The sequence below is a fragment of the Puma concolor genome, chromosome E3, assembly GCF_028749965.1.
Source record: "Puma concolor isolate L17-30 chromosome E3, mPumCon1.1.hap2, whole genome shotgun sequence".
Classification (NCBI taxonomy): Eukaryota; Metazoa; Chordata; class Mammalia; order Carnivora; family Felidae; genus Puma; species Puma concolor.
Window position 1 is genome coordinate 10,711,283 of NC_141682.1, and position 139,161 is coordinate 10,850,443.

General features: G+C 54.7%; 2 protein-coding genes, 4 long non-coding RNA genes and 1 pseudogene across 21 annotated transcripts; 3 read left to right on the plus strand and 4 right to left on the minus strand.

Moving 5' to 3' along the window:
- Window positions 1-22,116: 22,116 nt before the first annotated feature.
- LOC147572963 (uncharacterized) lies at window positions 22,117-30,729 on the minus strand. Of its 3 annotated transcripts, XR_015245667.1 has the most exons (5): window positions 30,647-30,729; window positions 29,892-30,269; window positions 29,491-29,635; window positions 24,388-24,445; window positions 22,117-22,574 (listed from the first exon to the last, which is right to left on the minus strand). It is a non-coding gene; the product is annotated as an uncharacterized LOC147572963 (long non-coding RNA). The 3 variants fall into 3 exon arrangements; XR_015245665.1 differs by lacking the exon at window positions 29,491-29,635; XR_015245666.1 differs by lacking the exon at window positions 22,117-22,574 and having other exon boundaries at window positions 23,907-24,445.
- Window positions 23,436-24,143, plus strand: LOC112860122 (uncharacterized). The gene is made up of 2 exons (XR_003223578.2): window positions 23,436-23,592; window positions 23,732-24,143. It is a non-coding gene; the product is annotated as an uncharacterized LOC112860122 (long non-coding RNA).
- A 17,851-nt stretch (window positions 30,730-48,580) lies between the features above and the next one.
- Window positions 48,581-79,605, plus strand: ELN (elastin). 13 transcript variants are annotated; one of them, XM_086692072.1, is made up of 33 exons: window positions 48,582-48,749; window positions 54,430-54,480; window positions 55,603-55,632; window positions 56,121-56,153; window positions 57,793-57,822; window positions 59,727-59,822; window positions 60,097-60,156; window positions 60,240-60,308; window positions 60,986-61,033; window positions 61,981-62,052; window positions 62,382-62,411; window positions 62,848-62,919; window positions 63,426-63,467; window positions 63,883-63,942; window positions 64,234-64,281; window positions 65,684-65,776; window positions 65,859-65,921; window positions 66,486-66,665; window positions 67,617-67,670; window positions 68,209-68,337; window positions 68,529-68,591; window positions 69,009-69,095; window positions 69,934-69,990; window positions 70,999-71,106; window positions 71,191-71,250; window positions 71,787-71,912; window positions 72,573-72,611; window positions 74,036-74,089; window positions 74,422-74,481; window positions 74,737-74,814; window positions 75,412-75,450; window positions 76,104-76,148; window positions 78,563-79,605. In XM_086692072.1, exons 1-33 carry the CDS (start codon window positions 48,629-48,631, stop codon window positions 78,604-78,606), a joined length of 2,241 nt encoding a protein of 746 aa, XP_086548198.1. In that variant the 5' UTR covers window positions 48,582-48,628; the 3' UTR covers window positions 78,607-79,605. The 13 variants fall into 13 exon arrangements, with proteins under 13 accessions (XP_086548203.1, XP_086548207.1, XP_086548206.1 ...); XM_086692074.1 differs by having other exon boundaries at window positions 68,532-68,591; XM_086692073.1 differs by having other exon boundaries at window positions 48,584-48,749; window positions 65,687-65,776.
- A 9,059-nt stretch (window positions 79,606-88,664) lies between these two features.
- LIMK1 (LIM domain kinase 1) lies at window positions 88,665-114,842 on the plus strand. 2 transcript variants are annotated; one of them, XM_086692404.1, is made up of 16 exons: window positions 88,665-88,911; window positions 90,604-90,700; window positions 96,592-96,730; window positions 97,013-97,122; window positions 98,222-98,428; window positions 103,872-103,977; window positions 104,094-104,260; window positions 105,234-105,417; window positions 106,167-106,253; window positions 106,549-106,680; window positions 108,036-108,095; window positions 108,349-108,414; window positions 111,357-111,513; window positions 112,988-113,043; window positions 113,250-113,407; window positions 113,513-114,842. In XM_086692404.1, exons 1-16 carry the CDS (start codon window positions 88,857-88,859, stop codon window positions 113,673-113,675), a joined length of 1,944 nt encoding a protein of 647 aa, XP_086548530.1. In that variant the 5' UTR covers window positions 88,665-88,856; the 3' UTR covers window positions 113,676-114,842. The 2 variants fall into 2 exon arrangements, with proteins under 2 accessions (XP_086548530.1, XP_086548531.1); XM_086692405.1 differs by lacking the exons at window positions 88,665-88,911; window positions 90,604-90,700 and adding an exon at window positions 93,232-93,323.
- Window positions 91,461-94,446, minus strand: LOC147572966 (uncharacterized). Its single transcript, XR_015245540.1, has 3 exons — window positions 94,130-94,446; window positions 93,423-93,568; window positions 91,461-92,759 (listed from the first exon to the last, which is right to left on the minus strand). It is a non-coding gene; the product is annotated as an uncharacterized LOC147572966 (long non-coding RNA).
- Window positions 112,391-113,254, minus strand: LOC147572967 (uncharacterized). The gene is made up of 2 exons (XR_015245541.1): window positions 112,961-113,254; window positions 112,391-112,608 (listed from the first exon to the last, which is right to left on the minus strand). It is a non-coding gene; the product is annotated as an uncharacterized LOC147572967 (long non-coding RNA).
- A 14,255-nt stretch (window positions 114,843-129,097) lies between the features above and the next one.
- LOC147572968 (large ribosomal subunit protein mL42 pseudogene) lies at window positions 129,098-131,259 on the minus strand (annotated as a pseudogene).
- Between the last annotated feature and the right edge of the window lie 7,902 nt (window positions 131,260-139,161).

The following is a 139,161-nucleotide window of genomic DNA, read 5'->3' on the forward strand; positions in this document are numbered from 1 at the left end:
CAAGGCTGCCTTGGAACCCGAGAAGCCTCCACCTGTTCCACACCAGCCAAGGGCATCTGAGAAACGGATGCATCATCTTTCCCGGACCGTGCTGGAAGAAGAAGCTGCCGAGGGTGTCAGGAAAACCATACCCCCACAAAGCAGCTGATCCCCGAGAGACAGGCTGGAGGGAGGGATGGTTCCGAACAGCCAAGCTCCTCGGTCCTCCCTATGGCAAAGTCTGGCACTCAGGAAAAGCTCAAGGGTGCACACACACGCGTACACGTGCACGTTCGAAGCCTCACGGACGGTCCAGAGTCTAGAGCAAGAATGAGATGTGCTCCATGACCCCAAAGCAGGCCATGCAGCTACATGGGAGCCCACAATCCCAGCCAAGGACGGGCTTGCAGCCCCCCCTCCCCATACACACGCAGAGGCCAATATCTCTCTCTGATTGTCTGCCTTTCGGAGAACAGAGGACTGAGTGGGGACTGGGAGGCCTTGGGAGAGCCCACAAAAGCGCCGATAAATACATTTATGTTCCTCCAAATGACACTGTAACAAAGCACACAAAAGGAAGAGGCAGAGTTTCGCGCATATTAAATCATGGTCATGGGACCTGTGCAATTAATTCTCATTTATCATCTGCCCTGTGCGCTAGAAACTTCCGTGTCTCGGGCCAGCGCCCACCCCAGCCCCCACAACTCCGTGTCCACCAGACGCTCATAAATCTGTTTTGCTTGTTCCCCACGAGCTGCCTGGGAAAAGGCCCCATTTGCTGCGTCTGCTCCTCTGTCCAAACTTTCAACGCCTTCGACATTTTATGGTTTCACGTTATTGACTTGGCCTCCCGGGTCCCCTGTGGTAGGCGGCTGTTTGAGAGAGCAAGCGAGAGGCTTGGGGTGACCTCAGGTTCACCCCCTTGCCTGGCCGGAGCTGGCAGGACCGTGCAAAAGCCTTGAAGTTGCCTGGGGCCCGGAGCTCCTGAATCACAGATCCTCCCCAGGGTTTCCCCCCTGTGCCCCGACTCAGGCCCCGAAACCCACCCCGAACTGAGGTCCTGGGCCCATTCTTCCTCAACCTCCACAACCTGCGTTGCCCAAACCTCCGCTTTTGCAGCCCTCTCCAGCCCCAGCTCCTCCTTTTCCCAAAGGCCTCCTCCCCGCCCCCAAGGGAGCACACATGAGGTCAGTGTGCCTAGGAGCAAAATGCCCAGGTGGAGGGGACGGTGTGCAGTCATAATGCCTGGGGCGTTCACGCCACAACAGACCAGGCCTCCTTCGTGCCACCGAGGACACAGATAAAGACCAGACTGATTTTCAATTTCTTTTTTAGTTTATTTTATTTAGAGAGAGAGAGAGAGAGAGCACAAGCAGGGTGGTGGGGGAAGGCAGAGAGAGAAGGAGAGAGAGAGAATCCCAAGGAGGCTCTGCACCGAGAGCATGGAGCCCGACACGGGGCTCGATCCCACGAACCCTGAGATCATGACCTGAGCTGAAGTCAAGAGTTGAATGCTTAGCCGACTGTGCCACCCAAACACCCCAAGGCCGGGTTGATTTTCAGCCAGTGTGTCCTGGAGAGGTTGTTAAATACTTTGACTCATGTCTTGAATGAGGGAAACCTGTCCTTGCCCTGAAGGAGCTGGGTGAGGGACAAACAAGCAGATAACTAGATAATTATGATTCCAGCGACCAGCAGTGTATCAGCACAATTTGGGGGCTCAGAGGCATCATTTGAACCCTGTCCAAGGCTCCTGGGGGAGGAGGCAATGTCTAAGTTAATCTGGGAAGGACCCACAGGAAACACCAGAGGTTTATGGTGATAGGGAAGATGGGGTTGTGGGGGGAGTGTGCATCCAGGCAGAAGGAACAGCATGTGCCAAACCCAGGGGCGAGGGAGGAACATTCGATGTCTGAGAAATAGCTTTTGGTGGTCACGGAACAAGGAGATAAAGACTGGAGAGGTCAGCTAAGGCCAGCTGTGAGCCGAGGCACCTACACAGCTGCAGCTGGTTGGTTTGCCTTGTGGGAGACCATTTAAGCAGGGGAGTGACATGGTAAGATTTGAATGTTGGCCAAACCACCCTACAGTGTGGATTAGAGGAGGAGTAAGACCGGTAGAAGTCCCCTACCTCACACCATACACAAAAATAAATTCAAAATGGATCACAGACCTGTCATTGCTAAACTATGGAACTCTGGAAGAAAACCTAGGGGGAGAAAGTCCTAGTTACCACTTGAGTTTGGCAAAGATTTCTGAAATACAATATTAAAAAGCGCAAATAATAAAAGAAAAAATCAATAAACTAGACGCTGTTAAAATACAAAACTTTAGCTCCTCGAAGACACTATTGAGAAAATGATGAAGGAAAGGCACAGACTGGAATTCTTGTAAAATATAGCCAACAGAGGGCTTGTATCTGGAGTATATGAAGAGATTTTACAACTCAGTATGAAGACAAACAACCCAGTTTAAAAATTGGAACTCTCATTCATGGCTGGTGGGAGTATAAACATGAAACAACTTTGGGAAATAGTGCGGCAGTTCCTTAACAAGCTAAACATACTCCCACCACAGAACCCAGCCATTCTACTCCCAGGTACTTCCCAAGAGAAATGAAAGCATCTATCCACACACACACACACACACACACACACACACACACACGGTATATGAATATTCATAGCAGCTTTAATTGTAAGAGTCCCAAACTGAAAATAATCCAAATGTCCATTAATGGGTAAATGGATAAACAAATAGAGGTATAATCATATTCCTCTGATGGAATGAAAGGAATGAACTACTGATACCTGCTACAATATGGATATATCTCAAAATAATCATTCTGAATGAAAGAAGCCAGACCAAAAAAAAAAAAAGTATATAAAATTCTAGAAACTTCAAGCAAATCTATAGCGAGTTGTCTGGGGACTTGGTGGGAGGTTAGCAGTGGGAGATTACTACGGGACAGGAGGAAACTGTTGGGCGTGATGAATGTGTTCGTTATCTGAAATGTGATGCTGATCCCATCAGATCATACACCCACATCCATGGGTGTATATAAGTCAACACATAACAAACTGTGCCTGTTAATGTACATGCTGGTAATATATGTCCATCGAACCTTAATAAAGCTGTAAAAAATAAACGTACAAATTACACCAAGTGACCAGGGAGGCAAGGGCGATGTTCAGGACCATGTCAGGGAGATTAAATACATGATTGTTGATTCACTCACTCACTCCCATTCCCACTCATCTTTTACTAAACTGTAAGTCCTATAAAGGCAGGAAGTCTGCTCTGCTCACCCCCATGCCCCTAACGTTCAGCTTGTAGTAGGCACAGGGGTGGAAAAAGGTGAATTGTCTGGGGAGGAATTTAGCAATACTTGGCTAGCCACGAGGATGTCTGAAGTGAGGGAAGCTGAGGAACGAAAAAGAACCCCTGGGTTTCTAACTCAAGTAAATGCTGCTGGGGTGTGAGTTTGGAAGGGAGAGGAAGGTGAGCTCAGATTTGAGCTGAGTTTGCAGGGTGGTGTTATGTGGAGACAGACATGCTGGAGTGAAGGATTTGGGCATCACTAGCGGATCTCAATACTTCTTAGTGGTTCAGAATGAAGACTGGAAACATTTGAAAGATACCAAATCCTGGGCCCCACCTCTAGACCAATAAAACCTCTGAGGATTCTACCTGGCACTGGGATTTCCCCATAGTTCAGAGGGGATTCTGATGTGCAGCCAGAGTGGATAACCCTCACCGTGGAGGGTGATTTGAGTCGTGGGAGGAGATGAGTGCCCCAGATGAGGATGTGGGAAGTGAGACAGAAGAGGACCTGGGACCGAGCCTCAAGGAGCCCTGACTTTAGGGATGGAAAAGGGAGAGTAGCAAGAGATGGGAGTAGCTGAAGAGATAGGAAGAAAATCAAGAGTGCAAGTCACAGAACAGGGAAAAGGGATCCATGGACTGGAAGGTGGAAACCGCTGTCAAAGGCTGTGGCCACGTGGGGCAAAAGGCAAGATGAATTGGATTAATCAACAAAAGGTCATTGGTGAACCAGGAGGGAGCTGTTTTCTGGGTGTGACAGAGCCAACCTTGGGAAGGGATTGCAGAAGAAAGTGGGAGATGAGGGGTGGAAATGGTGAACTGTTAAAATAGCTTTGTTTCGAAGTAGAGAGTTGGAAGGAGAGAATGGAGTTAAGGGAGGGTCAGAGGGGATTAGGCAGCGGGGAGACCTGACCATGTTTAATTGCTGATAAAAAGGAATCAAATGGGACCAAATAGAGTCTAGGAACAGACCTTGCCTGTATGGTCACTAGACTTATGACAAAGGGACAAATACAATTTATGTAAATTTAGATTAATAAATTTAAGATATACAACATGTTGGGGCACTTGGATGGCTCAGTCGGTTAAACATCTTACTTCAGCTCTGGTCATGATCTTATGGTTTGCGGGATTGAGCCCCACGTTGGTCTCTGCGCTGGTAGCACGGGGTCAGTTGAATGATAAAAGAAAGATCTCTTTAATAAATGCTACTGGAACACCTGGATATATGTATGGGGCGGGGGCGGGAAGAACCTTGATTCCTACCTCACACCACACACACACACACACACACACACACACACACACAAATTAGTTCCAGATGGATCATAGACCTAAATATGAAGGCAGAAACCATAAAGAAATTATAAGGGAATTTATGATTCTGGAGCAGGCAAATATTTGTCAATAAACATGACATAAAAGTACTGACCATAAAAGAAAAAAATATATATTGGACTTCTTAAAATTTGTAAGCTTCTGTTTATCAAAAATCATCACTAAAGGCAAAATCAATCTATGATGATGCAAAATAGATCAGGGTTGCTGGCTGACTGGGAAAGGCTTGAGGGAACTTTCTGGAAATGTTCTGTGTCCTGATGGGGTAGGGGTTACGTTAGCGTATGCATTTTTCCTTTTTTTTTTTTTTTTAGATGTTCTCTTTTTTTCTCAAAATATATTTGACATATAACATTGTGTGAATTTAAGATATACAACATGTTGGGGCACCTGGGTGGCTCAGTCAGTTAAGCATCTGACTTGATTTTGGCTCAGGTCATGATCTCCTCATTCATGGGATCGAGCCTCTCATCGGGCTCTCCGCTGACAGCACAGGATTTGCTTGTGATTCTCTCTCTCCCTCTCTTTCTGTCCCTCCTCTGCTCACACACTCACTCTCTCTTTCAAAATAAATAAATAAACTTTAAAAAAAAGATATAACATGTTGATTTGACACATTTATATATTATGATATGATTGCCATTGTATTGACAGCTAGCACCTATGTCATATCAATAATGATCATTTCTTTTGTGGTTGGAATAATTAAATATAGACTGTTAGCAGGTCTGATGATTATAATATAATATCATTGTCTATATTTGATATACTATGCATTAAACTTCCAGGGCCTGTCTATTAGTTGCAAGTTTGTAACACATGCATTTTTCAAAACAAAGATTGAACTGTACCTAAGATCTGTGCATTTAATTGCCTTCAAGTTATATCTTAATAAAAGAAGATAGAAAAGAAGCAAAGTGAAAAGGCAAGCCATAGACCAGAAGACAATATTTGCAATGTATATATTTGATAAAGAACTTACATCCAAAATATATAAGGAATTCTCATAAATCGAAAAGGAAAAAAAAAAGACCCTATTTTTTAAATGGGCAAAAAAACTTGAACAGGCATTTCACAGAGCTATTCCAATGATTCATAAACACATGGGAAGGTGCTCAACATCATTACCCAGCAAGGAAATGAAAATGAAAAACCACAATAAGACGCCCCCCCCCACACACACACACACATACACACCCAGAATGGCTAAAATGCAAAAAACTGATAATTCTTAGTGTTGGCAGGATGTGGAGAGATTTTATACTTTCAGATGCTGCTGAAGGAAGCCTTCTTACAGCAGGGAAGGAGAAGGGCTCAAGGTTGACAAGGAGTCACTGTGCATATGTCACTGCTGCTCTCCTAGGCCTGGGTGTCCTCAGTTTCCCACAAGACACAACTGAGCCATTGTTGTGTTGCCTGAAGCCACACAATCCCCATTTTGCTCATATCCCTCCTGTCCACTCCCTTTCTTTCCATTCCTGCCCCATTGGCTCCTGGCACCTGAGGTCACAACACACTTCCCTGGGCCGTCTTTCTCAAAGCCAAAAGCATAGGCAGAACAAATCCTGGCTCACAGGGCAGACAGCAGAGGCTCAGTCCCCCTCTGACAGCATGGTGGCTTTCTCTCCTGCAGCCTGGGCTTCCTCTCCACTAGCCCCTCTCCTCTCTCGTGGTTAGTACTAGCAAACTCTTCACTGCTTCCCCAGACTCCTGTCCCACCTCTATCCCTCTGCTATTCACCTGCAGTCTCACCAGCCCCTGCTGGCACCCTTCGATAGCCCACTGCCTTCAGGCTACAACTTGAGCTGCTGGACTCGGCATTCAAGGCCTCTGTGGCCCACTCCATTTCTTTAGCCTGTTAGATCAGATGTGAGCCTAAGGGACCTTTTGGGCATGCTGAGGCAAGGCTACAGAAGGCCCACAGCACTGCCCAGAGAGAGATCAGGCAAGGCTTGGGCACAGTAAGGAGGGAAGGGAAGTTAGCTATAGGGGATGCCCCATCTGGCCCATACACAATGCACATGGCCAGCGGGAGTGGGGTGGTCCAGGCCAGCCATTGGTAGACACAGCTGGCTTCCATGAGGAAGGAGGTGCCAGCGTGAGTAGTCCTGAGCCAAGGAAGTGGGAGTTTTGTCCTGATAGGGAAACTGAGTCAGAAGCTTGGACCTGTGGACCAGGCTGTGCAGTGGATGAAGGGAAAGGCGAAGCCTGAGCCACTGGGAGAAGTCAGCTAACTTGGTAGGGGGTGGGGGAGGCGTCTCAGGTCTCAGGGCTAAAGGACCTAGTTCCCAGCTCTGAGACCAGGGTGAGGAAGCTGGTGGGAGTGAATATCATTTGTTAAGCAGCTCCGGGACAACAGGGCCTGTGTTGGGTTCTGTATCAGGGGGGTCTTGGCAGGGGGTGGGGACACCTCCAAAGAGGTTAACAGAGTGGCTATAAGGAAGGGAGTGTGTGCAGAAAGGGGTGGGGGCAAGGGAACCAAGAAGGGAGGCTGAGGCCCAACACAGCAAACGTGGGGAGCTGTGATCTGCCCGGTTCAGGCCTGGAGGGGCCCCGGAAAGGAGGGTGTTCCTGGAGTGCGGACCCCCCACCCCGGAAGCCAAGACCCTAGAGGTACAACCACTGTCAAAGCTACGACCAGGCATGAAGAGAGCCTGGGGGTAAATACCCCAACTTCTCTATCCTCTTGCCCCCCTCCCTGAGCACCTCATATGCATTGCTCGGCATCATCCTTCAAGATGGAGATTTTTTGTGCATTTTATGGAAGAGGAAAATGAAGGTCAGCAGTGAGGGGACCTGCCCACAGCCACTGCACAGTTCGTAAGTGGCCAAGGCACAGACCTTAGGACCTTGACCTTAGTGCTCCGGGCAAGCCTCCGAGGTGCTCCTCACAGGGAGGACAGAGAAGGCAGCAGGTGGATTGTCGTCAAAGCTGGCTTCGAGAACTCAGAGCTCGTCACCAAGCCAGGTGTCTCCTTCAGGATGGTGACTTTAGCCCCCTCCCGCCTCTGAGCCGGGGCCCTCAGCCACATCTGGCCCTCCTCTGGTGGCTCCCTTCGAGGCCATGGCTGGACGCCGGCCAGTCACGTGGCCCATGCTGACAGATTGGGTGTCTCCGGTGCGCCCGCAGCTGCCGCTAAGTGGCTTCCTGGCAGGGAGTCAGGGGTCACCTCATCGCTGCTCTGCTCAGACGGCACTGGCCTCTTCGGGGGTGCCTCCCACGTCTGTCTGCTGAAATCGGGTGTGTTTAGCATCAGGTCTGAGAGGCAGCCCTACTTGGCGACTCATGGGGGAGCCCTGAGGCCCTTGGGGGCAGACACAGTGCTGGCTGGGGGGTGGGGGTGGGGCTCTGGGCCCCAGTTCAAGTGAGCTGGCGGGTCTCACCACCCGTGTTCCCGGCGTGCCACGGGGGCGGGCTGCTCTGTGTCCTGGGTGCCTGTGTCGCATGGTCTCCTTCTGGCTGCTCGCGGTGTCCAGGCCCCTGGCTCTGGGCCTCGGCTCTGGGTAAGTCCTCCGTCTCAGAACTCTTCTTTCTCTCTTGGCCGTGTGTTCCCCTGAGCCCCTTCTGGGACCTGGGACCAGGTGAGCCTGTGTCTGAACCACCATCCAAGGCTGTGGTCCCTGAGCTCCCCCTTCACCCCACCCCCCCGGCGGGGCAGGGAATGATCACAGGGGTCAGACCAGTGTGGCCCTGGGGCCAGCGAAGCCGAGTGAGTCTGGGCAAGTCACTTCCCTGCCTGGGGCTCAATTTTCTTTGAAAAATGGTAGAGCCAGCTACACGCTAATACATGCTTCGGGACCCCTAAGATGTGTGCACAATCACAAGGCTGGTCGGCCCTTCTCTCCCAGCTGTCTTGGGCTGACCCCATCTGGGACATCAGACAGCGCCGCTGAGGAGGGGACGCAAGTTAGTCCAGGGTGACAAGTGCTCCTAGTAGCTGTCAGAATGAAGGGCGAGTACAGACAAGGCGGGGAGCAGGAAAGTTTCTTCGGAGTGACATTGGAGCAGGCAGTGAGGCCCAGGATGTCGAGTGCAGAAGGAGGCTGGTGAACAAGAATTCCAGATCGAGGGACCCTCACATGGAGGAGGGAAGGTGTGTCAGGAAATCAGACGTGGCTCTTGATGGTCAGAGCGGAAGGTGCGTGGGGTGGGGGTGGCGGGAATTCAGCTGGAAAAGTGGGCGCCTGAAGGCCCAGGGTGAGGCCAGTGGGCGGGCCCCGTCTGTGTCAGGCTCCCTGCTCAGGGTGCAACTGGGCACTCTGCTCTGGGGGTCCCTGATCACAGACAGGCCCCGGTTCCCTGCAGTGGAAGCCAGGCCCCGGAGCCAGTGGGCGGGGCCCCGTCCAGCTGACACTGGCTCTTTGTCTACATCTCAGCAGCGGAAGGTGCCTGAGCCCGCGTCCAGCCTGGTTGGAGACCAGGCCGAATCAGCAGTGCCAGCCTCCCATCTGGTCCTGGAGATGCCCCCCAGAGTTCCAGTGAGAGAGGACAGGATGGCCGCGGGACAAGCGGCTGGCACTGGGCGTGGGGAAGTCTGAGGAATAAACAGCTTTCCCACCACTCACGGGCAGAGGCACAGCGGGTTCCCACAGACGTGGATGGGCCCGCCGCCCCGGGCCAAACCTTAGCCACAACTGAGCCAGGGTGGCGAGCCCCATGCTGTTCCAGATGGCTCGGGGGCTCGGTCAGTTTGCGCACGGGAGTGAGGCGTTCCCCAGATCACCAAGCCTCCAGATTTGAACTAATTCCAGCTCGGTGAGGGCTGGGGGCTGAGGAGGCCAGGGAGGAGGGTGGGGCCCGGGGACAGGGCCCACGGAGGGTCCAGGAGCTCTGAGAGGGGCTTGTGTCCTGAGCCTGGGGATCAGCCGAGGCTTGGCCCCGGGCGGAGCTCCCTTGGTGCCTGGCACCGGCCGAGGCTGGGGGTGCCTGGCCTCTTCCAAAGCCCTCCTTGTCGGGCAGCGGGCAGGGCGGGCCGGGGGCTGGGCGCGGCCGCTCATATCTTCCCCGTTACTTCATTCATTTTGCTCCCACTGATCCCTTGTTTATCTCACTGGGAATGCAGCGCAGTGGAAGTTGGGGCCAAGGGAAAGGCCAGAGCCTGGGTGGCCTCCAGGAGAGCCCCAGCCTCACTTGCCTGTCTCCCTTACCTGGGTCCCTGGGCTGAACCCTGCAGGAAGGGGGTCCGTCTCTGAGAACTAATATGGGGCCCAGACGTTCCGGCCCAGGCTGTGTGGGCTCGTGGAGAGCTGACTGCTCTGGGCCCTCCTTGCTTCATTGCAGTGGGAGGTTATTCTAAATGACCTTTGAGAATGAATGCGTATTGTCATGACATGAGCACCCATCCTGTGGCCACCATGTTCTAGCCCCGAGGTCCCTGCTCTCACCCGAGGCTCACACATCTGCATGGATTACCATGAGCACATTTTTTTTTTTAACATTTATTCATTTTTGAGAGACAGAGTGCGAGCGGGGGAGGGGCAGAAAGAGAGGGAGACACAGACTCTGAAGCAGGCTCCGGGCTCCGAGCTGTCAGCACAGAGCCCGACGCGGGGCTTGAACCTACGAGCAGTGAGATAGTGACCTCAGCCGAAGTCGGACCTGATCACGACCTGAGCCGAAGTCGGACGCTTAACCAACTGAGCCACCCCGGCGGCCCACCAATAGGGCACTTTAGAGAGGAGGTGGGGCACAGGGGCCATTCCCGGGAAGAGGTGGGGCTGGAGAACCAGCTAGAAGAAGACCCTCTGGGCAGGGTGGAGGTAGCCGGAAGTCAGGGCTGCCACGGGGAGGGGTGTGTGAGGCTAGCAGGACCAGTGTCTGAAAATGTCCTTTCAGAACGGGTCAGTGGGAAATGCCGGGCCCACCTGGCCCTCCCGTTGCAGGGCCCCCGGCTGAGGGTGGAGGGCGGAGGGCGGAGGGTGGAGGCTGGGGCATGAGCATCCCTTGGGGGCTTGGGTTAAGTGGGCCCTAATCCCCATCACCAAGCAAACCTGTCTGCCCTGGAAGATCACCCCTCCGGTAGAGGGCGGGCACCACGGCTCTAAGCAGCCTGGTCTGAGCCCTTGTCAGGGATGTTCAAGGACACCGGACCCTGCTGGGAAGAGGCGGCCAGGCCCCTATCAGATGTGGAAACTGAAGCCCAGAGAAGCTGATTGAATTGCCCAGGGCACACAGCTGGGAGTGGCGGCAGCGGGACCTGATCACAGCTTGTCTGACCCACGAGCGTGCCCACTATCATCTGGGCTGTGGCTGCCTGGCCCTTCTGGGGTCCCCGCCCTGGGGGTGGCCACCCGACAGGGCATGGATTCAGGCCAGGTACCGGGGCCAGAGCCTCAGTGCCCCCTTGTCTTCTTCCCCTGCAGTGAGTTGGTGTTCCAGTCTGTGAAACGGGATGGGTGGGTCCAACTCAGGGCCGATGTCTGTCCTCCGTCCTGGATCCTTAAGGAGGAGTGAGGTCATATTTGTCTGGGGGCTGGAGCATCTTGGAAGGAGAAAGCTCGGCAAAGACAAGGGCCCATTGTCCCCCCTTCCCTGGCCCCCTGCCAGCTCCTGCTCTAGTCACCAGACAAGGCCAACCCTGCCTGCAGGCCCCAGAGGCCACCGTGTGCCAATAGGGGGTGACTCAGTGCCCCCTCCCTTCCCGTTAACTGGCATTGCCACCCACCACCCAAGCGTTGTCGGGGGTCCCCCAGAGGGGAAGGCCGGGAAAGAAGGGAAGGCTTGGGGTCCCAGCCTGGGGATGTCACACTCGGGGCTTTACAGCCGGCTTGAGCGAGGTGCCTCGCCATAATAAATAATTCAAAGAGCAGCCTGTGGGCTTGCTTTCGAGCACCCTTGGTTTGAAGCTCTTACAAGCGTTGGCTCAACGCCTGCTCACAGCACCCCCCAAGGGGGGCACTGATGTCATCACCCTCACTGCACAGATGTGGGACGCTCGCCCTCCGCCACCTAGCTCATAACTGGTAGATGTGGCTGGGAGAGGCGGAATTTGGACTGGAGGCTGTGTGGTTCTCGAGAATTCTACAGAGGCTCCAGGATGTGCAGGTGGGGGCTGAACTGGGGGATGAAGAAGGGGCCGGCCCAGAGTTCGTGTAGTAAATGGGGAGTCCCAAGAGAGATGTGGACGCCTGCCCCCCCCCCCCCCCACCAGCTGGGCCCGTAGACCAGGCCTCGGTCGTTCTGGGCCGCAGGATGGAGGGCTTTTTGCTACCAGGGACCGGGAAGGCTTGGTGGCCTCTGGCATTGACAAGGCAGGATAAGAGATGCTTGAGCAATTTCAGTGCTTTGAGACACCTCCTGGGGCCACACGTGAGCTGGAGACACCCTGCTCTCTGGCCTCCCTGCAGCTCTGAGGCCCATGGAGCTCTGTTAGCCCTGAGCCAGGCAAAGGCAAATAGCAGCTCAAGCCTAACGTGTCCGAAAGTAAACTCTCGATTTCCTCCCCAACCTGCTCCTCCTCGTATCTTCCCCGTCTCAGGAAGCGGCACCATCGTCCGCCCAGTTGCTGGGGCCAGAAAACTGGGAGGCACCCTTGGATCCTCCTGGTTCTTGCCACCCACATCGATCCATTGCCAAGACCTGTCAATTCTGCCTCCAAAATAAATCCCGAATCCGCCTCCCTCGGTTCCCGCTGCCACCGCTGTGCCCAAGGCACCACCCGCTCTCCCTGGACAGCACCGCTAAGCCGCTCTCCACCTCCTCCGGCCCCCTGCCCCAGCTTCCAACATACATCAGACCCCACCGTTCTCTTGCCTCCTCCCAGAGGCTTCCTACTGCGTTTGGAGCCAAACTGCCACCCCTCGATGGCTACGAGGTCCCCCGTGACCTGGCATGACCTTGTGACCTCACCTCCATCTACGCTCCCCGCGCTGTCTCGCTCTCTTTGCATCCGTGCATTGACATTCGCTGCTCGCTCTGTCTAGAAGCCCTTCCCTGCAGTTTTGCACCGACTGGTACGTACCTTGCATCCTTCAGCACTCCAAACCGGGTCGCCCCAAGTCCGTTCCCTCAGAGCCACTTTGTAGGAATTTTCCTTGATTTATAACTGCGTGTTTACCTTTTTGCCTTTCCAACTAACCAAGGCCCGTGAGAGCCGTGTCTGCCTTGCCAGCCATCATCCCCACCCCGGGATGGCATTCAAATCTCTGTTGGATGCATTACCAGGCGGGATAATTGCAGTGGCCATTATTTCTTGAACATTTCCAGCGCTCTCTCGTGTTGAATGCAGTCACCTCACCACCCACCGAGGGAGGCGACATCAACTCTCCCCAAGTTTCAGACGTGGAAACCAAGGCTCAGAAGCCAGGGTCAGTCACCCCAGGATCTCGCAACCAGAATACGGCAGAGCCAGGTTCAGAGCCCAGGGCGGGCAGCTCTGAGGTCTGACCTTCTAGCGGCCCTGCCGTCTCGGTCACGAACCGTCATCGATGCCTTTGCTATAGGCCATCGAGTCCGAGAAGTCAGCGGTTGCAAGGTGTACCGCTCTTTTATGGCCCATTCAGTCAGATAAAGACTCCAAGAACTAAATCAGCACGCGCCATCCCAAATTTCAAAGATGTGAGATTGTGGTAACAGCGTCGTCGTCTGGGAATTGGTGAAATACGGTACTTGGGGAACAAAAACCATTCAATCCTTAGGACCCAAGGGACACAGTAATGGATTTCTCAGCAGTGCTGAGGATTGTTCCGTAACCACCTGGGGGCACAAAGGAGGCCCGCCTTTTGGCCCCCCGGAGAGTTCAAGGTCAAGCAAGGACAGTCTGATGATGAATGTGCTGGATGGTGTGGTGAGAGAGCCCAGGGCTTCCCCAGAGGGTGGGAAGTGTGGGGTGCAGGTGGTGAGGCTTCACAGAAGAGGGGGTGTCGAAGGCAGACACCAGAGGAGGAACAGAGGTTAAGCAAGCTGAGAGGGGGTGAAGCATGCCAGGCACAGGGGAGGGCCCATAGAAAGGTCTGGAGCACACCTTCCCTTGTGGGAAACGGCATGTGGCTGGGGTGGAGAGCGAGCGAGGAGGTTGGATGGGTCATGGGATGGATGGTGATGGTCCTCCCCAGGCTGATGGAGCTGAGGCTCCATCCTGCAAAGCAAGGAACCCAAGAAGTCACCAGACAGCAGAATGACAGAGCCACCTTTGTTCATCAGAAGGGTGGAGTGAGGGGTGATTGGGAACTCGAAGGCAGCAGGGAGGCCTGGGAACGTCTGGGAGAGGCCGTCAAGTCACTCGGACTGGATGGGGCCGCTGGCCTGAGTCACATGCTCGCTCTGGGGGCTCCCCTGGCATAGCCGGGCCCACTGGTGGGGGGCATGGGGAGGCAGCCTCTCCCAGGCCTGGGAATGTCCCGGGCAGCTGAGAGCCCGCCAGAGGCCGGTGAAAGGCCCACTTACCATGACAGATGGGGGCCCCGTCGGCCACGCCAATTAGGCAAGATGGAGTGCCAGGGCAATGCTATAAATATCTTGGCTGCTGACCAGCCCAAGAATGTAAATGATGGTGTTGGACAAGCAGGAGAAAATGTTCAGTTCAGACAGGATGGGGTTTTTGTGTGTTTTTAAAACATGCTTTTCCCTCCCCGAAGACTTCAGGTCGGGCAGCAATCAGGCTGGGTGCCCAAGAGCGGGCTACTTGTCCCGTGGGGGGCCACAGCGAGGACCCACGAAATCCAAGTTTGGGGGCAAGTCCCTGGAAAAGTCAGTGCATTTGAAGCCCAGAAAAAGCCTGAGCCCCACTTGCAGCCTTGTCCCCGGCCAGAGGGGTACACTAGCCATCCAGCTCGGGGACACAGGTGCAGGCGACTAGAAGCATCTCCCCTACACCGGCTATTCCCAGAGTTCCCTGTCTTGTTGTGGGTGCACCGGACAGGGCGTCACATGTTGGGGCTGAGGGCAAACCCAAGCTCTTCGAGATCAGAGATGGGAGGACGAGCTTTCTGTCGGGGTCATCGCGCAGTAAGGCGGGGAGACTCTCTAAGGCGTGTGGGGAGATGTGGGTCCCCCCTGCCCTAACGCTTCTTGTAAATCTTGCACAACATTGACCTACAAGGAGATTAACCCTCCCCCCATCACCTTTTTCATTTCGAACCACAGGCTGCAGGACGACAGGCAGGGGGAAGCAAGGGCTGGCTGAGAAGGGAAGCGGTTCAGCATGTCCTTGGAGCTGCCTGGAAACCCTCCATCCAGCCCCGAGAGGGAAATGCATAAGGTCGCCTGACATAGGAGGGTCCGGGTGGAAGAGCCGGACTGGCAAATGGGACAGAGTGGCTATGGTCCAGGGTGAGCCAGGCCTGCAGAAGACCTTAGGTCAACCGAAAGGGCACCATTCAGTGTACTTTGTGGCACTAAGGCCTGGCCTTCGTGTCCAGGAGAAGGCACATTGAATTGGGAAGGACGCACCATCCCTGCATACATACGTTGGGGGGGCAGGGAAGAGGGGGCACGGACAGAATGGAGTCAAGCAAGTTCTCATCCCCTGGTCCAAAGCAGCCCACCTGTAGGGTCCAGACTAAGGGAATGGGTCGAGAAGCTCACTGGACTATTTGAGGGGATGATCGAGGAATTGACTCCCTTGGCAAATATTGGTTGAGGGCCCGGTATGTGCCAGGCACTGTGCTCAGCTCTGGCTGGAGTCCCCAGGCACAGAGGCAGGGCATGGGGGTCTGGCCTTCCAGAGAAGGGGCTCACAAGGGCCTGGAGACTGGACCCACGCTCAGCCAAGCTCCAGACACAGCTGTGGGTAGAGCTCAAATCCTGAGGGTTGGGGTGGGGGGGGGGGCAGTTCCGGGGCTGGGAGGCAAGCTTAGACAAATATTGGGTGTTGGGGCTGGACCAACTGGAGGAGAGTAAAGGGCAGATGTGGGGCTTGGTGAGCAGGAGCAGACCTGGGAGGCACAAAGCGGAGGTCCGCCCTGCTCCCTTGGAGCTGCCCCGAGAAGGTGGTGGTGCCTCAGCCTGGGTAGGTGCCCTTGGAGAACAGAGCTGACCCTGCAGGTGAAAGGAATGATGGGACCCTGCACCCTGGCCAAGAACATGCCACTCATCTTCAGGGCCTGCAGATAGGGCTCAGAGCAGACAGAGATGTGCCATCCCTCTTGGGCTGGAGAGGGGTCCCATGTGGGGGCAGGGAGTGGAGCAGCGGGCCGAGTGGGCTCCCACTGGGCCAGTGGGTTGGGCTCAGGCCTCCTGGCCCGGTGGAGTCTAACAGGGTCCACAGCTACCACACCATGGAGAGAGGTGGCCACCCAGAGAGGCCCGGACCGTGCAGACGGGTGGAGCCCTGACCTGTGCCCAGCCACGGGCTGCACCTTCCCATTGGGTGTGCAAGCGCCTACATGTGCACAGACATCTCAAAGCAAGTCCCCAACGGTGCGCGTTGGCAGGAGGTCGATGGGGATGGCAAAGCCAAGAGAAGATATGTCTATGGAAGTTCAAGGGTGTGAGATTGCAAACCAGAGTTCTAGCATACAACCAAGGGTGTGACTGTGCCCTAACAGTGTGAACCGTGTGGGCATTCACAGGCTGCCCAGGGATTCCAGACACCGGTGACTTGGCAGTGGTGTGTTGGTGTGTATTTCTCGATCTTCCAAGATGATTTCTGGTCACTGTGGCCCTGTCCCCCGTGGTCACTCCTGGGGCACTACCCCTTCCCCCCGCCACCCACACACCACCCATCCCAGAGCCAAAAAGATTCATCTTTTTCCTTGTGATTTCTTCCATTGCTTGGAAACTTATAAACCACTTGGGAAGTTTAAGAAAAGCTAAGGAAGTTAACAAAAATGTATAAATGCTTTTCCAGAAGGTAAGAAAGACTGCAATGTTTCCTACTAGCTACTGTAGAATTTTATTACTTACTTATGTAAGTGTTAACTCTGTCATCTGCCTGGAGATAATTTAAATATAAATTTATAAATATAAAGTGTTAGCTAATTTCCTCACACCCCAAATTGCTGTCCCTCCAATTCATTATAATACTTGCTTTACCAAGTCTTACGTTTTTATATATAGTAGGCTCTTGTATATAATTGCTGCTTTGTGTTTTGTTCCAATGGTGCGTGTTTCTGATCTACTCTAGTAGCACGCTATTAAATTATTGTTCTTTTAGAACATGTTTTATGGAAGGCTTTATAGCATAATAGCTAAGATTATGGTCTTTGAAGTTGAACTCATTGGGATTTATATATAGGAACGTTGCCACTGAATAAATGTGTGACCTTGGGCAAGCTACCTCAGAATTCTTCAGCTGTAAAATGGAGTATTAGGAATTCTATAAATAACATCTTCCTCACACGTTCAGAACAAACTGAGAGATAGCTACAGGAATAAGTCACAGAGATAAAACATTAACCTTATTACTGAGGACTGCTGTCCACTGCCACAGCTTGATTCAACATTGTACTAGAGAGTCCAGCCTTTGCAATAAGGCAAGAAAAAGATATGAAAATATGATTAGAAAATCAAGCCAAAAAGCAAAGCCTCAGTGGGCACTCTGATCCTTCATCCCTGACTTAGATACACTTGAACCTGTGTCATAGGTAGTGCTGGACCCCCTGGGTCTTCCCTCCACCTGCTGGAAGAGCCTTCCCCCATCAAGTTACTACAGACCACAGTTGAAATACAAGTATCCTGATGAAAGAGGAACAAGAGAGGAGAGAGAGGCCAGGAACGTCCTCTTGGTGAAGTCCCTTCTCATAGAAATATGAGGTGGGGGTGGCAGTGGAGGCTCCCCCCATGACAACCTCACATGGGGTTGTAGTCAGCATGCATGTGAGGCACTCAGTACAGTGTCTGACACGTGGGTGCACAGCAAATACTGTTCTTATGCACAGGATCCTGTTCCCTTTCCTTCTCCTCTTGTTTTGAATTTCTTACAAAAAAAATGTCCCCCATGTATTTTTCCAGATGAAATACAGGGTCCATTGGTGGTGTTCTAAGAAAAAAATGCTTGTCCTTAATACCTGGCTCACCCCCCACCATTTCAGTACATGCTACATCAATGTATAAATGATCTCAGGGGTCGGGGAGGGCGGGGTGTGGGATTGGTTCAGGTACAGGACTGAGGTGGGCAGCAGGGAGAGGAAGGATGGGTGGGTGGAGAGGTTAGTGGGTTTGGGGAATGGGAGACCAGTGTGGAACCAGGTCCAGAGACTCAAAGACGGGGATTGTGAGTGAGCGGTGGAGGAAGCTCCCAAGAGCCAGGTGGGCTCTCAGCTGAGGAGAGCCAGGTGGGCAACCAGGGGTGATGATTGAGCATGGGAAGTGAAGACCAAAGCCAAGGGGGTGTAATCTTCTGGGAACTGAGAATGTGTACCGAAGTCCAGGTCCTGGTTCCAGGGTCCAGCTCTGCCGCTGGCCGCTGTCGCAAGCTGCAGACCCTCCCTGGGCCTCAGAGCCCCTTTATCAAGTGAGGATCCTCTCCATGCCACAGGGCTGCAAACCTGATTGAGGGGTGTCCCTCGGGCCCCCCAACCTATTCTTTCTCTCTCCAGACACCCAGGCCTGCTTCCTTTTCCTGTTACCTCCCTTGAGCCTTAATGTCCTCCTGGTCCCTGGAAAGGGGAAATGCTCAGTTACCGGGACTCTGTCCCTCCCCGCCCACCACTCTGGGTCCGTCAGTCCCCACTTCTGGGAAAACAGCCTTCCTTCACTTTGGCCCCACTGCCACCTTGGCTTTTCATGAATGCATTAGTTCAGCAGCCCGCAAATCCCCTCCTCTGAACCTGCCCTCTTCTTGTCCCTGGGGACACGTAGGGAAAAAAGCCAGGGACTCACCCACCTAGAGCTCTCTTTAGTTCATTCATTGCATTTGGGGGGCGGGAAGTGGCAGAGAGGGAGAGAGAGAATCTTAAGCAGGCTTCAGAGCCTGACGCAGGGCTTGATGTCACGATCTGTGAGATCATGACCTGAGCCGAAATCAAGAGTCGGATGCTGAACTGACTGAGTCACCCGGGCGCCCCCTGTCTCATTCATTACAAAAATGGTTTGGAGGGACTGCCGTGTGCCCGGAACAGGGAAAACAGTGGTGGGCGCCCAGACTCGGTCTCTGCTCCTGGGGGACTTCCAAACTTCAGGTCAGTGAGCCAGGAAATTATCACTCATGTGATCTGTGCTCCGCGGGTCCCCATGGCAGCCCAGAGCAGGGGGCCCAGACCAGCCCTCGGAAGGAAGGAAGGCTTCCCGCTAGAGGTGATGTCTGCACTAAGCCGACGGTTGAGCAGACATGAGCCAGTCACGCCGCCACCAGCCGGAGGGAACGAGGCAAAGAGGACTCCAGGGAGAGGGGCACATGATACACCCGGGTGTGTCCGGGGTGGCCGACCCAGAGTCGGAACAAGAGAACTCGAGGCGAGATCGCTGTGGGGGTCTGAAGCCATAGAATACAGGGCCTTGTGGGCACGGCAAGGGTTTCTTATGTTGTCCTACAGGTGGTGGGCAGTTAGTGCGGGGGGTAGGCAAGTGACACTCTACGGTTGGCGTTTTTAACAGGTCAGACTGGATTAGAAGGGGCAGGAGGGGATGAGGGTAGGGTGGGAAAGCTGTCCCAAGAGATAGGGTGGAAATCGGATGCCAGCTTCGAGGGGAAGGCGGGGAGCAGAGGGGTAAGGGGGGAGGGGTGACGAGGGTAGGGAGAGGTGGGTGTGGGTAACAGGACAGGGCTGTCCTAGTGGAAATCTAGACATGGACAAGCATGACATTTCTTGGCATGCCGGCGGCTGGACCTGGGACGGGGACGAAGAGGCCCGTGTGTGGAAGGGACTCAGGTTTGTTCAACAGGGACAGTTGCCTTGCTGACCCAGAGCACTGCGGGGGGAGCAGTTTGGGGGGAAGAGGAGGTCTCTGGGTTTGGACTGCTGAGATTGAGGTGCCAGAGACGGACATCCAGGCAGAGACAGCACCGCCCATCTGGACCAAGGAGGGTCGAGTGGGGCCCCAGGAGCCCGGAAGGGGACGGTATTGGCGGGGCGGGGGGGGGGGGGGCGGCGCGGGTGGTCCGGTGTTGGATGAGGCTGAGGTGACACCAGTGCAGTGCCGGTGGGGCTGGGCTCCATGGGGTCCCCACTGACCTGGGTGGGAGCGGGAGGCCGACGAAGTGTGCTGGGGAGTGAGAAGGAGGTGAGGAGTGGAGACAAGTATGCAGACAGCTTTCTGGAGACTGGCCGGGGCAGGGAGGTGAGAGACGGGGCAGCCAGAGGTGGGAGTGGGGCTCCGGGAAGGTTGTCTTCTTCCTTTGATGGTGCAGTGCTTAAGTGCCAATGATAGCTGGTGGTCGAGCAGGTGGGGGGAGGGGCCCAGGCGCAGGTGGGCACCCCTTGGTAGAAGGGGTCTGTCCTGGAGAGACAGGGGAGGAGAGGGGCCGGCTGGCCAGAGGCCTGGAGATGTGAGGTTGAGGACAGTCCCACTGAACTAGTTCCAGGCTGAGGACAAAGGCTCAGGGTTTGGGGACGGAGAGGGAAGCATGAAGGGCTTCTGTGTGAGTGTTCAGTGACAGAGGAAAGCCCCGGCTGGGCCTGGGGTTGGAGTCAGAGGTCACTGGGCCAGGTCTGAGTCTGGAATTAGGGTCAAGATTCAGTTTGGGCTCATAGAGGGCTCTGTCCAGAGTGGAGAGCTGACGGTTAAAACAAGGTCAGAGCCTCGCATCTCTGGGGCCCGTCCCGAGTTCAGGGTGCAGCCCTAGAACCACTGAGGTCAAAGGTGAGCTCTCCCAGGGGAGATCTGTCCCGGGGTCTGACCTGTCCCGGCTCCCATCCAAAAACCTCCATCCCGAGGGACAATGCCAGCTCAGACCCCACTCTTCCTTCGGGCCACAAGGGCCCCCAGCCCAGCCCACCCTCCCCACGGCTGGGCACGAGCCGAGTCCTGCCCTGCCCAGTCCAGGGTGAGAATTCCGGCCACACGTCTCTGTGATGTGGTCACATTGGAAAAATGTTAATCAAATATTCTCCTCCGTGTTTCCTTTCTTTCCCAGGCTGGATTCCTAGAAGACAGGAATTTATGGTGTGAGAGCTCCAGCCCCCGCAAACCCGCAGCCAAGGTCAACAGCACGAGGGGGGCAGCCCTGCCAAGCGAGGAGGGGAGCAGTGACTTTGGGAGCTGGTTGCACAGAAAACCAAAGTACATGCATTAAAAAAAAAAAAAAAAAAAAAAAAAAAATCCCTTCTCTCCCTCACGTTCCCAAACTGGGGGCTTAAAAAAAGTCCCCCAGACTGGCCCAGACAAGGCCCCTTGTCTGGGAAGACTGAACCCGTTTGGAGACAAGGCATGCGAAGCTGCTGGGGCGGGGGCCCATGGAAGGCCTCGGGGTGGGTGGTGAGCAGGCTACGCATGTGTCCTCGTCCTTCGAGCCAACCGAGGGCAGCTGAGATGGAAATAGGAGCCCTGGGCCCTTCAGAAAGCCCCCCAACGTGACAGCCTCATTTGCCCCCTCTCCCCTCTCCCTTCCAGAGTCGGGGGTCTCGACTACCCACACACACTGAATGCCCAGCACCCTAGGGACCAGAGCTCCCTGTCACAGGCCCTGAGTCTCTGGCAGGAGAGAATAAGTTTGCCCCAGCCTCCCAGGGAGCTGAGGAGGGGCCTGGAGACCACCTCGATTCAGACTCCAACGACTGGGCGCTGGGAAGATAGCCCCCACCCTGGTCCAGAGCCTGGGCAGGTGCAGCTAAACACCCACCGGTTATCTGTGCACCTGACGTTTCTGAACCCCATGGGGTTGCACCACCTGGGAAAATACAACAAGGCAGCCTCCTGCCCTGGAGAATCCCCGGCAAGCGGCGGGGGGGAGCACTGACACGGAAACGGATGGCGACCAACACGTGAGGGGCTGTGGGTCCCCCCAGGGGGGGAGTGAGCACCCTGGGGTGCAGAGAAAGACATTGGGCAGAGAAAGCTTCCTGAAGGAGGTGCCCCCCAGGGGTGGCCGGAGTTCACCAGGCGGACATCCAGTGGGAGGGGGGCTTGGAGGGAACATTCCAGCTAAGTCCACAGCATGTGCAAAGGCCCAGAATGTTTATACCTTGGTAAGACTTTTCATATAAATAAATGCTCAAATCCAAAAAAACAAAAAGGCCTCTGGCAAACCTCATGTCTGGGTTTCTTGCTCAGAAAATGAAGCCCTGCTCTGCCCTGGAGACCAGGGGCCAGCAGAAGGGGGGTGTCTGACACGGCCCTCAGGTTCCCACCCCTTCCACCCCCACAGCACCACCCCATAGACCCCCCTACAGGGTCCACCTCTCAGCCCCCGCCCGACACTGGCTGCTTCCTCCCGACCACCTCCTTCCAAGGCCAAATTACCACTTTCACCCTGGTCTCCTGCCGTGTGCCAGGAGCCGAGAGGGGATAGGGGACACTCCTCTGGAGCACCGGGGTCTTTCCAGGGTCTCTGATTCCTGGATGCCTGGAGTAGAGGGAACCTGAACCTCCAGTTTATATGGTTTTTTTTTTTAACGGTTATTTATTTATTTTGAGAGAGAGAGAGTGCATGTGAGCCAAGGAGGGGCAGAGAGACAGAGAGAGAGAGAGAGAGAGAGAGGGAATCTGAAGCAGACTCCGCACTGTCAGCACAGAGCCCAACATGGGGCTCCAACCCATGAACTGTGAGATCAGGACCTGAGCCGAAATCACGAGTCAGATGCTTAACCGACTGAGCCCCCCAGGTGTCCCTATATGTTATTTTTAAATCTCTTTTCGGCCCTCAAGTAGAGAGGATTGACTGATTTAATTTTTTTTATTATTGAAGAGTAATTGACATACAGTATTGTATGAGTTCGGGGCGCCTGGGGGGCTCAGTCGGTTAAGCATCTGACTTCGGCTCAGGTCATGATCTCACGGTCCGTGAGTTCAAGCCCCACGCTGGGCTCTGTGCTGACAGCTCGGAGCCTGGAGCCTGCTTCGGATTCTGTGTCTCCCTGTCTGTGACCCTCCCCCATTCATGCTCTGTCTCTCTCTGTCTCAAAAATAAATAAACATTAAAATAATTTAAAAAAAATAAAAAATAATATTGTATGAGTTCAGGTGCACAACAATACATATGCACATGCGTTCTGCAAGTCCGGGTGCCATATTATCATACTGTTACCGTATTATTGACTATATTCCCCGTGCCTAGGAAGCTTCATTTATATTGTTCCTTTCAATCCTGTTCGTGCCCCCACAGGCAAACTTTCCCAAGCATGTCTTTTTTATTCCTGTGTATTCTTGGATGCTTAACTGGCACAGAGGTTCCTCTTGGGGAATGGCATGTCTTGGAACTAGGCTGGTGGCTGCACCACATCGTGACTGTACCAAATGCCACCGGACTGTATGCTTCAAAACGGGGTCAATGTTACGTTATGTGAATTTCACCTCATTTTTTAAAAATGTGTCTGGCCGTTGAGGGGGTGTTATTTACATGAGTGGAGTTGGGCTGTGGGCTGTACTTCTTTCTTATTTTTTCCACTCGTGCTGCGCTTTTTTTTTTAATGTTTTATTTTATTATTTGTTTGAGAGAGAGAGAGAGAGAGAGTGTGTGTGCAAGCAGGGAAGAGGGCAGAGAGAGAGGGAGACAGAGAATCCGAAGCAGGCTCCAGGCTCTGCACTGACAGCAATGAGCCCGACTCGGGGCTCGAGCTCACGAACCTCGAGATCACGACCTGAGCCGAAGTCAGACTCTTGAACCAACTGAGCCACCCAGGCGCCCCTCAGGCACCCCTCGTGCTCTGTTTTTAAGATCTAACAACCTAGTCTCATCTCCACTGGGCTTGTGGCTTCACACGTGACTGTCACATGGTGCCCTGGTGTGGGCGTGGCCACCTTTTGCACACACGCTCCACTGATGGGCACCTGGGGAAGCCCTGTCCCTGCCTCTACATGCACTTGACTGAATGGAGTGCTGCTGGATGGCCCCTCATTGGGGCCACTCCTGCTTACATCCTGCCAACACTGGCCAGTACCTACCTCTTTACTGCCTGGCAGCCTGATGGGTGGTAAGCAGTATCTTCTTATTATTCTGATTTGCATTTCTCTGATTATAAGTGAGTTTGAGTGGTCCTTTCTGTTCTCTGGTTGTTTACATTTCCTCTCCTGCAAATGGCCAGTTCATACCCTTTGCCCATTTTGCTATAGGGGCTGCAGTCTATCCGTCCTCACTTCACAGCCATCCCATGCGTATTCCAGAACCGCAGTCCCTTGTTGCTTAAGATGCACAAATATCATCCTCCTCCTGTCTGCCGTGTTGCCGGTGGAGTCCTCCTCTGAACCAAGATCCTGAATTCCAGCTGGATATTTTTGAGGAACTTGATAAACTTACCCTAAAATATATGGAGGGGACGCCTGGGTGGCTCAGTCGGGGTTGAGTGTTCGACTTTGACTCAGGTCACAATCTTACGGTTCATGGGTTCGAGTCGCACATCGGACTCTCGGCTGTCAGCACAGAGTCCGCTTCGGATCCTCTGTCCCCCCACCCCCCCCGTCCCTCCCCCACTTGCTCTCTCTCTCTCAAAAATCAATAAACATTTAAAATATATGGAAGAATAAAGATCTGTAAGTGGCTAACTGACTTTGAGAAAAAAAGAGGGGAGGACTGGCCCTGCCTGCTGTTAGCACAGACTACGAAGCCCCGGTCGGGAAGACAGTATGATCCGGGTACAAAAACAGCCAGATGGGCGACAGAACGGATCCGCCGGTTCAAAGGGAGCTGAACTCAGCCCCAGGTCCACGGGTTAAGGATGGAATGGTTAGTCGGGTTGAGGACATGGGCTCACTCTATGGAGAAAAATTACCACCGAAGCAGACTTAGTCTCTTCTAAGAAGGTGACTCCAAAGCGATAAAAGACAGACCTAGATAGGAAAAGCAAGAGGAGAATAAACCGTTGGAGAATATCTTTGTAACATAGGAGGGGGAGAACTTGAAACAAAACCCCAAGTGCACACACCATAAGGCAAAACCGGAGGGCCTGCAGCCTTATCCAGAGGAAGTGGCATTTCCTCCCGGATGCCAGCCTCGGCCCTGCCCACCTGGTGAGTCATGGGCGCACTTGAGGCTGGCAGCCCGGCCCGCCCTTCCCGTCGGTCCCCAGGAGGGAGTAGTGCAATGCCCGCCTTATCTCACCCTTGCCCGCAGCCCTGCAGACATGAGGTCAGGGCTGGGATGCAATGAGGGTGGGAGGCAGGAGGCAGCAGAGGGGTCAGGGAGGGGTCAGGGAGAGGTCAGGGGTCGCTGGCAAATGCTGCACAGGAAAAGCAGACCCTTGAAGGACCCCGGCCAGCTGCCAGGGCTGGGGGAGGTGAAAGGCTAATGCCATCAGGAGGTGGCAGGGGCGAGGGGACGGGGACACGTGTGGCATCCTCGTGGAACAGAGGGCCCTAGACTAAGATCTCCAGTGTAGGGCTCCATCTGTGCCCCCCTACCTCACTGCTCCTCCCAGAATCCTCTCTGGTTTTTCCAATGCTTCTTTAGAGCCAGACCTTCCAGCCAAGACATAGCCAGACTGAGAAGCCATTGAGAGACCTGGCAAGGATGTGTCTACCCTTCCCAGTGTGTCTATACTCCACCAGGGTGTGGCCCTGGGGTGCTCCAGGTAGCTGTGCCTCACCCCTTTGGTCATCCAACAGAGGGCCACCCAACACAGGCCCCAGCGCTGACCCCAAGGCTCTCCGAGTCCGGGGTGGGACAAGTGCCCCTCAACAGCAGGGTACGTGTGTGTCTGGATGTGTGGGGCCAAGCTAGGCATGTGGACACCCACACGTGTCTGTGACTGTGCGTGTGCAAATATCCAACCATCTGTCCCCTTTGTTTTGTCCCCGAGTCTATGCCAGCTGAACCAACGGCTCTTTTCCAGAAGGTTCCCTAACCCCTGGGACAACCGTCCTCCAGCCTGCCTCTGGGCATCCTGACCAGCGGTGGGCAGCAGTCTGCATGTTGGGCAGTCGGTTGGTCAACGATGAGCTATTCCGGGGTGCACAGGTCTGCCCTGAGGGGTTTACAGCCCGGGCAGCCCCCTTTTGCCAGCTAGCAGGGACGGGAGGGGCTACAGTTGTCCACTCTGGCCAGCGCCGCTGGTCCCTGCAGCTGGACGGGGCCCCAGGGGCCCTTCCCCATCCCCAGGGTGCCAGTCCATACCTCCCTCCACCCACCCACCTCCCCAGCATTGAACCCAATCGCATGGAGAGAGAGCATTAGCCAGATTGTCCTGAATATAGAGCTAAGTGGCTGCTGTTACTGACGGAGAGAGAGAGAGAGAGGGAGAGATTTGCACACACACACACGCACACACGTACATATACATACACATATCGTAAAATACCACAACTCCTTTTTGAACCAATGTGTTCAGTTTGTGAAAATTCACACTTGAGTTGAGAGCCCCCCGTCAACCTACAGAACTCGGTCAAGCCCCCCCGCAAAGCCGCCTGATACCCTCTTCCAGTCACAGCTCTTCCCCCCGCCCCCCGCCGGGCCCCCGCCCCGGCAAGGAGAAGCCCTCTCTGACGTCTCCCACCAGAGACTATTTTGGCCGTTTCTGAACTTGACAGAGGTAGAACCCTCCAGCTCGCCTGCTTTCGTGTCTGAGATTCAGCGAGGCTGAGGCCAGTGGTTGACAACAGGTGGCTTTTGGCGGGCTCGTTGGAGGCAACAGGCCGCACCACCTTCATTCTCCCCCCACCCCACCTGAGTTCTCAGGAGCCCACTGCTGGGAAGAAGAGCCTAGAAGGAGATTTTTCCAGAGACTAAATGCCTCGAGCTCAGGTCCTCCCAGAGTCCGGGGAGGCCTCAGGGGCATCTGCCGAGCTCCCAGGCGGATGCCTTTGATGTGGGCAGCCAGGAATGAGACCAGAGGGTTGGGCCCCAAGCCTTCCCTGGCCCTTTCCAGAAACGCCCAGTGGGAAAGCAAGATGGGTGCTGGAGGCAAAGAGCCGCCTTCTGGCCCGGAAGAGCCTCCTGAGCCGTGATCCTGTCGGAGGCGGTCCTGCAGGGTGAGCTGAACTGAGCCGGTGTGGATGGAGCGCAGCCTACGCAGGGCGGGAGACCCCAACTATCTTCTGCCTCTTTCTAAGAAAGGAGGCTCGGGGCGCCTGGGTGGCGCAGTCGGTTAAGCGTCCGACTTCAGCCAGGTCACGATCTCGCGGTCCGTGAGTTCGAGCCCCGCGTCGGGCTCTGGGCTGATGGCTCAGAGCCTGGAGCCTGCTTCCGATTCTGTGTCTCCCTCTCTCTCTGCCCCTCCCCCGTTCGTGCTCTGTCTCTCTCTGTCCCAAATAAATAAATAAACTTGAAAAAAAAAAATTAAAAAAAAAAAAAAAAAGAAAGGAGGCTCTGTTCGATTTATCTCCATGCTGGGGCCTGGCACAGGGACAAACACAGAGTACGTGTTTGTTGAATGAATGAGTGAATGCACTCATTTTCCAGACAAGGGACGGGAGGCCTGGAAGAGCAGTGGTGGCTGTAATTCACATGGAGTGTAGACACAGGCCTGTGAGTTTCGAAGAGGGCTGGTGTCCAGCCTCCTGAGAATGGCAACTAGGATCTGCCGGCTCCTGACCCCACCCTAGGTCAGGCCGCAGCAGGAAGTGGCAGGCTTGACCACCCCCCCCCCCCCCCAAGGAGCCATCTTTGGAGATCTTTGGGAATATTTCCTGAAAACCAGGTCAGCCAGGACATCCACCCTGCAGCTCCGGAGCTCCCGGGTGGGGCCTGGGCTTGCTTCCGGGCCCCTCTCTGCCTCCCCAGCTGGGTGGAACTCGGGGTGAGGCCAGGCAGCACCAGGAGGGTGTGGCAGGAGCGGGGAGGTGGTGGAGAGAGACAGGCCTGATTTATGAGGCAAGTAGCAACGGGACCACTTGGCAAGGTGGGCACGCACGACAGACCCTTGGAGATAAGATCCCAGAGGTATGCAAGCGATGTAAACCATAGTGGGGTGAGCACTGCGGTTTCTCCGTACCAGCCAGAGACACCTAGACCAGAGCAGGACGAGGCAGCCGTCTTGGACAGAAGGAGGCCTCAGGACCTTCCAGGGCCTTCCAGGGCCAGGCCTCGATTCCCTCCCCAGCCGTCCTGGACCCCTCATTCTTCCCCATGCTGCCGCCTCTGTGCCACTGCTCAGACCATCCCCATCCCTCCCGCTCAGATTCTGCTTCATCACTGAACCCTGCCCAACTCTGCATCCACTCTCAAGGCAGACCTGCTGCAGAATTTTCCCTGACTTCAGGCTCCCCTTCATCACTGCCTCCAGGCCAGGTCCGTCCCTCGTGGCTCCTCATGGCCCTTCTCACACTCAGCCTTCCTGACCTCCCGCACGTCCCTGGATGTGCCCACACTTCTTGACACGCTAGGGCCTTTGCACTCATGATGCCTTGGCTCCCAAATCCCTCTCTGCTCTGATCTGCTGGCAAACTCCTATTCAACCTTCAAAACCCATCTCCCAAGTCCGCTCTTCCAGAGTCATCGCGGCCTCTCGAAGGTAGAGGGAAGGGAGCCCTCAGCTCCCACTGCCCCCCAGTGTCAGCCCAGCCTTCTTGGTCAGAGAATTCAGCACTCTTCCCAGACTGTACCCCCTTTGACTGGGCTTGTCTAGGCTGGAAGCCTCAGGTGTGCCCTCTCCGGGTCCCCAACTTCCACCTCGGACTGTCCAGGACTCAGAATCTCCAAGTTCAAAGCCAGAGGCTCCCTCCTTTTACGAAGAGGCCATCACTGAGACACCAAAAGGATGGGGCCTCCACACCACCCTCTCACATGTTCACTCTGTCGCCGCCCCCCCCCCCCCAGCCCAGCCCTGGCCCATTGCCCTCCATCCTGATCACAGTGACCACTGTGAAGGCAATGGCCAGGACTGCTAGGAGAGGGAGAAACTGAGGCTAGAAGTGGGGAGAGGACATATTATTCAAGCCAAACTCAAACGGTGGTAGAACCCATGCTGGTAAACTGCCTTAAGTGACCCTGTGTCCAAACCAGGTTGAGGACACGCCCCCCTCTAAGTAGAGGGCACGGGACCTACCAGCTGGTGCCCAGGCAGGACACATGAACAAGGGAAAGTCAATGTGTACAAGGTCGAGGGCTGCACCTGCTGCCTGCTCGGGGCTGGAGATACACATGGGCCAGGGCAGGCTAGTCAGGTGATGTCCTAGTTGAGCGCCCTGGGGAGGAAAGAGAACCAGGGCGTCGGCCGTCCGCACAAGGCCAGCGTCTGCTGACACACTGCCCAGGCACTGCAGCCACGAGCCAATGGCACAGCCACCAGGTGATGCATCCAACACAGATTCCCTTGGCTCTGGGCACAACCTGGGGACCCACGTCTGCAGACAGCCACGACCCCTCCTCACTGCCCTCCCACAGGAATGCATGACTTGGGATGGAGACTGTGTCATCCAAGAAACATTCCATGTTTTCCTTGGTGCGTGCTCTGGGAACGTGGCGAGAATGCTGTCCACACTGCCGTCCACATACTTGGGCGGCTGCCTGAACGCTGGGCTTCCCGGGCCAACCATGTCCTCAGTCCAAAGGGGCCCGGGCCCTGGAAAGCCACCCTTCTCTACCACCTGCCTGGGAGACCCGGTGGGAATATCTCTGGGTTTGGGATCAGGTTGGAGTGGGGGGGGGGGGGGCAGTTTGCTGGGAATGGAGGTCTACTGCCCCCCACCCACGCCCAGGCTCCTCTTGGCCAAGCACTGTCTTTGAACGTGGGAGACAGAGACCTGGGTGCCAGTTTCCCTACTGGTCACGGGCCTTGACTCTGGGCAAGCCGTGCCCCTCTCTGAGCCTCAGTCTTACCCTCCATACAATGGGCTCCCTCGAGGCCTTCCAACTCCAAGCGGTCTACAGTTAGAAACTTTTGAGTCTCCACCTAGACAGGAGCATAGGAAGGGGCCCACCCGTATCCCCACGCCCTCACCTCATGGCGACAGGGACACATCAGGCTTTGTTCCCGTTGGTGCCAGCCACGGGGCCTTCCCTGGGACACCTCCTCTGACCACATGCCCTGCTTCTCCTTCCCCTTCGGCCTTCTGTCTCATCTCACCTTGGTCCCTGGCCTTGTGCTGCGGGTGACCAAGCAAGGTGGCGGTGGTGGGGAGTGCTGTCCACACACACAGCACTCAGGTGGCTCCGGAACGTTTCTGGGATGGGTGTGCTTCCCTGGTCCCCCAGGGCGGCTGGAGAGAGTGTCAGTGCCCCAGCCCCACCCTCCCTCAGAAAGACCTCCCACCGAAGTAGCTGGTGGTGGTGACGGACCCTGCACAGGCGTCAGCCCCCGGGGTGCACCTGGGCCCCCGGCCACAGCCCTAGGCTGGTCACCTGCTCTGCAGGAGCTAACAGCAAAGGCTCCGGCCTCTTCTGCTTTCAATTTGGACGTGGTGGACAGAGCGCAAAGATGTTCACGTTTCCTTAGACTCTTCCTGGCCAGGGCCCGGGGCAGAGGCTCAGGACAGACGACTTCAGGGAGAGAGAGTCAGGCACGACCAGCCCCCGTCTGGAAGGGCCACATCAGAACAGCAGAACCGGGGTTGTCCTGGCCCACAGGTGAACAGGGCACCGGGGTCCAAAGGGTGTTGGAACCAAATACCTCTTTCCACAGGCAAAGAATCCGAGGCCCGCCGGGAGAAGAAGCTTGCCCAGGGCCCACAGGACACCTGCCTCTTGGCTTCTGGCTGAGCAGCTTTTGAGATGACAGCTCTAAAATGGGGCGTGGGAGAGGGGGACAGTCAGAGACCCAGGTCGAGATGGGCCTCAGGCCCCTGCCACAGGGGCACAGGTATTATGTCTGTGTGAGGGCCGTCGAGGCCATGCCCTCTGACGTCTGATGCCTCTGACCGGCATTCTAATTTGAGATTCTGAGACCATGGATCTACCAGACAATGACCTCTCAAGGCCGAGTGCACCTGTCCCCCAGCTCAGGGCCTCTGCTAGGACCCCTGGAGCTAAGAACAAAGCCTGAGGTGAGCAGGGCCTCGGTCACTCTTTGGGTCCCTTGACCTGCCCGGCCTGTCCTTCCTGCCCGACCCCCCCCCCCCCCCACCCCCAGCCGGCATTTGCCTTGGCCTGCCTCTCACCCAGCCTTGCGGAGAACCAAGTGCCTGGAGTTGGTCACATCCGGCCCAGCCGTCTAAACAGGCCTGAGGGCCCAGAGCATGCCGGGCCCAAGGGGAGCCCAAAATAACATCTGAGTCAGCGTCCCTGCAGACACCCCCACCCGCCTGAGCCCACAGGGAGGGGCCTCAGAGGAGGCCCAGACAGAGGACCAGGCCAGGTCAGACGGCCACCTGCTCTGATGGGGCCCAGCCAGTGGCAGGCACAGCCCAGAGGGCAACGAGAACATTAGGGTCACAAGAGAGAGTCCGGGGAGTAGAGGCAGGAAGGGTGACCTCTAAGGGCCTCCTGTCTAAGGGAGACAGAGGTGACTGCAGATGGTGGTGGCAGTCCAGGTGGTTGATGTCACGCCATAGGGCCCCGGGGGGTGGAGTGGGGGGGGAGGGAGGCAAAGGAGACCTCAATCCAGCCCGAGGTCAAAGAAGTCTCCCGGAGGCAAGCAAGTCCTGAAGGAAGGGTGGGTTGGATCTGGACAGGACAGGGCTGGAGAGGCACGCTCCAGATGGGAGGTGAGGAGGAGAGCTCGTACGCAACCCCAGGAGACTCCAAGGAGTTGAGAGCCCACGTCTGGGGCATCGGGGACAGGAACTAGGCTGCTGTCATCCAGGTTCCAGTCCGGCCCTGGGCCGGTAGGGGGGACAGTGCTCCAGGCCCCGGGACCTAGGACTATTTGAGACAGGAGGCAGGAGCCATGTGGACTCGGCTCCTTCCCGAAGGCTGTCCCCAAGCGAGCTGGCCCAGGCAGCACTGTGTCCCCATGTCCCCGGGTGGGCGGCTCGCGCCGGTCCCCGTGCATTCACAGCCTTGGCAGCTGGGAGGTCGCCATGCCCCTCATCCCCAAGCTGCGGCAAGAGGCAGATACCTGAGTCCCCGCTGGCCCGCGGCTTAATCCCCCAGCTTTCCTGAGAACGGCTCGGCTGTTCTTGGCCAAGGGCCTCCGCTAAGCCTGGCACGGCCGCGGCTTGGCCCTCACCAGCGAGCAAGGGCTTGGCCGGGGCCCAGCCGGGGTGGCGGACATGACAGAAGGCACAGAACATGGGGCCCAGGAGGGCAGTGAGACTGAGCAGCAGGGTGGGGCTCGCCTCCCGGGGCCCCTCTCGTCCAGTGGAGGCCGCAGCGGCCTTCTCCCAGCTTAGCTGGTCCAGAAACAGGCAGAATTTATGCCCCTTTATGCCTCTGAAACAAATTAAGTCTTTCGCGGAGGGAAAACAACCCCAAGATTGAGAGCAAAATCCTGGTCCTCCCGCCCGCCCTCCCTCCCGCAACAGGGCTTGACTGAGCCTCTACTATGTCCCCGGCCCAGTGCCGAGCTCTGGGCAGGGGGCATGGAGACGAATTTTCTGCAGAGCCCCTGGGGCCGGGCCACACCCCTCTCACTGCCCCAGTTTCCTGCACCAGGGATCCCAGTAGGGCCGCAAGGAGGCTGCAGCTACTGTTTGCCGAGCGGCTACCCCACAGCCGACGTGTGCAACGTGATCCTCGACTCCTCACCACAGGGGAAACTGAGGCTCGGGGAGGGTGACTCACCCAGAGTCAAACAGCTCAAAATGGGACGGTGGGGACTTGAACCTGAGGCACGTGAGCCCAGAACCTTGGCTCTTAACTGCCATGTGAGTGGGAGAGAGAAAGAGAGAGACACTGTCTGTGTTCACGTCCCCGTGTGTGCGTGTGTGTGCACGCGCGTGTATGCGTGCCATTAAGTGTGTATCATGTCTGGAGAAGGGTGGAGGATCCCGAGGCCAGCTCAGAGCGGGAAAGGGTGGTACGTCAGGTCAAGACGGGTGGGTTTGTCACAGAAAGTGCCGGAGCAGTCCCCAAGGACTATTTTAGACACCCCAGAGTCCCCCGGTGCTTTTCATCAGCACTTAGGGTTTTCACACCTTTGTGTTTACCCGCCTTGTTTGTGGATACCTTTCCTGAAAGTCGCCTGGAGAGAACTATTTCAAAGGGGGAACCACAGTCAGCCACCAAGTTCCATTCTTTTTAAAATGACTGGGGCTAGAGGGTGGAGGAAGTGGGCAGGTGACCATCACGTGAAACCCCGGATGCATTCATTCTATATCTCGAATATTGGCATCAAGAAAATCATGGGAGGGACGCCTGGGTGGCTCAGTGGGTTAAGCATCCGACTCTTGATTTCAGCTCAGGTCACGATCTCACGGTTCATGGGATCGAGCCCGTCATCAAGCTCTGTGCTGACAGGGCAGAGCCTGCTTGGGATTCTCTTTCTCTCCTTCTCTCTCTGCCCCTCCTCCACATGCTCTCTCTCTCTCTCAAAATAAATAAATAAACTTTTAAAAGGGCGGGAGGGAGCACCTGGGTGGCTCAGTTGGTTAAGCATCTGACCTCTACTTTGGATTAGTCCTAATGGGGAATGGGGACTCAGACTAGATCAGAGACATGAAAAGCACAACCCCTACCGCCTGCTCCCAGGCAGACATTACCAAGCAACTGCATGGTTCTCACCTGCTAAACCGGGATATCCTCAGAATCCTTCTTAACCCCATTTCAGGCCACCGTTGCCAGGCAAACATGGTTGGTGATGGAAGCTATTTGCCATCCTGAGAGGGGACGAGCTCCCCTGGCTTTGAATCTATGAACGAGTGGAGAGAAGTGACCAGGAAGGTCCAGGTTGTCGGGTGGGTTTAGGAAAGAGGAAGAAAAGATCAGGTGAGGAGGCTTCCTGGAGATTCAGTCTGGGGACCCTCAGACCGAGCTGTGTGAACCGGTGAGCTGGTCCTGCACCAGATGGGAAAAAACAGTGCGGATGGAGAGGGGATGGGGGACCCCACTCGCTGCCTGAATCCTGACGGAACAAACACTCATTCCAAAAACCACAGGCAGCTCAGAGCTTTTATTAATTCCAGGGCCTGGAGGAAGAACAGGGGCCAGGGAAAGCGGCAGTAGGCCAGTGACCCAGGAGGAAGGGAGTTTTCCCAGACACCGGGGCCACCAAGCTCGGGGAGGGGATGTGGGGGCAGGCTGAGGCCTGGCTTTCTGAGATTTAAAAATCTCTGGGTCAACGCTAAAAGCTAAAGGTAGGGGCACCTGGGTGGCTCAGTCGGTTAAGTGTCCGACTTCCGCTCAGGTCACGATCTCACAGTTTGTGAGTTCGAGCCCCGCGTCGGGCTCTGTGCTGACAGCTCGGAGCCTGGAGCCTGCTTCGGATTCTGTCTCCTTCTCTCTCTGCCCCTCCCCCACTTGTGCTCTGTCTCTCTCTATCAAAAATAAGTAAATGTAAAAAAAAAAAATTTTTTTTAAGTGGACAGTACTTGAACAGACACTTCGCAAACAAGGATGTTCAAAAGCCCAAAAGGCATGTGGGAAAGTGTTCACCATCATTACTCATCAGGGAAACAAAAGTTAAAATCACAATGAGATACCCGTATACACCCACCAGAATGGCTAAAATTTAAAAAGTTGACAATTCTAAGTGTTGGCAGGATGAGGAACAACTGGCACTCAGACATTGCTGATGGGAATATTAAATGGGCCAACCACTGCACCCCCCTTTTTTTTTAGATTTTATTTTTAAGTAACCTCTGCACCTAAGGTGAGACTCGAACTCGTGACCCCAAGACCAAGAGTTGCACTCTCCACCAACTAAGCCAGCCAGGGGTACAACCACTTCGTAGCTGTCTGGAAGTTCCTCAAAAATTATACATACAATTACCATAAACTTCAGCAATTGCGCTCCTAGCCCTGTACCCACGAGAAATGAGGACATGTCTCCACAAAATGTCAAGAACGTTCCCGGCGACATTATTTGCGATAGCAAAACCGTGGAAACAACCCAAATGTACATTGCCATCAGCGCGGGTAAATAAACTGTGGTAAATTGATAAAATGAAATACCACGAGCGATGAAAACGAATGTGCTATTGTTATACACACAATGACATAGACAAATCCCACAGACACAGTAACAGCACAGGAAATCAGACACCGAACACGGACTGTGACGTTCCTTTTATATGAAGTCTGCGTGAGTCTCCTGGGGCTGCCGTAAGGAACGCGGTGTCTTGGAACAACGAAAATGTATTCTCTTACAGCTCTGGAGCCAGGAGTTCAAAATCAAGGTGTTAGAAGGCTCTGGGGAAGAACTTCCTTGCCTGTTCCTGGCTTCTGGTCATTGACAGCCACTATCAGCATTCCTCGGCTTCCAGGTGCTCCGTTCTAATCTCTGCCTCTGTCTTCACGTGCCTGTCTTCCTCCCTGTGTGTCTGTGTGTCCCCGTGTCTTCCCATGGCTGTCTTCTCCCTGTGTCTCTATGTCCTTATGTCTTCAGATGGCCTTCTTATGAAAACACCAGTCACTGTATTTAGGGCCTACACTCTTCCAGTATGACCTCATCTTAATTTGATTATATCTGCAAAGACCATATTTCCAAATAAGGTCACATTCACAGGCACCAAGGATTAGGACTTGAATGTATCTTTTGGGGGGACACAACTCACCCCACTACAAAGTCCAAGAACAGGCACCACTAATCTATGGTGACAGACACTAGCTTGAGCGGTGATCTCCAGCGGGTACTGCTTGGAAGAGACATAGAGGAGTCTGCTGGGCTGGAAATGGTCTGTACGTTGATGTGGGGGGTGGCGATAGGGTATATAGACATGCAAAACTCCTCAAGCTGCCCGTCTAAGCTTTGTGCACTTTGCATGTGCTATTCCCACTTTAAAATGCCCTTGTGGGGGGAGCCCGGCTGGCTCAGCCGCTTAAGCGCCGGACTCTTGCTTTCAGGTCATGATCTCAAGGTTCTCAAGTTTGAGCCCCGCTTCGGACTCTGCACTGACAGCGTGGAGCCTGCCTGGGATTCTTTGTCTCCTTCTGTCTCTCTGCCCCTTCCTTACTCATGCTGTCTCTCTCTGTGTGTCAAATATAAATAAACAAACATTAAAAAAATAGAAGGAAGGAGAGAGAAAGAAAGAAAGAAAGAAAGAAGAGAGGTAAAGAAAGAAAGAGAAAGGAAGAAAGAAAAAAAGAAAGAAAGAAAGAAAGAAAGAAAGAAGAGAGGTAAAGAAAGAAAGAAGAGAGATAAAGAAAGAAAGAGAAAGGAAGAAAGAAAGAAAGAAGAGAGGTAAAGAAAGAAAGAGAAAGGAAGAAAGAAAGAAAGAAACAAAGAAAGAAAGAAAGAAGAGAGGTAAAGAAAGAAAGAGAAAGGAAGAAAGAAAGAAACAAAGAAAGAAACAAAGAAAGAAAGAAAGAAGAGAGGTAAAGAAAGAAAGAGAAAGGAAGAAAGAAAGAAAGAAAGAAACAAAGAAACAAAGAAAGAAAGAAAGAAGAGAGGTAAAGAAAGAAAGAGAAAGGAAGAAAGAAAGAAAGAAACGAACAAAGGAAGAAAGAAAGAAAGAAAGAAGGAAATGCTCTTGTGGAATTGAGGTAACACCCATGTAAGACTGACACATGCAGGCCCACTCACTCTCACGGACACCTCCCCCAGGGCTTGGTGTCATCCTGTACAATCAGCAGGGGTCGGCAAGAGGGCTGGCCAGGCCGCCCTGGTGATTTCAAGTGGACCATGAGGCACAGATGGGATGTATCTGCCCCAAACCTGAAAGCCACCACCCATGCCCAGGGCCACAGAGACCACCCCTCGGGGCACACTTCCTCCCCTGGGGCCTGGAAGGAAAGTTCAGGCAGCCGAGTCTGCATAGCATAAACTACTTAAATGCAAACCCGGGGACTTGAAATGCTCAGGCCCTGCAGAAGTGAACCCCCGCCCCCAGAGGCAGAGAAAGATACAGGAACACAGAGAGAGACTGGAAGGAGAGATGCAGGCGGAGAGACACAGATCAAGAGATAGAAAGGGACAGACAGTGGGAGACATCCACCCATTTACTTACCCCCTTCTGGGTCTGAGTTCTGGCTCAGGTCAAGATGGGTGCTGGGGACGCAGAGGCGTCAAGACTAGAGCCATCTCCCAAGGAGCACCCGGCGGTGAAATAAATTCCTGACATCCAGAGGGAGTGGGGCCAGCCTTTAAGTCAGGTCTGCCCCTCTTCCTGAGAGAGCCGGTGTTTCATCCCCCCTCTCTCCACACCTCCTTCAAGAATCCAGAGATGAGACGGATCCCAAAAGCAGAGGAAGTGATAGGCCAGCCTGGGGAGGGCATGGGCCAGGCAGGGGAAGACCCCCAATGCGAAGGGCCGGCTCCAGGAGATGTGCATCGGCCCCCCTCCCAACACCCTGCTCTTCCCCTCCGATCCCTCCCAGGCCTTGCTCTGTCTGAGGACAGGGGCTGGGGAGAGACGCTGGACTTGAATGAAGGCTCAGATCCCATCTGCCATGACTGGTTGTGGGGCCTTGGGCAAGTCGCTTAACCTCTCTGGGCCTCAGTTTGCTCTTTTGATAATGGCAGGAGAATGTTTCAAAATACAGGTCGGGTATGGTGAGGCCAACAGATCAGGAGAGGATCACCATTGAAAAGATGATCCAAGGGGCGCCTGGGGGGCTCAGTCGGTTAAGTATCCGACTCTTGATTTCGACTCAGGTCATGATCTCACCTGGTTCATGAGATCGAGCCCCACATGGGGCTCCATGCTGGTAGCTCAGAGCCTGCTTAGGATTCTCTCGCCCTCTCTCTCTGCCCCTCCCTGCTCAAAAATAAATAAACATTTAAAAAAGAAAAGGAAAGATAGTTTGTTACTCGTAGATCCCAAGAGAGAGGGGCTAGCTAGGCAGAGCCACACGGGGAAGCCCCAGGGCTGGTCAGAAGGCCATGGGAGAAGGAATGCGGACAGGACCCTTTGCTGTGGTTGCTGTGGGAAGGAGCGGGTGAGTCAGGATAAGCGGACTCAGAGTTGGCTACTCTGAATAAGTTAGGTGGGCTTTTGGGTGTAGAGATGGCCCCCAATTGTCTGATGCCTGGCCCTGGCGTGATTAGGGCCAGTGGGTACTGGCCTGGAGCATGACAGCCCCATAATGTTGGCGGTTGAGGTGTAGGCTCTGGATGGGTTGGTTCATCCATGAAAAGCATGGCCCCAGACAAGCTGTTTGCTGTCGCCAGGAATTAGCTCCCCCTCGGAGGGGTGGCCCCTCCAGGGTCAACGCAGCCCCAAGACATCAAGGCAGCAAAACCGCAGAATAAAAAGATATGATTAATACAAGGGAATAACAGCGCCCCCACCTTTGTTAGGACATTAAGCCAGCTAGTGTCACGGAAGTTCCCAGAATGGCGCTGACAGGTGGCAGAAGCTCGGCAGAGGCTAGCCTCCAAAGCCACATCTCACCTCCTCGGGGAAGCCTTCCTCAACTGGCCCCCCACCTGGCACCTCTTCTGCCTGATCCCCCCTCCCAGGCCTCCCCTTAACACTCTCAGATGCCCTTTTTCTACATCAGCGAGCTCTCGCACGCATGGTTCTGGGGGCCAGCGGTCTCATTCGTCCGGGCCGTTGGGAGAAGAGGGGGCAGTTCAGCTGGAATCGGAGAGTATTTTTAAAGAAATGAATGAAAACAATGATATTCCCCCGCCTGGATACTCGGACCATCTGGTGCCACAGTGTGACTGGGAAAGACCCCTCAGAGAGGTCAGAGTGGGTGCGGGGTATTCTGTCCTTCTAGGCAAGAATCAGAACCAAAGGGTCTGCTCTCGGGAGAAGGTGCAATGAACGTGTGGATGGTCAGGGAAGGAATCAGAGCGTCCAGAGGGCTTAGTTCCAGAATGTTCCTTCGCTGCACTTGGGGCCTGGCAGGAAGGAGGAGACTAGGGTCTTCACAGAGGCTAATTAAGTCAAAATGAGGTCATTGAAGGAGAATGGGTTAGGCCACAGACATACACAGAGGGATGACCACACAGGACACGGCAAGAAGGCGGCCATCTTATCTGCTAGCCAAGGAGAGAGGCCTCGGGAGAAACCAACCCTTCATCTCGAGTGTCAACCTCCAGAACAGCGAGACAATAAGTTCCTATTGTCTGAGCCCACCCCCCCACCCCCACCAGTCTGTAGTCCTTTGGTTATGGCTGACTAGTACACCCTCTGGTGGCTCCTCCTTCTTTCCAGAAGCAGCAGCTGTGGGTGGAAGATACAGGTGACCTTCACACAGAGGGGTCTGATGGTCAAGGTTAGGCCCGTGGTTCTCATGTTTGAAGGCGCTCATTATAGCACAGATCGCTGGTCCCCCCACCATGTGTCCGAGTCCGAAGATTGGGGCGGGGCCTGGGAATCTGCGTCGCTAACAAGTTTCGTCCCCTGTGGTGCTGATGCTACTGCTGGTCCGGGGACCGCACTTTGAGAACCAACGATTTTCGTGCTCGTTAAACCCTGAGAACCGCGGGCCAGACAGCCGGAGTCCCCTGTGGGAGAGTCACTTGCAGAGATGGGCCATCTGGCCCCAATGTTTTGCAAGCTCTGCTGTGCATCAGAAGGTCTTGGGAAAACCCCAACACTCGGGCCCTAGACCAGAGATTGTGGTCCGGGGTACGGCCTGGGCAGTGAGACTTAGAAACCCCCACGGGTTCTGACATACAGCTAGAGGACGGCACCTTCTCCGCTCTGCACAGCCATTGTTCAGAGGGGGGTCTGAGCCTGAGCGGGGAGGTGTTACCCAGGGTCACACAGCAACTGGGGCGGGTCAGGGAATGGATGGGCAGGGACCCTGCCTTCCCACCAGAGTGGCCGTTTCCAGGATTTCCACGCCCCCAAAGCCCTCCTTCAAATGAAATGTTACTCAGAGCCCCAGTATATAAACCGCACAAAACCATGTCCACCTTGGTATTTGTTGCGTGGGGCCAGGAGTCATGCCCACCCAGCGTCCCCACCTCTGTCTTCGGGAGCGAAGTTCTAACTCATGATGTCCTCCCCGGGGCGGCACGGGGAGGCGACCCTCAGGAGTCTGGAGGGCTTTCGGGCCAGGAGCACGCATAGTCCACACCTCAAGAACAATGTGACCCAAGCTTGGGGGCCAAGACCCCGGTTGTTATCAGCTTGGCAAGACCCTGATGTGTAGCCAAGCCATGGGGGTCAACGAGGTGTGTCAAAGGGGGGAGGTTTCCCTGTCCCCACCTGTTCACTGATACATTTACTCCACCACACTGTGAGAGTCTCCCTGCGTGTACATGGACAACTCGTAAATAGGGATTGCAACAGCATCTTGCAGACTTTCTGACCGTGACATGCAGGACAAGAATCCAGGGCTCGCACGCAAACACATGTAACTCAGACAAAAGATTGAAGACAGCGAGGCTGATCCGGTCACAAGTATTACCCTTCATCCATTCCATTCCACCCTGTTCTCTCCATCTTAAAATGTTCCTGGGGGCTTCTGGGTGGCTCAGTCAGTTAAGCGTCCGACTCCGGCTCAGGTCATGATCTCGCGGCTTGTGGGTTCGAGCCCCGTCTAGGGCTCTGTGCTGACAGCTCGGAGCCTGGAGCCTGCTTCCGATTCTCTGTCTCCTTCTCGGCCCTCCCCCGCTCATGTTCTCTCTCTCTTTCTCTCTCTCTCGTTCTCTCAAAAATAAACATGAAAAAAAATTCTTTATTTTTTTATTATTTTTTTTAATGTTTATTTATTTTTGAGAGAGACAGACAGATGGTGAGCAGGGGAGGGCAGAGAGAGAGAGGGAGACACAGAATCTGAAACAGGCTCCAGGCTCCGAGCTGTCAGCACAGAGCCTGATGCGGGGCTCGAACTCGCAAATGGTGAGATCAGACACGAGCTGAGGTCGGACGCTTAACCGACTGAGCCACCCAGGCGCCCCGAAAAACAATTTTTTTAATAAGTAAATAAAATAAAATGCCGTTTCTGAGCCACTAAATCAATTTCACACCCACCGATGGGTCACAGCCTACAATTTGAAAAGTGCTGGTGGAGAGTGAAGGCTGAGCAGGAAGGGCCAGCATCCTCCCAAGGTCAGTTACTGGCGGGTTTTACCCAGGGCGGGACAGCTGGGATTGTGTTTCTGGAAGCTCCCCAGCAGGCAGACAGGCAGGCAGCCCGTGGGTGGGCTGAAGGGCAAAGGCCAGGGCCTTCAGTCTTCCTGCCTTTGCATACACCACCCGGAACACATCTCCCTGGGAGATAAAGGAACAGGTTCAACTCTGGTATCATCTCCTCCAGGAAGCCTTCCTGATTACATCCCCTTTCCCAAGACTGCAGGTGCCGGTGTCCCGTCTGTCCCCACCCCTCCCAAGACCAAGGCCCAGCCAAAGCAGGCAGCTCAGGAATGTGGAGACCAGAAGGAACGAGGGAGGAGATAACCCGGGCCCAGCGGGAGCCCCTGGCCCAGCCTCGCTTGCCTCCCACCCTGCATCCTGGCAGCTGCCCTGTCCGCCCCGTGGGACCCGCCTGGCGCCACAGGGATCAGGCCAGCTGAGGGTTCCGGGCATGGGTGGAGGGGTCTGCCCGAGGCAGGGAGCGGCCAAACGTGGTGTAGGGATGGAGACCGGCAGAACCCAGGAGGAAGAGAGCTCCCCGCCCAACAGTGTTCCCGGCTCAGGCTCTTGGAAGGGGTCCTGGGCACGATGGGCTGGAGGAGGTGAGCCGATAAGGGCGCGCAGGAGGGAGCACTGCCCTGAGCCAGGCAAAGGGAGCACGGGCCGGGCAGGGAAGGCGTAGACAGCTCTGCCCACCAGCTCCCAGAGCCAGCACGGGAACAACTGGGGTGCCCTGCCCAGGGAAGAGAGGGCCGTGCATCTCCAGATGTACCCCAAAGCTACGGCCATCACCCCGTCAGAGAGGGGAGTAGCTGCCAGGGTAAAATACTCCAGAGGCCTCAGTTCCAGGCCATAATGCCTTTGGGTGACCTTGTGCACCTCTGAAAGACTCCGTTTCCTCACCTGGGTAGCGGGTCGGTTTATGGAGCCGGGAATACCTGTGTGTGTCCATCGTGTGTCCCGTCCCTCCTGCAGCTCACCGGGCTGCAAGTCAAAGCGGCCAGAAGCCTTCTTCTCTGGGAGTGAGTATTCTAGAGGGGCAGGAGGCCTGGAGCCCGGGGATGGGAGAGACCCCTGGGGGCCCAGGAGCAGGTTACTACTACCAAGCATCCCAAGAGATGGCCCAGGCCCTGGGTTCCCCAGTCCGATCACAGTCCCGGGGTACGCAAAGGCACCGAGGCTCCGGTAAGATCAGTGAGGCCAGGGGCCATTCACCAGACACCTGGATTTGGGTTGGGGATGGAGGGTGGGGACAGAGAGACCCAGTTACTGGGATGGAATTTACTGCTGTCTGGCCATGTGACAGGAGCTCCGAGTTAAAATTAAAAAGATCTGAAGGAGATACAAAGAGTGCTCTTTCTGGCTGTCCGAGCTCGCAGACAGGGCTCCTAACCCCTGTGTTTATACTTGGGATAATAATATCCCCAATCGCAAATGGAGATGTGCTTTGTAAACTGTCAAGTGTCAAACAAACGAAAGGCGTGTTCTGGATTCATCCGTCCTAGGTCCCTGGGGAGGCGGGTGGGGGGGGAGGGGGTTGTTGCAGAGTCTGCCCGGCCAGCAATGTTCCCCCACAGACAGCAGCAGACGGCTCAGGAGGTGATGTGGGAACAGCACGGGGCAGAACAGCACGGCCTGTCCGGGACACCCACCCCCCGGCGCGCATCGGCCAAGGACCCAGACTGACAAATGACTCAGACACACAAACACCCAGGCCTGGGCAGAGGCGAGGCGTCGCACAGAGGCTGCTGGATCGGAGATGAGGGGCTCAGAAGCCGGGGCGTGGGGGCGGTAGGACGGGTGGAGGTGGCACTCGTGGGGAGGGGGCCTCTCCCTGGGCCTCCCTCCCCTCCCTCCAACCTCAGCCATCGGCCCTGGTTGCCTCAGTGGTGTCATGGAGCCCATCGTGCATCTGAGCACTTGCTGTATACATGATGCTTACAGACATGAGTTTTCAACCTCAAAGGCTTACAAAGAAGACCCCTGTGTCCATAAGAGGAAACTGGGGTTTCTGGGGGTTAATTCATTAGCATCGATGTCACCACTATTGGGTATTACTCGGTGATCTGTCCAAACTCACGTGCTTATCAGTGATGACCACCTGCAGCCTGCAGCCTGGGAGAAGCAGAAACACCCTGTGCTAGAATCCCAGCCCCTTCCCCAACTTCCAAACTGCCTCTGAGAACCTCCTGTTCCTCCCTCAGGCTAATCCTGTGTGATGATCCGGACCCCCGGGTGTCCGTTTTTAACTGCAGACCCTTTATGCCCAGCAAAGTCTGACATCTGCCCCGTTGGCAGTTCCCTCCCTTTGCTGGCCCATAGTCGGAGAGGTCCCTGGCTGCCTCTGGGCAGGGACGAGCCACCAAAGGCCTTTCTCGTTTTCCAGCCAAAGTGTCAGTTCGAGGTGCTGTCTCGTACCCCACCTGCTCTGGCTGGGTCACCAGCATGAGGCAGGACCTCTCTTCTGGGGCTGCCTGCCAAGGTTGCGCCCCAGGCCTCGCCCTCCCCATCATGCCCTGTAGCCTTTGAATAACGGGATCCCGCTCAGGCTCATCCTCACCAGTCCCCCTTGTGACCTCCACCTGCGTTGTCTAGTTCGGTGGCCCTTGGCCACACATGGCTACTGAGCGCTTTAAATGCGACTAGTCTTCCAAAAAATAAATAAATAAAAATAAATGCAACTAGTCCAAACTGAGAGATGCTCTAAATGTAACCTCCACGCCAGTTTTTTTTTTTTTTTTTTTTAGTTGAGTGTAATTGACGTATAACATTTGTTTCAGGGGTACAACATGATAACTTGATATTTGTGTATATTTGGGTTTTTTACATGTTTATTTTATTTACTTTGAGAGACAGGGAGAGAATCCTAAGCAGGCTCTGCATTGTCAGCACAGAGGCTGACACAGAGCGTGAACTCACAAACCGCGAAATCGTGACCTGAGCCGAAATCAAGAGCCCCCTAACTGGCTGAGCCACCCAGGAGCCCCCATATTTGTATATATTGTGAAATGATCACCACAATAAGTCGGATAACATCCATCACCAGATACAGTTACAACCATTTTTCTTGGGATGAGAACTTTTAAGATCTGCTCTCTTAGCCATTCTCAAATATGTAATACAGCATTTTTAAATGTTTATTTATTTTTGAGCAAGAGACGGACAGAGCATGATCAGGGGAGGGGCAGAGAGAGAGGGAGACACAGACTCTGAAGCAGGCTCCAGGCTCTGAGCTGTCAGCCCAGAGCCTGATGCGGGACTCGAACTCACCAGCCGTGAGATCGTGACGTGAGCGGAAGTCGGCCGTTTTAACGACTGAGCCACCCAGGCGTCCCTATAATATGACGTTGTTAGCTATAGTCTCCATTCTGCACGTTACAGCCACGGGGCTGATTTATCTTATAACTGTAAGTTTATACCTTTTGACCACCTTTCCCCTTCCACCCACCCTGCGACCCCCAACCCATTCCCTGTATCTGCGAGTTGGGGGTTATTTATTTATTTATTTATTAGATTTCACGTATAAGTGAGGTCATATGGTATTTGTCTTTCTCTGTCTGACTTATTACGCTAAGCATGATACCCTCAAGGTCCATATGTTATTGCAAATGGCAGAAATTCCTTTCTTTCTTATGGCCGAATAACATTCCATTGTATGTATATATATATTTTTTTCTTTGTCCGTTCATTGTTGGTGGATACTCAGGTTGCTTCCATGTTCTAGCGATTGTAAATAATGCTTCAATGAACATGGGGTGCAGATGTCTTTTTTTTTAAATTTTTTGAAATGTTTATTTATTTTTGAGAGAGAGAGAGAGAGAGAGAGAGAGACTCTTAAGCAGGCTCCACGCTGTCAGCACAGAGCCCGACACAGGGCTCGATCTCACGAACCACGAGATCATGACCTGATCTGAGACCAAGGGTCAGATGCTCAACCAGCTGAGCCACCCGGGCGCCCAACAGATGTCCTTTACAATTAACATCTTTGTTTCCTTCGGATACACACCCAGAAGTGGAATTGAATCCTGCACCCCAGTTTCAAGACTTAGGAAAAAAAAAATAATGTAAAATATAGAGATACAGCATATCATTAAAATCTATTTTTACTTCCTTTTTCTTTATTTTATGGGGCTATTAGAAAATCTAAAATCAGGGGCAGGTTCTGGCCTTAATGTCTGCAGCTGGGTCTCTCCGATGAGCGGGGATAGATCAGGCCAGGGGAAGGGGTGTTTCATTCTACCTTGTTGCGGATTCTCTCCAGAAGTGCCTACACTCGAACCCAACCTCCCAGCCAGCATTCTGTTCCCTCCCAAACCTCACTTGGGTCCATATGAGAAATTCAGGCTCCCCTGCCCCTGTAACCTTGACCTTATTTTAACCCACAGGATTAGCTGAAAGAAGCCATACCCACAGGGAGGTGGAAATGACAGACAGCAGGGGACCCAGGCAGTAGGAGGGGGCACAGCAGGGGTCGTGGGTCCCATAACACCAAGCTGTCCCCAGGCTAGCTCTGCAGCAAATGCTCTCTCTTTCTCTATCTCTTTCTCTCCCTCTGGTTCCAGGTCCCACGCAGACAGCGCATCCTATAGTCAACAGATAAAAGGACCACGTGTAGACAAGGAGAAAAGAGAAACCACACCCGGACCCTGGGGGTCAGTTCACGTCAGCAGCCTCTGCCCCTATCTCCTGGAGGGCACAATTGTGCTTTTATCCCACACTCTTGGACAACAGGGGAGACAGAAATGGGTCCATCCTCAAACGACCTTCAGGGACAGCCAGACCAGAGGGAGCATAAGAGGAAGCACCAAGCCCAACCAAGAAAGCTCCCACCAAGGACCCTCAGAGAGGCTGGGGGCAGGGATGCAGAGGGCACAGACCCACAGGGACAGAAGCTGAGACTAGGGGGCCTTGCCAACAAAGGCCCAACGTCCAGCCTTCCAGGACAAGTCTCGGAGCTAGGGTCCAGCCAGAAGGGAGGCCCGCCAAGAGGAAGGAGAACGTCACTCGACTCTCTAGTTGAGCTGGGTCATGCAGGGCCTTGAAGGCCATACTCAGAAGTCTGGACTTTCTCCGGAAGGCGGCTGAGGGTTTCTCAGCAAAGCAATGAGAGGCTCAGAGGTGTGTGGGGCTGGCCGCTCTGGCCTTTCTAAACTGGGTGCACCTAGAAGACGTGGAAGACAGATAGAGGGGGCCTGTCAGTGACCTCCCCTCCCCGCCCTGGGATGCCCAGCCGCGAGTGGGCAGGGGAGGCTTGTCAACGTTAACAGCCAAGCCAAGCTCACCCAGGACGCAGCACACTATGCAGCCCCCTGTGGACAGTGCTACGTTCATGACCTCATTTAATCTATGCAGCTATGCGGGGAGGTCGGCACAGAGCAACTGAGGACTGCTAGGTTTCTTGAATGTATGCGTGAATGAACGAACAAATGTTGGCTAATAACTGTAACCCCCAGTCCTTACATTATGTACTGGATGCATTGGGCTAAATTGCACCGATGGGTTTGTTTCTGGATTGAAGCCCCTTTCGAGGCATACGGAGCCTCGTTGGATACATTATTGGGCCTGCTATAAGTGAGCACCGGATGCTAAGAAGAAGGGGGCCCCGGGTAGGGGTGACGCACAGGGCCTGGCCCTGCGGGGAGAGGTGTGGCCCAGCAGCCCCGAGTCTATCCCTGCAAGCGCCCCTCCACACCTCTCCTGGATCTCAGGCAACAAGCACTCTCCTGCTGGCTCAAGCCTCTCTCCAGTCCTGGAATTAATAAAGACTCTGAACAGACTGCGGTTTGCAAGTCTGAAAGCCGGTTCCTGCCCACGTCACTGCCCTGAGAAGAGTGGGGCCCATCTCCTCCCCAGCACCCCCTCCCTTCCCCCTTCCCGGGAGTTGGGGGGGGGGCACACAGATGCACCCCATAGACTCCCCTACCCACGTGCTAGCTCATCCTGGGCGCTGAGCCTCAAGACCCCGGCCCCGGAGCAGCCCCTACCCCCACCAGCAAAGGCTAGTTCGGGCTCCTGACCTCTTTCAGCTACCCCAAAGCATCCCCGAATAACACGCACTGGAAGTAAGAGCCTTGTACACTTACTGTGCAGAGGGCTTCAAGCCAGTTCTCCTCATGCACCCACCTTCTTCCAAACTCCGGGCGCAGCTGCTGTCTGAGACCAGGGAGAGGGAGGGATGGCCCAGGGTCCCGAGGTGGCCCAGCAGACAGCCAAACCTAACAGTCACCCTAAACACAGCAGTGGGCTTGCAGAATGGGCGATACCAAGAGTAACACTGGAGTGGTGGTTCCTGCAGCAAACGAGGAAAGAGCATTTGGGATCTGGCAGGCACGGCACAGAAATATATGACCACATTTTATTTATCTTTGCAATAACCCTCCTAGGCAGGGATATTTATCACCCTCTGACGGATGACGAATCTGAAGATCTGTGAAGAGGCTACCCCGGTAGAAAGTGCTAGAGTTGGAAGTTAGCGGTAGGTTCGCCCGAGGCCAGTGCGTGGCCTTGCAAGACCTCCAGGCTGCCACAGCGCTCCTGGCTGGAGGTGGGGTCCTTTGGCTCTTTTGCTCAGAGCTGGGGTGGCCTCTCCCCCTCACTCCCCATCTGGGAACAGGGGAAAGCTCACAGAACTTGTGGCCTCGACTTTTTCCCCTCGGAGGCTCCGATGAAGGCAAGCGTCAGTTTCCCTCTTCAATCCCCGAGCTCCCAAATTTATCCCCCACTTTCAGAGGCTGGGGAGGCATGACCTACCCCACCCCAGAAAAATCCCCGAGGTCCTCATCCTGTGTCAGGCAGGCTGGGACCACCTGAGTCCTTCTGGAAATGCTGGTCGCGGCTGTTTTGGCGCAGGGCTGCCCCCTCCTGGCCACCAGAGGAATGTCAGCCCCCCGGGCGTTCTCCCTGGGGCCTGGGGAGAACAGACAGTCTGGGGACTCTGAGTCTGGTCTGCATGCTAACAGCGCTCAGCGTTGAGACAGATAGGGGCTGGGTGATAAAAGGGGGGCTGGGCCACCTGTCAGTGTGGGTGAGGTCCCCAACTCCCTGGTCCCCCATAGAGCACCTGGGGACCCTGCCTGAACTTCACCAGACACCGTGGCCTACACAGGCCTGCGTGTGGGACTGTGACCTTGATCTGTGACGAATGGAATCCCTGTGGTGTGTCAGGATCCCCCACATGTCCCTCAGATGTCCCAGGGGACAACACCAGCATGGTCTTCGTTCCCGGGCGGCCATTCCCCTGGTGCAGCCCGTCTGCTCTCGCAGATACGGATCCCGGACCTGTGCAGCACCCCTTCCCCAGCGGCCAGGCAGGGGAGTGTGCCCTTACCCAATAAGAGTGGAGCCCTATAATGTGTCAGGGTCCTCCTTCCTTTCCCCAGATGCCCCGGGGGACAGCGATCTCACCTTCCAGGCCATTGTGCTCATAGCCCCTCAACCTCTGGAGACCTGGGCCCCAGGCCTCGGACCCCAGACCTGCCCAACACCCCACCTCCCCAGCTTTGGGCAGGGACCGTCTCTGACCAGACCTGGGGGTGTTGAGGGGAGTCTGGAGGGCCAGGGTGGAGACAGAGGCGCGGGACAGCTGGCCTGTGTCCCCACACTGGGCCCGGGGCCCAGCCGGAGGGGCGGGGGCCTGGCCACTCGGGCCTTGGCTGGGGCCGGATTTTTGGCTGGGCTGCAGGGCCCTCCCTCCCGCTTCCTCTCCCGAGGGCTGTCCTGGCAGAGGCCCCCCTCGCACTTTCTGGCGGGAACAGGGCCAGCAGTGAGGGAACAGCTACAGAGGGAAAGCAGGAGAGAGATGAAGGAACTCTGTGTGTGTGTATGTGTGTGTGTGTGTGTGTGTGTGTGTGTGCGTGTGCGCGTGAGTGTGTTTTAAGGAAAAAAGCCCACAGTCCAGTCCAGTCAGACCCAGCCTGGGAGGCTTGTGAGCCGGGCCTTTCGTAATTGCCCCCCCTCCCCGCGGCCCCCTCCCCCAGGCCTCCCCCTTCTCCCGCCCTCCCGCCCGCCCTCTCTCCCTCCCTCCTTCCCTCTCAGCCGACGAGGCAGCAATTACGCTTTGGGGATAAAATGAGGCGCAGAGAGCGGGCTGGGGCATTTCTCCCCGAGATGGCGGGTCTGAGAACTGCAGCCCTGCGGCCCGGAGTCCTCCTGCTCCTGCTGTCCGTCGTCCACCCCTCGCAGCCTGGAGGTAGGCCTCACCCTGCCCCCCGGGGCTCGCCGGCAGCCCGAGGGCCTCCCGGCCAGGTGGCCGGACTGACAGACCAGAGGGCGCCCTTCATCCCGCCGTCCTCCAGGGGGTCCCTCAGCCACTGGATCCTCAGAACGGCCCCTCCCGGGAGCCAGCCCGTGCAGAGGAGGAACCTGTCACACAGACACCCCGAGACTCAGGATGGTCCCAACCGTGTCCAGGTTCTGCCGCTCCGACAGGGCTGAGGACCCCTGCTCTGTCCTGGGAGCTCCGCCAGTGTGGGGGGTGGGGGGGTGGGGGGGGTCTGGAGCACACACTGGGGAAGGGCCGGTGGGGGGTCCCGGTGGGTCATGGGGCACTGGCGGTTTGCACACCTGTGAACCCAGCGGGGTTGCGCACATGCCCTGAGGGCAGGGGACCTGGGTTGGAGGCCAGCTCAGCCGCGGAGAGCTGTGTGACCTCAACAGGTTCCTTGTCCCCTGGGAAGCCAGGACCCCCCTGTGAGGAAGGTCAGAGTCAAGTTGATTACGGGGCTGTGGGTTGGAAAGCCTCTGCTGTGGTCTGTCCCTGGTGAGGAGGGCTGGGACATCTGAGCATCTCTGTGTGTGTGTGTGTGTGTGTGTGTGTGTGTGTGTGTGTGTGTTGAGGTGGGGGTTGAAAGGTATGTGACAGTGCCTGTTAACATGTGCAAAAGTCTGCCACCTGACAGGCATGTACACGTGGGAAATATGGTCTCCAGGTGTGGATTGTCACTGTGTATGTGACTCTGTGTGTGTGTGTGTGTGTGTGTGTGTGTGTGTGTGTGTGTATGTGGTACAGAACACAAATGAGGATCAGGGAAGCTGGGGAAGGTATTTATCTGGCAGAGGGAGGGTGGCCAGTAGCAGAGGCTAGAGGGGACCTCGGAGCAGTCCTGTACGTGCTGTCTGTTGCAGGCCACAAGGGTGCCCTCTGTGGGGCCACTGCACACCTCGAAGGACCCTAGGAGTGGCTCCCAGGGGGCCCCCGAAGGTGCTTCTGGCCACAGGAAGAGAGGAGTGCAGACACTTGAGCCATGTGGTGGGGTGGCCTGGGTGGGGTCAGCTTTCCGTGGGAGTCCTCCTCACCTTAGGAACCAGACCCTCAGTGGGGCCGGCGTCGGGGGGCACAGGATGGAACAGGGCCAGGCCAGAGGGCCGGAGTAAGGGGCTGGGGCTGCAGGAACTGTTTCCGTGAGATTGACCAGCCAGACAGGACCCCAGAGAGCAGAGGCTTCCTGCACAGAGGTCAGCTCCCAGGCCTGGATTGGGGGGCGGGCAGGGGGGAACACGCACACTATCAGTTGGGCCCCGCAGGGGGAGCGAGACAATCCCAGAGGACCAGCCACCCCAGCGCCGAGAGCAGCAGCTCTGGGCTCTCCTGAGCCTCCTCCCGGCTCCCGCAGGTGTGGCTCCCGAACACCCATCTCTCCAGACAGTGCCACCAGCTATGTAGCATGGCAATTAATCCCCTCAAAAACCCTAAGAGTTGAGCCTATGACCTTCTTTTACAAATAGGGAAATGGAAGTTCAGACAGCCAAAGGCATCTCTGAGGGGGTTAACACCGGCCAAAGGGGGTTAACACCAGCCAGTTCTCTGCCAAAGGGTGACGGGTGGATGCAGGGCACCGGGCGACGCTTGGGAAAGCCCACGCCCGAGACTGAGTCCTCTAGAGTGGGCACACCCTAGAGCAGGTGCCCTCAGTGACACTACCAAGCCTCGACCACCCTGCTTCTTTTCTTGCACATAAGTCTCAGCTCTGGCCCACGTGGTAGACCAGCTAGGTCCCAGGAAGGAGGACGTGAATCCATGCCATCTGTTGGGGGTTTTGCCCAGGGACTACCAAAATCTAAAGAGGTTGGGGTGTGGAAAGGGGTGTGGAAAGGGCCGTATGTCTACACACACACAGAACCGCCCTCCTGGCTCTCCTGGGGAGCCCAGCTTCCCCCCGCCCTCCATTGAGAGGATATCACCCCCACGAGTTCCCCAGCCCCCAAAGAAACATATTGTCAGTGGAGGGGGCTCCCCAGAAAACCTGGTGGCAAGGGGTGTCTAGACCCACTCAGGATGGCTCCAAAGTAGCTTTGAGGACCAGCTGTCCCAAACCCCTATGCCATTTATAAAGGGAGAGAGAGAGGGAAGAATTAAATCAGACAGAGTTCTGTCTCCCAGGACCCAGAAATAATATCAGCCTTTCTTTTTCTGATTTCGGAACTAAGGATGATTTAGTACAGGGCTTGTCAGCCCCTGGCTGAATATTAGACTTAACTGGGGAACTTTAAACAATTCGAATGCCAGGGTCCCACCCAAGAATTCCTGCTTTCTTTGGTCTGAGGAGGAAACTGGACGTGGAGGTTTTATAAAAACTGTCCAGGTAACTCCGATGAGCCTCTGGGGCCAAGGACCTCCGGCTGAGCTAATCCTGCTCTCCGCATTTGCTGGGGCCAAGGCAGGAGGTCAGACGTGCCCAGGGGAGGGAGGGGACAGAGTCCCACACTAGAGGACGGATTGTTTTTGAAAAGCCCTTGGCAGGCTTTCTCCCTGCAAACAATAAACAGCTTCGTGCGGACTGATCCGCTCCCCTGCCAGCCCCCTGGACTTGGGCTTGGCAGAGCCCCTTGCCAAGGCCTGCTGGCCCCATGCTCATTCCGGAACAGCCTTCTCCACATCTCTGAACCTGAAGCCCGGGGGCCCAGGCAGAAGGCCCTGCGTGTGACTGGGGTCAGCTGTGGGTCCCCGGCCAGGCGCCTCATCTCCCTGGCGCTTGATTTCCCTGGCTGCAAAATGAGGGAAAACATCCCTGCTGCATTTATCTCCTAGGCACAGTGGGAGGCGTCAGCCACGGAACATCTGCAAACATCAAATAAGGGGACTGTGGGGATGTGAATTGCTAAAACGATAGATCTTCGTATTCGGACGCACTTATTCGGGCTGATTGACTTTTATAATCAGTGCCCGGTTTTAAGGTTTAACTTTCCCTCTCGCTACTCACCCCCACATTCTGTCTCCTGGGCACAGCAGGCGTGAGTGATGGAGGAAGCAGCTAGGAACGGGGCGGGGAAGGCCCGGAAGAGTCCCAGGAAATCCAGGAAGGCTTCATAGCAGAAGAGGCCTTTGAGTTAGACCTTGAAAGAAAGGTCAGCGTTTGAGGGGCTGACTGTGGATGAGAGATGAGCCTGGGCCCAGGGGGCCCTGAGAGGCAGAATTGGAGAGACGGAGGGGCAAATTCTATCTCAGCAGAAAGAAGACCTCTCTGCAGGTAGGGCTGACGGTGTCGGGAGGGGGTGACTTTCCTGTCACTGGAGGCGTGTGAGCAGAAGCCCGGGGGGCGGAGGAGGGAGGGATGTTTGCGGAAGGAGTTTCCACCCAGGCCAAGAAGACTGTTACGATCTCGGAGAGTCTAGGATCCGGATTCTAAGACGCAAGAGACAAGTTCCACCCTGGGCTAGCCCGCGAAACAAGCCAAACCCACATAAAACAAGACAAGCATATGCTCCAAGCCAGCTGCTTTGGGCCAGCTGAGCAGTGAGAGCCACAGGCCCAGAGAAGGCAGGAAGGGAAGAATTTGAGCTCAGTCTTGGAGGAAGGGCAGGACTGGGGAGCAGAGAGGCATCCTGGCAGGAGGATGAGCTCTTGCCAAGGAGGTAAGAAGGAGGGTGACCAGCTGGAGCACGAAATGAGGCCACTGCCTTTTTGAAGGCCCCTGACCGACTCCTGTCGTCATCTGTTCTCACCTCCCCTGCACTTGCCCGGAGCAGGCAGGGCGGGGATCCTTCGCACCCCCCTGAACCTTCTCTATTTCCTCAGCTCAAAATGAGGGTCCAAATCTCTAGCCCCCTCCAGGCCATCGTGGTCCAGGCACAGAGCTTGGCGCTGTTGGGATCTGAATCCTGGGGGTGGGGGACGGGGGAGAACTGGGGAGGGCCAGGAGGGCTGCAGGGAGACGGGCAGGCGCTGGGGAGAGAGGAGGCAGAGGATGGGGCGGGGGAGCAGATCCTGGGCAGAGGAAGTAGGGGTTCAGCCGGGACGAGGTAGGGAGACTCCTGGGCTGGTTGAGGATGGAATAGGCTGGACTGAGACCCACAGGCAGCATCCTCCCCTCAACCTAATTCCCCCATGATTTATTAAATACCTACTGCATACCTGGCCGCAGGCCAGGTACGGTGCAGCAAAGCAGAGACAAAGGCTGACTATCTTTTCCTTTTTTTTTTTTTTTTTTTTTTGCAATTACTGTAGCCCAGAGCCAGGGCAGGACACATCTCTTATTTGAACCACTTGACATTTGACAATTTGCAACAGCCTTGCAGAGCAGAGGTTATCAGCCCTGCATTTCTTTAAAGGAAACTCGGGCTCAGAGGGGTTAAGTGACTGGCCCAAGGGCACACAGACGGGAAGCAGTGGCACAGCCCGAGGCCAGATGGGTCTGTCCCGAGCCCAGTGCTCTGTCCGCCACCCCCCACCCCCACGCTGCTCCTGCCCTCTGTCCTGGAGCTGGAGAGCAAAGAGGTGGGGAGAGGGGCACGATCAGGAGGGAGAGACAGGGAGAGAAAGGGGAGGAGGGGGAGGGGTGTGGCTCTGGGGCTTCGGCACCCGATGACGGTGACCTGCTGGGACGGGGCTGTGGGGCCAACAAGCCCAGCGTGCAGCATCGTCAGGCCACAGAGGCCAGACATCTGCCGTGAGGCCTCTGGACACACGACAGTACTGTCCCATACCGTCCCCCGACCCCGCCCGCGCCCCTTTCAGCAGGGTGGTGCCGGGGCCCCGGCTGGGGCATCGGCCAGGCAGCTCACGAAGCTGGGGCCACTGTGGTGGAGTCAGGGCCCGGTCTGCCCCCGGATCGTCTGTTGCCATGACCACGCTCGGGCCCGGTCTGGGGCCCAGCGCCACGGCGTTCCCCAGCGAGAGCTTCGCGGGTCCGTGGGGAGTGAACTCGTGATCTTGGCTGGGCAGACAGCCCCTGGCCTGGCCGGTGAATTAACTTTTCCTTAGGAAACTATTCACTTTGCTCATTCATGGTGTCCCCCTCTGGGCCCCGGCGCCTCCCAAGACAGCCCGGTGTCAGACGGCCAGAACCCCACCCAGCCATCGCTGCCCAGTGGCTGAGGACGCTGACCTCACGCCATCCTATCGGTGTGGGAATGGCTGCATTTTTGCTAGCAGCAGCCACATCTCCTTAGGGCTCACTGTCGTAGCCCAGCCTGCCCTCCCACGGCTCTGGGCCCTGCTCAAGCTGCTTACGGCTGGAGAGGGTTGACCGCCCAGCGGAAGGCAGACAGCCCCCAGCCCCGGGCCGGACCCTCTCTGGGGGCGGAGGGGAGAAGAAGCAGGTAACACCGTGCAAAACACCGTGCTCAGAGGGAAGGTCTGGGTTTATGCCCAGACTCCACTCTTCCCAGCTGTGTGTCCCTGGGAGCACCTCTTAACCTCTCTGAGCCCGATTTCACATCTGTTAAAATGAAAATCGTAATCTCTGCCCTTCCAACCTCACGGGGGCCATTCTGAGAAGCATGAATGAGAAAATGCTTTGTAAACATAAATTGCTTCGGCCAGCGTATCTTTCTTTGTAGATGTGCAACATCATCATTATCATCTGCATTATTATTGTTACTGTGCTTTTATTGGTTCTGGCTGATGGAGGGTTCTACCTACTCACTTCCAGGGGTCCCAGGGGCTGTTCCCGGTGGAGTTCCCGGAGGCGTCTACTACCCAGGTAACGTACAGGAAACTTCCGTGTGCTCGGGGAAGGCAGGTCCTGATTAGTTTGTAAGAAACGCGCGGTGTGACAATGTGGAAGGGGAGACATGGGCACGCCTACCAAAGTGGACCCACAAGCCCCTCCTACTTTCAAAAGCAGTCCGCGTGACACTTTCACAAGCCCTCAGAGCATAAATTTTCTGAAAGTTGAAAGACGATGCTTGCGAGGCCGTAGGAAAGTGGGCGCCTTCAGGCACCCCTGCCTTTCAAACCTTTAACCCCGGTCTTGGGAATCCACGCAAAGGAAATAACTGAAAAGCAGAGAGAGATCCCGAAGAAGGTCCATCGGAGGACCTTCTTTGCAAAGACGTAAAACCATAAGCCCACCTGACTGAAGGGAGTGATCAAGGACACTCTGAAATAACACCCAGCTACTCAAAAGTATGAGTGCGCTACCTGCACAACCGTATGGCGAAATGTTCTTCAAGTGCAAACAACAGAAAAGCAGCATTGGGGACTGGGAACGCCCCCAAAAGATAATGATAAACAGTAGAATGTGTTGCAGCTGTGGCATGGGGTTGGGGGGTGGGGGGGGCGCGTTTTCTTTGAATGTGGAGAAAGGCATCATGCTTTAAAGTAGATTGAAAAACCGAAGGTAACGCTTTCAATACTGAAAAAGTAATTTGAGAGGCGCTTCTGGGAGGTGCACGCCTGGAGGTGTAGGAAGAGAGGTGCCCGGAAAGGATGGGGAAGCTCAGTACCCTTCCCCTACACCTTGCCCTCTTCCATCTTGCTGTTCCTGGGTTACGTCCTTTTATAATAAACTAGAGATCTAGTGGGAAAAAAAAAAAAAGGCAGTTGAGTGTTCAGAACTGATATGAAGGTGAGGGCAGCCTCGGACACTCCCAGACACTGGCGGGCACCAGGCTGTTGGCCCAGTGGGGAACTGAGGCTCACGGAGCTTAAGGCTGGCCCGGCATCATGCGGCTAGGCAGTGAGGGACTTGACTGTGGGTCAGTGGGCGGCTTTCCGGCTGGCTAAAAAGAGAGCGCTCCATGAGTGAGAATGCCGTTGGCATTCTGATGGTTCATTCTCTCTCTCTCTCTCTCTCTCTCTCTCTCTCTCCCTCTCAACGCAGGGGCTGGTCTCGGAGGTCTGGGAGGAGGAGGTAAGCTCAGAAACCAAACTTGGTTCTCACTGATGGGGTCTGGCTGTGACTCTGGCCCAACCGGGTCCCCAGGTCCCAGAACCCCAGAAGGCCTCAGCATCAAGGGCCCCTCAGTTTATGGACGGAGTGTCCAGTGCTGGGGGAGAGAGCCCACCAGCCTCCCGGGCCCCTCCCCTGCCCTCTTTCCTGTTTCTTTTGATCTTCCGTAACACCCCTGCAAGGCCTACCGGGTGGGTATCACCTTTCCCTTCTGGGGCTGAGAAACTGAGTCTGAGAGAGGGTACGCCATGAATCCGGTCAGCTTCCTACCTGCACATCCAGACACCGGGCTCCCAGCAGCTCCCTGTCCAAAGGGTGGGGGGACCATTCCCTGACAGCCCCCTTCTAGAACCCGGGGAGTGAGAAGCCCCAGTGCCCCGAGGAAGATAAACAGTAGATAAATGGTGGCGTGGGGCTCTCTATACATTATCACCTCTTTCCCTCTGCAGCTCTGGGGCCAGGAGGCAAACCACCCAAGCCAGGTAAGACCCGAGGCCTCGGGGCATGGCGAGAGGGCTGGGAGCACGGGAGGGGAGGGCCCGCAGAGTGGTGGACCCAGTGAGGCGGGAGGGAGATAAGCAGGCTGGGGCCAGACCCCCGGGCTTCTAAGGAGCAGGCGGCTTCTAAGGAGCAGGCGGCTGGCGGCCGCTCCATGTCTCCCCCGTGTGAGGAGTGCCTCACATCTACCCTGCAAAACGCCTGTGTGCCCAGCTGCCTGGAGATTCCCCTGGGCACAGGGTCTCAGAAACAGCCCCAGGGGCAAAGGTAGGGACTGACGTTCCAGGGGCCACCAAGCCTGTGAATGTCAGTCTGGCGCTCAGACGGTAGGCTCCAGACTCCATCTGGATGGTCCCCTGACCCCAGACGGAGCTTTCTCTAACGCCAGGCCAAGACCCTAGACATTTCTGACCTCTGTGACAATCGGAGTCCTTATCTGACCACAGACTGAACCCCGACCCTAAGCCCCAGATGAGCTCCCTTCCCGACCAGGCCCCTTCCGGCAGTGTCTAGACCTTGGAGGTTTCCAGTAAGAGGATCTGGTTAGATCTGTCCAGGCCTTGCCCATGGGGCCCGGATCTGCCACCGAGGTCCGCCATCAGCTCAAACAACACACCCCCAGGAAAGGGGGAGGGAGGGTCCCTCCGGGAAGCCCTTAGACAAGCAGCAGGTGGAGGAAGCGGTGTCTCAGTCCAGATTTATGGCGCCGTCGGCATGAGATTCTCCACATGTGGCCTTGGCGCCCCCGGCTCCGCGTCTCCCTGGCTCTGAAGCCGGAGGCTCCGGGACAGTTTGGATGTCCAACGACTCTTACGAAATCCTGATGCTCAATGATCCAAGTGCAAATGAATCTACGGGACCCAGATCCCTCTTCCCTGCAAGCCCATCTGGGTTGTGAAATTCCAGGGCCGGGCCAGGCGAGAGAGAGGCAGGACAGCAGGAATCTTGGGCAAGGGGTGTCCTGGGGTCTGGAAGGGTCTGCGAGTCCGGGAGACTTTGTGCTTCACTGCTTATCCGGCCAGAACCCGTGTCCTGTCTCCCTTGGAGGGGCGACCCTCACAGGGTCTCCGGTGGTGGAGAGGACACAAAGGCGTGGACGCAGGACTTGGCTCAGCCCGGAAAACCCAAGCAGTGGGGTTCGTGACAGCAAAGCTGGAGGGGCATGGGGGATGGGCTGACCCCAGTGTCAGCACGACCAGAGGGAAGACAGGGGCGGCTGCATACAGAGTCCCATAATGGATGGGCACTGGAGTGAGTGGATGAGACTTAGTGGGGACTCTGAAAGAACTTCCAGCTCAGGGCAAAGGAGTAAGACCAAAAGGGGAGTCGGGATATCTCCCTCTGACGAGAAGGGGCTGGGGGACACCCACTGGGTGCCCTGGCAGGTTGCACACACTAGGTGCTTTCTGCTCACCAGCCCACTGGTCCCAGGAAGGTCGGGGACACACTGGCCATTCTATAGTCTCCGAGAGGTGAGGTGACTTGCTTCCTCACACACAGAGTAGGTGGGGGCAGCAGAGTTTGAGGCCGGGGCTCTTGGACTCTGGAAGAGACAGAGTTGGGCCGGCCAGGCCCCTTGGCTCCCGGCTACGGTCAGCTCCTCACCAATTTCCTCCTTTCCAGGGGCCGGACTCCTGGGGGCGTTTGGACCAGGTGAGTCTACAGGAAGGAGGGCCAGCAGGGGTGGGGCTGGTTGTGCTGAGGTGGCCCTGGGATCAGGCAGCTGGCGGGGGAGCCTGGGAAAAGGACAGATGGCTGCCCAGAGGTTGCCAGGCCACCCTCACAGGCCCCAGCTCCTTCCCACTTCCTGTTGGGTCCCCATCTTCTCTTCCCAGCCCTTCTGTGGTCAGGAAAAGCCTGAGCGTGTTCCCTGCCCTATTGGAGCTCAGGAAATGGGCCCAGCTTGAGAGAAGCTCCTGACAGACCTGGGGAGGGGCAGGGCCTGCAGTCCTGGGAAGTGAACCCAGAACACCCCAGGCCTGCCCTGACCCACACCGCACCTGCCCGGAAGGGAGAGGGGCCGCGGTTAGAGACCCACCTTACAGAGGGGCCAGCTGCGTCTCAGGCACGGTCAGCTCACACAAGGAGGAGATGGGGGAAAGGGGAGACCACACCCCATGAAAGCCAGGTAGACCCTCCAGGGCTCAGCAGCCCCCCATGTCTGGGGTCTGTCCCCAGAGAAGGCTGCCCCTGGGCTCAGGATAGCCAAGACTGGAGCTTGAAGGAAAGATTCTCACAGAATTGGAAACAAACCTGGCATGGTTGTGAACTCCAACCTGATTGCCCATCGGTCCTGGCCAAAGCCATGGAATGTCTCCTGGAGGGGGAGAAGGAGCAATTGGGCCCAGATGTGGGAAGGAGAGAGCCAAAGGGACCCATTCGGCTTCTCATAAACATTTTAGCATCCGTCTACGAGCAAGGAGGCTCCTGGACAGCAGGGGCGGCTGGATGGACAGATATACAGATGGTGGGAGACAGAAGGGGTTCCAGATACAGGGCAGGAAGATTGGGCTGAGCCAGGGGACTCCCTGCAAGGAAGCAGTACAGGCCTGGGGTCGGGGGCTGATGGTAGGAACAGAGCAGGGCCTGGCCCGGGGGGGGGAGTCCTGCTAGCAGACTGCTCAGCCCCAGCCCCCCCACCCGGCCCAAAAGCCCTGCTGGGTGCCCCTTTATCTGGCAGGCCTTTTAGGGGAAGCATGGTGTGGCTTAGGGGTGTTATGGGGGGTCAGTACAATCGTGCCTACATGGCACACAGTAGCTGGTCACTGAATGGTAGCTGCCATTTTATCAGGATCGGTCCCCAAGTCCCAATGCTTGGTACTTGCCATGGGGGACCTGTCATAAGCCCTGCTTGGGTCCAGCTTAGGGGCCTGAGCGCCCCACACTGACCACAGCACTGCCTGGTTCCCGATCACCCTCCACGAGACCCTTCCCATGCCGGGCCTGGGAATGATCCCCGCACACCAGCCTCTCCTCTCCTCAGCTCGCTCTGTCTCCTTCTCCCCCTGCAGGGGCTGGTGGGCTTGTGGGAGCTGGCCCCGGGGCAGGTGAGCGTTGACATCCAGGCAGTGTGCGCATCTGGGGGCCAGAGCCAAGCCCAGGGCATCTGTTCGGCGTGGAGGGCTGTTGGGGTCCAGGGACGCAGGCCAGGCCTATCCTGGGTGCCAGCATGGGGGGGAGGGTGAGACCACCTGTGCTGAGTGTCTGTCCAGGGCACGAGTGGGTCACAGCTGGGTGCTGGGTGAGAGCAGGACAGAAGCCCCAGGGGCCAATGGAGCCCAGAGGAGTCGCTCAAGTCGGAAGGGCTCCAGCAAGGCTTTCTGGAGGAGGCGAGGATGGCGGTTTGACCCAAAAAGATCCCCATAATTTCGCAAGGCTGAGCAGAGCAGCCTGGGCATATGTTGTTTTCCGACGCCGAACCTGGTCCTGGCCCAGGGGCCACCGCTTGGTGTGAAAGTCCTGCAGAGAGCCGAAAAACTGCCTGAAATGTGCCTCCCAGGAGGGACAGGGCCCGGTGGGCTGGGGCTCAGGGCCTCACCAGGTCCTCCCCTCGGCAGGGCTCGGGGCCTTTCCTGCAGGCACCTACCCGGGGGCTCTGGTGCCCGGCGGAGTGGCAGGTGCTGCCGCGGCCTATAAAGCAGCTGCCAAGGCTGGTGAGTGTCACTCCTGGGGACGCGCCTTAGGCCCTCTGGCCTCTGTGGGCTCACAACTTTGCAAAGCACCTTTCCTGGAAGGCAGGCGGGAGGGCGGAATTCTCACCTCCAATCCACTGGGGCTCGGGGAGACAGCCGGCTGTGCCCAAGTCCCCAAGTGAGGCAGAGGCAGGGCCAGACCGTAATGGGGGGCGTTCCGCTGGCAGCCCGGGGCACTCCCGCGTCCCACTATTCCTTGCATGACCCCTTGCCTCCCCCTGTCCCGGCTCCGTAGGCGCTGGGCTTGGCGGCGTCGGTGGCATCGGCGGGGTCGGCGGCTTAGGAGTATCTACAGGTATGGCGGTGAGCCCTGAGTCGGCCAGGTGAGGGCTGCAGGCCTGGGGGGAACCCACTGTGATGCGGCCCGTCCCATGCCAGGTGCAGTGGTGCCTCAGCCCGGAGCTGGAGTCGGAGTCGGAGTCGGAGGGAAGCCTGGGAAAGTGCCCGGTCAGTGTGCTGTCCCCGGGGGGGGGGCAGAGGGCGGGGAGGGCAGAGGCCCCCACCTGCACACCGCACAGGAAGGGCCGCAGTAGGTGGGGAAACCAGCTAGGCCCGCGTCTGGTGCCTCGTCTGAAACCTGGGAGACGGGCCCTGGCCCGCCTTCCGGGCCGTTCTTCCAGCTCTTAGAGCAGGAGACCTCAGAGACAGGCTCTGTGGCAGGCATTCAGATGACAGCTGGGGCACCGGGGCTCAGGAGGGACAGTCAGCTCAGAAGGGCCTGTCACGGCAGAGCAGGGCTGAGCCCCAGGCACTCGGACTCCCCATCTGGTGCTCGTTCCTCTGCCCCAAGCCCTTGAGGAAGTGACTTCAGGTTGAACAAAAGGCTGCCTGAGTCCACACAGCAGGGAGGGAACATCTGGAAGCTGTTAGCCCAGAGGTGGGCTGAGACGGCCATGTAAACAGGCTCCAGGAGACAAGATGAATCCACACGCAGAAGGGTTTGCGGATGATTTCCGAAACTCGTGGGAGAGCTGCGGCCACTGCACATGTGTCCCTGGCTATGCCCTCTGGGCCCTGGGAGGCCGGCCCGGGAGCCCCGGAGCCGCTTGGGAGAGAAGGAGCGGGGAGGGGTCCCCAGAGGCCAGGCTGCTGCTCATGGCCCAAACCTTCCCTTCTGGCCGCAGGTGTGGGCCTGCCAGGTGTCTACCCAGGTGGAGTGCTCCCAGGCACAGGTGAGGGCAAGAAGAAGAAAGGGACCCTAGAGCAAGGAGAGCAGCCTCTGGCAGCCTCCCAGGTGGCCCGTCACCTCCCCACAAGCCAGGGCCACCGGCTGGGCCCTGACCAGCCCTGTCTCCCTAAGCGTCAAAGCTCAGGCCTGGCCATCTTTCCCCACAAAGTCTGGTCAGCGTCACACACATCCCCCACCCCGCCCCAAACCCTGACCCTCGGCCCAAACCCAGACCCTCGTCACAGCCCGAGAAGGGCCCCCCGAGGACACACCAAGTCCCAGTGTGGCCAGCTGTTTCCCAAAAGCTGTGAGTCACCAGGGGGCCCGCCCAGCACATCCGCCCCGCCGGAGACCCCTCAGAGCTGCCCTCTCGCCCTCCTTTCCCTGCCAGGGCCTGGCCACCCCACCCAACATGTGACCTCCTGAATTCCCCCAAAAGCCCAAATTCAGCCTGCTCGGAGGGATTTGCTGACAGAGTGGCCCTCCCCCTGTCCCTCCGGCTGAGGTGGCCCAGCCCCAGTGGAGACATGAGTGGTAGAACCACCAGATGCTGGCAAACAGAGAGTTCCCAGCCACGGCAGATGGCCACTTCCTGTTTGGTGTGGCCGCACCTCCAGCGAGAGCCCCCGAGGGGCGCAGGCTTGTTGCCTCGAGCAGGGTTTAACTGTCTGCCTTCTCTGGGGACGATGTGCTGCTTGGCTGGAAATTAACTCCAATAACTGAGGCGCGGGCTCAAGAGGCTAGGAAATGGGGTGCAAACTCAGGTCTTCTGACCTTGGGTCAGACGGGGAAGGAGAGTCACCACCCCCACGTGCCCCTATCACCACCTGAGCCGTGCCTGTCGCTGACAGTCAGCACAGAAGGTCAGCTGTGTGACCCGAGGGAGGTGTGGGTGTCTGCGAGGCCTGCCTTCCCACCCTCACCGCCAGCTCCCTCCCTTTGCCCCCATAGGAGCTCGGTTCCCGGGTGTGGGGGTGCTCCCCGGGGTTCCCACCGGAACAGGAGTCAAGGCCAAGACCCCAGGTATGCGGCCAGCGGTCTGGGAGCCCATGGTGGGAATCTCCACCCACCCTCAGGCCTCTCCGGCCAGGAGTGGGGGTGGGTAGGGGGACCCTGGGCTCAGGGCCCTCTGGACGGGCACCTCCTGGGCTCCAGTCCTGGTACAACTGGCCAAGATGGGTAGCACCCCTCTCAGAAATCCTACAGTGTGTGTGAGGGCAGCCTGGGCCGGGAGATCTGGGCAGAACTGGCCGCGCTCTGGTCAGCCCGCCCCTCAGTGCCTCCTGGCCCTGGTTACTGGTCCCCATGGCGTCAGGGCCCCACTGACGGCTCCTTGTCATTGGTCGTTGCAGGCGGAGGCGGAGCTTTTGCTGGAATCCCAGGTGAGGCCAAACTGGGTGTCCCCAGGTGGGCGGGCAGGCCAGCAGAGGAGCCAGCCAGGCAGGGAGGGGCGGGGCCACCCAGAATCCCCTGGAGGCCTGTCCACTTTCCCTCATGCCTCCTGCCCCAGGCCTCGGACGGACTTCAGCACAGCACGCTGCTCCCCCCACCCAACCCCTCTGTCCAAGCAGCAGCCAGATGAGCCCAGAAACCCCACCAGTCTGTGCCAAATGCTGTGAGAGCTGCAGGCCCCAACTCACGGCTCGAGCCCCAGGAGGGAGAGCGCCCGGCAGTTTCCCGGGAGGAAGTGACCCAGCACTGAGCCGACCACTGATCAGCTGCTCCCACGGAGCAGAAAGTCAAGTGTGAGGCTGAGGGCTGAGCAGGCCTGCTGGCCCACATTGCTGGGACCTGAGTCTGCTCTCCTTGTTCCCACAGGAGTTGGACCCTTTGGGGGCCAGCAGCCTGGAGTCCCGCTGGGGTACCCCATCAAGGCTCCCAAGCTGCCAGGTAAGTCAGAAGGATGATTCAAGAGGTGCCACTCACTGGGCCTCACTTACATGCACACATATGTTTACACACGTGCACATGTGGGCACAGGTACAGAGACCCATAGCCCTGATGGGAAGCGATCTGTGTTGGTGGAAAGAAACACCCTTCGATGGAAAGACCCCTCCGATGTCAGCCCCCACCCCCGCAATCAGCTCAGACAATGAGATGGTTCCTGTTGGGAGGTTAATAATCAGGAAGATACTAGGATTCTAAGGCCATGGCAGGCCCTGGATTTGTGGGGGGAGCGCTGTTCCATCATCCCCTGGAGCAGGGATCCCTTTCCCTCCTCCACCGAGGGCATCTGCACTCCCGAGAGCCTCTGTGCGCAGCGCAGGACCTTTGGTGCGCGTAGGGAGGTCTCAGGCCTCAGTACCTGTGGGGGTAGGTCCGTCTACCCAGGCAGTGGGGGCCCAGCACAGGACTGCCATGGAGCAGCCCCTAAGCCCACCCTGCCCTCTCTTCAGGTGGCTACGGACTGCCCTACAGCACTGGGAAACTGCCCTATGGTGAGTAAGACCCTCCTAAACGGATGGGCTTCTAGTGCTTTCCAGCTGCAGGGTCTTAGCAAGGACCTATTCCACTAGGAGAGCAGCCACCTGGGGATGGAACAAAGTCTTGGAAAGGGAATTCCCTAACAAGGGAACACAGATCTTGGACTCAGGCAGCCTGGTTCTCAATTCTGGTCCTCACACTTAGCCCCAGGCCTTGGGTAAACCGGTTTCTTCTCTGAGCCTCAGTATTTTCATCTGCAAAACGGGAAGAAGCATCCCACACGCATTCGAATCTGTTTTAACTCTGGCTGGGAGTGATAGGGTGGAGACTCCGGGCAGCCTGACCCCTGAAGGGCAGGGCAGGGCAGGGCAGGGAGGGCAGCCACAGTGAGATCTGTACAGATGCCCACTGAGCCTCTCTGTTTCACAGGCTATGGGCCAGGAGGAGTGGCTGGTGCTGCGGGCAAGGCTGGGTACCCAACAGGGACAGGTAAGGAACCTCACCCAACTGTCAGCTCAAGGGGCACTAGTCACCCAGGCTCCGGAGCCCCAGGGCTGGCCAGGGTCTCTCGAGAATGCAGGCCAGCCCACCGTGCATCCAGACCCCAGTCTGAGCCTGGAGAAGATTCTCAGGTGGGGGCAGTTCCGTCAGCCTCTGCTTGCTGTGAAGTCCCTCACCCACACCCACACATGAAAGGATCGGCTCTCGTGGGGCTGGAACAGGTGGGCTCAGAGACACAGGAGCAGTTTTCAGAGTCTCTCCCTCCTTCCCCTTCCCTAGGGGTCGGCCCCCAGGCTGCAGCAGCGGCAGCTAAAGCAGCTAAGTACGGTGAGTGCCCCTGCCAGCCCCCAGCCCTCCAGCCCTCCAGCCCCCCAGCCCCCCAGCCCTATTATCACTGGGAGCCTGCCTCACAGAGAACAAACAAAGGCAGCCTCTGACCCCACCATTTATCCAGTGTTTTCAACATCATCCATTCTCCCATCCATCCATCCATCAATCCTTCCTTCTTTCCATCACTCCGTCCTTCCATCTATCCATTCCTCCTTCCATCCCTCGTCCATCCATTATCCATTCATCCCTCCTTCCATCTACCCATTCCTCCTCCCATCCACCCATCAATCCTTCCTTCTTTCCATCCCTTCATCCATCCACCCATCCATCCATCCATCCCTCCCTCTCCCCTTCTCTCCCTCCCTCCATCTATTTCAGAGACCAGGGTCAACTAAGAGCCCTGCTGGAAAATGCAGGCACTGTGGTGGGAGTCAAGAAGAGGGAGACATTATTTCTACCTGGGGAAAATCAGGAAGGCTTCTCAGGGAAAATCATGTGTGATTCTGGAGTTTACCATGTGGTGAATATAGGAAGGAGAAGCCCAGGCAGAGGGGATGGGTTTCTACGGTGGTTGGAATGATCATTTTGGGTGGTGCATACTTGAGCATTTAAACAATGTTGTTGTTCACTATCAAGTTAATGTGTGCTATACAACGTCCAACCCGCTCAAGTCAGTGATGCCTTGACCAGCAAAGGTGGCGAGGCCTTCCCTGCGCCCGTGTAGTGGGCAGAGTGAACATCTATGCCCCTGCCCCAGATCATCCCCCAGTTCAGAATCAGTCTACTGGGACTGAAGCCCTTGGCTTCATCTCTAGTTCCCGGGGGAGCCCTTCCTGTACCGAGATGGGACAGAGGACATCTCCCCACCGGCCCAAGGTGGGAGGATGGGTGGGGGAGGGGCAGAGTACTGAGCGGGAGGCCTGCTCCCTGGAGGCCCCGCAGGCCCTCCCTCTAGGCCCCCAAGGCTGGAGGGGATGGCTGGAATGTGGGAGCAGGAGAGTGGGACAGAGAGGGGCCGCCAGAGCCAGGCAGCCAGGCGCTTGGATTACAAACTTGGCCGAGGCTTTGGAACACAGGGAGAGGAAGCCTTGAACATTCCTGCAGGGGCCCCTCTGGCCCGGGGAGCGGCCGCTTGTGGTTTCTCAGTATGTGGCAGTGATCAGGATGGGATTTGTCTGAAAACATACAAGTCCCTTAATGAGCGTGTTGAAATGGACACTTTGGGGGTGAGTCAAGGAACAGTCGGGTGGGGGCCTTCTCCAGCAGGCCCATCCGGAGATGCCTGGGCCTCGTTCCCAGTGGAGATTGTGCTGGTTAAAATGCCGGCATCCAAGGAGCCTTCCTGCCGGGGCCTCCCGGGGGCGGGGCCCTGGGAGCCACATCACTGTCCCCATCCCAGCAGGTGCTGGAGGAGCCGGGGTTCTCCCTGGTGTTGGAGGTGGCGGCATTCCTGGTGGGGCCGGCGCAATTCCTGGGATTGGAGGCATCGCAGGTAGCGTCTGTACCGCTGGGGGTGGGGGTGTCCTTGAGAGGGTCCCCGGGAAAGGGCCTCACCCTCTGTGACTGTCTCTCAGGGGCAGGGACTCCTGCTGCTGCTGCTGCTGCTGCTAAAGCCGCCGCCAAGGCAGCTAAATTCGGTGAGTGCCCTGAGCAGGCCCGGGGCCCCAGCCTGCCCCCAGACCCCCGTCTGCGTGGGCCTTGCACAGCCCAGCCCTACAAGACCTCCATCCATCTATGGCAGCCTCTATCCCCCACCCCCGCCCCCGCCCCAAACATGCGATGTCCCTACCTCCTTGCCTTTGCCTGTTCTGGCCACTCTGCCCAGAAGGCCATTACTTTCCACTGATTGGCCCAGCTGGTGGCGGGTGAGGGGGCTCCCATGGAGTGGGAGCCCTTCCTACCTTCAGGGCTGCCCGCACCTGCTGCACCCACTGCCTGGGCGCCCAGCGGAGAGACCTCACTTTACTTTAGACACAGATCGGGCTCTTCCCGTCCACCGATCCAAACCCGCAGAGCTCTGTGCAGGTTCCGTCGGCCTCCCCTTCTCTCCGAAGGGTTGGATCCATGCAGGGGCAAGGCCAGCCTGCCTGGGATCTGCACTCAGGACCTGCCTCTCCCACAGATCACCAGAGCCATGCCCTTGGGGGCCCTCTGAGATTCCCACAGGGTCCGGCCAGGAAGACAATCCTTTCCTCCCACAGGAGCTGCCGGAGGCGTGGTGCCTGGTGCGCCAGGCTTTGTCCCGGGAGTTGGAGTCCCAGGTGTTGGGGTCCCAGGTGTTGGCGTTCCAGGTGTTGGGGTCCCAGGCGTTGGCGTTCCAGGTGTTGGAGTCCCAGGTGTTGGGGTCCCAGGTGTTGGAGTCCCAGGTGTTGGAGTCCCAGGTACTGGGGGCCCGGGGAATTGTGGGTTGACTAGGTGAGCTGGGCTGTGTGTGCGTGCATATGCGCGCGGGTGAGAGAGAGATACTGAAACGATTGCTAAGACTTTCAGATTCCCCCTAATACCTCACGCATCTATCCTCTTCTCTTCATACGACTGCCCATGCCTCGCCTTCTCCTCCTTGGGCTGTAACAACCTCCTAATTAGTCACTGTCAGCATCATCTTCTCTAATTCATCCTCTGGCTGTCAGTGTGCTCCTGGAAGCAGTGGCCATTTCTTTTTCATCTCTGTGTTCCCAGCCCTTAGCTGAATAAGTGCTCAGTAAATGGTGGGTAAGTGGATGGATGGATGGATGGATGGATGGACGGACACCTGGGTTTGTAGGTGAATGGCAAGTGAGTAGGTGAGTAGACAAGTTGATGGATGAGGGAATGGGTAGATGAAGGGACAGAACAAGGATATGTAGATATATGGATGACTAGACACATGGGTAAAATGACGGATGGATAGATGACGCAGGGATGGAAGGACAGATGGAAGGGCAGATGGGGCCCTAGATAAGTGGCTAGAAAGATGGATGGCTGGATAGATGGGTGCCTGGATCATGCATGATGGATGGATAAGCACATGGTTCAGTGAGCAAATGACTAGATGGGTGTGTGGAAGGCAAATGCAAAATGAATGATTGGATGGATAGATGAATGGCTAGATAGGCGGATGAGTGAATAAGTGGATGGATAGGTAGGTGCACAGAAGAACAGAGAGATAAGTCGTTGAGCGGGTGGATTGAAGTCCAAGGATAGCCAAACAAATGGACAGATGTGTGGGTAGGTCGATGGGTGGATGAATGGGTGGTTAAGTAGACAGATGGTCAGAGGAGTAAACGCGGATATGCATGGGTGAATGGATAGGCAGAACTTTGCGTCATTTGTGTCCCCCTTGGCCTCTCCAGGAGCTGTGTCACCAGCTGCAGCCGCCAAAGCAGCCGCCAAAGCAGCCAAATACGGTGAGTGCTGTGTGACTAGCTCTGCCCCATCCTGTTCTGGCCAGAGAAAGAAGGGGAGTGACTTACCCAAGGTCACAGCACAAGCCACTGACAGAGCTGGGACTTGGAACTGTTGGGCCCCAGGGCAGTGTCTCCTCTGGTCGTCTCCCACCACGAGGCCATGGGGCTGAGTGATGGGAGAGTCCCAGTACGGCATTCCCAGTGGAGACCACGTCCCTGAGCTTCCCTGCCCTGGCCAGGGCCCTCTCAGAGGAGCCCAAGCCTGACTGGGGATACGGGACCTGCCCACAATCTCTCTATAGCCGACAAAAGGGCCCTTCAGAGAAGACAGTGGTTGGAGAGTGGAGGGGGCAGGGTGTCCGTAAATGCTCCCCGCAGGAGGCTGGCAGGAGGCCCGTGCATTCTATGGTTTCCGGTCCTTCATTCATCAGACTTGGGAGAGGTTTGCATCGTCCTTCCGGCTGACCGGCACCCCCCAGAGCCCTCCCCAGCCTCCCTCACTGAGATGCTTTTCCACCCAACTCTCTTCCCTCTGCAGGGGCCAGAGCGGGAGTGGGAGTTGGAGGCATTCCCACTTTCGGGATTGGCGCCGGGGGCTTTCCTGGTTACGGTGTTGGAGCTGGAGTGGGCGCTGTCCCTGGAGCTGTCCCTGGAGCTGGCCTTTCCCGTGAGCCTTAGTTCCATCTGGGTTAACTTCTCTTTTGTAGGGCTGAGGGGGGGGCAGGGGGAGGCAGGGGGGCGCAAGGGAGCGTAGACTGGGCTTCAACACGCGCGAGGACGGCCTCCAGCAACTTTGGGTATGAGCACTGCTCGCCCAGCCCCACTGAGATGCCCCAAACTTTCTCTCTTTCCTCGCAGCAGCCGCTGCCCAGGCAGCAGCCGCAGCTCAGGCAGCAGCAGCCGCCAAGGCAGCCAAGTACGGTAAGTGCCCTTGCCTTGCCTGTCCCCACACCCAGGGCGGTGCCCTCCCCTCCTGCTCACCCCAGCCCTGCTCTCGGGCTGTCACATCCTGGGCTTTCTCACAATCGTTGGCTTATCTGACCTGGGGCCCAGGCTCCAAGCTCAGAGCAGTTCTCCAGTGAGAGGGCAGAGCAACCCCACCCTCAGGCCCCTGGGGCTGAATGGCCTGGGTCAAGGTCAGGAGTCCCCCGACCCCATCTTCCGAAGCCACTCTGACCTCTTCTGCCCTTTTCAGTTGCTCACCACTATGATTATCAGCCCCGCTTCTCAGCTGTACCCCACATCAGCCAGGTGGAGGTGCCCGTGCAGCCATTCTGTTCCCCACGCCACCGTCTCCCCTTCCCTCTCCCAGGAGCCTGACGCTCTTTGCTCTTCTAGGTGCTGGAGGGGTCGGAGGCTTGGGCGGGCTGGTGCCAGGCATCGGAGACGGAGTAGCAGGCGTGCCAGGCGTAGGAGGGGTGCCAGGTAAGCTGCGTCCCCAACCCAGAGGAGGGGTGGCTTTGTCTCACGAAAGGAGCCCTGGAGTTGACCGGGTCAAGTACATCACTTTGCGGATGGCAAGACTTCACGGAGCCCAGGGGTGGGGAGGGGAGAGGGCAAATTCCCCTTTGGAGGGAAGCCCCTCCAGGGGACCCCAGCTTGCCGGGGCGGGGGGGGGAGGGCTCGGGAAGTCAGCCGTCATCCAGCTAGGTGGCCGAGCTGTGCTCTGCCAGGGCTGGATGGCCTCCTTCACTCCAGGGGCCTTTCTGGTTCCCGATCAGGCGGGAAGGTCTATACCACCGTTGGGCTCACGTCCTCGGTGGCTTTTTCCCCACCAGATTTCTCTTCTGTGTGCCTTCTTTCCGGGAGAAAATTTCCCTTCTGAGTTTCCCCCTAAGAAATGGGCTGTTTCCTCCCATTTGGGATACGGGCACTGTTAGGAATTTCTCTTTTTTCTTTTTTTTTTTCTTCTTCTTCTTTTTTTTTTTTTTTAAATAAACACCACCATCAGCAGAAAGCTGCACAAGCCTTCTAGAGGATGAGGAGAGGGTCTGTGCTTCAATCCATCAGCTTTGGGCTCCGGTCTGCCATAGCCAGAGCTAGAATGTCACGGTCCCAGGGCCGTTTCCCAGGGAAGGGACGTGCCTAGGTTCCATGTGCTTCCTTCTCTGTCTGCAGGGGCAAGGAGGCAGCGTGGGGAGGGTCTGCTGGGGGAGGGGACATTTCCCTATGGGTGGTCTTTCCAAAATCGGGGAAGGGGAAGGGAGGATGTGGGGAGGGGTGCCAGGGACTGCCCCCTGATCCCTGTTCTTCACCTCTCCAGGAGTGGGGACCCCGGCCGCCGCAGCCGCCAAGGCCGCTGCCAAAGCCGCCCAGTTTGGTAAGTGTCCCCCCCAACCCCCCATTCTGGAGCACGGCTCTCTCATGTTCCCTGTTCTAGGGTCTAGCGGGGCCCCTCCCCCCAAGGAGGCAAGTCCCCTCGGGCTGTCACATCCTGGGCTTTCTCATAATCGTTGGCTTATCTGACTGCTTTTAGGGGTGTGGGTGAAGTCCTGATCAGGAAAACAAAGTGAGAGCGGGCCCTGGTGAGCCCTCCAGGACCGGGCTCCCCATCCTTCCCAAAGCCCCCGTCGCCTCCGAGTCCAGCTGGGGCCTGCCCCCCTCTGCACCTCACACTGGGCTCACTGGACTCCCATCTCCTTGAGCTATGGCCAGTATTTCTGGCTCCCTGACCAGCACCTTCCTGAATATGCCAAACCACAGCAGCCTTTCTAGATTCCTTCCCATCCGTAAGCCAGGCCCTGGGCCAGGGCGGGGGCAAAGAGGCAATTTGGGGACCTGCAGATATCAAGGTTCAGATCACGCAACTCAGCGCTGTCTAGGCCAGAGTCTCAACGTCGGGGCTGCTGACCCCCAAACTCACATATGACAAACAACCCCTTTTATACAAAGCTGCTGTTTGCGGAGGCAATCCTTACACCGACTTTGCGAAGTTGGTACTACCGTTCCCATTTTACAGATGCGGAAACTGAGGTTCTGAGAGCCTAAGTGACACGTCCACATTCACACAGCCAAATGGCGGCGGAGCTGAGCTTTGAGCCCGGGTCTACCTGTCTTGCAGAGTTCCCTTTACTGTGTAACTGCCTCCATCACCCCCGAAAGTCTCAAAGGGGCCCCTGTCCTCCAAAGGTTAAGAGCTCCTGATCCCACACATGTCTCGTTTTAGGAATGAGGAAACTCAGGCCCATCAAGGGAAAGTAACTTGTCCAAGGTCACACAGCAAGTCTGTGTCTGGGCTAGGACAAGATCTCAAGGCTCTGGACTTCCAGCCTGCAGCTGTCTTCCTTGGTCAGGACTTGGTTAAGAATTAGCTCCTCCGTTCTTGCAGGTTTAGGCCCTGGAATTGGCGTGGCTCCCGGCGTGGCTCCCGGCGTGGCTCCTGGCGTGGCTCCCGGCATTGGCCCCGGCATTGGCATTGGCCCTGGTGGTGTTATAGGTGAGCTACTGAGTAAGAGGGCCTGAGGGACCTCTGAATCCTCCATGGGTGCCATCTCTGAACCCCCCCCCTCTCCCCCTGCAGGAGTGGGGACCCCAGCTGCAGCCAAAGCCGCTGCTAAAGCGGCCGCCAAAGCCCAGTACCGTGAGTGCCCTACCACCTTTCTCCCCTCACCCCTGCGAGCCTGGGGCTGGCCTAGTGTGACCCAAGCCACGATATGCAGCCTCAGCACCAGAGGGGTTGGAAGCATAGACTGGGCATGAGGGAGACCTGGGTTCAAGCCCTGGGTCCCACACTAGCGAAGCAACCTCCGAGTTTCCTGTCCTTACATGGGACACACGGGTGCCGACGGCAAATGTTGCAGATGGTTGTCAGAAGTGAGTTAATCCAAGAGGGAAGGAGCCGGTAGGGGGGTGAGGAACCAGGCTCGAAAGGACGGTGGTGTCCACAGCCACCGTCTGGCCCTGAATGCCAGACTGGGAGAGGCTGGACTTGGTGGTCAGTGGGAGTTTTAGGAAGACCATTCCTGGTAGGAGTACAGAGGGCAGGTTAAGGGCAAGGAGACCCCTGCATGGGTCTGGGCCCCACTCTTGGGGCCTGACTCGGCTTCCTGGGTGGGACACCCCCAGGGGCGCATGCTCCCTACCTGCTGCCACCGCACCCCTGCCCATCTCCCCCAGGGGCTGCAGCTGGGCTTCCTGCTGGTGTTCCTGGCTTTGGAGTTGGTGCCGGCGTTCCTGGCTTTGGAGTTGGTGCTGGCGTTCCTGGCTTTGGAGCTGGCGTTGGCGTTCCTGGCTTTGGGGCAGGTGCGGGTGAGGGGCCTTCTAGGGGCTGGGCGGAAACTGCCCCCTGAGCTCGGAGGAGGGAGACCTCTCTTCCTGGCCACACATTCCTGGGAGCCTTACTCAGGGGATCATAGTAAACTCCCCATCAGGTCCTCCTGAGCAGTCAGAGATGACTAGGGTAACAGATGGGGGGCAGGCCAGGCAAAGGGAGTGCCCCCAGGCTGCTAGATTTCAGAGTTTCTGCCTGCTCAGTAGAGGAGTGATGGGGTTCCGAAGTGAAAAGGAGCCCACAACCCAGGAAAGGAGGGTGGAGGTCCCTGGGGTCAGCGGGCATGAGTGGGGCCAGTCTGGCTCCCATTCAGCAGTGCACTGTGGCAAGAGGGCCACTAGGACCTCCAGTTCTTCACCTAGCCCCTGCTCTGCGTCCAGCCTCAGGCAGATCACACTGGAAGAAGGAGGCACAGTTCAGCCTCCAAGCAGCCCCAGACCAGACTGGCAGTGGCACGGTTAGATCCCGGAGCTCTGTACCTGTCAGGGTGAGCTCCTGGCTGGGAGTCTCTGTTCCAGGGCTTTGAGACGAACGATGAAGGCTGATGAAGTCAGGGAGGGCTGCCTGGAGGAGGCAGAACTTCTGGGCACAGAGCTCAGCTGCTGACCAGCCCTCTTTTCCTTTTTCCCCAGTGCCTGGATCCCTGGCTGCCGCTAAAGCAGCCAAATATGGTGAGTGCGCCCTGCCCACTGCCCACCCCCCTTGGCTGGCTTGCTTGCTGCCCTATCGGCCCTGAGAACACCTGGTCACCCGTCGCTCCTCCACGGGGCCAGGGCCCGGGGCCCGGAGCTTGCAGAGCACGGCTGGGATGGTCAGGGTGGAAAAAGGCAGTTTCTAGGACACATTAATGATGGTTCAGTAGACCTGGCTCCTGCCCCCTAAATGTCTATCATGCTTCCAGCTCCGGGACGACTCGAAACGCCCCTCACATTTCCAAACCCCCTCCTCCCCCCAACCCCACCCCCCCGCCACTGGTGGCAGTTCCTTGATGAGGACCACGGTCCCTAAGGCCCTTCTGGCCCTGACAGTTTCATGGGACCCGAGGCCAGGGGCCCCGCCTGCTGTCGGCCGGGCAGCTCCTGCCTCCTCTCCAGCCCAGCCAGGACACCTCGTCTAGGCTCACCTCCCGCCTGCCTCGCTGTCAGCATGACTGTGCCTGCCACGAGCCTGGAGGACGTGGCAGCCCGCCTGGACAGACCCACATTGTCTGTGGCCCCCGCATTCCTGGCCTCCTAGGAGCCGGACTCGGCCTCTGCCAGGGAACCGCCAACCGGCCCCGGCCAGTCCGCTTGGGGCCCGTTTCCACTTCGGAAAATCCCGGCTTCCTCGGCCCCCACCCCACCCCACCCCCCACGGGCCCGGTGGCCCACAGGCCCCTCTCCTGTTCCTTGCCGGCTGCTGGCCTGCCTGAGCCTAACAGACGTTGCCAGGGAAACAAAGCAGTTAAGGGCGCTGGCTCCCATTTCTTGCCCGTGGAAACTTGAGGACGCCGCGTAGCCTCTGCCGGGCCTCAATTTTCTCATCTGCACAATGGGGACGATAATAGTGCCTGCCTGCCCCGTCGCAATGAATAATAAGCGGGCCACCGCATGCAAAGCACAGAGAACCGTGACTGTTGCGTAAGGCGTTACCTGGCCATACGCAGCAGCTCCGTACTGGACGGAGGTTCAGAACTCAGAGTACGTCCGCTCCCCAAACACCTGTAGTGTGAGTGGGGTAAGGATCATCATCCTTGTTAGGGAGATGGGGCTCTGGGGGTCAGAGAGGCGACAGCTATAGTGAGAAAGCAGAATTTGAACACAGGATGGGCAGGACCCGAGACGCGTCTTCTGCCCTCCGCAGCTCGTAGCCACTGCTGTGGCCACCTGTGGCTCCCAGCACCAGCTGTCTGGGAAGGAGACAAAACGGGTGGGCCAAGGCTCAAAGGGGTCCCCCCCTTGCCCGATTGGTCAGGACAGAGCCAGGACCCATACCGAGGCGCCTTCCGCTGGGTCACGTGACTTTGGCCACCCGTCTGCTCTGCCTAGCATCCCCGGGGCAGGGAGACCTCGTCCTGCAGAAATTGGGGTGCTGACTTTCCATCATCTCTCCACAGGAGCTGCAGGGGTGGGGGCTCTTGGCGGAGTAGGTGTCCCAGGCGGTGTGGTAGGTGAGTCAAAAGCCCAGGACAGGTGGGACGCCTGGGTGGCTCAGTCGGTTAAGTGTCCGACTTCGGCTCAGGTCATGATCTCACCGTTTGCGAGTTCGAGCCCCGCGTCGGGCTCTGTGCTGACAGCTTAGAGCCTGGAGCCTGCTTCGAATTCTGTGTCTCCCTCTCTCTCTGCTCCTCCCCTGCTCATGCTCTGTCTCTCTCTCCTTCAAAAATAAATAGAAACATTAAAAAATTAAAAAAAAAAATTTAAAAAGCCCAGGAAAGGCTGGGCAGGGAGGAATGCTGACCAGTGGAGAGTCCCTCACTCTGACCTCCTCCTGTGTCCCCAGGAGCCGGACCTGCTGCCTCAGCTGCTGCCGCCAAAGCTGCTGCCAAAGCTGCCCAGTTTGGTGAGTGCTGGTTGGAGGTGGGGGTGGCCCCCAGGCCCTGGGGTTTGGGGCGGGGAGGCCTCTGACCGTGCACCATGGAGCACATGGTCCCTGACCCACCCCCGGGGCCCTCAGAGGCATCGTCTCCCCAGGGCCCAGCCCTTCGAGGCCCCAAGAGCTCAGGCTCCACCTGGGTCCAAGGATGAGAACCCCACTGTCTGCAGACAGACCAGCTATTCCCACCATCGGGATTTGAACACGTGGCTCTCTCCACAGGCCTCGGGGGAGCCGGAGCCCTGGGAGTTGGGGGGCTCGGAGCTGGCGGAGCCATCCCAGGGGTTGGGGGCTTTGGAGGTGAGTGGCTGCTCTGGAATCAGAGCGTGCATGGGGCGTGTGTGTGTGTGTGTGTGTGTGTGTGTGTGTGTGTATGAGAGAGAGACACACAGAGACTGACCTTCTTTCCCACCCCCGCGTACCTGCCTCGGGCTGGCCTGTAGCATTTGGGGGACCTTCAGCAAACACCCTCTTGCAGTTGGGCGCCCCCTCCCCTCCCTCTCTTCCATCAGCCTCCCAGACCACTTTAAGTGGGAGTACATCAAGACAATGATGGTTTTGCCCATTTTCCAGAGAAGGAAAGCAAAGTCAGGAGGGAAATTTTCTTTTCCCCGAAGTCTCTGCCACCGTGGCGGGCCTCGTGTTGACATTTCCCTCTTCCGTGGGTCATCCGTTGTGTCCCCCTATCCGAGCCGGCCTGAATCTCGTCCTGCGTGCTCCAGCCTGGACACACAGGAAGAGCTTACTAAAGACTTTTGGGAAGAGGGATGGGTAAGGGAGGGCGGCAGGGCGGATGAATCGGCGGGCAGATGGTAAGCGGGGCGAGCAGGTCAGGAGGGGACATGACTCGGGGAGGGCCCTGCTGTTCCTGAGCCCACATACCCCGTGTCTCCCCAGGTGTGTCCCCAGCTGCAGCTGCTAAAGCGGCCAAATATGGTGAGTTTCTCTCCTGCCCTCCCCTCTGCCCAGGTGTCAGGTTGCTTCGCACCCCACCCCACCCCTGTCCGCTGTCCCCACCCCAACTCAGGCCTCAGTCCTGCTCACAATAGCCCTGAAGGTCTGTTCTTGCCCCCAGAACCCAGAGAGGGTGCTCAGCACCCCTTAAATCGTGTGTGGTCCTGACCCCTGTCCACCTGCAGGTGCCACTGGCCTTGGAGGTGTCCTAGGGGCCACCAGGCCATTCCCAGTTGGAGGCAGGGGCCATCCATCTCTCTGTGAAATCCTCAGCTCTGCCCAGGGCCTAGAGGAGGCCTGTCTGGATAGCGGCCGGGGGACCCCTGGAGCTGCATCTCGCACAAAGACACGGGGGGCAGAGAGAGAGAGAGAGAGAGAGAGAGAGAGAGGGAGGATAGTCCAGGAAAGGGAACATCCTGGGCAAAGGGGCAGGCCTCAGGGTCAGGGGGTACACTGTGGGGGACAGACACCAGGCTGATGAGCTGGGGCTACGGGGCTGGAGACAAGGTTTGTAAAGAAAGCTGCTCAGCCAGTGAGGGGCACGCAGGGGGAGGGGGTGGTCCTGGGCAGAGAGGCAGTAGGCCCAGCGGCTGGAGCAGGGCCTGCCCTACACCAACCTCAAACCCCTCCCACAGGAGTTGCGGCAAGACCGGGCTTTGGACTGTCTCCCATTTACCCAGGTACACCCAGCCTCCCTGTCCCCAGGCCCCTTCCTGTCAACTCCCCCACGCCATCTGCTCAGAAGGGCCGGGACCCGGGGGCAGACCCATGACCTCCATCACACGAAACAGGGCCTCCCCTCAGTCCTCTCCACCTCCCTTGCAAGGGCCAGGGAGCATCAGCTTTTCCAAAGCCCCGTGGCCCAGATGAGGCAAACTGAGGTTCAGACAGTGGGAGGGACTCGCCCAAGGTCACACACCGAGGGAGGCAGAGCCCCGGGCTCCTGACACCCAGGCTCAGAACTTGGCCCTCTCGGGTGGGGCCCACACTGTCCGGAAAGGCTTGGCGGGCTCCCCGGAAGCAGACATACAGCCCCTCTCCCTGCCCCACAGGTGGTGGAGCTGGGGGCCTGGGAATTGGCGGTGAGTCTGCAATAAGGAGAAGCCCCGCTTCAGGCAGGGCCCTAGTTACTTTCATGGAGTCGGGGTACTCCATGCTATGGTGGCCACGGCCTCGGGCTGGCCCTCTGATGCCAAGAAAATTCAGCCCTGGGATGTAAGAATGGGGGCGGCGATCCCATTCCTGGGGCTCCCAGCCTGGCATTTGATGGGACACCAGGAGTGAGATAGAGACCTGGTCAACACCCCACTCCCACCCCACCCCATCTCTGGTGTAACTGGAGAGACGGACAAGGTCCCAGAGAAAAGGAAAGGAAGTGTGTAAGGGGAGAAACAAGGTCCGTTCAAGTAGGTGGTCAGGGAGGCCAAAGCCTAGGGCATGTTAGATGGGGCAGTCGGCATGGCCAGGGTCTGACTCAGGGCGGGGGCGCCCTCCTAGCTGCTCAGACCTCCACAGGTGGGATGCCATCCACAAGGAGCATAACTGGACAGCACAGGTCAGGCTGGTGGGACTGAAGGGCAGGCTGGGGGCAGGAAGGCCTTCAGAACCTCCTGAGACAGGGTAAAGGCCTGGTACAACGTAAGGTTCTAGGAGAAGCAGGAAAGCCCCTCCCCTCCACAGGCAAACCTCCCAAGCCCTTTGGAGGGGCCCTGGGAGCCCTAGGATACCAAGGTGAGTAGAGACTCAGCCCCTGGGGACAGGGCAGAGTAGGCAGGGGCAGACAGAGGCAGGGGGCTGGGATCCATCAGCCTAGGAGAGGGGAGCACATTTGGACTAGACCTAGCAGGGTATGGAGAGGCTGGGGGGAGCTGGACGCCCACCCCCCATCCCTGCGTCTACTTCCGACATGCACACTCAGAGCTAAGAGTGGGCCCGGATCCCCCGGGCTCACCCCAAGCCAGCCCTGGCAGTTTTTCGCTCCCTGCTGCCCACCCTCACCCGGAGGAGCCAAGGAAAAGAGAAGGGATGTGGGGAAGGGAGGAACAGGGAAGGAAAGAGAGAAAGCGGGACAATAGACCCTAGAGTCAGGGAATTTGAGGGGTGGGTGGGGGACCCAAGGTGCCCCTAGCTGGGCAGGATGTACAGAGGCCATCACCCGGCCCAGAGCCGCACCCTCGCTCAACGATGCACACGTGCCTCTGGGAGTGCGTGGGGCAGTCATGATCAGCACCCCCAAAGGCACCTCCCAGCAGTGCCCAAAGGAGACCCAAAGAAGCCCAGCTCCACTCCCGTGTGTGTTCAGGCTGCACATTCCCCTGCATCCCCACTACACAGAGGAGGCAGCTGAGGCCAGGGCAGGAGGAGGCAGAGGCAAGACCAGCCTGACCCTGTCCAGGGTACCCAGCTCTCCGTCAGGCACTATTTGATGCCTGTGGCCCTGTCACACTGTTTTCTAAGCCCCCAGCGTGGGCTTCACAGAGAGAAGCCTGTCCTGGTCCCGCTCGGCTGCCCGCTGCCACCAGGTGGCGGTAGGAGCCACGTCGAGCTCCAGGCCCTACTGGCAGACCGTGGTGCCTCAGTGGCTTAAAACAAGGCTTGCCCATCAGACGGTCCCCTGGAGGGGGCAGGAGTCCTGAGTGTGTGTCCCAGCTCAGCCGCTACGAGCTCTCCCTTTCTCTGAGCCTGTTCATCTGATGCACCCTCACGTTTAGGAGGACCGTCTCCTGCAGACTCTGTCAGCTGTCCCTTCCCCTCCTTTCCCTTATGGGGACTGCTCAGAGCTGCTGGCTAAAGGCTTCTCAAATACAGTAGACTCAGAAGATAGAGACCTGGTCCAGGCCAGGTCCCTTCCCCTCTCTGAGTCTTGATTGCATCACTATCCCTGCTCCCACCCAGCTGCCCGCAAGGAGTTTGTGCAATGTGATGGCTCAGAGTCTGGCGGGAGGTGGTGGCCAGACTTCTCGTGGCTTTGGAGCCTCTGTTCCCCATTTCGGTGATGTGGGTGTAAGAACAGCTCGGAGCTGGTCCGAGTGGGCAGGGGCTTGAGCGGGACCCAGAGGGGGCTGGACGGTCACGCGTGCCTCCTCCCACCCAGGTGGGGCCTGCCTGGGGAAATCCTGTGGCCGGAAGAGAAAGTGAGCTTCCCAGGACCGCTGACTCGCGACCTCATCAACGTTGGTGCTACTGCTTGGTGGAGAATGTAAACCCCTTGTGATCCCTCCCCCACTCCCCTTCCCCAGTCCCCACCCCGGGAGGGGACAGGCCAGGCTGGGTGGCCTCGGAAATCCGCAAAGCAAGGACACAAGAGTGGTGGCCAGGTGGGCCCCAGGAAGCCCCTTACTTCAGAGGCCAGGGGCGGGTGGGCTCGGCCCCCTGCCCCCACCCCCTTCCCACCCAGGAGCTCCCCCCTCCATACGCTCTCCATCTCCAGGGGAACTTGGTGCTACATGCTGGTGCTCTCATCTTCCTGGGGGGGGAGGGAGGAGGGAAGGGCAGCCCCTCGGGGACCCCCTCCCCGGGGCTCCTCTGAAGATGGTGCAGACACTTCCTGGGCAGCCCCATCTCCCCCTGCCCACCAGAACCTCTCCCCCCACCTCGGCTGCGGTCCAGTTGGTACCCAAGCACCAAAAGCCTCAAGCTGGATTCGGTCATATCACCTCTTGGCCCCCTCGTCTCCCACCTATTCCCCGTGGCTGGAACCCCTTCGGATGGGAACACCCCGCCCCCGCCCCCCGCCATCGGGAATAGCCCTCTTGCTCTTGTGGAATCCATCCACCCGTCTGTCCATCCGTCCATCCATCCTTGTCCCCAGTTGACCGCCCTGCACCACTAGCTGGCTGGGCGCCCCCACCGTCAACCTGGTTAACCTGTCCCAGCGGCCTGTGTCCTGCCTCCACCCCTCCACACCCCACCCCACCCCACCCCCCTACGATGGGGCCTGAGCACCCAGGGTGTGAGGAGCTGTGCCAGCTGGGGCAGCAGGAATCTTCTCCCCAACCTGGGTCCCCCCCATGCAGTACTGTAACCCCCAGCCCTCCCTCGAGCCACTGTATTTCAGAGCATTTCCCGCCCCTGCCCCGCCCATCTCTTTGTGTCTCGCTGTGATAGATCAATAAATATTTTATTTTTTGTCCTGGATATTTGGGGGCTGTTTTTGATTGTTGATGCTCTCTTGGTTTTATTCGCGTGGTTAATTAAAAAAAAAAAAATTTTTTTTTTCCTGATCTGGGGAGCTATATCCCCAGCAGAAAATTCATTTTAATCACTTGGGTATAACTCCGGATGAAACATATTTTTTTTCCTTTAAATAAGAAAAGAGAATTAACTGCTTCAGAAAAGCCTAATAAGTGAAAACCTTTTGAAGGAAACGGTATCATGGCCTCCTCTGTACGGTCTCATCTGCCCCAGGGACGGAAGGAACTTCCACTCTTCGAGGTGTATTTGGGAGTGCTGTTTACCAAAAATCACCTGCCCGTGGCTCCTGGCAGATCCATCCTTCTCCAAATTGAATCTGCCTTTTAACAATAAAGCCCCTTTATAGGGGAAGCATGGCCAGCCGGCCCCACACATGCCCACTCCCGGAGGTCTCCCCTGAGGAGGTGGCTCACCCACCCAGCCACACCTTTCCCAGGCCTCCCCCTTAGGCCCAAGAGCCGGAGCACAGGGCCTAGTGGGTGGCCTCCAGATGCTGAGGGTGCAGCCGAAGGGGTGGAGAAAACAAAAATGACCCTGTGTCCAGACCAAACCCTCGGCCTTGGTGAACAGCCATGCAGACAAGGGAGATACGGCCCCACCTAAGAAAAACCAGAAGCGTTTCCCTCTGAAACATCCCCTCAAAGGAAGAGCCATTCACCCACACGGCCCACGGGAACACGCCCACGTGGAGCCCACAACTCCCCTTGGGAGCACGCCCTGCATGTCAGATTCCAGAATCTCCTCCCCAAACCACCGATTCCACGTCCCAGGGCCCACGTGGCTTCAGGCCTCCCTCCGTCCGTCCTAGAGCCAACCCCCTGGCCGGTGGGCATACCCCTAGGTCAGAAGGGCGGCGAGGGAGCTGTCTGTTGGGAGTGTGGGTGTCTGTGCGAGCAGTGCCAGGAGGGGGTCGGATGGAAAGAGAAGGCGGTGGGGTGATGCTCTGGGAGGATGTCCCAGAGGACAGAGGAGCGCAAAAAGCAATTCAGCAGGAAGAGCAGGGAGGAGGGTCAGGACAGCTAGAGTGCCTGGAGGGAGCGGGGAGGGGAGGAAAGGGGGGAGGGGTGGGTTCATGGAGACCCACAAGGGGACCGCTGTGACAGTCCGTGAGGGATGACACAGCTCACCCAAGAGTGGCGACAAAGGAGACTCACTCACTCACTCACTCACTTACTCGTTCAACAAAAATATCCCTTGCTGGGGTGCCTGGGTAGCTCAGTTGACTAGCCGTCCCACTGGCCTCAGGTCATGGTCTCGTGATTTGTGGGTTCAAGCCCCATATCAGACTCTGCGCTGGGTGTGGAGCCTGCTTGGGATTTCCCTCCCCCACCTCCACCCCAAATAAATAAATAAATAAATAAATAACTTTAAAAAAAAAAATCTCAGGGGCGTCTGGGTGGTGCAGTCGGTTAAACGTCCGACTTCAGCCAGGTCACGATCTCGCGGTCCGGGAGTTCGAGCCCCGCGTCAGGCTCTGGGCTGATGGCTCAGAGCCTGGAGCCTGTTTCCGATTCTGTGTCTCCCTCTCTCTCTGCCCCTCCCCCGTTCATGCTCTGTCTCTCTCTGTCCCAAAAATAAATAAACGTTGGAAAAAAAAAAATTAAAAAAAAAAAAAAATCTCAGTATCCCTTGCCGGTCCCCTCTCAACTCTCTGGTCTCTGAAAGTCTGCCAGTCCCAGCATTCAGCCCATCAGTCTCCCTGCTTTGGTTTCTCATAGTTGATGGCTTTAAACACCACCCCTGCATTGGCGACTCCCAGAGTGACACCTTCAGCACAGATCTCTCCCCTGGGCTCCGGACTAACACATCCAACTCTTCACATGTCCACCTGGGAGTCTCACGGACACCCCACTGGAGCCCAGTCCCCCCACCTTCCAAAGCCTGCCCCCTCCCGCCTTGCCCACCTAGATGGCAGCTCGGGTGGCTCTCTGGTAGTCAGGCCAGCAGCTTCGCAGCCATCTGGGACCCCTCTCTCCTCACGCCCCACAGCAGACTGGCCAGCAAATCCTGCAGCACGACCGCCAGAAGACCCCAGATTCCAGCCACTTCTCACAGCCTCCAGGGGTGGCGTCCTGGTCCCCCCGGAGCTCTTGCCCCAGTTACTGACACAGCTTCCTAACTGAGCTCCCTGACGCCCCCCAGCCTTCTCTCCACGCAGCAGCCAAGACAATCCTTTTAAAACATACGTCAAGCCAAGTCAAGCACCTGCTCAAAATCCTGCCATGGCTCCCAGCTTACTCAGGGCCAAAGCCAGAGGCCTTTTGATGGCCGAGGAGTCCCCACAGGAGTGTCCTGGCTGTTCTGACCACACGCCCTGCTACCTGGCCCTCTGCCAGGCCATGCACTTACCCTGGCTCTCTCTCTCCCTTGTAGGGAGCAGCCCCCGCCCCCCCCCACCCCCACCCCGCAGGCCTCTACATCTGCTGTCTCTCCTGCCCGGAGCGTTCTTCCCTCTGCTGTCAACGTGCTTGGCTCCCTCGCCTCCCTCAGTGACTCCAGTGTCACCTTCTCAGAAGGTCCTCCTCAGTCTCCGTTTCTAACGTTACAAACGGTACCCTCCTCCCTCACCTGTCCCTGCCTTTTCTCCAGAGCACCCGTCGCCGTGTGACAGACCATGTATTACACTTCTTTTGTTCACTACCTGACTCCGCACCCTGAGGATGAACACTGGTTTTTCTTTTAACGTTTATTTATTTATGTTTGAGAGAGAAAGCCAGAGTGCGAGTAGGGGAGGGGCAGAGAGAGAGGCAGACACAGAATCCGAAGCAGGCTCCAGGCTCTGAGCCGTCGGCACAGCCCCGGACGCGGGGCTCGAATCCTAGAACTGTGAGATCATGACCTGAGCCAAAGTCGGACGCTCAACAGACCGAGCCACCCAGGCGCCCCTTAAACACTGTTTTCAGAACAAAATACAGGAGCACCTGGGTGACTCAGTCAGTTAAGCGACCGACTCTTGATTTCAGCTCAGGTCATGATCTCATGGTTCATGAGGTCGAGCCCCTGTGTGGGGCTCTGCACTGACACCACGGAGCCTTGCTTGGGATTCTGTCTCTCCCCCTCTCTCTGTCCCTCCCCCGCTTGCGCTCTTCGTCAAGAAATAAACCCATAAACTTAAAAAAGAACAAAATACATAAACTCCTTGCTTTCATCAGTTATACACCCAGGTAGAGAGATGGCAAGTGAAGGTGTCGGGCTGATCATAGGCCCAAAGACATCCAGGTCCTAATCCCTGGACCCTTGTGAATAGTACCGCCCTCCTCTGCTCAGGCTGCCATGGCCAAGTACTACAGACTAAGTGGCCTGAACAGCAGAAGTGTGTTTTCTCTCGGTTCTGGAGACCAGAAGGCCAAGATCAAGGTGCCGGCAGGGCTGGCTTCTTCTGAGACCTCTCTCTGTTTGTTCTCCTCCCTGTGTCTTCACATGGTGTTCGCTCTGGGCCCGTGTGTTCGTGATCGCCTCTTCTCCTAAGGACACCAGTCAGATTGGATCAGAGCCCATTCTAATAACCTCATTTCAACCCAATTGCCTCTTGAAAGGCTCTGTCTCCAAATGCAGTCACATTCTGAGGTACTGGGGGTAGGGCTTCAACATACGAATTCTGCAGAGATATAATTCAGCCCATGACACTTACCTTATATGCAAAAAGAGTCTTTGCAGATGTGATTCAGTTAAGGGTCATGAAGTGGACAGATTACCCTGGTTGGCCCTAAATGTCATCACAAGTATCCTAGGGGCGCCTGGGTGGCTCAGTCAGTTAAGCATCCGACTTCGGCTCTTCGGCTCAGGTCATGATCTCACAGTGTGTGGGTTCAAGCCCCAGGTTGGGCTCTGTGCAGACAGCTTGGAGCCTGGAGCCCGCCTCTTTTTTTTTTTTTTTTTTTTTTTTTTTTATGTTTATTTATTTCTGAGACAGAGAGAGACAGAGAATGAGTGGGGGAGGGGCAGAGAGAGAGGGAGACACAGAATCCGAAGCGGGCTCCAGGCTCTGAGCTGTCAGCCCAGAGCCCGACGCGGGGCTCGAACTCACAAACCATGAGATCATGAACTGAGCCAAAGTCAGATGCTCAACTGACTGAGCCACCCAGGCGTCCCTGGAGTCCGCTTCTGATTCTGTGTCTCCCTCTCTCAAAAATAAATAAACATTAAAAAAAATTTTTTTTAAGTATTCTTATAAAAATTTAGGCAAACTGTATGCCAATAAACTGGACAACCCAGAGGAAATATATAAATTCCTAAAAACACACAACAAAGCAAGACTGAATCACGAATAAATAGAAAATGTGAAAAGACTAATAACAAGCAAGGAGATTGAATCAGTCGTCAAAATTCTCCCAGCAAAGAAAAGCCCAAGACCAGATGGCTTCACTGGTAAATTCTACCAAACATTTAAAGAATTAACACCTATCCTCCTGAAACTCTCCCTCCCAAAAAAAAAAAGCTGAAGAGGAGGGAGCATTTCCAAGTTTATTCTAAGAGGCCAGCATTGCCCTGGCACCAAAACCAGACAAAAACACTACAAGAAGTGGGGCACCTGGGTGGCTCAGTCGGTTAAGCGTCTGACTTCAGCTCAGGTCATGATCTCACGGCTCGTGGGTTCGAGCCCTATGTTGGGCTCTGAGCTAATAGTGCCTCTAGAGCCTGCTTGGGATTCTCTCTCTCCTCTCTCTCTCTGCACCTCCCTGATTTGTGCTTTCTCTCTCAAAATAAATAAATAAACTTACAAAAAAAAAAAGAAAATGGTTAAAAAACAAGAACACTACAAGAAGAGAAAACAACAGAGAGGGGGCATCAGCAAGATGGCAGAATCCACATCCCCCCACAGAAACAAATATTTGGCAGCCATTCATGGGTAAAAGTGCCTTTATGGGAGCTTTGGGAGCTACGTAGGAGGTGACACCTCGTGGAGCCCAAGACCCAGGATGCCCTCTTTTAGAAGGTAGGCCCACGGCGGGGGGGGGGGGGGGGGGGGGCTGTGGTTAAGTGTCCGACTTCAGCTCAGGTCATGAGCTCACAGTCTGTGGGTTAGGGCCCCGCATCGGGCTCCGTGCGGACAGCTCGGAGCCTGCAGCCCACTTCAGATTCTGTGTCTCCCTCTGTCTCTGCCCCTCACCTGCTCACGTTCTGTCTCTACCTCTCTCTCTCTCTCAAAAATAACATTAAAAAAAAATTTTTTTTTTAATTAGAACTACCATAGGACCCAGCATTCCCACCTCTGGATATACATCCAAAAGAACTGAAATCAGGGACTCAGATATTGCACAGCCAGGGTCATGGCCGCATTATTCACAACAGCCAAGAGGCGGAAGCAACCCTGAAATCCATCAACGGAGGAGTGGATAAAAACACGTGTATATCTATACAATGGAATATTATTCAGTCTGCAACATGGATGAGCCCGGAGAGCATGATGCTACATGAAATAAGCCTGTCACAAGACAAATACTGGATGATTCCGCTCACATGAGGTATCTAAAGCGGTCTAATTCCTAGAAACAGAAGGTAGAATGGTGGTCCCCGGGGACTCGGCGAGAGGGAGAGGACCCCGCCCCCACCATGCTGCTGTTTAACGGTTACAGAGTTTCAGATTTATAAAAGTTTTGGAGATCTGTTTCGCAACAGCTTGACTAACTTAGCACTACTGAAATGCATACTTAAAAATGGTGAGGATGGTAAATTTATATTATGTGGGGGTTCTTGCTGCAATTTAAAACAGAAGAAGCTGGAAGAGGAAGGGAACTGATTCTCCTCTAGAGCCTCCAGAGGGAGCGCAGCCTTTGCTTTGGGCTCAGTGAAACTGATTTCGGACTTCTGGTCTCCAGCACTGTGAGAACATTAATTTCTGTTGTTTTAAGCCACCGAGTTTGTGATAATTTGCTACTGGAGGCCCCAGGAAACTGGAAATAAAGGATTAATTCTAATGTCAGGTGAATCCCTGCCATGAGGATTAAGGGCCAGGACGGGGGTGCCTGGCTGGCTTAGCACAAAGAGCATGTGACTCTTGATTTCAGGGTTGTGAGTTCCAGCTCCACGTTGGGTGTAGAGATTAGTAAAAAAAAAAAAAAAATAATAATAAACTTTAAACATTTTTTCTTAAAACTTTTTTTAGGGGCACCTGGGTGACTCAGTTGGTCGAGCGTCTGACATCGGCTCAGATCATGATCTCACGGTTTGTGAGTTCAGGCCCCGCATCAGGCTCTGTGCTGACAGCTCAGAGCCCGGAGACTGCTTCAGATTCTGTGTCTCCTTCTCTCTCTGTCCGCCCCCGCTTGCCCTCTGTCTCTCTCGCTCTCAAAAATAAACAAACATTTAAAAAAAAATTTTTTTTTAATAAAAGCCGAGAGAGAAGATACTGACAAAGAATGTTAGGTTCGGGATGGCTGGGGACACCTGACACCTGACAAATCACAAAGTCCCCGTGATTTGTAAAGCACATGCTTGGGAAGTTAGGACTGCAGAAGAGGTGCCTGTGGTTAAAAAAAAGTGAGCAAGGGGAGAAGAAATAAAAGCAAAGAAGTAGCCAGGGGCTAAGTCCTGTGAAGGCGGAGGTAAGGGCTTTGGGTTTAAAAGCAGTATGTTCGGAGGCTCTGAAGATGAAGGGGCTATTGCACCCAGCTAGACCAGGGGGGAGGGAGCAGTGGTGGAATTCTGGACATATTTTGTGCAGCAAGTCAAGAGCATTTGCTGATGGATCAGGTGCATGGAACAGGAGGACAGAGTGAGAGAAAGCCACCCGCAAGTTTTGGCCTGAACCGCTAGATGATGGCAGTGTCACTTACTGAGATGAGAAACACCCACAGAAAAGCAGATCCAGGCACAAATCAAGAGCTCTGGCCTGGACACATGAAGTGTGAGGTGCCCATTTACTGTCAAAGTGGAGGTGCCACTTTGGGCTGACGCTTGGGTCCTTATGTCTCGTGGTTCAAAGACAGGACAGGGAGTCACCAAGCCACGTGTCTGGGTGAGGTCACCCAGAGTGGGTGAGAAGGGGACAGACTGTGTCTGACCACAGGGATCCCGTGATGCCAGCTCTTTTTGTCCCCAAGCTAGGACAGTCCAAGCTCTGACCCCTGCCCTGGGTGACAGTCTTGGGCTCATCCTGTGACAGTGTCCCCATGGAGTCTCTTGTTTGTCATCAGCTTGTGTTCAGCCAGGCACCAGTTTAGCAAGTTTGGACAAATCCTAATCATTGCCCTGGAGTAAATAGGCCTTTCCCACTGGGCTCCTGACCCCTCATCTAGAAAATTTTTATCATGAACCCCATAAGTAAAATATTTTTGAGCAAACATCATATATATATTTGCCATTCGGATGGCAAACAGGCACCTAAAACATAACACATCCGAGCCAGAGCTCTTAATTTGTTCCCAAATAACCTATGTTCATTGCATAACCATGCAAAACCAGAGTTATCTAAACTCATCTAAAGATGAGATAAACAGGGGCATCTGGGTGGCTCAGTCAGTTAAGCACCTGACTCTTGGTTTCAGCTCAGGTCATGATCTCACAGTTTCATGAGCTCAAGCCCCACATCAGGCTCTGTGCTGGCAGCTCAGAGCTTGCTTGGGATTCCCTCTCTCTGCCCCTCCCCCACTCACACTGTCTCTGTCTTTATCAAATAAATAAACAAATAAACTTTTAAAAAATAAAGATGAGAGAAACAATATTTGAACAACTATAATATTTAAAAGAACAAAATCCCTCTTTTTGTTTTCGGTTAAAAAAAAAAAAAAAAAGATTTAATACCTTCTATGAGCAATGCTATTGAGTTCGTCAGATCTGTTGAGCCAGTCACTGATGTCACTGGGAACAGGGGCTGACAAGTGTTAGCATTGTCTTCAATCTCTGCTCTCTTTTCAGGAATCTTTTGCAGCCACGAGTCCATTCTGTGAGCATTAGTTTTGTTAAAACCACTCAGCTAACAAGGCACAGGTCGACTCTGTGCTGTGGCCTTCTCACACCAATCTAAATATTAAGTATTTTAAAAAGCCCAGCTTCTTTCTTATCAGAAATTAAAATTCTAATATTTTCTTCCCTCCCCCAGGTAACTGTTTAGCACGGGGGTGGGGGGGGGAGCGCCCTTGCCTTGCAGGCCATTGACTGCGGGCCCTGGCTAGAAGAGTCCTACACAGACGTGATTATCTATAGTCCAAGTCTGGCCAGCTCTCCCCCTTTGTTCCCTGGGCGCACCTGGCATGTTGCTCAAGCTCTCCACTCACCACCTCTCGGCGATGGGATGCAGTGCGAGGATGGGGCTAAAGGGACAAAGGGTCGCGCCCCCTCCCCCAGGTCCAGTATTCTACGATTCTCCACTTCTAGGCAGCGCGGTCCACCTTTTCAGGGCTCGACTGGGGGCCTGCGCTTTGGGGACGGCCCAATTGCTCCGGCCACTTCGCTCAGCCCAAACCCTGTTTCAGCTGCGTCCTCTCCTGCACCCCCTGCAGGGCGGCGCCAGCTCCAGGTCTCCAGCCCTGGGAAGAGCAAACCCCTGAGCACATCTGTCACAGCCGGCAGAGGTTCACTCCTCCCGAGACCCTCCTCCTTTAGCCCCCTGCCTAGCCGGTGAGCACCTGAGACGCGGACCCTCGGCTTCCCCCGCCGAGGCCTGCCCTCGCTGCAGGACCAGACCGGCGCCCGTCCCCAAGGCGACCGCCACAGTCCTCAGGGCCCACACTGCCTCCTGCATCCAGCTCGGATGTGTGGGGCTCTCCGCGGGGAAACCGAGGCCCCTTCCCTGGGCCTCTGCATCCCTCTAGGATGCCGCACCCGAGCTTCCCCTCCGACGCCGCAGTTCTCGGCTTACGGGTCTCAGCCTTGGGGCTCCCAGCACGCGCTTGGCGCTCCCGGGAAGATGAATGAAAGGGCGGGGCGGGGCGCCGCCGAGGGCGCGGGGCGGGGCCGCGCAGGGCAGTTCCGCCGCTCGCCCGCGCCCCGCCCCGCCCCCGTGCCGCAGCTCCAGGCCCCGCCCCGGCCCGCCCCTCCGCTCCCTCCCCAGGCCGCCGCGGAGCGGAGCCGGTGCCGGAGCCGGTGTCCGAGAGGCGGCGGCGGCGCCGCGAGCCCCGAGCCCACTCCGGCCCGGCCCGCGCTCTCCGCCTCCGCCTCCCGGGCCGGCGGCGGCGGCGGCGGCTGCGGGCGAGCTCGCGGGGCCCGGGCCGCCCCCAGCCCCAGCCCGCCGGGCCCCGCCCCCCGCCGAGTGCATGAGGTTGACGCTACTTTGTTGCACCTGGAGGGAAGAACGTATGGGAGAGGAAGGTGCGCGGGGTGCGGGCCGGGCCGGGCGCCCGCCGGGGGTCGGGCGGGCGGGGGCGCCGCGTCGGGGCGGCGGGGCGAGTGGGGGCACGGGAGGGGGCCGGGCCGGGTGGCCGCGGAGGCCGGGTCTGCTGCGAGGCCGCGCCCCTGCCTCCTCGGGGATGAGCTCGCCCTTCCCGAGCCCGCAGGCCCCTCCCTGACACGCTCCCACCCTGTTTCCCCCTCCTCGGCCCGGCGGGGTGGGCCCCTCCTCCCTTTCATCCCCGCCTGCCCCATCCCCCGACCGAAGACCACCCCGGAGGAGTCCCAGGCGCTGCCCGCCCGGCCCCGGCCTCCATCCGCGTGCCTTGCCCACCCGGGGCTCGCACTGGGGCCACCCCTTATCCTGTCTCTAAGCCGGCCGGGAAGAAAGAGGTGCTGGGGAAGCCGTAGCCCTGGGTCCGAGTTGCCCGCCCCGCTCCGTGACCTTGAGCCAGGCGCTACGTGTCAGGCCTCAGTTTCCCCGTCTTGACAACTGGGGGCTGGGTAATTGGCCCCCGGTACTCGTGGTTGTGGGCCCGGATGGGCAGAGCAGAAATATACCTCCTCCAAGGAACCGTCGACAGTATCCTGGGGGCCCCCACCTCCTCTCTCTGCACCAAACTCAATGCCTGCATCAGTCTTGACTGGGAGGATGACTTTCATCCTAGCCTCCTTTTCAGTCCCTTCCCCCTTACCAGGAGGCCCAAGGATTGGGTTGCAGGACAGTTAGGGTATAAAGACCCCTGAGACTCCCTCCCTGGGGTCCCCTTCCCGGGGTTCCCCCAGCAGCCATCACACAGGTTCACCTGGTCCAATGCAGGTCCGTTTATGCCAACCCGCTCCAGCCCTGCCCCAGGCCCTTGAAGGCCTACTTGGGGCAAGGGCCCACCTCACTGTCACCCCTGTCTTAGGTTCCTGTGTCCTCATGGAAGGACAGGCTGTGGCCTGGGAGCCTAACTGTATGTCCAGGCAAGCCTTACCCTCTCCAGGACTCAGTCTCCCCATCTGTACAATGGGGAGGGGCAGGTTTGGGGGATTCGCCAGGGCCCACCCAGCTCCAAGGATGCCAGGCCCCTAGGATGACTAAGCATGCCTGGTGGCCGGCTTAAAGAGGTGCCAGTCGTCCTCAGAGCAGGTGTCGGGGAGTGCCCAGCTCTGCAACCCCAGCAGCCCCTCATAAGCCCAGGCATCGCCAAGGCTCAGACGAAGCATGAAGCACCTCTGGGCTTCCTTGCCTTTCTCCTTCTGTAGGGGCTTCAGCCCCAGATGCACCAGCCCAGTCCTTACTCTTTGAAGGTTCCTCTTCCTGGGCAGGCAGGGGAGGAGAGGGGCTGTGACAAGAGAGTTACCTGCTGCCTTATCCCTAAATCCTGCTGCTTTCTTTCTCCCTATCGACCTTGCCAGACAGTAGCTGAAGTTGAAGAATGCTGTTGCTGGAGGGTGGACATCTGATTCCCCTCTTGAGTTTACAGATAGGGAAACCGAGGCCCAGAGAGGCCTAGCAACTTAGCCAAAGTCTCAGCAAGACTCTCAGACCCGCATCCTTTATCCTTCTGCTCGGCACAGCGCCTGGGCGCTGCCTGTGTGTGCACAGGGATGGGCAAGTCCACGTGGGATGGGCAGGGCAGGCTGGGCCTCCGAAGAATGGTTCCTGACTCCCTGTCCACTTTGCAGGAAGTGAGTTGCCCGTGTGTGCGAGCTGCGGCCAGAGGATCTATGATGGCCAGTACCTCCAGGCCCTGAATGCTGACTGGCACGCAGACTGCTTCAGGTAGGCGGGGAGGGGGCCCTAAGCAAGGCCTGCCAGAGACGAGAGGCTGGGTCAGCAATCTGGGAAACCTGGCTCTTCCTTCTGGTGCTGTCTCTGGTTGTGACCACCTGCTGAAGGGGTTTCTTTTAGGCAGTGGAAACCTCTGACAAGGTTTGTGTTATTTTTCTTTAAGAACAGCACCCAACGTTTTCTCTAATTTAGTAAGGGCCAGGCACCCTCCTAAGGACTTTGTCTAGTTAACCTATTGTGTTGTCTCCGTTAATGGGGACACGGAGGTTAATTCTCTTGACCAGAGTCACACACAGCCAGTGAGTGAAAGGGACACACAGCGTCCACCCTGGCTAGTGAGGCCAGAAGAGAGGCAGGCACCAGACCTGGGGGGGGGGGGGGGGTCCCAGTCAGGAGTCCACTACGAGGCCTTCCCTAGGCCTTCAGGGAAGGCGGCCACCAGCACGGAGACAGACACAGACAGGAACAATAGCTCATTTGGTTGGAAAAGAGCAGGGGGAGGAGGCCAGGTTGGGATCAATTTGCAAAAGGGCCCTAAGGCCAAGATAAGGACCTTCCAAGGGCAAGAGGGAGCCAGCAGACAGGGTTTGCAGAAAGCAGGGGAGGGACGTGGGCGGAAGTGCCATCCCAGTGGGCAGATGGCGGTGACTTGGCAGAGAAGGGACTGTCACAGTAGTTCAGGGATCCGAGCTCATAAGGGCTGACCTAGGACGGGGACTACAAACGGAGAGAATTTCAGCTGTAGAAGGAACAGTATTGGCAAGTGGCTGTCCCAGCAGCCAGCATTTATTGGGCATTCTTAACATTACACTGACTCTGAACAACACGGGTTTGAACTGCGCGGGGTCCACTTAATAGGCAGATTTCGCATGGTGCCGTACTGTAAATGTATCTTCTCCTCTTAATGATTTTCTTCACCACCGTTTCTCTAGCTTGCTTTTCTGTAAGACCACGGTAGGTAGTACACATAAATACGAAATCTGTGTTAATTGTACCGCTTATATTACGGGTAAGGCTTCCAGTCAACAGAAGGCTATGTGTACTTAAGATCGGAGTTGAAAGTCTGGGCTTTTGCCCCGGGTGCTGGGGAGGACGGTGGGCCCTTGGCTCTCGTGAAGCTGGGGCCCGGTGGGTGATGAGCCGTGCCCAGCCATGTTGATTTGAAACGCAGCAGACCATCCAGGGTGGCAGTGCCCTGCCTGGCGCTGGGGAGGTGGTCTGAGACCACTCGGTCACGGGTGGGATTCAGGATGGGGCGGAGAGAAATCAGGAAGAACTTTGGGGCCCCCTGTGCTGGGGGTGGGGAGGGAGGTGGGATTTGGGGAGTCATGCCGGAGGGCCGGGAATGCGGCCTCGGAAGCCACAGCAGGGAAGGAGGGGGGCAGGATGTATCAACCTAGCTTTGGACGGGTTCCTGCCCTTCATAACCAAGAGAGGGGTAAGGCCCCACCCAGGTCAGGGCCCTAGGGAAAAGGCATGTGCCGCTGAGCCGGCTGTGATGGGGGCACAGAGAAGGCTCCCGCAGTGAGAGAGGGTCCACAGGTAGTAAGAGCCACAGCGTCCACACGCTGGCTTCCACAAGTGCTCCTGGCCCAGCGGTGTGTGCTCCGCCCAGCCCCCCCGCCCCCAAATCTGAGCAAGGCCAGCAGCGTCCTTACCCCCGTGACAGTGAGGAATCACTCAGGACACGCTGCTTGCCCGAGCCCCACGGCTACCCAGCAGCCAGCTTCTGGTCTCCACTTGCCTTGTCCCCAGGAGCCTCTCAGTCCATGTCGTGCACCGGCAGCAGTCGCTGGCTCCCCAGGCCTTGTGGTGAGAGGGTTGTGAGTGCATACGGCATGCCTCTGGCATCAGCGCTGGGGTCCCTGTCACCACAGGACCTGCTCCTTCCTCAGCTCTAGCTCTCCCACCTCCCGGAGGGTTATGGCCGGGCTGAGTCGTCCAAGCTCTGCTTTGGTCCAGCTGCTGCCTTGGTGAGGTCCCTTCCCAGAAGCCCGCGGCACTCGAGCCCCGGGGGCCACCGTAGCTCTGGAGACATCTCCCTGGAGGCCTGGGGCAGGGGGGGTGGGGAGGGCTGCCCTGGGCGAACAGGGGTGAGCCCACAGCTGGCACAGGGCTCAGAGCCCAGGCCGGGAGGCAGTCTCCCCCGCTTCGGGGGACCTTTCAGGCAAGGGGAACAGACTGTCTGTGGAAGTCAACCTCCGTTCCCTTGGGAGCAGCACCGGCAGGAGCAGCTGCCTTTGAGCTTGTCCCTGTCCCCAGAGAGTCCCAAGCCTCCAGGACCTCTGTCCAAGCAGAGGCCGAGGGGCACGGAGGGTGCTTCCTAAGGTGTGCAGGGCTGAGGGCCACCCGAGCCGCCAGCGGAGCCCAGGCAGAAGGCCCCTCAGCTGCTTCCTGTTGTGGGCCCAGACCAAGTCCTGCTCACCAGTGTTGCTGCATCGTCCCCGCTGCTGTGTGGCTGAGCTAGCCCCACCCTCTGCAGCCTCCAATCCTGAGGGCCTGGGGTAGGATGGGGAAGCAGCTGGCTGGGCCCACCCCACCGCAGCGCGGCCCGCTGCCCCCTGCTGCAAAGGATGCTGGCCCTGAGAAGAAGCCGCTTCCTCAAAGGAGCCAAGTGAGTGCAGAGCCCCTCTCCACCCCTCCCAAACCATAGGCAGGGCCCCCCACCCCCCTGCCGCCCCGGGGCCTGGAGGCCACGGTGGGGCAGACCTACCTGGGACCCAGCTGTGGGGCAGGAGAACCGAGAACCGAAACCTCTAGGTCACTGTCTGGCCGCCTGCTGGGGGAAGCAGGCCGCTGCTGAGACTTCTGGTCCTTTGATCCAGTCTCCCCGCGAAGCTGGTCCTCCAGCCGCTCTTTCTGCGGGATGTGGCCCTGGGTCGAGAGTGTCCCTGGGAGGGCTGGACCTGTCGTTGCAGACCTTGCCTCCCAGCGCAGCTCTCCGTGTCCTCCCCAGGGTCCTCCTCCCCACCCGAGCCTGGCTCTGTAGGTGCCTGCTCTCAGGGAAGTGTGCCCTGGACTGGGGCAAAGACCGTCTTCCAGGAGCTCCTCTCTCTGGCCCTTCGGCCATCTCTGCACATCCTCAGTACTGGTGCTCCTCTTTTGACATCCTTGCTGGGGGCAGCAGCACGTGCGGGGCACCCCTAAGAGCCAGGCCTGCGCACCCCACGTTCCTCCTCTGGCTTGTGGCCCAGACAGAGGCCTGAGGGGTGAAGGGATGGACAGGGGCCAGGGGTTCCTACGTGCCTTCCTCGTGCAAAGGTACGCCGAGGCCCTGAGTGCCAGTACCAAGCTGCTGGGTGAGTCTGGGCTAGATCCCCTCTCTGAGATGGAGACCCCGCCCGGGTGCCCTCGAGCAGTTCTGAGGGTGCTGGCGGATGAGACCTGCTCCAGGTGGAGCGTTCAGCAGGAACCGCTCACCTTCTCTCTGGGGTCCAGCATTTGTGGATGCCTGACATGGGACCTCAGAGAGCCCTCAGGTTGATGGCAGAGACTGGTAGGGCCAACGGAGGCTGGCGATGCAGACAGGCCTGGTGGAGGTGCAGACTGCTTGGAGGCACCCCCTCCAGGTGACTGGGCAGACTTCAAGGAAGTGGTGGCCAGGGAGCCGACTGCACCCACCCAGCCCTGAGTCAGCGCCACCCGGGTCTTCCAGGCCTGCTACGGCGATGAATGTGCGGGAGTGAAGGGGTAGGAGTTTGCAGGCTGGAGAAGAGCATTCTCTCCCCCATAGGAAGACAGCTGCTCCCGAGCCCCCACCAGCGCACCCACCCACCCACCCAGAGGCAGGCGAGGCCCTGCTTCCTGCAGGCTGGCAGCCAGGAGTGAGGGGGAGACTTCTATGGTGACACTGCTGTGACGCGAGGACGGTCTGGTCGGTCTGGTCGGTGGAAGGGCAAAGTGAATCACTCACTGATTGCCCCAGGACGCGTGGGAGGTGGGGGAGCCTCCCCAAGGTCACGGTGTTTGCACACCAGGCAGCCTCTCTGCAGAGCCCGCTCCTCTGTGCCTTCCCGCTAGGTTGCAGCCCCCTGGGGGCGTGCACCAGGGATCCCCTCAGCCTGGGCTGCCGCCCTCCGGGCCCAGTGCCTTACTTGCCCCTTCGCCCACCTTGCCCACCTCGCAGTGAGATGCGTGCCCTAAGGACGCCTGGGGCTGGGGGCCTGGGAGTGCTGGGCAGGAAGGGCTGAGAATGACGTCATGGCTCCGGGCCAGCATTGCTTCCGCTGCCTGGTCTCACATCCCAGAGCAGTCTCCGGAGGCCCTCCCTCCCCCACACCCTCCTCTTGTAGGGGGAGCTCATCGAACTCCCCCGTCTTCCTGGATGCACCCCCACCCCTGTGCTTCTGAACCTGGGCCGTGCCTTCTCCCCAACCCTCAGCCAGTGGCTGTGGTCCCCTGCCCCTCCCCTCAGGCTCCCAGACAATGGGGAACTGTCTGGATCCTCTTAAAGGGACAGTGTCCCACCAGCACTCTTGCCTGCGGGCCTCTCCCTCCTCTTCATTCCCAGTTCCCTAAAGAGCATCCGTGTGCCCTCCGTGAGATCTCCCCGCATGCCTGCTGCAGAGGCTGAGGGTTCCCTGGCTGTCTGGGGGACTGGGCGGTCTCACTCAGGCCCCAGTCTTTCCTCTGCTCTCCTGGATTGTTTCCCTGCTGGGCGTGAGCTCAGAGTCTCCTCCCCTGTCCCTGCATGACCTTGGCACATGACCCAGAGTGCTCAAACAGCAGCAGAGCCGGACAGATTCTCTGCTCCTTGTGTATGCTGGCCTGGGCGTACCTGTGCACCCAGGACCCTGAGTCAGGCTCTTCAGAACGAGGTGTGGCTCCTGCCCCCGCTGGCTCACCAGGCACCCTGCGCTTCCTCATCCTGCCGGCCTGGCCTCTGTTCCCCCTCCAGCTCACTCCTGGGTGGAGGGCAGCCAGGCATGTAGGTCTAGCTCCTGGCCTGTGGGATCACACATAGAAGCCGGTGCGTCATTTCTCTCCATCTACCCCAACCAGGCCTCCCCTGTGGCCCCTCCCAACGCTGCAGGGGTATCCTGACCTTGAGGACTGCACATCCGCGGTCTCTGCAACAGTGCCATGGCCCTTGTGAGGGAAGGTGTGGGCACTGGGGCTCTGGTTGGGCCCCCCCTTCTTGTGACTACAGCATCTGATAGCTAGGAAACAGGGAGGCCCTCTGTCTGTCTTCACTGATCCTGGCTGGTTCTGCTGAGCTAAACGTCTGCCTCATATGGTCGCGAAACGGGGAGTAGCTCTGCAGGGTCTGTGGCACCCATCATGTGGCCCGGGGCAGTTTAGAGCCTCCAGAACTAACCTTTCTCGTGGTGGCCTGTGTGGATTGAGTACATTTCGCCAAGACGCTGGGAAGGTGCCAGCATCTGGTAGGTCTCCACAGCTCCAGCAGGTCACTGCCATTTGCATCGGCCGGCACTCGTCCAGCCACCCCACCCCCACCCCGCCGCGGCCTGGGCTCCCGGGTTCCATTCCCCTCTCCACTGGACTGGTGACCAAGAGCAAGTCGTTTGCCTTCTCCGGGCCATCTTCCTTGTGTGACAAGGGACAGGGGCTCAAACGTGAGGAGCATCTGTCACCCTGGGGCTAGCAGCCCGGCCAGATGCTCTGGGTGCAGAAGTACATGGGTGGTTGTGCAGGCTGTGCACTGCACAGAGGCTTCCAGCTGAGGGACCAGGGGCAGCTGAAGCCATCCCTGACTCCACCTGCTAAGCCCTCTGCCCCAGCGCAGGCTTTTTCTGCCCAAGGAGGGTGAGGGGCGGGGGCACACCTTTTTCTGATTCTTACAGAGGCAACTTATAGACTATGGCAAGGCCCAGCTGTGCAGTGGGCCAGACTGAGTCCCTGTGCCCGCCCCCCCTCCCCAGGTGTTGTGAGTGCAGTGCCTCTCTCTCGCACCAGTACTACGAGAAGGATGGGCAGCTCTTCTGCAAGAGGGACTATTGGGCCCGCTATGGAGAGTCCTGCCATGGGTGCTCAGAGCACATCACCAAGGGGCTGGTCATGGTAAGCACCCGCCCCTGCTCATCGCCCCTGGTGCCTGTGTGTGCGCGTGTCCTCACGGGTTTCCCTACCCCAGCCTCCCTCTCGTTCTTTTTGCCTGTTTTGACCTCCCCACCCCGCCTTCTGAGCCCATCGATCTGTCTGTGTGCCCGTCTGCAGAACCAGAATTCTGCAGCTGGCCAACCGGGCCCCCAAAGTTTGTCTGGGGGCTGTTCTGAGAGGAGGCCGGGGTGGGGGGGGGGAGGGGCAGCTGACCTGGGCCGTCCCCGCCACTCCCCCTGCCAGGTGGCCGGGGAGCTGAAATACCACCCCGAGTGTTTCATCTGCCTCACGTGCGGGACCTTCATCGGTGACGGGGACACCTACACGCTGGTGGAGCACTCTAAGCTGTACTGGTGAGCGCCCTGGTCCCCTCCGAGCCCGGGGTAACCCTCATCGCCCCCCACAGGTCTTCCACATCCCATGCAGGACGGTGGGTCGTTAATAGGAGCCATGGGGTAGGAGTGCCTGGGAAACAACCCAGGAGTTCACTGAGAACACGGCAGACATCGCTCTTGCTGATGTGTCACTGAGGTGCAGTTCTGGCACTGACCCTGACCCTGCAAGGTCAGGCCCGTCCCCCAACGAGACTGCCCTTGCTTCAGACACCAGCTCCAAGTTCAGAGGTTCCCACAACCCCTGAGGTTTCATGATTCTCTACACAACTCCAAGAACTCAGGAAAGCCCTGTACTTAGGATTCCAGGGCATTTTATAAAGGGTACAAATCCCTCTATATAAGGACCAGCCAGCTAGAGGATGGAAAGAGCAAGGTCTGGAGGGCCCCAAATACAGAGCTTCTGTGCACTACCCCGCATGGAATCAGGACGTGTGACACCCCCAACCTGTCCTGGCCTCACCAGAGTTTTTATCGGGGCCTCATTGTGTGGGCACTATTGATTGAAACATTGGGCACATGATTGAACTGATTCTCCAGACACACACACACACACACACACACACACACACACACACACACACCGCCTCCTTCAAGGTCAGGCTGGGTCACAGGTCCACCCTCTGATCACAGGTCCTGTCTTTCTGGTGACTAGCCCCCATCCTGAGTCACCTGTTAACAAAAGCTCAGGTATGGTCGCAGGGACACTCGTATTCCAAGGGTTTAGAGCCAGGACAAAGACCAGACAAATTCTGTATCATCCAGTGCTGATAAAGCTGGATTCCCAGGCAGCATGGCTTAATCCCAGATGGACTTTTAATGACTTCCTCCTGAACCGGATGTATCTACAGGCCTTTTCCTGGCCAGCTGACAGCATGTCAGGAGCAGACAAGCCCAGAATGATTGAGCCCGGTTCCTGCCCCAGTCCTATCAGGCAGCGACGACCCCTCTTGCCATGGGGAGCCATAAAGGGAGGCGGGGAGGAGAGAAGGTGCTGGGGACTGTCCTAACAGTCTTTTCTTCCCCCTCTTTGGGTCCCTACCACCTGCGGCCCTTGCAGCGGCCACTGCTACTACCAGACTGTGGTGACCCCCGTCATCGAGCAGATCCTGCCTGACTCCCCCGGCTCCCGCCTACCCCACACAGTCACCCTAGTATCCATCCCAGCCTCGGCTCATGGCAAACGTGGCCTCTCGGTCTCCATCGACCCCCCGCACGGCCCGCCGGGCTGCAGCACAGAGCACTCCCACACCGTCCGCGTCCAGGGGTGAGTGGCTGGCCGAGGCCACGGCCGGTCTGGCTGTGGCCATGGGTACTCTTGGTGGGCGGCTGGAGTCTAGGGCACCCTGAGAGCGGGTGAGCATTTGGGCACAGACAGAACCCAGCTCTGACAATCTGCTGTACCTCGTCCCTGGCCCGGTCCTTCCTTTAAAAACCACGGCAGATGCTAGATGAAAAATATTGAAAACTTCTTCTTGAGTCCATGTATAACCCAACAAGAAAGAGGGTAGTAAGCAGCTCGGGGCCAAGTAGGGAGCCCAGGAGTGTCAGCAGAACCACTGAAGACAGCCTTGCCTTAAGGCCAAATGGAAATTGAGTGAACTTAAGCTTCTGTCTTTAAGTCCTTTTGTGGCTGGGCCTCTCAAAACCCTGACCTGTAGAGGAAGCCAGCGGAACTAGAGAACTCCTGTTCCATTAGACTGGGGTCCCAAAGGGCTCTCTGGATGAGGATGAATGAGAAACAGTCCACACCTTCCATCAGCCCCTCACTCCCGGAACTGTAAGATAAACTGATTTGAGCCTGAATGGAAGGGGAGGGGGAATCTCCCCTGAGAATTTATAAACAGGTTTGCAAAGCAAATTCCTATGCCGGGGTGGCTCAAAAAAAAAAAAAACAAAAAACAAAAAAAAAAAAACGAAGTCACAACTGTAAGTTTAAAGTACTTCCCAACTGGCAGTGTTCCTTGGTAGAATCAGACGCAGCTCTTTTCGTTGGGTGGACTGAGCTAAGTGTCCCAAGGAAGCGATTCAGTCAAAACTCAGCGAGTGCGTAAGGAAGCAAGGCACTGTGAGACCCAGCAGACACAACAGGAAATAGAACCAGGCCCACAAGACCTCCAGATACTGGAATGATCAGAAACCATATAAAATAATTTTATTCGATATGTTTTAATCATAAGAGAGGTTTAGAAAAAAATGAGGAAAGAGCAGAGAAATTTGGGGGCGCCCAGATGGTTCAGTCGGTTAAGTGTCCGACTTCGGCTCAGGTTATGATCTCGTGGTTTATGAGTTCGAGCCCCATGTCGGGCTCTGCGCTGACAGCTCAGAGCCTGGAGCCTGCTTCAGATTCTATGTCTCCCCCTCGCTCTCTCAAAAATAAATAAACATTAAAAAAAATAAGGAGCAGATAAATTTGGAAAAGAACCAAATGGAACTCCTAGAAATGAAATAAAAGGATGAAAGCTGTGACAGAGGGGTTAGGACACATGGAGGACAGAGTGAGGATCTCAACATCCATTGGGCATCCCAGGAGAAGCACAAGATGGCAGGAGGGAGGCAGCATTTGAAGGTCTGATGTCTGAGAACATTCCAGAACTGACAGACACCAAATCACAGACTTCAGCCCAGTAGATCCCAAACAACAAAATAAAATATCCACCCTTGGGTCACCCACCCCGCATAGTGAAACTGCTACACCCAAAGCAAAAGAAAAGTCCTTAAAAGCAGCCACAGGAAATAGATTACCTTCAAAAAAGGGCAGCTGATTTCTCAACAGAAACGACAGAAGCTAACAATCAGCAAAATGATATATGTATTCAATGCACTGAGCAAAAAATAACCATCAATCTAGGATGCTATCCTTGAGGAAAATACCCTTCAAGCAAAAGGGAAAAATAAAAACACGTTAAGGCGTGGGGCGCCTGGATGACTCAGCCGGTTGAGCGTCCGACTCTTGATTTTGGCTCGGGTCATGATCTCACGGTTCGTGGGTTCAAGCCCCACGTCAGGCTCCGTGCCAACAAGGCTGCTTAGAATTCTCTCTCTCTGCCCCTTCCCCACTCACATGCACGCGCTCTCTCTCTCAAATAAATAAATAAATAAATAATTATAAACTTAAAAAAACAAACCACGGTAAGGTGGACAAAACCAAGACTTGGATAGGTCATCCATAAAGAAACTTCTAAAGGATGTAGAAAGAGTCTGAAATGCAGGAAGGAATGCAGATTGAAGAGCCCACACAGTATGCTGCTCTCCTCTCTGGGCTTTGGGGTTCTTTGAACAGTGAGGAAGTTGGACACCTTGGAGCCTTCTAAGGTCTCTCCTGGGCTTTGATGGACTCCTTGAGGAAGTAGTTTTATAATTTTTTTAAGTTTATTTATTTTGAGAGAGACTGAGAGAGTGAGTGGGGGAGGGCAGAGAGGGCAGGGGACAGAGGGGCTGAAGGGGGCTCCATGCTGACCGCAGAGAGCCCGATGGAGGGCTCGAACTCCTGAACCGTCAGATCGTGCCCTGAGCCGACGTCGGATGCTCCACCGACTGAGCCACCCAGGCTCCTGAGAAGTAACGTCCGCCTGTGTGGGCGTGGGAGCCAAGTGCCAGCTTCCATTGGATCCGGCGAACGCTTCTCACCAGCTGTCAGGTCCCAGCACCAGGGCTGGGCACTGGCCAGAAGGGAAGGTGGTACTGGGCTTGTTCTGCTGCCCCACCCTGCACGCCAGCCAGGCCGGCAGCTGCCTCGTATACACAAGCGGGCAGACAGACCGGGCAGAGGTGGGGACCTCCCAGACCAGCTGGGCCCTCAAAACCAGACGGGATGTTAGAAACGGGAGCCGCAGCCCCTCCTCCCGGCATCCCTCACTGGATGAGCATTCTTGCCCGCCAGCAGCCGCTTTCCCAACGGCGTCGGCAGGGACCGTGCCCCTCTGAGAAGCCGCCCAGCCTCGCCGAAGTCTGCTCACCGGATTTACTTGTTTGTTCTAAACGAATCAGTGGACTGCTTTTCTTTTTGTTTTTTGCTAAGCATTTTAAGGAAAGCTTGATTCATCCGTGCCCCGGCCCCCCACCGCCCTCGCAGGAGACTGAGGGATGACAAGAGGCTAAGGAATATACCCTTTTTTTTTTTTTTTTTTTTAATGTTCACCTATTTTTAAGAGAGACAGAGAGACAGAGCCTGAGTGGGGGAGGGGCAGAGAGAGAGAGACACGCACAGAATCCGAAGCAGGCTCCAGGCTCCGAGCTGTCAGCACAGAGCCCGATGCGGGGCTCGAACTCACAAACTGCAAGATCACAACCTGAGCTGAAGTCGGACACTTAACCGACTGAGCCACTCAGGCACCCCAAGGAATATGCTTCTAAGAGCCACAAGAAGCCTGTTTCAATGAAATATATTCACTATTTGTCAACTTTTTGTCATGAAATTTTCAAATGTACAGCAAATTTAACAGATAAGTACATTGAATACCTCCACCTCCTTCTGTGTTCACCAATTTTTTTTTTATTTTTTTTTTTATTTATGTTTTTTTTTCAACGTTTATTTATTTTTGGGACAGAGAGAGACAGAGCATGAACGGGGGAGGGTCAGAGAGAGAGGGAGACACAGAATCGGAAACAGGCTCCAGGCTCTGAGCCATCAGCCCAGAGCCCGACGCGGGGCTCGAACTCCCGGACCGCGAGATCGTGACCTGGCTGAAGTCGGACGCTCAACCGACTGCGCCACCCAGGTGCCCCTGTGTTCACCAGTTTTAACGGGTTTTTTTTGCCACCTTTAGGTTATGTGTGTCTCCTACCTATATGTGTGTGTTTATGTGTATGTTTGTATGACTTATTTATATTTATATATACACATAGGTACATATTGTTGTTATTTACTAAATCACTTAAAGGTAGATAGTAGGCGTTAGTGACCCTTCCTTCCCACCTAATACTTTATACCTTCTCCTAAAAACAAGATCATTCTCTTCCATAATTATCAATTGTGTCTTATGGTGTAATTACGAGGTTTAGGAAATTGAACACTGACATGACACTCTCACCCAGTCTTAAGTCCACGTTCAAATTCTGCCAATTTTCTCAACGCCATCCGTTATAGCAATTTCCCTAGACCCAGGATCCAACCCATGACCATACAGTGCATTGAACCCTCACGTCCCTTCAGTCTCTTTGACTCTGTGACAGTTCCTCGCTTTTTCTTGTCCTCATGACCTTGACATTTATGAAGAATCGCAGCTGATTGTCAAGTCGAATACCCCTCCATTCAATTTGGGCTGCTGTGTCCCCTTTGTTCGATTTAGGTTATGCATTTTGACCTGGTAACTGCATTAGTGACTCTGTGTCCTTCTTGGATCTTCCCGCCAGACCCACATTGCCAATAAAGCATGCCCTTTACTGGGAGATGTCACCTTTGATTACTTCGTTAAAATACAGTCTGCTGTCTACTGTCCAGGATTTTTTGTCCCTTTGTAACACAATCAGTAAGTCATTTGTGAGATTTGGTTCTGTAAATATCCTGTCCCCACCAGCCTTTCCCGGAATGGTTTTAGCATCCACAGAGGATTCTTATCTGTATTACTGTGACAACTACACCATGGCGATATTCTAACTCCGTTCTTCCTTTTGCATTTATTACCTTTTTCCTTTTTTTTTTTTAATGTTTATTTATTTTTGAGAGAGACAGAGCTTGAGCGGGGAGGGGCAGAGAGAGAGGGAGACACAGAATCTGAAGCAGGCTCCAGGCTCTGAGCTGTCAGCACAGAGCCCCCATGCGGAGCTCAAACTCATGAGCCGTGAGATCACGACCTGAGCCGAACTCGGACGCCCAACCGACTGAGCCACCCAGGCACCCCATATGAACCTTTTTCTTAAAGTTCCCAGTCTCCATTCTGCCCCCTACCCCTTCCCTATCTCAGGACAGAGACAAAGTAAACATTCCTTTAAAAAGCCTTCATGAAGACAAAATGAAAACACGGTGACCAAGGAGTTAAAAAAAGCAAGTATAGGGGTACCTTGGTGGTTCAGTCTGTTAAGCGTCCAACTTTGGCTCAGGTCATGATCTCATGGTTTGTGGGTTCGAGCCCCGCATCTGGCTCTGTGCTCACAGCTTGGAGCCTGCTTTGGATTCTGTGTCTCCCTCTCTCTCTGTCCCTCCCCAGCTCACGCTCTCTCTGTCAAAAATAAATAAACATTAAAAAAAAGAAGCAGCAGCAAAATATATTTGGCAAAACTAGCCAAAATCTGTGAGCTAGATTTTGGGTGTCATCCTGTCTCCACCCAGCTGCTGATTCTGGAGAAGTGGAAGCCTTCGCCTCATCTTGCATGGCAAGTTTGGGAATCGGGAATCCAGGGGATCCAGACTCTCTTCGGACTCCTCTCATGAGACGATGCGTATCTGCCTGAAGCATACCAGGCAGCTGGAAGGATCTGTCTGTCTCCATGGCAGAGACAGCACCTTGTTGAGTGGGAGCCTCTGTGCATCCAGTATAGATGCGCTTTTCTCCAATTTCCCACCCACAGCAGACATTAGTAATCGATTATAGAATTCTTCCCCATCAAACCAGAACTCCACATTCTAGGCAGTTGCCATCTATCAATCACGCAAAATAGAATTAATTTGCCTCCTCACCCCAATCTGATCCCCTTGGGCTTGGGTTCCCATCCAGGCTCCAGGGGACAGGCAGGCAGGGGTCTGGCTGACCACTACTCTATGCCCACAGAGTGGACCCAGGCTGCATGAGCCCAGATGTGAAGAATTCCATCCACGTCGGAGACCGGATCCTGGAAATCAATGGCACGCCCATCCGCAACGTGCCCCTGGATGAGGTATGGGCCCTGAGTCTGGTGAGCAGAATTGGAGGTGGTGCATTCATGCCTGACTCCTCCCCCAGCTCCACCTGCACCACCTCCGACCCACCTGTCCGCACACCTGCTCTCCCCAGATTGATCTTCTGATCCAGGAAACCAGCCGCCTGCTCCAGCTAACTCTTGAGCACGACCCACACGATACACTGGGCCATGGGCCAGGGCCTGAGCCCAGCCCCCTGGGCTCTCCAATCCACACTCCCAGCGGGGAGGTGGGCAGCTCTTCCCGGCAGAAGCCTGTCCTGTAAGTCAGTCCCGTGCCTTGTCACATCTAGGTACTTTCACAGACGCTGGGCCTCGGGGATGAGACCTGGTTCCTGCCCTCTGGGAGCTCCCAGTCTGATGGGGGAGGCAGGCCCACAAAAAAGCAGGCCAGCAAGGGGTGCGGAGGGATGAGAAAGAAAGGTTTGTGAGAGGTAGGAAAGCAGGGGTGCAGCTCCCCCAGCCGGGGGGGGTCCCACAGCACTTCCAGGGTGGAACAGCAGGCAGGTAGCTCAGGATGACGGGAGCATCGAGTGTGGTCAGGGAGGCACGGGCCCCTGTGCACAAGGGTGCCCAAGGCCAGAGGTGGCTTGTGGGCCATTGCGGGGGCCTAGGCGGGAGGTGCCAAGGGCCCCATACCCTCTTGAAGGGAGGGGAGACACAAGGAAGAAACCCAGAGGCAGCCTGGTCCTCACTCCACTTACCTTGGGGGTCTGCTCAGGACTCCTGGCAAAGGTTTTGCGGGGGGGGCATATCTTCTGGGGTGACAATGTTTAAGAGCTAGTGGTGTCGAAGGCACGTATTTCCTCCTTGCGTGCGTGTGTCTAGAGCTCACGCTACCCTGTGGAGCCACCCACATGGCAGGGTTAAGGGCATCCTGGATAGGTTGTCTGCCTCTGCACCCCAAGGCCCGGCACTCAGATGCTGGGAGACAAAGCATCTGCCCCAGGGCCACCAGCCAGAGTAGGCCAAGGACAAATGGTCCCACCAAGGGCACATGCAGGACAGCAGGCCCAGGACAGAGGTCTAGTCTAGTCTGGGTGCTGGATGGGGCATGAGCCTTCTGACCGCCCAGGAGAGCGGCCCTGTGCCACCTTCTCCCGGACTGGGGTGGGGGTGCTGATGGTACATGGACCAGCACGGATGGGAGCGTGGCAGGCAGGAGGAAGGGGGCAGGACCGAGGCCCAGTGCCCACCGGCCCCGGTGACACCGAGCCCCGTGTGTGCCTCCCCAGGAGGAGCTACAGCATCGACAGGTCCCCAGGTGCTGGCTCCCTGGGCTCCCCGGCCTCCCAGCGCAAGGACCTGGGTCGCTCTGAATCCCTCCGTGTGGTCTGCCGGCCGCACCGAATCTTCCGGCCGTCGGACCTCATCCACGGGGAGGTGTTGGGCAAAGGCTGCTTCGGCCAGGCCATCAAGGTACAGGGCGGGCCTGGGCAGGGGCGGGGCCAGAGGTGGGAATGGGGGACAGGCCAGGTGAGACCCATCAGTCCCACCTGCAGGAATCCACAGTGGAAGGGGTACCAGGCTTCCAGACTTCCTGGCCGGTACTTTCCTCCACCTGGGCCTCCCTGAGTCAGTTAGGGGAGGGGACCCACTACAGAGAGACCCAGAACGTTACGTGGAAGATGTGGTAGGGGGTGGGAGGGCAACCCGGGCTGACCCAGAAAGCTCCCCCCCCGGGGCCCTGTACTGAGCCTGAAGCCAACCCCTCACGGCCTCTATGCTGCCCACCCCTTCACATGCTCCCCCAGTAGAGACACAAACCCCTTCTTGGCTCTGAGGTCACCTGGCTGTCACCAGGCTGGAAGGTTCAGGATTATACAGAAGGTGCCGGCGAGACCCTGTCCCTGGTCCCCTTCCCAGGGGAGAAGTCCCATCTGACCTCCAGGAAGCAGCCCAGCAGAGCAGAGGAAAGAGCTAGCCTCTGAGTCAGGCGGTCCTGGCCCCCAAGACCCAGCCACCCACTCCGTCCTGCTGGGTGCCCTTGGCCACTGTCAGGATACCTCCGGAGCGTCTGTGTCCTCGTCTGTAAGGGAATTGATGAGGCACCACACGAAATGTCTGTGAAGAGTTTGAAGCCATCTGCCCGTCCCCCTTGCAGTTCTGGGGGTGGAGCTGGGGCCTCCGTCGGTACCCAGGCTCCGTGCCTCTGTGTCCCCACGCAGGTGACGCACAGGGAGACGGGCGAGGTGATGGTGATGAAGGAGCTGATCCGGTTTGACGAAGAGACACAGAGGACATTCCTCAAGGAGGTCAGTGAGCAGAACTGCACCCTCCCCTTCACCAGACTCCTGGGACATCCCATGGCCCCCGCCCCTTCTCCACTGACAGTGGTGGCCCAGGGTTCCGGGAGGATGTGACACTCCACCCACACACCGAAAGAAGAGAAAGTATCCCGGCAGGAGGGGGAGAGGGGCCCGGGCATCCTGGAGGGTGGCAGGGGCCACACGGGCACCTTGGGGAACCGGCTGCGATCTCTGGAGGGGCAGCAGGGGAAGAGAGAGACTTGGGCAGAGCCCCAGGCTCAGCCTGCCTTCACCCCGCCAGGTGAAGGTCATGCGATGCCTGGAGCACCCCAATGTGCTCAAGTTCATCGGCGTGCTCTATAAGGACAAGAGACTCAACTTCATCACTGAGTACATCAAGGGGGGCACCCTCCGTGGCATCATCAAGAGCATGGTGAGTGCGTGGGCAGGGCCCACACCTGCCGCCCCGGCCCCACCGCCAGCGCCACAGGCCCTGGGTGGGCAGCTGCCCTCTGGGCCTCCTCAGCTCTCCAGTGGGGTTGGCCTCTGGTCTCCAAGGCCCTCCAGACCCTGAATCCGAATCAGACGGGGAGCGAGGTGCAGAGAGGGTGGCAGCTTGGCTGAGGGGACACACAGGCTATTTCGGGGCAGCCGCCCTGCCCCGCCCCAGAGCAGCCAGACCCAGCCTTGCCTGCCCCAGGGCCGAACACCTCAGGAGGGGCACCTTGTTACCTCTCTGCTGTGGGCCTTTGTTTTGCTTGTAGAGAAACCAAATCATATTTACTGTTTACTATGTTCTGTAAAATTCAGAACTTTCTTTTTTTTTTTTAATTTTTTAATTCAAGAGGCAGAGCACAAGCAGGGGAGGGGGAGACACAGAATCCGAGGCAGGCTCCAGGCTCTGAGCTGTCAGCACAGAGCTCGATGTGGGGCTCGAACTCACGAGGCGTGAGATCATGACCTGAGCTGAAGTTGGGTGCTTAACCAACTGAGCCACCCAGGCACCCAAAAATTCAGAACTTTCTTTAAGGGCTTGGATGAAATTGCAAATCCCAACTGGGAAAGTATTTGGAGAGAAGTTTCTAACGCTCTGGTGCTCTCGCACAGTGCCCCGGGGGTCCCCACCTGGGCATCACCCGGACACCAAGAGGTCCTGACCCCTTCCTGCACCTGCAGACTCCTCATTGCCCCAGGCTGTGGTCCCTGCAGGCCTGTAACAGGTGTGAGTTCTCAGAAAGGATTCTGTGGTCAAGTACAATCTGGAATCGCAGCCTCCACCCACTTGGGCTTCCTTGCTGCACTCTGGGTCTTGATTATGCTCTCATGTCCTTACCTCCCCCTAACTTGAGCTCTGTAGGGGGCTGGGGTGTGAGAACCAGGCGTTTCCCAGATGATTTGAGCCCAAAGCCTTACTTGCTGGCACTCTGCAGGCGATCTCGCGGGGCCCATCCCTCTCTGCCTGCACGGGAAAGTAGGTTCAGATTTCCTAAAAACCCGAAGGCATGGGATTGTGTCAAACATAGAGTTTTTTTTCCCTGCGAAGAGCTGGCTCAGGAGTTACAGAGGAGTGTCCCCCACTTTGCGTTTGAAAACACATACTGGAAAGTGGTGTTTTTGAGTTATTCCCCCACCCCCCTTAGAAGCAGACAGAGGTGGGTGCAAAAGAAAGTGGGGGGGTCATTGGACTCTCCGAGACACTTGCTGCCTTGGCTTCCCTCTCACCCAACTGTCCTGCCACTGTGGCCCCGTTTGTCCACGCTGGCCCTTCTCTCCCCACGCCCCCCGCAGGACAGCCAGTACCCGTGGAGTCAGAGAGTGAGCTTTGCCAAGGATATCGCTTCAGGGATGGTGAGTAGGCTCCGGGGGTGTGGCTGGGTGATCTGACCCCACCGATAAAAGGATTCTGTCCTGCTGACCTTAAACCTTAGAAGGCACTGAGAGACAGAAGCCATCAGGAAGTGCCAAGAAAGAGCAGGGGGATCGGCTGAGGGTGGGAAGTGTCCCTGAGGCAGGAGGGGAGGTAGAAGCCGCTGGGGGGCCAGGGGTGGGCTGGGGTCCCTCAGCGCAGCTGCCTCCTGACCTCTGTGCCCCCTACCCCCAGGCCTACCTCCACTCCATGAACATCATCCACCGGGACCTCAACTCCCACAACTGCCTGGTCCGAGAGGTGAGCAGCCCAGGCCGGGGAGGGAGGGAGACTGCAGGAGCCCCGCCCGCCCACTCCTGGCCTCGTGGCCTGCCCCGGACGGGGCTCCTAGGTTGCCCGGGTCCACGCCTCCTTCGGCCCAGGCGGAAACAGCACCAGGCCAGGAGGCAGACAGAGCCGGCTGCGCCGTTCACGTGGATGGTGGCTCCAGCGCTCTGAGCCATCAACAGGTCCCAGGTGGTTAGGAGGCTCGGAGAAATCGATAAAGGAGACAGTGGTGTGTAAACTGTAATGGGCCGTGAGCGAGGTGGCATTCACAGGACAGCCCACGGCAGAGTGGCCAGGCCTACGCCAACAGCTGCAGGTCTGGAGGAGGGCCTGGGCGCGTGGGCTGGGGAGGTCAAGACAGGCTTCGGAAAGAGGCTCTGGGGGACACACTTAAGTGGGGGGGGAGGGGGCGCCTGGGTGGCTCAGTCGGTTGAGAGTCCGACTCTTGGTTTCGGCTCAGGTCATGATCTCACGGTTCATGAGTTCGAGCCCCTTGTTGGGCTCTGAGCTGACAGTGCAGAGCCTGCTTGGGATTCTCTCTCTCTCCCTCTCTCTGCCCCTCGTTGGCTCATGTGCTCTGTGTCTCTCTCTCAAAATAAATCAATACATAAACCTAAAAAAAAAAAAAGGTGGGGGTAGCCTGAGGTGGGGGATGGAGGGGGACTGTGGACTGTCCACAGAAGGCAGAGGAGGGGGCGGCTGACCGTGCCCCACCGGAGAGGCAATGCCCTGGTTTCCCGCGGCTGCCGTAACAGAACCACAGACCGGACGGCCTGGAACAACGGAAATGTATTCGCAGGGGGCAGGAAGCAAAGCACACAGTCCAAAATCAAGGTGTTGAGAAGCCTGGCTACTCCTAGAGGCTGTGAGGGGGAGCCTGTCCTGCGCTCTCCCCCAGCCTCTGGAGGCGGCCGGCGCTCCCTGGCGCTCCTTGGCCTGTAGCCACATCACTGCGGTCTCTGCCTGAGTCTTCACACAGCTTTCTCCCCTCTGTGTGTCTGTGTGTCCTCTTCTTTTTTTTTTTATGTTTATTTTTGAGAGCGAGACAGAGACCGAGCCCGAGTGGGGGAGGGGCAGAGAGCGAGGGAGAGACAGGACCCAAAGCGGGCTCCAGGCTCCGAGCTGTCAGCACAGGGCCCGGCGCGGGGCTCAGACTCATGAACCGCGAGATCATGACCCGAGCCGAAGTCGGACGCCCGACCGACTGAGCCACCCAGGTGCCCCTGTCCCCTTCTTTTTTTTTTTTTTTTTTTTAATTTTTTTTTTTTTCAACGTTTTTATTTATTTTTGGGACAGAGAGAGACAGAGCATGAACGGGGGAGGGGCAGAGAGAGAGGGAGACACAGAATCGGAAACAGGCTCCAGGCTCCGAGCCATCAGCCCAGAGCCCGACGCGGGGCTCGAACTCACGGACCGCGAGATCGTGACCTGGCTGAAGTCGGACGCTTAACCGACTGTGCCACCCAGGCGCCCCCTGTCCCCTTCTTATAAAGGCACCAGACACTGGATTTCGGACTCACCCTAATCTAGTAGAACCTCATCTTAACTGGTAGCATCTGCAAAAGTCCTCCAGGCAGACGTTTGCCAAGTGAATTCAGTACAAGAAGTGTCCCGGGTGCTGGGAAAAGCACACGCAAAGGGCTGGTGATACGACATTTAGGAAGAAGGAGCTGGTCACTGTAGAGTTGGGGGAGGTGGTGGTCTGAGCCCTCTGGGGATTTCCGGGAGGCTCTGGGGGACTCTGGGCCTCCGAAAGCTGTGGGCAGTGGACACACGAGAGAGGTGGGCAAGGCGGGCTCCGTCGGCCTCCCAGGGAGCCTGCTCGGGCCGCCCCTGCTGGTGATGGGTGTTACTGCAGGGCTGAGCCAGGCCGGTGTGCAGGGCGAGGAGGGGCGGCCTGTCCCAGCTTGGACCCCACAACGGGGGCCGTCCCCTGAGAATCTGATGAGCGCTGTGAGCTCCCCATCCCCAGAATCCATGTGTACACAAACCAGAACTTTCACCTATCGCTTGGGGCCTCTAAGAATCCAGTGGTCACCCTTGCTGGTTTCCCTGGAGCTGTTTCCCACAGCAGGGTCTGGGGGCTGTGTACCATCGGACCCCGGGGGAGTCTTCAGAAGCGCGGGTCCTGAGAGGGACCAGCACTTGAACGATCCTGGTGGACACTGTGCGAGCTCGGCCCCTCCCCTGTCTGCCGTCTCTGCAGAGTCTTCTGTAGGCAACCGTCCACGTTGGTGTTGCAGAGACAGCACAGAGTCCTTCCCTGTAGACTGAGCCTGGTCCTAACCCCCGCCCCCCCGGCTGGGCCCCTGCCCCCTTGGCCTGTCACGCACGGCCTCTGTGTCCGTGCCCAGTGGTCCATCCTGGGGCTGGCACACACAGTCTGGACTTCCAGGACCCTGGACGCCACGCCTAAGAGACCTGGATGCCGGACCTATAGAGACCTCTCCAGGCCCCTGGCTTGGCACCGGTGACCCAGGGCAGCCTGTCTGTCCCTTGCTGGGTGGACACAGGGGTCGACATCTGTACTCCTACAAACCTAAAACAGTAAAGCCGACCGGCTGGATGGCCTCGGGCAACTGTCTTAACCTCTCTGGGCCTGAGTAACCTCGTGTGTAAAGTGGGGATAAAAATAACACACCCCCCCCCACCGCCCCCAGACTGTTGGAGGAGGAAGAGACACAGCTGTCACGTGCCAAGCACAGGACCCGGGTCTTGAATTAGAATTCCTCCCTCCCTGGCACAGCAAGGCAGCCCTGGTGCCCTGATGGGGCACACAGAGCACTACTCACGGGCCCCCGGGTGTCAGGGGCGTGTCCTCCGGGCTGTCTGTGGAACCGTCCGGACTAGGAGCGGGGCGGGCATGTGCTGCCAGGAGCCCCTCTCAGTGCGGCCCTGCTTCGTGGTCACCCCAGAACAAGAACGTGGTGGTGGCCGACTTTGGGCTGGCACGGCTCATGGTGGAAGAGAAGACACAGCCCGAAGACCTGCGAAGCCTCAAGAAGCCAGACCGCAAAAAGCGCTACACGGTGGTGGGCAACCCGTACTGGATGGCGCCTGAGATGATCAACGGTGAGTGGGCCCCCCCCACCCGGGCCGGGGGTCCCAGGCAGGGCTGCAGCCCCCGCTGCCCAGCCCCCCCGCCCCCCCAGCTCCCTCCCTGGGTCCCGCAACTCGTTTCCCGTGCCACTGTCCCGCACGCCACCCGCTTATCACAGAGTCCTGGAGGTGGCAAGTCCAGTGTCCACGTCATTGGCCTGAAGTCAGGGGTCAATCAGGCTGGGGGAGGTCCCGCTTTCTCTCCAGCTTCCAAAGGCTGCCTGGCTCCATCAGAAGCCCTTCCTCCATCAGAGGCCATAACCCTGGCACCTTGTCGGACGCCTGTGTCCGTTGTCCAGTCTCCTTCCGTGCCTGCCTCCCTCCTGAGGACCTTTTGCGGTTATATCGCAGGTCCTCTCCCCATCTTCAGATCCTTAACTCAGTCACGCCAGCAAGTCCCCTGCAAGGTGACATCTTCTCAGGGCCCAGGGATCAGGTGGCGGACAGCCTGGCCCACCCGGGACCTCTCTCCCACTCGGTTTCTTTTTTATCGGGCCTGTCACATGATGACTACATACGACACCCCAGGTGACACCCAACACAGGCAGGTGACATTCAGACAGAGGGCAGGCAGAGCTGGGGGCAGCTCGGTGCCAGCACTGACCAGAGTTAACATAGCCCCCCCCCCCCCCCCCCCCCGCAACTTAACCTGCAGAAGGGGGCTAAATCCCTACCTTTAAGGGTTTACTGTGAGGGCCTGCCGCATCTGACACATGAGGGCTGTACTGGCTGTTTTTAACATCACGAGGTTAGATGTATCACCCCCCCACACACACAGCTGAGGAAACTGAGGCCCAGAGAGTCTGTATCAGCTCCTGGGAGTGCTGTTAACAAACTACCACAAACCGGGTGGTTTAAAACAACAGACATTTATTCCCTTGTAGTTCTGGAAGCCAGAAGTCTGCAATCCAGGAGAGCCCCGCTCCCTCCAGGGATTTCCGGGGAGCACGCACTCCTTGCGGCTTCTGGCTTCTGGTGGCTGCCCTGGCATTCCCGGGCTCGTGGCCACGGCCGCCTCTCCCTGTGTGTTGTCCTCCTCAGTCTCTCTTAGGATGTTTGCAACGGTACCTAGAGGCCGCCCCCAGATGATCCAGGATTATCTCATCTCAAGATCCTTTTAATGACCATATTTGCAAAGACCTTTTTTCCAGTGAAGTAATGGTCACAGGTTCCAGGGGTTTGACATGGGTAGTTTTGGGGGTCACCGTGTGGTCCATGACTTGTCCAGAGTCACACAGCTGGTGGGTGGCCGAGCTGGGCCTGGAACCCCCCCAGGCAGGGCTCTCATCCTCACCTCGCAGAGGTCTGCTCAGACCTGGCGGGGGCGGGAACACAGGGACCTAAGCCCTGGTTCCACGGCAGTCCAGTTGCTCGCTACTTTCTCCTGGTCCCACCCTGCTGGCCCCCAACCCAGCCTCACCTGCTGACAGCCGATCTCTCCATCCAGGCCGCAGCTACGATGAAAAGGTGGATGTGTTTTCCTTTGGAATCGTCCTGTGCGAGGTAGGTGGGGGTGGGTGGCGGTTGGCCTCGGGCTTGGGGCTCCTGGGAACCTGCAAGCTTGGGGCGGGGGTGGGGGGGGGGGGCGGTGCAGTGGTCAGGCTGGCCCCAGACCAAGTGTGACCTGCCCTCAAACCCACCTGGTTGGCGTCAGTCCCAGCGGACCCCCACCCCCACCGCGGGTAACCGCTGGGCCTTGTGCTGGACAGATCATTGGGCGGGTGAACGCTGACCCTGACTACCTACCCCGCACCATGGACTTTGGCCTCAACGTGCGAGGCTTCCTGGACCGCTATTGCCCCCCAAACTGCCCGCCGAGCTTCTTCCCCATTACCGTGCGCTGCTGTGATCTGGACCCTGAGAAGAGGTAAGTGGGGCTGGGGGCTCAGCCCGGAGCAATCCTTAGGGGTGGGGCCGCCCCCCCGCCACCCGGCAGCACAGAACCCACTATCCCGCCCACCTGTCACCCCAGACCCTCCTTCGTGAAGCTGGAACAATGGCTGGAGACCCTCCGCATGCACTTGGCCGGCCACCTGCCACTGGGCCCGCAGCTGGAGCAGCTGGACCGGGGCTTCTGGGAGACCTACCGGCGTGGCGAGAGTGGACTGCCTGCCCACCCCGAGGTCCCCGACTGACCCCGGCCCACCCAGCTGCCCCCGTCCCCACCTGCAGAGAATCCACCCAGCACCAGACTCCTCTGCGGGCGGCAGCCGGCTGTGGAGCCCTCAGCTGGGCAGCAGGCAGGCAGGCTCCTCCCCGGCGCCGGGCCCTGACTTGCCTTCTCCTACCCTGCGGGCTGTGGCCCCTTTGCCCCGTCTCTGCCCCTGGCCCCGGCGCTGGCCTGGCTGCACACACACCGTCACCTCACCCTGCCTTACCTCTGTGTTGGTGGGGCCGCCCCCTCTCGCTTCTCTTTGCATGAGCCGGAGGACCCATCCCGCACCCCATCGCCCCCGGCCGCTCTGTGCACACCCCACCTGTCCGCAGCTACTCCGAGGCTGGGCTGGCAGACGGCCTCAGACCGGGCCCGGTAACGGCTGGGGACGTGGGAGGGCGCAGAACGAGGGAGAGGCCAAGCTCCTGGGGTCCTTCACCTCCCGGGGGGTGGGGTGTCTCGGTAGCAGCAGGTATCGATAATTGCCCGAACCCCAAAACAGGGAGAGGTCAGCTCCTGCAGGGTGGAATTCCCCGGGGGCTAAGCAGCAGGCCTCTCTTGCTCTGGATCTTTTCATTTCTTTATTGAAGCCACTTTAGTGAGAAGCAGGTACCAGGCCTCAGGGTGAAGGGCGGGCCCACTGAGGGAGAAGGGGAGTAGTTGGGTCCCTGGGTCAGAGCTGCTGGGAGGAGCCGCAGAGGGACGCTGGGCAGAGCGGACGAGGCAGGCGTCCACCAGCAGCCCGACCCCTGCAGTTCATCTCCGTGCCCCTCCGGGCTTCTCCCCAGGCTCCCTGCCCTCCCCACGGCCCTCAGTCCTCTGGGTTCTTCCTGTGTAATCTATTTTTTAAGAAGAGTTTGTATTATTTTTCATACGGCTGCAGCAGCTGCTGCCGGGGGGCTTGGGGTTTTATTTTTCTGGCGGGCGGGGGTGGGGGGGCCATTTTGTCACTTTGCCTCAGTTGAGCATCTAGGAAGTATTAAAACTGTGAAGCCTTCTCAGTGCACTTTGAAACTGGAAAACAATCCGAACAGGCCCATGGGACCGCGAGTCCAGGGGGTGGGACACGTCCCCGCCGTCCAGGAATCGTGATGTCTAAGGAACAAAACCCAGACCCAGAACAATAAAATAAATTCCATACTCCCCATCCGGGTTCCAAGTTGCCATGTGTGTCTGGGGCTCCGAGGAAATAGGACAACAGAATTTCGTGACTAGGAGTCTGGTGGGAAGATGAGAGTCGGGGGCAGGTGGGGACGGGCAGGAGGGACAGGAGCAGGTGGGGACGGGCAGGAGGGACAGGGGCAGGTGGGGACGGGCAGGAGGGACAGGGGCACGTGGGGATGGGCAGGGAGGGACAGGGGCACGTGGGGACAGGCAGGTGGGGACGAGCAGGAGGGACAGGCACAGGGCAGCAGTGGAGGCCTGGCTGGATGAGATACTATGGAATGTATTGCTTTCATTTAATGTTTTCTTCTTTCTAAACCTTAAGGGATCCCATCAGGAAAACCACACTAGCTTTTCAAATAGAGGGCACTTAATCCTGGGAATTATTTTGCTTTTTTTTTTAATATTTATTTTTGAGAGAGAGCACGTGCACAAGCCGGGGAGGGGCAGAGAGAATCCCAAGCAGGGGCTCGATCTCAGGAATCATGAGATCATGACCTGAGCCGAAATTGAGAGTCAGACACTTAACCAACTGAGCCACCCAGGCACCCCCATCCAGGGAACTGCTTATATAGTGGTCGAAAGACAGCGGAAGGGCAAAAAGTAGATGCTGTGATGACCCAGAGATGGTGAACTTTGGAAAGCAGCTACCACCCCCTGGCAGGGGCACTTAGGGCAAGAGGGGTTACTTTAGTGATCGGGTGTTGGCATAGCAAAGCAGCGCTTAAACTCAGTGGCCTAGAAGAACAGTAATCACTCGTGGCTGACAACTTCTAAGAACTGAGAGCAGCTTGGGTGAGTGGTTTTGGTCTGGGGTCTCTCCTGAGGTTGTGGTCACATACCGTCTGGGGCTGCAGTCCTTTGAGGGTGTGACCAGGGCTGGACTCCCAAGGACCTTGTATGGGGCTCACTCACAGAGCTGCAAGTTGATGCTGGCTGATGACCAGAGGCCTCAGTCCCTCTCAGGGCCCCTCCACAGTGCTCCTTGAGTGTCCCTGTGGCATCCTCTAGAGTGAGCTTCCCAAGAGAGCAAACCGGGAGCTCCACTGCCTTCTATGATCTAATCTCAGAAGTCACAGCATTACTTCTACCATGTTCCATTGGTCACACAGGTCAACCCTAAATCAGTGTGAGAGGGAACTACCTGAGGCCACGAATACCTGTACCAGAAGGGAAAATTAAGGGTAATCTTGGAAGGGGGCTAGGACCTCCCTAGGAGGGAGGAGCCCTAGGAACCAGTGTTTGGATTTTTTGATATGTGTTGGGACAAAGGGTTGGATTCTAAGCAGTCGATGCTGGAACTTCTAAGAAGGTGGGTACAAAGCTGATATGTGCTGGAGCTAAAACCCACTGCTGCTGACGAGTGCTGGAGAGCACAAGCAAGTCCCTTCTTATGTCTCACTTCCGGGTCTCCCTCCGCTCGCCCTTGTTAGCAGGCCCACTTTCACAGGAAACCTGCTGGCAAGGAAACCTGGGAAATGTAGTTCTCGGTAATCCAGCAACAGCATCACAGAACAGAAAGTGGAGTGGGCTTGGGGCTGAGATACAGTAACCAGCACAGTCCACCCCTTTGGCTACCCATCACCCATACACACCTTCCTACCACACTCGATCTCCATATGAGTCTCACAATTTTGTGCTTCGACCCCAACAAGGAGCACGGATGCTTTGTACACAGATGCGTCATTCTCTTCCGAAAGGGGAGGGACAACAACATGCTAGAGACACCGTATCCATCGACCTGTGTTAATTCCAGGCAGAATTCCACTTGAGTATTCCCTGTAACTGAAAGACTTAAATAGTGAAGTTCACCATCAAGATCAATATGTTGACATCAAATAAGGAAAATGGTGTGGGAAGGAAAAGTTAGTTGAAGGACACACAGCGAAGAAAATATGTAAGGGCACCTGGCTGGCTCAGTCGGTAGAGCATGTGACTCTTGATCTCAGGGTCATGAATTAAGGCCCCACATGGGGCATAAAGCTCAGTTTAAAAATATTTTTTAAAAAGAGTAAGAAAGTAGGGGTGCCTGGGTGGCTCAGTCAGGTGAGTGTCCGACTTCAGCTCAGGTCATGATCTCATGGTTCATGGGTTCACGTTGAGCTCTGTGTTGACAGTTCAGAGCCTGGAGCCTGCTTCGGATTCTGTCTCCCTCTCTCTCTGCCCCTCCCCTGCTCTCACTCTATCTCTCTGAAAAATAAATAAACATTAAAAAATATATTATGTAAAAGCAAGAATCTTCAACAAAGTATTAGCAAATACAATCCAGGAATATATAAAAATAATGTACTATGACCAAGTAGGGTTTATCCCAGGAATGTAATAGTGGTCCAGGAGTTTAAAAGTCAATCCATGGAGGGGCGCCTGGGTGGCTCAGTTGGTTAAATGTCCAACTCTCGATACCAGCTCAGGTCATGATCTCATGGTTCATGAGATCGAGCCCCATGTCGGGCTCTGTGCCAACAGCATGGAGCCTGCTTGGGATTCTCTTTCCACCCCCCTCTCTGCCCCTCCCCAATAAATACATAAACTTTAAAAAAATAAAATAATTTATATGCCATTTATATTTACAGGAAAGAAACGAAATATAATGATACAGTAGATTAAAAGGATGGAACGACATATACCACAAAACACTGATTTTTTAAAATTTTGTTTAAGTTTATTTTGAGAGAGAGAGAGAATGAGTCGGGGAGGGGCAGAGAGAGAAGGGGGAGAACTCCACACCGGCTCCCTGCTGTCAGGGCAGAGCCTGACTTGGGGCTCGAAATCATGAACCATGAGATCATGAGCTAAGCCAAGATCAAGAGTTGGACAGTTAACTGACTGAGCCACCCTGGCGCCCCGATTTTTTTTTTTTTTTTAAAGCTGGCTTGGCTATATTTAGATTCAATTCAATTAATATCAAAGTAGTCTTCAGAACTGAAAATGATTAAGGATAAAGAGCAAATTAAATAATGATAAAAGAGCCACCTAACCAAGAGGGCATAACTATCTAAAATGTGTATGCATCTAAAAACATTGTTTTGAAATACATGAAGCAAAAACAGCTAGAACTGAAAGAAGTCAACATAACACCCACTTTCCAGCCATGTCAGGTAGTGCCTTTGAATAGACCCTCCAGCCTAGTCAAGCCCTCAGCCGACCGACCGTGGCCCCAGCCAGTCTCACGACTGCAAGCTTAGGAGACACCCTGAGTCAGCACAGATGAGTCACTTCTGAATTCCAGGCCCTAAGAAACTATGAGATAAATGTTGATTATTTTAAGCCACTAAATTCTAGAATAATTTGTGACGTAGCAACAGCTGATACAGCCACCATAAAACCTATCTGGGGGCACCTGGGTGGCTCAGTCGGTTGAGCTCAGGTCATGACTTCGGCTCAGGTCACGATCTCACAGCTCATGGGTTCAAGCTCCGCATCTGGCTCGCTGCTGTTGGTGTGGAGCCTACTTTGGATCCTCTGTCCCCCTCTTTCTGCCCCTCCCCTGCTTGCGTTCTCCCCCCAAAATCAGTAAATATTTTAATTAATTAATTAACTGACAAATCTGTCTGGTTCTTTGAGCATGACTTGGGCTGAGAATTTAAAGCCCCAAGCTAATCCTTCTCTTCCTGTAACTCTGCAGGGTAGTGAGGATAGCCAGCCCACCTCACCATCCTAACAGTTTTCCTTGGCCATTTGTTTCCACACCACATTGGGTTACCTAATTGGGTTAACTAACTCATGAGTCCAAGGTCGAAAACCTAACCAAATCATAACTCATGGGTTCAAGGTCGAAAACCTAACCAAATCAATTTCACAATCCTACCTTTGAAGGTCTCTTTCTCTTGCCCGCGATTTCCTTCTAACTTCTGACCACGGGAGGAAGCACTAAAGGGACTTTGTAAAATACACAAAGGGGAGAAAGGCCTTCCTTCCAGTTTGCCACCGGTTGTATTTTCTCAAGTAGCAGCAAGCACTTGGCTTCTGCCCCTAGCTACCTGCAACATGCATAGTCCCAGCTGCCCAAAGCTCTCTCTCGAGTAGTCCAAGCATCGGCAGCAGGACACCACCTTCTCAGCAGTTTGGGCACCACCCAATGGCACGTCGGGTTTCCTTAGGGTTCTGAACACCAGCTGCATTTCATGGAGATACCGCTTAGAGCTTTGGGCCCTGGTAAATTATCAGTTTTGGTTTCCATTATCCTTATCCATTATAAGTCCCTGATTGCTACAGTACTTGGTACCAGGAGTAGGGCTGAAATAGTTGCTGGATAAGTTCACGGATAAAACCATGTGTAATCGAACTTACAAGATCTAGGACTCCCGGCTGCCATCTTACCCTCAGGATGAACAGCTGAATTATTCATTCAATAATTACATCATCCATCATTCAACATTTACTCTCTGTTTATGTTAACCTCTTGACCTCTCCATCGAACAAGTCCATCAACCCTTTGTACGCCCAGTTCTTAGCATTATAAATTTAAATGAGACTCAGACTTCACAACCCTCTGTTTGAATAAGAAATCCAATCAATTTGGAGTTTTATTAAATTTTTGTAGGTAGGAAAAGGAAAACAAAGCATCAACGATTCTTTCCTGACTCAACAAAAAGAAACTTAATTATTTATATCTTCTATATACATGAAAAGAATACACAACAAATTAAACATTATTACAAGGACAACAAGTTATCAAATAAGATAACAAGAATGCAGACTTCGGGGGATTACTGGTTAAAGCTCACAGTAAAAAACCCTGAAGCCCGGGTGTCTTAAAAAACTCATTTGAACAAATTGCACTTCTAGAAAAGGATTATACATCTGCACACTCTCACGTCGGGCTGGAGTACAGAAATGATATTTTTGTGATGCTCTCAACTTACTTCATCAGAAATGGCTTTATAACATTCCATATCTGCATTTCTGCAGCTTAAGGACACTAAGCGATAAAATTTTATAGCTAAGATTTTTCTTTATCAGCAGCTTTTCCAAGCCTCCTGTCCAGGACTCCATTAATTAGCGAGGGGGGAAAAAAACAGACCAAATAAGCCTAAAATATAAAATACAGAAAGCAAACTGCCAAGATAATTTTTAGGTAAAATTTATTCACAGCAAAATGCACAAATCTTAAGTGCACAATTGGAAGAATAATAAATGCACGCACCCATGTAGCTCCCCTGCCAATCAAGGTAGAGAACATTTCCCTATCTCCAGAAAGTCCCCTTGGGGCTTTCCCTATCAATCCCCACCATTACCACCCAAGAGGCAACCATTGCTATGATTTTTATCACCCTAGAGCACATTCTCCAGGTCTTGAACTTCAAGTAAATGAAATCAGACAGCATGTACTTTTTAATGTCTGGCCTCTTTTGTTCAACCTAATTCTTTCCAGGTGTATCCATGCTGTTGAGTATACTTGTATTTTATTCTCTGCACTGCATTATTTGTATCCTATTGTTTGAATGTACTACTATTTGTTTCTGAGTTCTGTTAATGGACAAGTTGGCTGTTCCTGGGTTTGGGTTTCCATACACGAGCCATTATAAGGACATATGTTTTCATTTTTATTGAATAAATACCCAAGAGTGCAATTGCTGGGTCCTGGTATGTTTATGCTTCACTTTATAAGAAACTGCCTACTGCCAGGGGTGCTTGGATGGCTCAGGCATTAAGCATCTGACTTTGGCTCAGGTCATGATCTCATGGTTCGTGAGTTCGAGCCCCACACTGGGTGAACACGAGCTCCGCTTCTCTCTTTCTCCCTCTGCCCCTCCTGGGATTCTCTCTCTTTCTCTCTCTGTCCCTTGCTCACTTATGCCCCCTCTCTCTCTCTAAGAGAGAAAGAGAGAAAGAAACTGACAAGGTGACTGTACCCTTGTTAGTTTCCTCCAGCCATGGCTGGGGGTTCTCCTTTCTCCGCATCTTTAAGGGCAGTCGGCATATCATCAGTCTCTCTGCTTTTAGCCATCGGCATCTCATAGTGAACTTAATACGCATGTCTCTAGTGACCAATTATGTTGAGCATCTTATTTGCGTATCTGCCACCTGTATATTTCATTTGGCCAAGTACCTGTTCAAAATGTTTGCCATTTTTAGGGCACCTGCGTGGTTCGGTTGGTTAGTCGTCTGACTTTGGCTCAGGTCATGACCTTTCACTTTTTGAGTTTGAGCCTGCAACGGGCTCTCTGCCAGCAGCACAGAGCCCAATTCAGATCTTCTGTCTCCCTGTCTCTGTCCCTCCCCAACCCGCTCTCTTCCCTTTTGTCTCTCAAAAATAAATTTAAAAATAAACAAATAAAAATGTTTGCCATTTCCTATTGGTTACGTTCTTCATATTATTGAGTTGTAAGAGTTCTTTATATATTCTGGAATTAGAGTCCTTCATCCATTTGTTGAAAAGCTACCCTTTCCCTGCTTCTTATATTTTGATGCTCTTGTATTGGGTGTTTACAGATTTTGGATAGCTGTGTCGCCTTTTCTGTTTTTAATGTTCTATTTTATTTTTGAGAGAGAGAGAGCATGAGCAGGAGAGACACACACACAGAATGCAAAGCAGCCTCCAAGCTCTCAGCACAGAGCCCAACGTGGGGCTCAAACCCACGAAGCATGAGACCATGACCCGAGCCGAAACTGGACGCTTAACCGACTGAGCCACCTACCAGCCACAAGAATAACTGTGTCTTCTTAATGAATAGACCGTTTTATCATCAGGAAACGCCCTTTGTCTCTGTTTTAATGTAGCCATTTCCACCTTTCTTATGGCAGTGGCTACATGGTGTATCTCTTTACTTAGTGGTTACATGATATGTCTTTTTACCTGTTTGAACTTTCAACCTGCATCTCTTGCAAAAGGCACATGAGTTGGTTTTCTTTTGTCATTCAATCTTTCAAACTCTGCCATTAATAACATTTTACCCTCTTACATTTAATATCATTATTAACGTGATAGGTATTGCTTCCCACCTTCGTTCCTGTGTTCTTTTCTTGCTTTCTTTTGGATTAAGTTCTTTGTTTTTGCTTTTGTTTTTAGAATTCCATTTTATCTCCTTCTTTGGCTCTTTAGTTATCCTTCTCTGTATATTTGATTGATCACTCTAGAGATGACAAAACTAACCGTTAACTCAGTTTACCTTGAATTAATGTTTGTTTCACACATAATATAAGGACCTTCCCCAAATGTAACTCCGCTAACTTTTCCCATCCTTTGTACAATTACTGTAGTAGGTGTTACTTCTACGCATGCTACTTATAAGCCTCACCATGCACTATTGGTATTTTTTTGCTTTGAACACCAGTTTCCTTAAATAAATCAAGACGAGAAATCAACACGTTTCCTTAAATAAATCAAGACGAGAAAAAAAATAGCCTTTACTTTTACCTACATAGTTATAATTTGTGGTTCTCTTCGTTCTTTCCCTTCGATCTTTTTCCATCTGGTAGCATTTCCTCTCTGATAAACAGCCTCTTGCGATTTCATAGTGCCTGTCTGCTAGAGACAAATTTTCTCTACTTTTATCCAAAGACTTGTAGTTTACCCTCATTTTTGAAAACTGTTTCCACGGGGCATAGAATTCCAGGCAGACAGGTTGTATTTTCAGCCTTTGCACATTGTCCTTCTATTGTCTTCTGTCATCCACCCATTGTGATCAGGTGTTAGCCATTATTCCTGTGCTCTTGCGCGTTCTTTTTCCTTGGTCTCTTTTTTAGATTTGCTCTTTCCCTTTGGATTTCAGCAGCCTGACTCTGGTTGGCTTAGATGTGATTCTCTTGGCATTTATCCAGTTTGGGCTTCATGAAGTTTTTTTAATCTATCGGTTAAGGTTCTTCATCATCGAAGTTGGAAACGCTGGTTCACATCCAGTATAGCCGAGTAAGCACTCAACAAACCTGACATTCCCACAGGTAACAACTGAAAACTCTAGACAAATATTTGCAAATAGCAGGAAGGCACTGGAGGGTGAACCAAGGCAGATTCTGAAGAGGAGTTAAAAATTGGAAGAAGGGACTGGCACAGTGTGTCTTCTATTCTTAGAGCTTTCAGTCTGAGGTCAAGACAGTGTCATATCGTAAGGGCTCTGTCCAATCTAAAATTAATCTTTCTGGCTTGAAGAACCTGAGGACAGTATTTGGGTCAAACACAGCTGATGGAAAGTAAGGGAGAACTGTGAAACGAATAGATCCAGGGGAGTCCCAGTCTCCCCAAATCTCTGGCTGATCCCTACACCATGCCTACCAGGGCAGATTCAAAGCAGACAAAAGAACTCAACTGATATTTCAGTTGCTGCCCAAAAGATAAGAGTTTGAATTTGAGTGCACCAAATTAACTGCCTGGTTTAAAAAAAAAAAAAAAATCAGGGGCACCTGGGTGGTTCAGTCAGTTAAGCATCCAACTCTTGGTTTCGGCTCAGGTCATGATCTCATGGTTCGTGGGTTTGAGCCCCAAGTCAGGCTTAGGATTCTCTCTCTCCCCCTCCCCTGCTCTCTCTCCTTCTCTCTAAATAAACAAACAAGCAAACTTAAAAAAAAAAAATCAACACAGGAAATCTCTCCAACATAATAGTCACAAATTTAATCTAAAATCTAAAATCTTCAGCATACAACAAACAAGAAAACATGACCAATCTCAAGAGAAAAGAAAATCCTCCAAGGCCTTCCCATGTTGACCCAAATGTGGACATTAGCCCTATAATATTTTATTTCAAAGTAGCTATTATAATTATGCAAAAAAAAGTAAAGGAAGATATTTTCACAATAAATTAAAAAATGGGAAATCTTAGCAGAGACATGGATACTATGAAAAAGAAGCAAATGGAAATTCTAGAATGCAAAAAAATAAAATATCTGAAATAAAAAATCCACCAGATGGGCTTAATAGCAGAATGGAGACGATCGGAGAAAATCCGTGAACTTGAAGATACATCAATAGAAGTTACCCGATTTGAAAAACACAAGGACAACATACTTTTAAAAACATGGGCAGAGCCTCAGAGACCTGTGAGACGATCTTTTCTTTTTTGTAATGTTTATTTTTGAGAGAGTACGTGTGCACAAGCAGGGGATGGTTGGAGAGGGAGGGAGACAGAGGATCTGAGGCAGGCTCTGTGCCATCAGCACAGAGCCCAACGCGCGTCTCCAGCCCACGAACCGTGAGTTCATGACGGAGCTGAAATCAAGAGTTGGATGCTTAACCACCTGAGCCACCCAGGCATCCCTCTTGAGGTTTTCTGGACACCTTATTGTGTCATCTGCAAATAGAGGTAGTTTTAACCATTCCATTCCAGTCTGGATGACTTTATTTGTGTTTCCTCCACAATTGCCCTGCCCAGACCTTTCGATACAGCGTTGAATGCAAGTGTTGAGAACAGACGTCTTTGTCTTGTCCTAGCCTTTCACCATCATGTGTGATATTGAGCTGTGCCTTTTCTCAGGCTAAGAGAGTTTTCCTCCATTCTGAGTGTGTTTGGGGATTTTTATCATAAAAGCGGTTATTGAGTTTTGTTAAATGCTTTTTCTGCATCTCTTGAGGTGACCACATGGGGTTTGTAGACAATCTTTTAAATGGAAAACAGAGTTTCGGATACTATGTGGTTTGCATGCAAATATTAACTTTCACTTTCGTAAAAAACCTGACAAGTTGGTCGCTTACGTTAGCAGTATAAAATAGAGGCAAAAGCTAATGGCTTTTCAGCAAAATGCTGTCTATGCAACAATCGTATCAGAAATACTTAGTCATTGCATGCGCTGAACTGTGAAAGAAAATTCACCAACTGTGTTGTTTTCCACGTGGTACCTGGCCTTCGGTAATCAGAAATAAGCATTTCCCGAGGCGCCTGGGTGGCTCGGTCGGTTGAGTGTCCAACTTCGGCTCAGGTCATGATCTCACGGTTAGTCGGTTTGTGGGTTCGAGCTTCACATCGGGCTCTGTGCCGACAGCTCGGAGCCTGGAGCCTGAATCGGATTCTGTGTCTCCCTCTCTCTCTGCCCCTCCCCTGCTCATGCTCTGTCTCTGTCTCAAAAATAAATGTAAAAACATCAAAAAAACAAAATAAGAGGAGGGGTGCCTGGGTGGCTCAGTGGGTTAAGCAACTGACTTCAGCTCAGGTCATGATCTCACAGTTTGTGGATTCGAGCCCCGCATCAGGCTCTGCGCTGACGGCTCGGAGCCTGGAGCCTGCTTCGGATTCTGTGTCTCCCTCTCTCTCTGCCCCTCCCCTGCTCACTCTCTGTCTCTCTCTCAAAATAAATAAACATTTTTAAAAAAGCATTAAGTACCTGGGATTTATGCTGGAATTGATTTGGAAGTCAAACACACAAGTCTCCTTTTAAAAAGAATGTTTTGTGGTCACAATTACTTCAAAACGTGACTACATTAAAATAATCTGACATATCATGCTTTAGCAATTACGGAAGTGTGATTTTTGACACATGGTGATTTTAGAAGTTAGGCAAATCTAAAATGCTAAAAGATGGCAACAACTGTTCCTCTGTTTAAGTCTGGGGCACTGCAAAATGTAAGTAATAGTTTTCTTTTTTAAAGTTTATTTATTACTTTTCAGGGAGAAAGAGAGTGCAGGGGAGAGGCAGAGAGAGAGAGGGAAAGAGAGAATCCCAAGCAGGCCCCACACTGTCAGTGCAGAGGCCAGATCAGGGCTCAGACTCACAAAACCATGAGATCATGACCTGAGCCAAAACCAAGAGTTAGATGCTCAACCGACTGAGCCACCCAGGCGCCCTGTAAGAGTTTTCTATGAACATAATCAGCCTGTAATATGACACTCTAAATCAGAAAGACTTAAGGAAATACATATCTAAAGAAGGCAATTCTTGGGGCGCCTGGGTGGCTCAGTCTGTTAAGTGTCAGACTTCAGCTCAGGTCGTGATCTTGCCGTCCGTGAGTTCGAGCCCCACGTCCGGCTCTGTGCTGACAGCTCAGAGCCTGGAGCCTGCTTCGGATTCTGTGTCTCCCTCTCTCTCCACCCCTCCCCCACTCACACTCAAAAAAAATAAATAAGCTCTCTAAAAAATAGATAAATATTAAAAAAAAAATTAAAGCAGGCAATTCCTTCTCCAAATTACAAAATTTTGGCAAATCAACACAGCACTTTAGAATACAATGAAACGATGTTGCAATCGGTGGATTCATGTGTCACTCCAATGGTCATTTCGACTGCAAAAATACCATTTAAGTACAAAACCAAGTTACTACCTTTGCATCAGAGTGTATGGCAGAGCCAGTTGTCTTACACAAATTAATATGGTTTTTAAAATTATGTAATTTCCTTCTTTTAGAGTGTGTTCCATCTTGTAAGCGGCTGAGTCAACGCAGCAGAGCAATTATGTATATATAAAATGGGCTCTGCTTCCTGCTGAGGTTGGTCCCAAACCACTCACGAAAAGTTCTAAAATTTTACTTTAAGAAGCTCAAACATGCCGGGGCGCCTGGGTGGCTGAGTCAGTTAAGCATCCGACTTCGGCTCAGGTCACGATCTCGCGGTTCACGAGTTTGAGCCCCGCATCAGGCTCTGTGCTGACAGCTTGGGGCCTGGGGCCCGCTTCGGATTCTGTGTCTCCTTCTCTCTGCCCCTCTCCAGCTTGTGCTCTGTCTGTCTCTGTCTCAAAGATAAATAAACACTTAGAAAAAAAAAACATTAAAAAAAAAAGAAGCTCAAACTTGCCAAACACAAATTAAAGTGAATTTTTCAAGTGTTGGTAAGTCTTCCATAAACAGGGAAGCCCTCAATGTAGATGATATACATAGTTCTTTTTTTTTTTTTTTTTTTTTTGAACCAATGTAACCTATTCCAGTTCAAATACCACTGGCTTATTTTTCCTGCTTTTCTGTGCTGGCTTGTACTGCCTATAGAATGTTGAACACACATGGCAAAAGTAAGCACGCTTTTCTTGTCTCTAATTTTAAATTTTGGTTTTTTTCAATGTTTATTTTTTGAGACAGAGAGAGCAGAGCACGAGCAGGGGAGGAGCAGAGAGAGAGGGAGACACAGAATCGGAAGCAGGCTCCAGGCTCCGAGCCGTCAGCACAGAGCCCGACGCGGGGCTCGAACCCACGAGCCGTGAGATCTTGACCTAGGTCGAAGTTGGACACTTAACCGACTGAGCCACCTAGGCGCCCCTCTCATGTATTCATTTTTATGCATCCAGTTGGATTCTGTTGGCTGAGAGGTTTTGATGATACCTACATGCACAATTCAGAAGAAGATGGCCCTCTACCTTTATCCTGCAGTCAGTCCTCGCTTTGTTTTGCATTGAGCTCATACTAACCTCATAGAATCTGTGTGTACTGTTCCTTTTTCTTTTTCTCTATTTCCAAAAGAGTATGTATTATGCATTGGTGCAATTCCTTGAACGTTTAGCAGAAGTCATCCATAAAGCTGTTATGAGTGTTGCATTTCAGGAAGATTTAAAATGCCATTCAAGAAAAAGACCGTTAAATAGAAACAATCCCTCTCTTTAAAGTCTCCCATCGAAGGGCGCCTGGGTGGCTCAGTCGGTTGAGCATCCGACTCTTGATTTCGGCTCAGGTCATGATCTCACAGCTCGGTTCGTAAGACCGAGCCCCGTGTCGGGCTCTGTGCTGACAGCACAGATCCTGCGTGGGATTCTCTGTCTCTCCTCTGTCTGCTCCTCCCCCACTCACACATGTGCACACACACTCTCTCTCTCTCTCTCAAAATAAATAAATTAATGTTTTTTAAAAAACCCACTTCGACTGCTAGGTGAAGAATATGTTGGAAACTGGCGAACGGTGAAACTTTAGGCAGGGAAGTCAATAGGAGACATTCATGATAATCCATGAGAAACGCAGTGGGGGCTTATGCCAAGATGGTGGCAGTCGACAGTAGGATAAAGAGAAATGTATGACACTGTCATTTGCTGTTGCTGTGTCCACCCAGTCAGATATTACACATAATTAATGGAAAATCTGGACGTTTATCATCAAAGGTAGATATTGAATGAAGAATCACAAAGCACATGAGGTGCCTGGCTGGCTCAGTCAGAAAAGCATGTGACTCTTAAGCTTGAGGTCGTGAGTTCAAGCCCCATGTTGGGTGTAGAGATGACTAAAAATAAATGAGTAAACTTAAACCAAAAACCACGATGCAATACCACTTCGTACCCATGCTAGGATGACTATCATTTAAAGGACAGGCACTAAGAAGCACTGGGGAGGTTGTAGAGAAAAACGGACCCTTCATACGCTGCTGGTTGGAAGGTTACATGGTACAGCCAGCTTGGAAAAGAGCTGGCAGTTTCTCAGAGTGAACTGAAAAGATGTCTACACAAAATCTTGGACACCAATGTTCACAGCAGTATTATTCATAATAGCCCCAAAGTGGAAATAACCCCAATATCCATCAACTGGTGAAGAGATAAACAGGGGGTATACCCAGACAAGTGGAATATTATTCGACGATGAAAAGGAATAAAGTACTCACGTTCGCTACAACATGTACTCGCCTCGAGAACATACTAAGTGAGAGAACACAGTCACAAAAGGCCATATGTTACGTGACTCCAATTACATGAAATGTGCAGATTAGACAAAGAAAGGAGGGAGGGAGGCGCAAGAGGGAGGGAGAATGCTAATGGGTAAGGAATTTTTTCGATGGGAGGGCATGAAAACGATCTAAAATTAGATCCTGCTAATGGCTGTACAACCTGTTAACATATTAAAAATCATTGGATGACATACATTATATGGGTGAATTATATCATATGTGAATTATCTCAATAAAGCCCCTTAAAAATTATTTTGATTTTTTGAAAATTTATTTAAGTAATCCCTACACCCAACATGGGGCGCAAACTCGCAACACCGAGATCAAGAGTCACGTGCTCCACTGACTGAGCCAGTCAGGGGCCCCTACAACCTTTTTTAATAAAATACCAATTTCTTTGATGATTTTCCATGTCACCTTGAGTCCCTTTTGATGATTTGCATTTTTAATGTGTTTTTAAAGTTTACTTATTTTGAAAGAGAGAGAGAGAGAGGGCTTGAGCAGGGGAGGGACAGAGAAAGAGGGAGAGTGACTCCTGAGCAGGCTCCACACTGTCAGCACAGAGCCAGACGAGGGGCTCAAACTCATGAACCATGAGATCATCACCCGAGCTGAATCCAAGAGGCTAATGCTTAACCAACTGAGCCATCCATGCGCCCCTAATTTGCATTTTTCTAGGAAACTCACCATTTTGGCCTAAGATTTCTTTTTTTTTTTTTATGTTTTATTTATTTTGAGAGACAGAGACAGAGACAGAGTGGGAGTGAGGGAGGGGCAGAGAGAGAGACACAGACTCTGAAGCAGGCTCCAGGCTCTGAGCTGTCAGCCCAGAGCTCAATGCAGGGCTCGAACCCATGAACCGTGAGATTATGACCTAAGCCAAGGTCAGATGCTTAACCAACTGAGCCACCCAGGCACCCCTAAGATTTCTAATTATTGTTAGAAAAGGATGGATAGTTTAAATCTCTGCTCTCTGTCTCCTTTATCATTTCTAAAAGCGTTAACTTGTGCCTCGTATTTTTCTGGTAATTTTGCCACAGGCGTTTGTTTGTTTGTTTGTTTGCTTTGACATATCTCCCTTACTGCTTATCTGTTTGGTGCTTCTTTAATTTCTGCCCTTCTATTTTCTCTGTATTCACTCTGGTTTTCTTTTACTAAGTCTCTGAGGTTATTAGTTCACTGTTTCTTATTTAAATATATCTTATTCTCGGGGCGCCTGGTGGCTCAGCTGGTTAAGTGTCCAAATCTTGATTTTGGTTCAGGTCATGGTCTCATGGTTCGTGGGTTTGAGCCCCACATCGGGCTCTGCACTGGCAGCAAGGACGCTGCTTGGGATTCTCGCCCCCTCTGTCTCTCTCTGTCTCTCTCTGTCTCTCTCTCTCTCTGCCCCTGCCCTGCACATGCACACACTCTCTCTCTCAAAATAAATAAACATTAAGAAAAAAAAAATATATCTTATTCTCAAATACATATATTTATGGTTATATATATATTTTTAATATATAAAAAGACATTTTATTATTGTTTTGCTATCTAACAGTGAATATACTCAATTGCATTTTCTCAAATGGCAAATAAGACACAAGATAATATCTCTTTGATTCCTGAAAACCTCAATATCATCTGTCTTTGGGAGGATCCAGCTTCCTACGACGTCTATGATACTGTCCATGAGGATACCAACGGTGCTTAGTAGTAAAGAACATTTTGCTAAGTTGTTCTATCATAGGCCCTTGCTCAAAGGGTTCATTTTTTTCCTCTAGTCTGGTTTTCAGCACTTGATCATGTGTTTCTTCATTATTGTGCACAGGATCTGGCCATGGGATAGGTTTTGTTTGTTCATACGGAACGTCCACAGAAGGGCATACTGTCGTCCTGCCATCAGATGTCAAAGCAAGCTCTACTTTGCAATCATAGTCGTCTGGAAGAGGCGAATACGTAGATTTATGACAAACACAATATAAAGCTCCGTTTTGAATTGGAAATAGAATGTTTCCGGATAGTTCTGTCTGATATCACCCGTTTTGCTGCCGCTAATACCATGGTGACTCAAGATGCTTATCCGGTGGTGTGAAAGAAGACGGCCTGGAGAAACTGCTTTTAAAATCTGCTTCCAGGCGTACCTATTTTCATCCCTGACATACGCTCACTGCGAGCTCACCATCTTACCTCCTATGGCTATGTATTTTTAACGCACTCCCAATAGCCACAGCATACGGTTTTTACATTTAGTGTCTGTCTGTATCAGCTTCTGGTGGCTGCTGTAACAAATGGCCAAAAACTCGATGGCTTAAAACAACAGAAATTTTTTCTCACTGTTGTTCTCAACAGAACATCCAAAATCAGTATCTCTCTTTTGATATTTTCTACTTGATGAGTGACTATCATACTTTCCTTTCATCCTTTATGTGTTCCTTTAGTTCTTTGAACATATTTGTCATTGCTTTGTCAGTACTAAGTCCAGCATCTGGGCCCCCCTCCAACTCAAGTTCCTAGTTACTGCTTTTCTCCCTGTGTTTGGGCTATTGTCCTGTTTCTCTGCACATCACTCACACAGAGTTAGTGTGTCAGCTCTGCCGTGTATTTGCTGTATGATCTAGAGCAAGTGACTTTATCTCTCTGAGCCTTATTTTCCCCGAATGTGAGCTAGAAACTCCTCTGTGGGGAGGATTAAATGAGATCTGTCTTGTAATGTTCTGTTGAAGATGGGACATCCTAGATAATGTATTTCAGGCTTCTGAGCTCCCAGAGGTGGTGATTGTAGATTTCGTCATTATTGTTGTCTGGCTGGTCATTTGGTGACTTGCCTGGACTAGTTCTGTATGTTTTGTCTTCCCCGCAGTGTGGGACAACCGAAGCCTCTGTTCAGTTTGCTTGCTTGTTTTGGTTCTTATTTTTGTTTTTAAATTTTTTTTTTCAACGTTTATTCATTTTTGGGACAGAGAGAGACAGAGCATGAAGGGGGGAGGGGCAGAGAGAGAGGGAGTCACAGAATCGGAAGCAGGCTACAGGCTCCGAGCCATCAGCCCGGAGCCTGACGCGGGGCTCGAACTCACAGACCGCGAGATCGTGACCTGGCTGAAGTCGGACGCCCAACCGACTGCGCCACCCAGGCGCCCCCTCTTATTTTTGTTTTTAAACCAGCCTTCCTAGGGGTCACTCCTGGCTCAGCACAGCTTAGTGGCCAGTCATTAGTTGGTCAGAAGTTTTCCTTAAATACCTTGAAGGAGCGCCTTCTTTCTGCCCTTTGCCAACCGGACCTTAGAGTGTGGGCTGGGGAACACAAAAGTCAGGCAGGCTACAAGTCTGACTTGGATTTTACTTTCTGCCTCATAGGCCCTCATGGTCAGCCAGGGATCCAGGGTTGAGTCCTCTCCTACATGTACACGCAGCTCTTAGTGTGTGTGTGCGTGCTTCTAGATCCCCAGGAATACGCTGGTGCTTCCCAAAGTCCCCCATGGCTATCTTGTGCCCCAGATCTTCTTAAAATTTTGGCTGGTCGCTTGCTTGTCCCAAATGGCATTGAAGCCTTAGGTGGCCATGACACTGGCCTTCCCCCAATGCTTTGCCACTAATTGATATTATTTTCAACATCACCTCTCAATTATGAATTTTTTTTTGCAGAGCTCCAAAATCAGGTCAGCCCCTCCAGCAGCAGTAAGGCGGCCAATTCTCGTGGCTACCATGTCCTGGCCTTTGGGGGTGGGGGAAGGGAAACGGGAGTCACCTGGTAATAAAATGTCACAGACGCCATTGTTATTACTGAGGCTCTCAAGTGTTTTGTTGAATTGCCTTTCAATTTGCTGTCTGCCTTTGGTTAACTTCCAGAGTACTGAAATGGTTGTTTTTGATAATTTTACCTCTTCTTACCATTGCTTTTTTGAGCCAAGACCTTTGCCAAGATCTTGCTTCCGTCACTTGCCCTCATTCCTCACTCCTTTGTATGAGTACAAGTTTCTTCTTCCTGAAGTACATCATTAGCAATTCTTCCTGGAAGGATCTGGGAGAGACAAAATGCTTTTTTATACCTTTTTCTGAATTTTATTACTGTGGGAATCTACATGGACCTATTTTTCATTGTTTAGGATTCACAGTGGTCCTCATTTCTTGAGAATCATTGCTCAACAATTCCAGCAAACCCTTAGCCATTCTATCTTGAGCTATTACCTCTACCTCATCTCTCTGAACTATACTCTTTCTGGAAACTCTATTAGATAGATGTTGAATATTCTGGTTCTATTGTCTGTGTCTTCTAACTTCTTTTTCTTTTTTTTTTAATTAAAAAAAAATTTTTTTAATGTTTATTTAGTCTTGAGTCAGAGAGAGACAGAGCATGAATGGGGGAGGGTCAGAGAGAGAGGGAGACACAGAATCCGAAGCAGGCTCCAGGCTCCGAGCTATCAGCACAGAGCCCAATGTGGGGCTCAACCCCATGAACCGTGAAATCATGACCTGAGCCGAAGTCGGACGCTTAACTGACTGAGCCACCCAGGCGCCCCTCCTAACTTCTTTTTCATATTTCTTTCATCATTTCAGCTCTCTGTACTTGTTGAAATCTCGTATTACAGTTCTCTGATCCTCTCTTCTACGGTGTTCAGTCTGCTGTTCAATCCATGTTTTGAGGGCTTTATTATGATCTTTGTTTTAATTACTACATTTTTCATTTTTAGAAACTCTACTTGGTTCTTTGTCATATACAAAGGATTTTTCTTAATAAAGATTTTATTTTTAAGCAATCTCTATACCCAACGTGGGTCTAGAGCTCACAACCCAGAGACCAAGAGTCATGTGCCCATCAACTGAGCCAGCCAGACACCCCTCCACGGAGTTTTAGGGTGTTTATTTTCTTATAGTTTGGATTTCTTATTTTACATCTTTAATCATAATCAATATATTGAATTTTATGCTCCCTTTCATTTTATTGTATAATCTCAAGATGGGGTGCTCCAGTTATCCTAATTGCTGTGCCTTTGAGTCTTATTTTTTAAGTTTTTATTTATTTATTTTGGGGGGTGGGGAGAGCAGGGGCAGGAAAGAGAAGGAGAGAGAGAATCCCAAGCAGGCTCTGCGTTGTCAGCACAGAGCCCGTTGCCGGACTCAGCTTATGAACTGGGAGCTCATCACCTGAGTCTAAATCAAGAGTCAGACACTCAACCAACTGAGCCACCAAGATGCCTCCTTTGAGTCTTACTTGTGGAATATGTATCTCCTCAAGGGCTCTGACATCTCTTAACTGTAAACTCATCATTTGTGTTTGCTTTTTGTTTTAAGAACCGCTTATAGTCTGGGGGCATACCTTTAGGGCTCCTCCCTACCCCCATTCTCACTTTTTTCTTCTTCTTCTTCAGGAGCATCTTTGTTTCTGTTGATTTCTTGGCTTGCAAGAAATTACTGAGTAAGAAATTACTGAGCCATTCCTGTGGAGTGATCTGGAATCCCACGCAAGTGTGAAACTAGGTCAGGGGCTTTGAATTCTCAGGCTGAGGCAGACAAATTTGCTTATCACCCTCCGGTAGACACATTACCTCTAGTTGGCCCTTTAATGGACAGTGGCTTTTCAAGGGTCAACTTTACAGGACTCCTGGGTAAAATTTCCATTTTAGGTGGGTCCAGGCTGCCATATTTAGCCAAAAAATTTGTTTATGTATATAAACAAATGCATATATCTGTCTGTTCATATACATACACACACACATACATACATATATACATACATAAATGGGCATCCTATATTATTTTTTTCTGGCAACCCTAATCCAGGGCCTCATCTCCTGTCATTCCTGGCTACCAACCTTCACTGATACCTAAGGGAAGACACATTATCAACTGGATGAGGTTTTGGGGCGATGGTGGGGTTCGGAGCTGCCAGCCAAGAAAGAACTCTTGAAGACGTCTTTGGTGCAAAAAGGTGACTTTATTAAAGCACGGAGCTGGGGGGCGCCTGGGTGGCTCAGTTGGTTAAGCGTCCGACTTCGGCTCAGGTCATGATCTCACGGTTCGTGAGGTCGAGCCCCACGTTGGGATCTGTGCTGAGAGCTCAGAGCCTGGAGCCTGTTTCGGATTCTGTGTCTCCCTCTCTCTCTGCCCCTCCCCAGCTTGCACTCTGTCTTTCTCTTTTTCTCAAAAATATATTAGTAAAATAAAATGAAAAAATTAAAGCATGGTACAGGGCCTGTGGGCAGAAAGAGCTGCACTGGGTTGTGAAGAAGGGCTCCTTATATACTACGGGGCTGGGGAGGGTAAAGTCAAAAGGGAAGTTTCCAAAGAGATTTTCATAGGCTAAAGACTCACAGATTACTGCAGGCTTAGCTATTGTCAGCTAAGGTTTTCGTTCCCTCTTAAGACAATAAGTAGGGAGTTCCTGGACTTTAGGCTATTGATGGGATTGCCTTTTTCTTGTAAACTGGTGGAGACTCTTATCAGTTTAACCATTTGTTTTTTGTCCTTTCCTGTTTTGGGGTAGCCAGGGAGTGTCCAAGGAATATCCTACATGAACCACCTTGAAGGGGGGGGGGGGGCGGGGTGCTAGCTTGTACTTTGCTCTCAGCCTGCGGTTATGCTCCCTCATCAAACTCACTGGCTGTCATCTACCCTATTTAGTCCCCTCTTTGTTCCTAGACTCCTGGGATTTCTCTTCCATGGGGGCTCAGCTGTGCATCTAAAATAAAATTTTAAAATTTTATGGAACATTTCAGAGAATTTCACGAGCAGGGTTTTCCAGTTATCTTAGCCTGCCAAATCAGAGACATATGGAGCGGTTTTTCAGAACAAGCTTTCATAGCCCCTCTTGTCCTGCCAAAATTCTGATACAGCTTGCTAGGGAGTATGGCAAAATCCGAGTGGAGCTGGGGCCAGAAACGGGGTGGAGGTGGGGATCATTCCTGTGTAATCTAAAAACACCACAAGGGCGCCTGGGTGGCTCAGTCGCTTAAGCATCCAACTTCAGCTCAGGTCATGATCTCACAGTTCACGAGTTCAAGCCCCACATCGGGCTCTGCACTGCCCTGACAGTACGGAGCCTGCTTGGGATTCTCTCTCCCTCTCTCTCTGCTCCTCCCTGACTTGTAATTGCTCAATAAAAAGTCATTTTCCCTTCCCCTAAAACAGGAAGGAGTTGCTCCCTCTGGCCCCATAGCCTGGGCAGACTCACCCCAGGGTGTGGACCACGGGCATTCCACAGCCCCGTCCACGGCTCTGAGCACCTTGATGGAGGTCAAGTGGGAAGCTTGTGGGTTGGCCTAGATTCCATTCTGTGGATGTGGACCCACAAGTGCTGGATGAAAATGGGCCAGTCTGCCTGGAGGACAGGCCCTAGGGGTTCTGTATTAGGTGCCCCGGGGTTCTGTATTAGGCCCCACCTATTTATCTGTTGAGGGCGTGGCACAGAGTTGAGAAGGATTAGGAACTCCTTGAGTGACAGTCACGACCAGGAACCCTGTGGTCTCTTCTGCCCCTCCTGCCTCCCCCATCTGTCCTCAGACTCTCAGACTCTCCCTGGAGGGCTCCTCCTCCAACAGAGCTGTCCACTCTGGGGACCTCAGCTCCCTGTGTCCAAGTCTCCAGCCCAGACACGGACTCCCCTTCCCCAGCATCCTGCCCTCCTTCTGTGATTCTGCCTCCAGAGGGTCTTCCTCACTCACCAGCTGCCCACGCTGGATACCTGGGAGGCGCTTTGGACTCCGCCCTCCCCCTTCTGAATCTGGTTAGTCACCAAGTCTCCTGGATGGAGTCCGCCCCTGGGCACCTCTGCAGTCAGGCCTCCCCACCGCCCTCTGGGTTGTCACACCTCCCCACTCACCCGAGGATGGTGGCCCCTGAACCCAATCAGGGCCTCAGTCTTGCTTTGTCTGCTTCCGACAGTGTTCTTGTTTTGCTTCTGTTTTTAAATGGGTCAACGCTCTAAACCAGATTTCTCATGCAAAGAAAGGATTTTGGATGCTCTTTTTTAAATTTTTTAAAATGCTTATTTATTTTTGAGAGAGAGCGAGTGAGCGAGCATGAGCGGGGGAAGGGCAGAGAGAGAGGGAGACACAGAATCCGAAGCAGCTCCAGGCTCCGAGCTGTCAGCACAGAACCCGACGCGGGACTAGAGCTCCCGAACCGGGAGATCATGACCTGAGCCAAAATCAAGAGTCAGACGCTCAACTGACTGAGCCACCCAGGCGCCCATGGATGCTCTTGAGAAGTTCTCTTCTGTTTCCAGGGGGCAGCTGTTCCCTTCAGAGGGGACTCCCGTCTCCCCTGATGATCAGAGACCCCCACCAGGCTGCCCTGCCCCTTGGCACTTGACGCTAAGGCTCCTCTTTCCAGTTCATCACCACCCTCACTGCTCCCAGCTGATATGCCAGCATTGTTCACGCCATTTGGTGGCTTGCTCAAGTCCTAGACAAAATCAGCTTCCTTAACCTGGCACTCAAGGCCCTTCCTCATGCCACTCAGGCCGCCTCTCCAGCCTCACCCCAGTGCTTCTGCAAACCTACACGGACCCCAGAAATCCCGAGCACCCCTGCCTTCCCAGGGCCTTTCTGCACTTCAGCTGGGCTTTTGGCTCTCCTTAGTTCACAAACGGCTGTACACAAAGTGAGTCCAAGGAGTATAAAACTGTGCCCCAGTGGGCCATCTTTGAGACTTCCCCCAAACGTTTTATTACGATAAACTTCAAATATTAAGAAAAGTTGAAATAATGGGTTCATGAGCCCCTTACGCCCACCATCTATATTCAAAGATTGTTAACATTTGCCCGCGTGTGTATACGGCTGGTTGGCCGGATTTTCTGAAACCTTTCAAAACTGATTCCCAAGCATCGTAACATTTCACTTCCTGAACACATTGAATACTTCAACGTGCATCACCTAAAACCGCGTCCTCTCCAAAACCACAATCCCATTATCAGACTCAAGAAAATGAACAATCACTCCCAGTATGATCTCATACCTAGTTCACAGTTAAGTTTCCTCAATAATCTCAGAAGAGTATTTTACAGCTGTTGTGTTGTGTTGGCCACATTAGTAACCAAGTACCCTAATGGCTACTTCCTGTTGGGTCTCTTTATTCTCTGTTGCTCTGAAACATGGCCGCCACCAATCCTTCTCAACCTGACTTAATTTAAAAAATTTTTTCTTAGTTTGTTTGTTTACTTATTTAGAGACCAGGGGAGGGGCAGAGAGAGAGGGAGAATCCCAAGCAGGCTCCACTCTGTCAGCACAGAGCCCAATGCGGGGCTCAAACCCACGAACCTTGAGATCATGACCTGAGCTGAAGTCAAGAGTCAGATGCTTAACTAACTGAGCCACTGAGGTGGCCCCCCTTTTTTTTAATGTTTATTTATTTTGAGAGAGAGAGAGAGAGAGAGCATGGGAGGGGCAGAGAGAGAGAGAGAGAGAGAGAGAGAAAGAGAATCCCTAGCAGGCTCCACCCTGTCAGCACAGAGCCCCATGGGGGGCTCGAACTCATGAACCAGGAGATCATGACCTGAGCCAAAACCAAGAGTCAGATGCTCAACTAAGATGCCCAGGTACTCCCCAGCACACACTTTTTCATGGACACACACTCCTCTGGTCCCTTGCTTCTTTCCATCCCATAATCTCAGAGATGACATCATTCCCATAGATGAGATGCTTTTCTCATCCCATTTCTGCAACTGTTTTTAAGTAAAATATACATACATACACATACATGTTCATATCATAAGGGAAAAGCATTGTGCTGCCCTCCATGTAACTACCATCCTGACCTCTAACATTACAGTTTTGCCTGCTTTTGTACTTCTATAGACAGGGCTCAGGGTATTTTGTCTTCTGTGTCTAGTTTCTTTTCCCCTCCATTACGTCTGTGAAATTCACCCATGTTGTACAGTTGCAACTGATTCCTCCTCTCTTCTGTGAGCTACTCCATTGAATGAATACGCGACCATTTATTTATCCGTTCTACTGTGGATGGGCATCTGGGCAGGTTCCAAGGCTTCATTATAACTAACAGTGCTGCCTTGAACGTTCCACAGACAGGCCCGACTTGGGGTTTTTCAATTTTATGATGGTGTGAGAGCAGTGTGCATTCAGTAGACGCGGTACTTGGAATTTAGAATTTGGATCTTTTCCCGGTCTAGCGACGTGTAGGATGGTCCTCTCTCGTGACACTGGGAGGTGGCAGCTTCCCATCAGCCACGCAATCATGAGGGTGAATGACCGATGTACAGTCAACCCTCCTGTGCCCAGGGAGGCATTCTGCTTTTCACTGTCTGAACAGCATTCAGGATGTCACAGGAGTCAATGCGTTATTATAAAACAGGCTTTGTGTTAGATGATTTTTGTCCAAGTATGGGCGAATGTAAGTGTTCTGGTCACGTTTAAAGTCTGCTAGGCTAAGCTACGATGTAGGTTAGATATATTACATGCGTTTTCCACTTTAAGTGGAAAACATACAATGGGTTGATCAGGAGGTAATCCTGTAGTAAGTCAAGGAAGATCTTTGTATAGGTGTTTCGATGAACAAAAGTCTGTTAAGCATTTCTGATTAATCTTAGCTCAGGGTGGATCCCCCATTCGATTTTAGGGCTGCACAGTACACCAGCGTGTGGATGAACCCTAATTTATTATTCTCTTATTTTTTATTTTTTTAACATTTATTTATTTTTGAAACAGAGAGAGAGAGAACATGAACAGGGAGGGTCAGAGGAAGAGGGAGACACAGAATCTGAAACAGGCTCCAGGCTCTGAGCTGTCAGCACAGAGCCCGATGCGGGGCTCGAACCCACAGACCGCGAGATCATGACCTGAGCTGAAGTCAGAAGACGCTTAACCGACT

What these genes read in the sequence shown, in the direction of transcription:
- ELN (XM_086692072.1), top strand. Translation starts at nt 48,629, where the DNA reads ATGAGGCGCAGAGAGCGGGCTGGGGCATTTCTCCCCGAGATGGCGGGT. An exon ending in TAAAGCAGCTGCCAAGGCTG is followed by an intron (nt 59,823 to 60,096) that starts GTGAGTGTCACT and finishes CCGGCTCCGTAG; the next exon opens with GCGCTGGGCTTGGCGGCGTC. An exon ending in TGCCAAAGCCGCCCAGTTTG is followed by an intron (nt 69,991 to 70,998) that starts GTAAGTGTCCCC and finishes CCGTTCTTGCAG; the next exon opens with GTTTAGGCCCTGGAATTGGC.
- LIMK1 (XM_086692404.1), top strand. Translation starts at nt 88,857, where the DNA reads ATGAGGTTGACGCTACTTTGTTGCACCTGGAGGGAAGAACGTATGGGA. An exon ending in TCCCGGCAGAAGCCTGTCCT is followed by an intron (nt 104,261 to 105,233) that starts GTAAGTCAGTCC and finishes GTGCCTCCCCAG; the next exon opens with GAGGAGCTACAGCATCGACA. An exon ending in GTGGCATCATCAAGAGCATG is followed by an intron (nt 106,681 to 108,035) that starts GTGAGTGCGTGG and finishes CGCCCCCCGCAG; the next exon opens with GACAGCCAGTACCCGTGGAG.